The following is a 121,896-nucleotide window of genomic DNA, read 5'->3' on the forward strand; positions in this document are numbered from 1 at the left end:
ATACTACTTGTGTTTTGTGTGAGGTCCTGTTGTGTGTGCTATGAGGTTTTGCTGGTTGTAAATATGCCTATGCCTGCACCAATAAGGCACATTTTTGTGCATTTATTAAAGTAGATCAAGTTCCCCTCAAGCATTAGATTAGATGAAATCACTGTGGTATTTAACTTTTTCATGAAATGCTTCAACAACATACACATTCTTACATTCTGCTGGTATTTCTTTATGTTCACCATGTGTACTGTACTGTTTGTCACGTGGCAGTAATGGAAAGTTTCACGCATGTGCATGTTTGAGCCGCTCATTTTATAGGGTAAAACTGCTTTGACAATATTGCTGTACTTGTAAGGTACTTTTGAAGAAAGAGAAGATGGCGAGTGGTGTAAACAACCAGATAGGCTGACAGACAGGCAGGCAGACAGATCTCAGTAGAAATCTGTGTGAGGCAGATGTGTTGTGCAGCTCTGGATCTTTTCAACCAGCCAACAAGACTGAAACCATCCCCATGCTGTACTCATAAAAACACATTCCAGCATCAGAGTTTGTGCCTGTTTTTTTCAGCCTGTGTTGATTGGAACAATAGAGACAAGATGACTTTGTGGTTTAAATTGCTCAAATGCACACGATCCCCCCCCCCCCCCCCCCCCCTTATAATCTACTTCACATAGTGAAGAGTAAACAGCCTAAACGTTCGGAAGTTGAATAGGCTATGTGATGGATTTGCATTTTGATTTGACTATGTGAACAGACATGCTCAGCAAACAATTCTACCAAAAATATTTGTAGAATTGGAATAAAACAAAATCATATCTGTAGATGTGTAACCATGAGAGAATGCAAGTGAACAGATATCCAAGAAGCTCTTTGGCCAACTGTGAGCCATTTCTGTCTGCCAGCCATGTCTCCTCTCATGCGATGCTTCAGTGTGGAGCAGCAGGCAGTAGGACCCATTAAACCACATATAATGAAAGAAGATGAGTAAAGTTGTTGGAATATGTGATAATGAACCCCAATTAGAAACCTGCTGTCACCAGGTGTGTTTATTGTAATGAGGGTCAGAGTTGGATACTTAAAAAAATACAAAATCATCATTTCACTACTATTGTCTGAATAGTGCATTATAGATGTTTCATTATCCCTTCATACAAACATTTAGAACTGTCATTTATAATACCTTTTATTTTCACAATAAATCATCCTCCAAAACACAACATTGTTTAAACATGCAGTTTTTATTTTGTTTTACTAGACAGCTGAATGACTTTATTTCCTGTTTTCAGGATATTTACCTGCCGATTTAGAGTTGTGTTTTTCCCCGGATGGAGAGAGGAATGCAAACGGACTGAATGATGACATGCCGTGTCTTTCTTCTATGATTGACACTGATCTCCCCATTTTCTCTTTTCTCCACCACGGTGTGTTTTCCCCCGTAGGGAGTCATTTTCCCTTTCAGCTTTAGAGATGTACTATTGTGTGGGTGGATTTGGTGTTTTTCCTGAGATTGTGCATACATGTCTGAGTGCAGACCGGTGACAAGGGACAAAATCAGCTTACGTTTACATCGTCTGCAGAGCCAAAGCTCAGAGGGTTTGTTTGCAGACTTATCCTTAAGAACAATTTGGTTCTGACCCTGGCTGTTTCTGCCGCAGGGACACGAAGGAGGGATGGTTTACCTCTTCTTCACAGGGCAGGAATTCACAGGCTCACCTCGTCCTTTCAGGCAGAGTTGGAGAGAAGAGAGGCAGATGAACAGCTCAGCTCTCTTGCTGTGATCCTCGGTTGCCTGCAGCTTTCTCTCCAAATACCACCTGTCCAGGTGACAAATAGCACAGTGACCTACTCTCATACCTCCATTACAGAGGACGGTGAAAGCAGAGAGGAAAAGTAATGATCCAAGTGTAACCTTTAAGAAGGAACAGAGTACACAGGGGCTTCATGAAGAGGCCACAACAGCCAGTGTGGGTCATACATGCTGTTTATTTTATTACACTCAAACTCTAAGAACACAGGTAAGAAGAGACAAGAGGACAGACAGTCATATACGGCTGGGACACCAACCACTCACTGCTAGGACACTAAGTATTCAAAAGGAATATAAACCCAACACTTCAAATAAAACACCACATTCATACAATGTGCAACCACAAACCATATCACCATCTAAAGTGAACTCCCAGCATCAACCACACGGGTGAATGGAGGACCTCGCCAGCCACAGCACGAGATAAAACTAAAACAATTCCAGTTCTATATTAAACAATAAAAACCATAAAATCAATAAAGCTAAAATATATATAATAGTAAACTTAAATAAACGGCATGTATGACCCACACTGGCTGTTGTCCTCTTCATTGAAGCCCCTCTGTTCCTTCTTAAAGGTTACACAAGCATAAACTATCTCATATGTTATGTTTCTGTCTATCAATAGAACAGATGTGTGTGGCCAAGGTTTGGTGGTGGTTTCCTTCTGTATGGACGTTCAACGTGTTTACAACCAAGGATACGACCAAATCAAAGTTGAGGTTAGCATGTGAAAGATAGAGAGAGTGTAAAACTGAAATGTTGGCCTGGTGTTGGAGCTGAAAGAGAGATAATGACGGGACCCAGATCAATCTTTTTTCTTTTTTTTGTGTGCTTTGTAACATGGATGCGCATAAACTGGAGATCACACATAATTCAGTGTACAAGTTGCATCATCAACTGAACTGCCACCCAATTTTCAAAGTCTGGGCTAAGATGAACAACTAGCTTGTATTTTAGAAAAACAGTCAGACTTGGTTATAAGGCTAAAGGTCAGAGCCAGGACCAGCTGCTAAAAGAGACTGAACCTGGCCAATAAAAGGTCTCAGACATATTTATTACAGATTAAACAAGCATGGTACAACTTGTTAAATAGTGGACTTTAGAGGTGCTTGTAGATCAGTTTTGTTCTCTTTAGACAGAGCCAGGCGAGCTGCTGTTTTCAGTCTTTATGCTAAGCTAACGAACACTAGTGGTCGTTTTGTAGTTCGCAAACATTTAAGCGGTAATAATCTTTTCATCTACTTCTTGGCAGGAAAGCAAATAATGCTTTTTCTCAAAATGTAGATGTTTTATCTATTAAAGTCAACATATTATGACATAATGATGCATTAAACATAAAAGTGACACTTTGTTAAACACTTATTGTAGAATGAGAGAGATTTGTTTGTTAATAATAATGTTGATTGTCTATGAAAGATAAGGCCTCCTTTCAAATATCTCAAATTTTATAGGATACAGAAGACACCAGAGTGACATCATAACTCATATCTCAGAAATAAAAGCAGAAACCGCTGAGAGGATGTTCTCTCTTCTATATAAGCATACGATGTGAGCATACATATTTGCACACATGCTACACGCATGGTGATATTTGGTGACACATTCAAAAAGTTGGTGACACATTCAGAGAATTCAAATGTTATTCTTTTGCACTTAGAAGGTATTTAAATGAACAGCGATAACTGAATCATTAGACAAAAGAAAAATATTTGGTGATTATGTATGTAATTATAGGAAAACTACCTCAAATAGGAGGTTTTTCAAATGTAATGTATTACTCTATCAACAGGTGTTGTATTATGATGTTTAGACACTGTTGGTATAAAAGTCAGCTTTAAATATGTTACAAAACCCCCACTTTATTTTTTCAAAAATAAGGGAAAACATGTAAATGCCATTTATTTGAAACATCAAGTTTTTTGTATGTGTGAAATGTATGCTCATGCTTATCCTTGTTTATGACTCTACTATATTATTATGATCATTTAGTGATCTTCAATGGAAGAACTTGGATCTGAATCAGGAGTATTTGCTGTGGTAGTAATGTTACCATCCTGGCGTTCACACAGGTTCAAATCATATCATGTTCTCTTATAATACCAACCTGCTCTCACCATCCCACAAACACCACGTTTATTTTGAAGACTTGGCATACCAGCTACTAATAGATACACATTTCAACTATGTATGATACCAATAAAACTTTGAAATTAGGTCTCATTGTGTTGAGCATATAATTATTGGGAGTTAAAAATAACGTGCAAACATTGCAGGAGAAAGAGCATGTTTCAGCGCTCAGAACTGTAAATTGATAATAGATCTCTCTCTCTCTCTCTCTCTCTCTCTCTCTCTCTCTCTCTCTCTCTCTCTCTCTCTCTCTCTCTCTCTCTCGCTTGTGTTATAAAAAATATATATATGTATGGGGTTTTTTTTTCAAAACATCACACCGGCTTCTAAGCTATCTATCAATACTGCATGTTTCCACTGGTCACAGCTCATTTACTGTCACATCGTTCACAGCTCCACTGTGGGAGACATACAGAAATCTGCAGCCTTTAACACAGTTTCTAATAACAGAGTATGACATGTCTGAACAAACTGGTGCAGACAATGGTACCGTCTTTGATGATTCACCAGTTTGGCTCAGTTGTTCATTTCCGCAGCGCTGGTCGGCATTGTCACACTTGGCTGGAAGATCTGACTTGTTTTAAATGATTTAAAGGCAAAATACCTCAGGATTAAACGACTGTGACAGTCTTCCAATTCAACTCAACTCAATTTTATTTATAATGTCATATCACAACAGAAGTTATCTCAGGACACCTAACACATTGAGTTATTTTCAAAGTCCCAACATTCCACATCATTATAAAAGAACAGTTGTAAAATAACACATGGGTCTGTCATCTCTGTTCTCTTCCATCTTTGACAAATCTTTTTTGAGATTATCATGAAGACAACACCTAGAGATAAATATTTGCAGCAATGAGTCTTCTGGAATCACATTCCTTCACACTTTGGGTGTCCTCCTGGGTTTACTCTAGCTTTTTGAAATAATACCACTTCACCTCTCACACTGTCCCACAACTCTCTATAACAACAGGGTTCGAAGGGTTAAAAGTCAGTGTTGAATTTCAAATACCACAATGATGAACTGTGCTGCTTTTCTCACAAGCATTAGCAACGTGTATCAACCTCTGTATCCTTCTTAAATAAAAGAGAAATATATTGGCTGTAGATATTGTGTACTAAAAATATCCACAAATATTTAATATGTCTCGTGGTAGATTTGCACCAGTCAGAATCATGAAAGGAAATTAATTTTAGTCATGGACGGGAAACGTTGAGGCACTTATTGGGTGTGTTCAGTGAGTAATTCCCTCTTTGATTTTCAGACAGATGACTAAGAATATCCTCTCACCGTCGTCTCAAACAAAACAAACATTTGTTTTTATTAAATCAACCCATATGTCTTATTTACTGTTTGTGTGTTAGACCCAATGGATAAACCTAACGACTCTTCGAGGCCCTCTAGTGTGTAAAGGAAGAAATACACTTTAATGTGACAGGAGCAATTCCTACAGAGAAAGCATGGAGGGTTAATATCGGTCCCCATTTAAGTAGGTCACTGAGTCTGATGGATTGCAATGATTTGATTTTTTTTTTATGGCACATGAACACGATTATTGATAAAAAAAATAAGGTACAAGAGAAGGCAGAGTGTGCAGTCATAGCCTATTATTATAAGTGCATGATGGGTTTGAGTAGTAAGAGAAGCAGCACAGCCTCTACGTGTGCACATTACATGCCAATGTATAGCTCAACAAAAAACATGTTTGTTAGAGTGTGTCTGCTGATATCAATGTGTGTTCTCAGTAAATTAACAACAAAAGCCTCATGTTTAATTATTTAAAAGTGCATTTACTCCATAGAGGAATGGGCAACATAATATTGTAGCATCATCACATCTTAATAAATCTTTTCAAAGATGAACTTGACAGTGTGAGAACAAATAGTTAAATTAATCTTTAGAGTGATAGAATTAAGAATATGCAATTAAAAAAAGTCAGAAAAACAAAAGCTCTTTTTGATGAGGTCAAAGGTTTTTAAAATGTTCCCAAACCTTTAGACACACTTGTGTAGCCTGTCGAGAAATATACTACACCACCAGTAGAGGGCACCACAGGACAACACCAGTTTGTTTCTTTTCGTTTACAGCCAATTGATATGGCTGCAGACATATAGACATACCGGTCGGTGGAGTGTTACTCTTTAGTAATAATGGCTACAGGATTATTCTGAATGCTTGACAACAAACTGAGAAGACTGAACTTATGACAAATGAGAGACAAGGCAATGTCACATGTTCATTATCAGCAACATGCCATTAAACCACAACGTCCCCAGGGGAGCAGAGATTCAGCCAGAGGCTCTGTATTACATATACTGTACAACATGAGGAAAAACAACAAGCAGAGTAGCCAGATGGAAGGTCACACTGTAAATGTCAAAGTTCAGTTTACTCAAAGGATTGAGATGCTTAAAGCAGAATGTCGAGCTTTTGTTCTCCAACAAGGCAACGTTAACGCTCCCTGACCTTTAGTTTAAAACCAACAGAAACATCTTTCCAATCAGCTGTGGATGAGAGAGCTTGTGTCTCATCATTTGGCTAACAACACATTTGGTCACAGAATTTAAAAGTTTTTTTTTAACTTATTTGGAATCTGCAATGATAAGCAGCCACATTGTGTACACGGGTCACGTTTTCTAGTGTTACACTACGCACTCTTTCAGTGCCACTTGTTTTCATCCTTCCTGTTTGGGCCGTCATGTTCAGACATGTCAGTTTGTGACACTGCAAAAGTGGAGCAATAAATGGCCACATTGTGGATTAGAGTCCCTGTTCCTGCCCATCCTAATGTTTTTGTGCAATTCAGTCTGGCTTTTAATGAGTTATTGATGCATCATTAGACTTCAGTTCTCAGACTGCTGGTAACTAAGCCACTGCTGCGCTTTTATCCGTCATACATGTCGGGAGAGCAGATGAATGCATATCCATTTTTCTTACACAGATTAACAATGCACACACCCATCGAGATGTGTCCCTTTCAGTCCTCTGATAAATGAGTTCCGCAGTAAATAGCACACAGCGACGCATGTGGAAATAAAAAGGCTTTGGGGATTCCTCGTAATGGGTGAGAGGTCTTTTCTGTCCTCGAGAGCCTTTTGAATGGACTCCAGCCTGGTCCTTTATTGTACATAATCACATAGTCTTCCCCCTACAATCCTTTCAGCCCTGCCGGACACACACACACACATACACACACACACACACACACACACACACACACACACACACACACACACACACACACACACACACACACACACACACACACACTTCAGTGAATTGCAGCTTTCCTCCCTCCAGTGAACTGCACAGTGGACAAATAGGAGTTGAGACTTGAGTGATGGGGGACTTATAGCTTCGGGGGGAGGTCTGTGATGAGGATCAGGTCTTGCGGTCTGGTACAGGTTCATGATTCAGGGACGTGTTGGGCAGTTTGGAGGGTTGCAGTAGCATCCTCTTCCCAGTGACGCACATTGAAACAGTGTGTCGGGGCAGCTGGTTTTGGAGCTTCATACCTGCATTTATACCTGTGTGAATGGAACACTCATTGTTAAAATGCATGTGTTTTCATATTTACATGATTGTTGCACTTGTTTAAAATCTACTTTACCATTTGTCATCTCATCTTAAACCATCCTACCATTTGTTTTTAACACCCAAATCCTTATTGGATGAACTGAAGCAATCCTCTAGTACCACATGGAGTGGCAGAAGCTGCACACTTTAATTTGTTGACGACTTTTCAGTACCCATTTCATCTTCTCTGATCACTTTCAAACTACTGTAGTTTTCATGCACTCTCCATTGTTACTGGGAAGTGTTTCCTGGTCAACCAGCTGCCTGTTATTGCAAACTTGTGCTGTGTGTATCATTATTATTAGGTCCATTTTTCCAAGGACCCCAAGGACCTCTGATTGGAAACTGTGATTGATTTTTCATCATGTAATGTTGATGATGATGTAATGAGTAATAGATAATAATACATGGTTTAACAGTGTGGCTGTGGAAATAAGGAGAAAAGCACAATATCTGCTGTTCTGATATTTTACAGTACAGACGAAGAGTCTAAAGCTGGCAGTCTTTTTCCGTCAAGAGGTCTTCCCTCTGAAGGCTGTCTGGCTCACCAGAAGCACAGCTCTTGGCTGACCACCACATACAACCATAAATCCCTGTCTGTACCTTAAATTTACATCACCAGTAAATCACATTTCACTGTGCGTCTACCTCGCCAGTTGTTTCAGTATTTAGGCGTTTGTGTTCAGCTTAATGAATTTGCCCAGAAGGCTTTTGTTGATGGGAAATTACCAAACTAATAAGGGAAGCCAGTAATTGCACTGTCACAACCGTCAATACGTCACGGGACTGGATGTGCATGCGCAGTTCATCCTCACCGCACACTTCCACAGATAAAGTGGAGAATTCCAGGGCGAGTCATTGGATGCGTCACAGTTTCAGTGTGTGTCTGTGCTTGTCTGAATTTACCGATTCAGTCACGTTCACTCCATTGCAACCTTCCTCTCTCTCTCTCTCTCTCTCTCTCTCTCTCTCTCTCTCTCTCTCTCTCTCTCTCTCTCTCTCTCTCTCTCTCTCTCTACCTCCCATATGCTCAGGGTCTTTGTTTGCCTTGCTTGTGTGCTTTAGGCTACTCTTACTGGGCAAACATGCTCCGTTTTCGTGAGTGAGGTTTTGTCACTTTGTCAGAGTTCCTGGCTTGACCCTCACACACACACACACACACACACACACACACACACACTCGACCACATGTCCAAACACACACATCTAACACACTGTTGGTCCAGACAAACAGCGGCTGCAATCAATATTCTGATTGTGGCGATGGATGACATGACTACTTGTATTAGGGATGTACCGATCCGATTCCTGCATTCCTACCTCGGTGTTTCATTTATAAGCTTCCCTTTGTGGGAGGAAACATCAGGCCTGACTGAAACGTTGCTTTATAACTTTGTATAAAATAACCTGCTCCGCACCAAGTCAGCAGACAAAGTCAGCAGCTGAACATAGAACATCTACTGTTGTCCAAAAACAAAACCATCCTGCTGCTTTAAATACTCACTAGTGCACCAACTGTGTGTTATTCTGCTTCAAATAGTTCCAAACAAATGTACATCCTATGTTTAATATTATTATCTTACTACAAGCCTTCTATAAAAGATTAGTGTCTTCAGAGTATGAAATGGCTGAGTATGAAGATGACAAAGAGAGTCTGGGAGAGTCTGAAAGTGTCAAGGGAAGTAACACATTGTTGGTTTTGGTATTTTTGGTCACATGTTTATAATAAATATAGAATAACAGCCTTATCCTTTAACTGTCCTATTATAATTCCATCACAGTATTTATGTAAGTGGCCCACTGAGCTGCATCAAGCCCTCCAGACAGAGATAACGATAAAGACAGACAGACAGAGAGAGAGAGAGAGAGAGAGAGAGAGAGAGAGAGAGAGAGAGAGAGAGAGAGAGAGAGAGAGAGACATGTTGTAAACTTTGCAGCTCTGAGTCTGTATACATCTGTATATGTGAAACTGTCCTGATGTGTGTACTGGCTCCCTGGCCCGTTGCTGACATTGTGGGCCCTCGTGGCGTGTTGTATCTGTGTCAGGGTCCCGGGCCTGGCACCCATCACACACAGGAAACAGGCCCTGGCCCTGAGCTCCACATTAAACACACAGGAAATACACACAGGAAACCGTGTCTCAACCCCTGTGCACGGCTCGCCCTCTCCTCCGCTCCTGCTGCAATCCTCTCCTCCAGATCCCAGGGGAGGCTGGCCCCAGAGCCCTGCTGCACACTCAGCTGACAACCTGTCTCATTTCTTTGCAGTGTGCAGTCTGCTGTTCACCCTCCACCCCTCCCATCCCCCGCTCCAGACTCAGATCTACCAGGAGCTCTGGAGCAGTATCTATCTGGTCTCCAGAGAGCAGGAGTTAGGGCTGTCCATCCCTCTTTCTGTACTAGTATTAATAAAACAAAAAACACACACTTATGAATGTATACATTGTTGTGAACGGACGCTTTGATACATAACACGTCTATTGAAATCTCTGTCTCTATAGCTTGAAATTGATCTCCCTTCCGTTATCTCCTCTTGTTCTCTCCTGAACTTTCTTCCTCCTGGACTTTAACAACTACTGGCAACATCACACACAGTTTATATCCACCATGGGAAGCATGCCAGGCCATTTGAATAAAAGCATTTAGAGGGGGACATGTTAGAAGAGGAGGCATAATGCTGTGAAACTGTCCAAACATGCAATAACAACAATGACCTCATGCATGATAGTAAATTCATCCTCTAATTGACAGCAGTCCGTGGGCTCTGCTAGGTAACGACGGCCCCGTGCTGCTTCATGGAATGCTATGTCAGGGTCAATAGAAAGAACCACAAGACAGCCAGTCATACAAATACACTGACAATGAGTCGTTCTTTCCTCTTCAGAGACTAGATAATGAACTCCCTACGTGTTTACTGTTGATTAATCAATGTCATGTTTAGCTCTGCTACTTTGGGTTGACTGTCCTGCTTAGAAATGTGTTTCACTCTGCTGCCAAAAGCCCAAGGCTCTTCATCAAACTGGGATAAGTCCTTGTTTTTGTTCTTCTTCTTCTATCAACAATTAAGCCTATTTGTACTGGTTTTCAGGGTCTTGATTTATTATTAAGAAAACAACACAATAAACTCTACTAAAATGTATTTTTTCTGTTGTCAGCAGTGGGGTCCAAACTCTATTTCAAACATACTGGACCAGTAAGTAAAGTGAGTATGAGAATATTGTCTTTACCTTGTGAAAATCTATCATAGTTTTAAAGAAAAAATACAAATATGATGACAAAACTATGGTCAGTGTGTGCATTGTTAACTATGAAGTGATGCTGGTGACCTCTGAGACTGAAAAAAGTACTATTTCAAGCTACCGAGCAGAATTAAAATGAGCCCCTCATTTGTCAAGTAAAGCAAACATTATTGCAGCCAATAATTATAATCTGCAGTCTTCTGAAATTGGACATTCTGCATAATGAGAGGTTAACTTGAAGTACATTTCCATGCAAATAATTTGTACCTTGTAGTGTTTTTAGAACCTTGCAATTGGGCTTCAACTAATCGTACAAGAGGAAGCGCTCAAGTAAAAATGTGAACCTCACCGTCATCCAATTCATCAGCAGAATCCTGTTTCCGAGCCCTTCCACCATCTGGTCCACATGTCTGAGTTTCCAAGATGGAGCCATCCATCAGTGAGACTGCCGTCTCCCGAATGTGCTTTCTTTCCTGTATTTTACAAACTCTTGTCCGTGTGTCCCTCGGTACTCTTTCTCTTGTCATTCACACGTACACACACCAAACCCATACAAGGGGCACATTTAATGCAGCGTAGCTACTGAGGGCTATGGTTCATTTCCTGGGGTTAACATAAGAGCAGTGATGCAAACCAGGGTAACGATACATTCCTAGAATGTTGATTTACTTACTTTTATTTAATTCTGACAATGTGCGGAAAGATGTGCCAGAGCTAAACTCTCGCATTCGGCGTTTATGAACCATGTGAGAGAATTTGGAGGCGAAGTAAACATCAGGCTACAGCCTGCGTGTGATCAGAGATGAAGGGACGCATGTCTGATAGTGATGAAGTGTGATAGATAGGGGGACCAGACAAGAGTCACAGACATGTTTGATAAAAACATGAGCTTTCTTTGATTCCTTTGAGCTTTGAATGGAAAGATGGATTAGGAGTACCGTCTCCAAGAAAGCCCGTGAGCTGTTCATATATCCTCGTGACACTCTGAGCTGTGACTTAATTGAAAACCGACTCCTAGAGTTTCAGCAAATTCTGCCCCCCGTCAGCCTCCTAAGGTAGTGTGACCCCTCTCTCCAACCTCTGCTGACCTCGTGTCAGGACCAGAGGGCCTGATTGATACTCACCTGGTTTTCATTACATATCAATCAAAACACTTCTCACATCAGCTGCCATCATTATATAGCATGCAAAGTTAGAGGTCTACTGTTCGGACACTGTATTCTTAAATTTTTAGCCTAAATAGGAAGAAATTCGACATGTTATATGTAACTTAATACTTTGAGCACCATCAGGACTCCCATGCATGTACAACCCTGCGCTTCAGTCCCTGACCTGGTGTGGAGAATCAGATAAATGACAGGTTAGCTCCATGTAAAAGATCATCATCTGTGCCTGTATTCTGTTACTCGGCGCTGCCTTACCTGACATGTGTTCAGAGAGCAGGATCCAGATGGAGGCAAACACATATGAATAGGAATGGTCAAGATGAGCTCTATTACACACACACACACACACACACACACACACACACACACACACACACACACACACACACACACACACACACACACACACAAACATCTCAGCTGCAGAGGAAAAATCTAGTACAGGAGGGGCCCTCATTTTTCCATTTAGGAAAGTGTTTCTGAAATGTGCAGTGTGTTTTAAGGGAATAGGATGTTAATTAATGCTCCTACACTGACTGCATGTCCAGAGGCACATTCTCACCTGCTGCTCTATGTAAAGTTATTCCACACAGCACCTCAGCACAAAGTGATCCACATTACAAGGTCTAACCTGGCTTAATGATTAGGGGTGGAATCTCTTGGCACCTCACGATTCTATTCTAGACCAATCGATGCATCTCGATTGCAACAGTTTTTATGGGGGTACATTTCCATGCATGATTTAAAAGAAAAATTAAATCTGAGTTAAAATGATTAAAGAAAATCAACAGGTTAATAACCTTCTCTAATATCTTATTTAAAAAATGCTTTTCTTTGTCACAAGTAGATATTACTTTAACACACAAGGTGCCTTATTTATGAATAGAATACAATAGAATGACTTAATTAATGCCAGACTGGGAAATTATTTTGACACAGCAGCAGTGGGTCAGCAAAAAACGGCGAGACAACGTTATGTTCAGTGTTTATGCAGCCACTATGGTGTTAGCCTAGCTTAGCTCTGAGCGAGCTGAACATCAAATCAAGCATTTTAAAAGTTATTTACTTATCGTCTTAACGGACAGACTTAACAAACCATGACTTTGGACTGTTTACTAATCGTCGTTACTTCAGCATACTCTTAATCCGTGTATTGTATTAAATCACAACGTGGTTTTTGATAGCGACCCCTGCTGTGAATGCAGCTCTATGAGATTCACCGATCCCCCTCTGGGTAAAGGTATAAACTCAGACAGGACGCCGTTTAGTTTCCCGGTGTGTCTGGGACTTCCACAACATGTACAAGGCAGAAATGGTGCTTATTTTCGGCCATGAATGATGAAACATCATCGGTCTCTGTCATGTGCAACGCCACAGACTGTCTGGGCGATGCATTTCCGAGTTCTGCCTTTTGCGTTCCGTAAACAATACTTTATCAATTAACATTTAGAAAGTAGATTTTTGACATTTGTGAATCAATTCAGAATTGTCCACGTCCGCATCATGATGCATCTAAGAATCATTTTCCCCTCCACACCTATTAATTATAAAGTAAAGCAATAACACTTGCAGGACCATTACGCTCCAATAGCATTCACAGTTTACACCCTTGCAGCGTGACATGTTAAAATCATAGTCAACATGATGATTAGGTCAACATTACCCTCATCTCCCTCATTTCTTCCTAAGTCACCATGCTAACTAAATGTATCCCAACAGTACACTGTAAAGGCCCCGTGGAGCCAGCCAGGCTGGGGACAACAGAGCAGAGAGAAATGAAGGTGGCGGGGCAATGTATGATGTCATATATTTAACATTTGCTGAAAGAGGACGCTGCAGTGAAACAGAACTGTGTGCTATGTATGTGCATGCATCTGTATAAAAACACACCATGTGTCCATGTTCACTGGCTGTATCTGATCCTGTGCCCAGACTCACTGGGTCACTTAGTGCTCAGTGTCAAGGAGAATCTGTCAGCTCGTGTTTTCTCTCGAGTAACATAAAAAAGTAGCCGAGGTACAATAATATATCTATACATCTTCTCAACACTAGAAGGCTGTAATGACATGCATGCTGCAGGGGGAACGTTTATCTGTGCTCACCTTAAATAATTACTGCACACTTTTTAAGATATAAACTAAATGATATGACTTTGATGGAACTCATCAGTGTTGGTATTAATATTCACATTTCATTTTAAACCAATTAAAGAAAAAGCATCCATGATTGATGATGGTTCTTATCTTGCAAAGCCAACATTGAGATACACTCAATTGTTGGGACTAATCTATGTACTGGAAATTAATCCATCAGCACATTGCAAAATATTGTGAATAAACCTTTATGACTAATTACCTTGTGATACCAATGAACTCTGCTACGCTTTGCCAAGAGAGTGTAGATGAAGGATTAAGTTGTATTTTAGTAGCTGTCTAGTCTAGTCGGCTTACTAATGTTAGCCTTGCTTCTTCCACCATGTTTTCATGGTAACCAACGTTACTTAAGCTGGTTACAGAAACTGAGCATACATTTGCATCATAAAGAAACAATCAATATATCACAAATCGATTGAATGGGCACCTCAAAACAGTTTAATATGTTGCACCCTCAGTTGAATATTGATTGGATTAGGTGCATGGATTGTGTGGGCAGCAGTGCATCGTGCAAAACAGTCTGATGGGTAGTGTCTTTAATGATATACTTTAGCAGCTAAACACGGTGAACGGCTGCACTTCAATTTGGCTTAACTTCTCAAATTCCACCAATTTATCAACATATGTGTCCTGCTACCATTATGACCCATCTGTCTGTTTCACTTGGAAATATATCACGTTACATAAACTATAGATACGCTAGAAATGTCGTTTCAGCTCAATTTAACCAGATTAATGGTAATCTTCTGTGACGATTTTGTATGGCAGTCAGTTTTTCATTTTTCATTTGAATATTCTGTATAGACTTCATATTATATGCAGATGCTCATTAGAGTCCTGTTGTATCTGTTAAAACAGTCAAGTCATCCGACCTTGACTTCTGAAGGCAAATACTGACCAGCAAAGCAGGTTTGAGTGTCTGCTGAAGTAAGTAAGTATGGGAGCTGCTGATTTAAATAGCAGGAAAGCCTCTTTGATTCCTGTCACATCCTCTGGGCTGAGCCGGGGGCCTTGAAGCCTGTTGTGGTATGTGGTGGGTGAGATGGCGGCGTTTCCCTTGGGAAATATTGTGTTACACTGCAGGTTTTTAGATCACAAATAAGGTTCAGGATACTGTGGTGCAAGGACTTTTTTGGATCAGTGGATAAGGCAGTAATTTTAAGTAGTTGATGTCCACATTTGTAGTTAATATGATGGTTGAATCAGAAAAATACACAAATGTATGGATTGAAGTACTTTATAGATCGGTCTGACTTATTTTGTTTAGAGCTGCTTAAAATGAGATGGGAAGCATATCGATTGCCTAGCAATGGCTGTCGGCATGGCAACGCTAACAGCGCTAACAGCACAAACAGCAAATGTGCTGACAGAGCTAAAAGTGTTGGTGTGTAGTGTACCTGAGGGAACAGGGGGGGGGGGGGTTGTTTGAGGGACTATCATCTTTTTGTCTCCACAACTCTAAAACTCATGCAGTGTTGCACTAGTGTCTGTATAGAAAGAGGAATGTTTTAATCCCTCTGTTATTTTATTAATCTTCACATGTGATCAGAAATCCAGATACTACCATCTTGCACTAAGAACAGGAACATTCCATTACGAAACTATTTGGAGGTCGGTGTTCTTTGGGGTTTGAGTGGTGAAGCAGGCTCTAGAGCAGAGAGAGAGAGAGAGAGAGAGAGAGAGAGAGAGAGAGAGAGAGAGAGAGAGAGAGAGTAGCAGCTCCACGTTGGCTGCTGAAGGCTTTGCTTTGTGTGGAGGGACGTTTCCTGCATTCACAGGAAACGCTCTTATTGGAAACAGATTTCCTCTGACAGTTGATTTGAGCCAAGGCCCGGCTGAAACCACTCTCAGCTGCTCCAGCCTGCACACGGGGAAAAAAAGGAGGAAGGATGAGGGAGGGGGCAGCTTTGAAACTCATCTCCCTCATCTTACAGGGTGTGGGGTATTTCCTTCATTATTTTTTTTTCTCTTTTACGACCATATATTTTCTTTCTCTTCACTAACTTTCTGCCTTCACCTCCTCGTGCTGGGCTCATGTTTCACTGCTGAGTGCTGTTTGCTTTTTCAAATGTCAACACACAGGAGCCTGTGCTGGGTGGAGGAGTTACCCCAGCCCGAGCAGCGCGGCGAGGGTCCATGCAGAGCCCTGCTCAGATGGAACAGCCGGGGCCCAAACATAAATACAGCGTGCGACACGCCATCACAGCACGCTTTTAAACCCTCAGACAGAGGAAGTTAACATCTGACCGTCGCAGTGTAAGCGCCCTGTCATCTATCGGGTATATAAAACTGTCAGGTGAAAGCAGCTGACCCTGGACTCAACCCAAACAGTCCCTGCTGTACGCTGCATGTGGAGACACACATTATACACGTGCAGAAACACGAGTACGTTCTCATACACAGCAACACTCACAGACCATTACAACTGTAACAATGTGGGGGTTTTTAACACATCATTCTTGTATGCATTTGTTGTGAGATGATTACCAACAGCCCGCTGTGAGAGTGACGGATATGCTTGTGTCTAAGTTGATGCAGAAAATGACTCAGTGGCCACCAGGCCAGAAGAGCAGCTTAAGTCTGTCCAGGTGTCACCCAGTAGCCATTCCTCGGGGGTGCTGTAGCCCGGATTACCATGGTGATAACCCTGAGGTCAAGGGAAGTGTGCCAGGGGTGGGACCCCCCACACTGCAGGCAGGGACCCCAGGGACCACACTGTTACCTACTCAGGAAACTATTGTTTACCTCATGTTACTTTAAAGCGGCTACATGAACCAAGGAGAATACAAATGTAAGATGTCTGTAATCATTTCTTCTGTCACAAGCTTTTTGGGGAGGAAAGCATTTGTCCAGAGGATCAAAGTGCTCACGGCCATGGCTGTGAACTTTACAGCGTCGCCGAGACCTCACTGCTTCCCAGACCATGGAAGTAGACTTTGCTGAGTGACTGTCATCCGGAACCAACTTTCCTCATAGCAATGTTGAGAAACCCACCGGTCCCGAGAAACACAGACCCCATCTTGTTCACCACACATCTATATCCATCTATACGACCAATCGTGATTAAATGTTTATAAAGCCAATTGAACTCAAGTCAACTGAGGGGTCATCTACAGAAGATTCAACTTTCATTATAGCGGCAACAGTCAATTTTATTGGCTGAAATTATAACATTCGCTAAGAGATTATCAACATTATTATCTAGAATCATGGCAAAAAAACGCTGTCTCTAGATAACTTTTTAACGTTTCCATCTGACTTGTTTTAAAATGGGTGCATCTATGATAATTATGCTAAAAGACTGCATGCATTTCAGGCAAAATGTCAGCCTCTTCAACAGCCCAGGATCCACGTAGAAGATGTGAATTATATCAATTAAAGGATCGTATTGTCTCTCTCTCTCTGCTCTGGAGCCGGCTTCACCACTCGAACCCAAAAGAACACTGACCTCCAAATAAACAGACACATATATATATATATATATATATATATATATATATATATATATATATATATATATATATATATATATATATATATATATATATGCTGCTGTGGTCAATGGGGATTTCCCATCTTTTCCTCCTGGTGTTGTATTTCTCCATCACTAATCCTCATCTCAGTGAGGATCCTTTTTTCTTCAGTTCAGCCCTCTTCTCTCCCGCTGTGCTCTGTTTTGGCCGACTTCTTTGCTTTTGTCCTGCCTTGCTGGCGGGCCAGGCCTCATCTTACCTTCCAGGTGCTCTTAATGAGCCGTAAGTATCCTAGCAACCTGGCAGTGAGCTGCATCTTGAGAAGCTAAGATAGATGTGGGTGCACAGTCCGTGCCCAACGCTTAAATCAAACAAAGGGTGCATCTGCTGTAATCAGAAAGGCTTCTCCAGCCTTGTGAGTGTGTTCGCAAACCCTAAGCATGTTTTCAGGGAGCTCTTATCAGGGAAACGTCTTCCATCATATGTTTTCCACAGGAGTGCCACGCTGCCAAACAACATGTTGATTTTCAAACAAGCTTTGGGTGTGTGCTTGAACCTTCTGCAGGGAAAGAATGTGCTCTCTGGACCATTTTGTGCCTCTGCTCTTGTCTATATTTGAACATGAGTATCTCCACTGTGGTAAACCATACGCTCTGCTCCGGGTTCAGAATGGGAGGTTTTCCTTGGCGAGGCTGATGATTATATCATGGGAGAGAGGAGAGAAGCCGAGCACATTGGATCTTTCACCACAAGCAAGGATCCCCAAACTGGAAAAACTGCCCCATGGTCACAACTAGATGAGAACTAGTATTGCTGTATGCAAAGATCTTTGTTGTTGTTTCATATTTCATGTTTAATTTGTTTTGACGTGATAAAGAATGAAAAACCAACATTTCATTGTCCCTTATCGACTACATCAAACGCATGCAAGATAAGGAGGCCTCTGTAAATAACATACCTATTTGAAATAGCAATGCAAACGGAACAGTTCAGTTCAGCAAAGGGATTTTAAGCAAAACCAACCGAGCTACAGAAGTAGACTTGTCCCAATGTGTTTATGTTCCACTTCCTGTTTTCATTCCGCACAGTTTCTATCTTGTATTCCCATTTCACCATCACCCTTATCTTGTCGAGGCCCGTAATCCCTGTGTGAACCTGAAAGTGCATGTGGTTGTGATTTTATGGGTCCTGTTCAGGGAGAGTAACCCAGTCTCCCACTGCACTCAAAAGCTTTTCACACCTGGGTGTCAGGGGAGAGGCAACTGCTGCACAGCTCAATACAGCACTCCCATTAACAGCTATAATGAACCGTTCACCAGCTGGTTTCAGACCAGCACTGGAACCGAAGAGATGGGAACTCTGCTTTATTGAAACTAATCAGAAGCTGACTTTAATAAATTACGACATTTTGATAAATAGATTGTGTGAGAAGATCAATACCAGCTAATGCCAGCAGCTGTTTTGCTTATCTTAGCTTAGCATAAAGACTGGTAAGCAAGGGGAAACAGCTAGTCTGCATTTTTCCCAATGATGTCGAGGTTTGTCAGGTATGGAAACCTAATTCACCAACAGTGGTTTAATTGTGTATATATCTTGTTGGGGTTAGTATCATATTGATTTAGTCATTGCCAGTATATTCTCTTAGGCTGGACTATTATAAACACATACGGGAGCAAAAGAGAGAAAGAACCAACCTTTCCTTTGATTGTCTGCAGTCTGGTGCCAATTATCCTGATTGGACAGGGCCTGCTGTGTGCAGGTGATTACATCCCACACACCATCAGGTGTGGGACCACATGAAAGACCTGAAATAAGAGATGGGTAGTGGGGCAGGGGGGGTTAAACAGAGTTTGGCACTGGCGTAGTCCAGCTGCGATTCACACAACAAAATTAGACTTCGGTGTTCTTCACAGCCAGACTAATTGAAATGGGATTCCTTCACCATTTCCAAAAGTGGTAAAGCAGAGTGCGCCAGACTAAGTTTTTACAAGGAGGTTTGCAGTAAAAACAAATATGTGGGATGTGTTACTTTGTTGGAAGGGCAGCCCATTCATGCTGAGGAATAGCAGTGGACACGCAGAAAATGAAGTTTGAGGCCAGATTTAATGTGGGGGCCAAGCATACAAGTGTTTTGAGAGGCAGAAGAGATTACAACTCAATAATATCTTGGAACAGGAAGTATTTCCTCCCGTAGCTCAAGGCCAAACGGTCGATTTTATTTAAACAGTTTTATTAAAGGTGCTCTTGTAAAAAAAAAAAAATGCTTCAAAACTCCCAAGACAGGCTTCTGGTGCTCAGGTGTATTCTATCATAAGCAGCATAATAAGCCCCAGCTGTCACTTTCATCCAAATATGGTATTGGATACATAAAGTGAAACCTTCCCTCTTCATATCCGCCTCACTTGCTATTGTTTAGACAAGTTGCTGTAAACGTCTGGCCATAGGGAGGACTAGCCGAAGTTAACCACAGCATTTAAACAGCGCCCAGCGCTTCTTCAGCCCTCTCCTTATATAGACCTAGATCATCGGTTAGTTTGGCTGTAGCATCTCATTTCCTCCAGAGCGCCGGACGGCGAGCCCCTCTGAAAGGGCAGCTCCGGGGTCCAGGAGGTCACTGGCTGCAGGCGCCCTTTGTGAGAGTCACTCTGTTCTTGTACTCTTCATATCGCCACACTTCCTCCTCATGTTATTAGCAGCTAAAGTCCCAGTTGTCTGTGGAAGCCGGTGTTGTAAAAGCCAGACTACACTGAGGACCAGTCTGTCACTACTGACCCTATTGATCCTCTCCAACTATAATGTGACATCTGCTCAGTACTAATTGAGAGAAGTTTCAGTGTCCAACTGTCAGCCACTAAAGTGCCGGACTGTTGTAAAACGAATTCTCTCAATGGCGTTGACAAGTCAGTGATGTTGACTGAAAGGCCCCAGGCAGGTAATAAAGGAGAAAACAAGATAAAAGAGTTTGTATTATTATTTTCTATGTAGAATTTCAAAGATTCATATGTTGACTGTGTCATGCCATTTTTATATGGAATAGGGAATTTTTTCGAGAACTTTTCATTCCAACATTTAAATCAATCTCCCTGTCCAGGGTGAGGCCTGCCTTCGCCCAAATGTCAGCTGGCATCGGCTCCACCGCTTCGACCCTGAACAGGACAAGTGGTGATCGCTAACGGATGGATGGATTTAAATCAATTCTTAAAGGAATATTTGGAGATTTTGGAAAAGACACTTATTTGCATTCTTGCTGAGAGTTAGATGAGAAGATTATATTTGCCCTTTAAGCTATGAAGCTTGAGCCATTTACCCTATACCTCCACATTAAGATGGAGGGAAACAGTTTGGTCATTCAAAAGCAAAAAAGCACATGTCATGACAGCTTTGTTGTAATAACCCAATCAATGAACAACTGCAAATCCAGATTCTCATCATACGCTAAATATTTCCATGTGAATTCATCAGATCACCGTTGTCTGCACTGTATAGCACATGGGCTTCAGATCTCAGTGCAGAGGGTAGACTGAAGGGCACCTCACCTCAGAGTTCAGGGGTCAAGAGGAGCCACACTTCCTGTAGCCTGCACCGTCGAACCCCTGCTGACTGCTTTACTGGCTCTCTCATTGTTCAGATTTATCATCCCTGCCATTGATGTGGCCTCTCGCAGAGGCCATTAAAGACCAAAGTGCATCACCCTAAACCAGATGTTTCACCTGACAAAGTCCTCGGCGCAGTCTGTCACTGAAACGTACAAAGTGCATGAAAGACCGATGGGCTCGTGAATAAGGTTTAGATGAATCCGTCCCGGTGTAAGGCATTCCTGCTATGGTTTTAATTTGAACGACCACATCCCCCATTAGAAGAATTATATATACACTACATTATAATCTGATAGATTAGGTGGGAGGAAAAAGTTAAGACAAAGACCAGGCTTTGTGCAAAAGAAATACATTCAGGTCACTTCAATGATGCCAATATTGTCACATTGAAAAATGCAGAAGTTGCAGGTTTTCCATGATAAGAAGGCAGTAGGGAGAAGGCTACACTGTGTTTGGTATTATTAAGTTGTATTACTCAGTTTTAACATTAAACATGCTTTAATTGGAAATTGGAATTGCAGATAACTGCTGGATCTGGACATACCGATATGTGGAATAAGTCACCAAGATTGAGACATTATACACTGACATGGCACACTAAAAGACTATTTTCCAAGGCCTAAACCTATGTCAACAAATATTAAACTGGAAAATAGTTTTTAAATCTAAGAGGATCATGAGCTGGGAAGGCAGTGTCCCCACTCCACCAGTATAGCAAAGAAAAGAAAGAAGAAAGAAATGCATGAGGCTGTGAGAAAACCATTATGCAGAGGCTGATGCAGACCGATGACATGAAAGCTCTCTTGTCCTCCTGGAGTCGGGGCTGAAGGACGGCCACCCCGCCGCTGCCTGCTGGGCTACGCAGGCGGGATGTGGCTGGAGGGTCGGGGTGCGGGGGGTTGGGGGTCTAATATGATGACATCAACCCTATTAACAGAGTGCATGTGGAGAAAAGCTGGTTTCACCTTTTTGCTCTGATAGAAGAGGGTTCCAGATGCCAGTGTGACAATGACATTAGCATCTTATCAAAGGCAGCCGCTCAGACGGCTCCCATTGAAGACGATGTACATTTATGCCTCTCATTGGCCTAAAGGTGGAAGTGGGGCAGAGCGGTAAACGAGTGGTATCATCCCTGACTCTGTTCATGGGATTTAGATGGAAAGAATTATAAAATGTATACTCTGGAACTTAAACGCCAAATGAGGGAATATTTCTGCTGACTAAATACTGATGACAATTCCCAACTTGAAATACTCATAATAAGATGATTTTCAATTAGCGCCTCTTGTTTCACAGCTGTGGTCGGAGTCAGAGTGTGACTGAATAGGCACACACAACTAGTGCTTTTGACTAAACAACAAATCTTGTGGCGTGGCGGTTAACGAAACAAAACAACACAGCATGGCACACGTCCAGAACAGCGTCTGAGGTGAATTTATTGTTCGTATAGTCAACAGCATTGCTCTTAAATGAATTGTTTGATATTTTGAGAAATATTCTTTCTTTCTGCCTTTCTTGCAAAGATTTAGATGATGAGCATAAATACTAAAAACAAGGGGGAATAGAAACAAGCACCTTTTTAACGTGTTATATCTTGTTTCTTCAATCCGGTATCACAGCTCTGAAGTTCTGGTTTTATGGGGGGGGGGGGTTAAATGTTGAACTATGTATATAGATTCTTCAGTTTGATTGAAAAGATTGCAAAGAAAAGTCTCATCTGGCATGTAAAACCCATTCTGGGTGTAATTCAGCTGAACTTGCGGTAAAGACATCAAAGACGGCATGCTTGTGGATTTACCACTCGGTAGGAATGTGGATGTTAATTGCAGCTGAGGCCGTGTATTTGATCTGAACGAAGCGACATGCATTACACAGCCTTGCAGAGTGACACATCGCTGAAAAGCAGCCAAGAGCGCGGCCTGACTTCACTGTGTAAACACAAGCATTATCTGGGGTTTGTGTGTTCTAGTTTGCCTGATGTATGAAATGGAACGATTATTGACTCCTGATTAGAAGGCAGTTTGTTTATGTGATGGTTGGTGCTGATAAGATGATGCAGGGTGAGTTTGGGCTGTTATTGGAGTTGATTAATGCTGAGAAGACCACAGTGGGAGACTCAATTTTCATATAGTTAATCGTGCCAGCCGGCGATCTTTTTCCTGCATGTTCTATCATTAATCAGGTCTGAGTTAGAGATTCACTTTTTTCCTTGTCAAGTCAAAGACTGTTGTCACTGTGTGTTGGGGGAGGGGGGACGGCTGTGTGGTGGTCGGGTGGTGACAAGTCACAAGGGGACACAGAGGTGACGGAGCTCAACTGCAGAGTAATTAGCTCCACAGTGTCAGCCTGTGTTGTCAGATGTAAAAGTGGGTGTACTGTCCGGCCCTGCAGCTACACAGACGCCGCGGTGCCACGGTCACCATGTGGTCAACATGTGTGTGTGTGTGTGTGTATCCCATTGTGTTGCTCAGTCATTCAAACCGATGTTTTGTGTTTTCTGTGCTTGATTTTGTTTTAATTGAATACTTTTATTATCGGGTAATCAAACGATTTATTTCTTGATAAATCGATAACCGTTTTCTCGGAAATAAAAATCGTAGCAAAGTAAATGTGACATCTCCAAATTGCAGTCCAACAATATGCTTTATGGGTTAGCGATTAGCATTTGTGTTTGAAATATAACAAACAAGTAAAATCACTTTCTTGCTCTGTTTTCCAAAAAAAAAAAGAGAAAAAAAAGCCCTTAAACAACAGTTTAGTGGACAATTGATTATTTTGGTGCTCCGGTGTCAAAGGTCAAAGCAGATAAAATGCACAAAAGTGCCCAAATATGTTGTATGACTGTATCAAAGGAGATTTATTTTACTTTTTTTATGCTATTCCACGTTATTGCAATATCATGCTGAGACAGAGCAGCTTTTATTTGTGCCAGTTATAAATGTGACAATTTTTTTAGTTTACAATTCCACTGAGGTAAATACATGTTGACCACATTTTGATGACTATCAATCCAATATTTGTTGAGACATTTCTCTGGTGGACCAGTTCCAAGAACCACTAATATAGCTGGAAAAACTTGTTTCAGCATTTCACTTTAAAGTGGCAGTTCGTAAGGTTTGAGATACGTTGCTTCTAGCGGCCTCTTTGGCGGTAGATGGAACTGCAGGTAAGCTTCTGGGACCTCATCTCCCTCACTGAACAGTGTCGACTGTCTCTCTTCTGCGTGATGCCTTCAAATGCTCCACACTGAAAGGAGGTCCGTCGTTTTCCCTCGTTGGCGGTCACTTTGCTTCTTGATGACTTGCCCTTCTTCACTTCGATTCGTTTCTTGTTTCTTTTTCTTCAGACTGGAAGTAGAATGGTCTTCTTTCTCTGGCTGTTGATGCTCCATTGTGAGTCAGCAGTAATGAAATGTACCTGCTGCGCCAGTCAAACACTTTAGACTAGAGGGAGCCTGACTCAGCAGTTGGAAGTTACAGATTTCTGATTACAATGAAATGCAGCATACGCTTCCGTGAGTAGATCCACCTGGGCAGACCAACCGTTGCTGACTGACGTAAAAAGCCTCACTCATTTTGAATCGTGCGCGGGAATGTTGCCACAGACACGGTGATCCTATTTCTTGGCAAAGCAGCAAGTACAAGCGCTTTCATTAGTGGGTCACATGATCAATCACCATTGTTTTAATTTACTCTTTGATTGATAGTAAAAGACAATTAAATAGATGAAAATGTTACGGACTGCCACTTTAAACAGGCATGCGTGAGTGAAGTGACATTAGTAGTATTTTCCCACGCTGCACCCTGCTTGCCGTTTCCCCTCGTTACTGAGCTGGTTCAGCCAGTCTAAAGCCTGATCGAGGTTCCTGCTTTCCTCTGCCGTTGTGTGTAATAGTGATCCATCCCGTTTCCTGACTCATTGTCCGAATCAAATCTTCTTCTTCACATCCTCGTTAAGGGGTCAGAGGGGCGCGGCGGCAGGTAGAGGCGGGACAGCGGGTACGTTTTGGTTGAGAGAAGCCTTGAGGCTACGAAGATCCAGAAAGATTTTACAGACAACAGCTGCAGGAAGGTTTATTCCATCTCCTGACCGCTCTGTTCATGACATGGTGATCATGTCTCTGTGGTCCCAAGCATCACCACGATCAAGTGTGTGTGTGTGTGTGTGTGTGTGTGTGTGTGTGTGTGTGTGTGTGTGTGTGTGTGTGTGTGTGTGTGTGTGTGAATGTATGTGAACAAGTCTGGTCATGTGATAGACTCAGTCTTGTCATTGAATTAGTCTGCTGATCAGTTCTCAAATACTGTTGTCAGATGAGACCAATCAGAGGGTCGGACAACAATAGTGACCACATGACTGCATGCTACTGTCCATCTCTCTGCACAGCATGACTCTCATTATTGTCATGGATTAAACGTAAGTGAGTAAGTGATCACAGGAAGAGTCCAGTTAGAAACCCAAACGTAAAACTGAAAGCGATTGTTCAGTTAGAGCAGCAGTGACTAATCAAATACAACCGTGTTTTTCACGTCACCCAACCTGTCTCACTTTCTCGTGCACCATTGAATCGGCTGACAGATTACAACCAAGTCAACGGCTAAAGTTAAACTGTAAAACTGGTTATTGTTGACAATTGTTGGAGGTTTCACTCTGACTGATTGTCCTGGATATGGAAATAGAAACTCCGCCCACAATGAACCCACATTCAAAACAATATCAAAATAATGTTGAGATGCAGAGCATATACAAATAAAATATAACTCTATAATAACTGAAAAATTAAGTCGGTTGACAGAAATTTAATTAAAAAAAGATTCGGATGAATATTTAATCATTTAAGTAATATTAAAGCAGAGTTGCCAATCATTTGTTGGTTCCAGTCTCTGAAATCCAGCAATTTTGTTTTATATAATTGTGAATTCTATATTCTGTTGGTTGGACAAAGCAAGGAAACTGATGACCTCGTGGGATCTTTGAACATTTGATGGGCATTTTTCACTGAAACTAGACTACCCAACCATGACCAAAAAAACAGTATTTGGGTTACGGTTTGGTACGTACGCAACTGTGACCCAAACACTAGGGTACATATCAACCGTGACCCAAAAACTAGGGTATGTACCCAACTGTGACCCAAAAACCAGGGGTAAGTACCCAACCGTGACCCAAAAACTAGGGTACTTACCCAACTGTGACCCAAAAACTAGGGTACTTACCCAACTGTGACCCAAAAACCAGGGGTAACTACCCAACTGTGACCCAAAAACTAGGGTACTTACCCAACTGTGACCCAAAAACTAGGGTACTTACCCAACTGTGACCCAAAAACCAGGGGTAAGTACCCAACTGTGACCCAAAAACTAGGGTACTTACCCAACTGTGACCCAAAAACCAGGGGTAAGTACCCAACTGTGACCCAAAAACTAGGGTACTTACCCAACTGTGACCCAAAAACCAGGGGTAAGTACCCAACCGTGACCCAAAAACTAGCGTACTTACCCAACTGTGACCCAAAAACTAGGGTACTTACTCAACTGTGACCCAAAAACCAGGGGTACGTACCCAACCGTGACCCAGAAACCAGGGGTACGTACCGAACCATAACCCAAATACTAGGGTATGTAACCAACTGTGACCCAAACACTAGGGTACGTACCCAACTGGGACCCAAACACTAGAGTGCCTTCCCAACCGTGACCCAAAACCAGGGTACGTACTGAACCGTGACCCAGAAACCAGGGACCAAACCGCAAATTTTGTGTATGATTACACCCCCATTAAGCACCAACGTACAGCAACTCGGCTCAGATCAGGATTCAATTCATTCATTTTAAATGGACCAAACACTACTGGAATAGGCCGATGTGTGCACTGTGTCAGCTGAGACAGCGTGAGGAGGTGAAAGGGGTTGAATTATTAATCTCTAAGTTTAATATTTGACTCCATCAGTCGTACCGCGGCGGACACTCAGTCATGCGGTGTGCATTAAGACTGACAGCTCTATTTAAAATCAACAGTAGTCCAGGTGCTGCAGACGGCCATCTGGTGCCTGCAGTAGCCCACCTTCCTGGGCCGCGTGTTGACACAGGGGCCACGAGGAGGACCAGCCTCTCCGCCAGCCAGGAGCCTTAAATCTGCTTAAATACTGCTGCTTTGGGAGATTTGGTGTCTGTGCTTTTACATTTACATCCATTGTGAACACATTGGCTGTAAATGTATTATACAATAGACACCCAACACTATACATAAGGGTCAGTGTGATAGTTTCCTCATTCGTGACAAGAGGTGGAATTTATTTTGTTTTTGGCCAAAGAGCAGAATTTGTGTGAAACATGTAAGGAATTACACCACATTGTTTACCATTTCCTGCATGCTTAAGTATTCCCAAAGTCCAAATAATAAGAGAGTAACAGGACTGCTTTTTTGGATACAACTTTTTAACCTTTTACTCTTTTTGAGATACCAGCTCCTTGAAGAAAGAAAGCACTTATTAAAGGTTTACCATATAGCACTTTAACAAAATTGTCCAAGCTTAATTATCGACTGCATGTACATGTGTTTTAAATAGGAGATTTTTTCTACGGTGAAACCACGTTGGTTGAACTGAGGGAAGATGACCACAAGTCGCCGTTTCTCTTCGCTCCCGCTCATTAGAAATAAATCTCTGAAAGCATAAACAAACAAGCCGTGGGATATCATTATGATTGTAATTTGTGTGACTGCATGGCCTCCATGGACATTTTCTCTCATTTTTCTCCACATTTCTATTTACACTCAGCCCTGCTCTGGCATACATCAGGACAAGAGGTCGCTAAACAAGTTCAGCCGTCATAACAAATTATCCATAGCCAGACACAGTCATGGACAACTGGTTTGACGATGCCATCAAGCAAAGTCTGCACAAACAAACAGCACATCTTTACTAACAAATACCTGCTGGAGGCTGCTCTCATGAGACACAGTTAAGATGAGTTGATCGTTTCCAGTGTCGTGCATTGAAAGGACATCACACGACTGAGAAGATATGATGGAGGGGGGATGTCAGCAGGAAGGGAAAATGTCAGAGAAAGAAAGAGTCGGAGGAAGCAGGAGACTGAGAGATCTTTGAGACCACACAATGTCTGCTTTCTGTCTGTCCCCTCCGTGCAGCCCATCTCACACTGAAGAAGGACTCTATTGTACGGACGTCCAGTGAGGGTTTTCTGTCTGAAGCTGTGGAGGGACAGTCAGAGGCATGACCATGCTGTGGAGAACCACAGGGCGACAACTTATCAAGGTCACCCTTCTGACCTCGGTTTCCTGCTCACCAGAATCACCAATTGTGCGACAGAGCAGCTCAAAGGCTTGTCCGCATTCTAATTACTTTCATTCAGATGCTAAACTGTGCTTTTTAATTCATCTCTCTTCCGGTGCCAATTCCCTCACAAACATTTTTATCTATAAAAACAGGAGAATGTGCACACCTATATACGGAAACGCACTGTTACTGTACTGGAACAGGACTACACTATACTGTATGTACTGTTAGGAATATGTGACTGGATGAATAAGGAGGGAGTACCTCAAGTTCTATGTCAGAAATATTCACTTCTCTCAGTCTTCCTCTATGTATTGTGATTCACCATTGAACCGCTGATCAGCAGGTTGATGTCTATGCATAAACAGTCATGCAGTGCTTTGCACTGACCATTTATGGTGGAATGTGAGTGTGTAGAGGACTGGATATGAGATTTATAGAAGGAAATCCTTATAGCTTTTATGAATTTAAGTATTTTTCACATACATTTACTCATCTCTACAGACCTGGATCCCGCTGTTTCATAAATGAGACCCCTGGTGTTTTTTTCCACTTCGGCAAATGCGTTTCCCTTCCCTCTTCCTTCTCATAGTGCAGGAGTTATGCTCGGTCTCTCTACCTCCTCTTATCTCTCCACACCGCGAGTTCATCCGACTACGAGCCAGGCAAGCTCACTCTCCCACACGCTCGAAGTCTGCGATGCTTCCTGTGTCTGCAATATTTGGGCAAGACAGAGGTAACATTACTCTGAATGTCAGACGCGTTGGCTACGTTCAGCCAGAAATGATGGAGAAAACATGAGGCTAGAAATGGACAACTATATGTCAGGCATTCAACACACAAAAGCAGGTTTTAGGATGATCACACGCTGGATACTCGGGATATAAACGCCCCATTATACCCTAAAATCAAGACATCAAATCCTAGCAGCATCTTCACTCCTTGATTATTCTGGTTTAGTGACTGTAACTTTCTGTGTCTATTGCATCAAAGTAAAGAACGTGACCATGCTTTTGTGTGTGAAAGTGTGAATATTTGCGTTTGGCAGTGAAAGTGTGTGTTTGACTTTGCTGATGCCTTGCCTGTGTGACTATAAACACACATCAGGGCCATGTGGTTTGCAAATGGACTCTGAATGCCTGAAGACTTCTTTCAAAACAAGCATTTTGGAGAGCTTGTCGCCATATGTGGCTTTGGCATCTTCCATGGGCTTTGTTTGGGAAAAGCTTCTTTGCGGTATTTATTGTAACCATTCAAAACAGTTTCCAGTTTTCGCTCTGCAAAGTGAGAGAGAGCTGAATGACGATGAAGTTTAATATTCATATATCTGTACAAGCCAAAAGGAAATACAAGCCTCCGTGCCGTTGTCACAAACAATTGGATTTTCCTTGTGGGCTAAATCTTTTTTTAGACAAAGAGGGGGGAAGTGCTGCTTAATGGGAGCGCTGAAACTTGAGTCTCTGCAAGAAATAGGGAAAAAAAACATTAATTGTATTCAGAGAAGCTAATGTTTTTTCCGTTCTCTTTACTGTGGGGGTTTTTTTCCAGTGGCTGCAAGCTCTGCTGCGTGAACGTGCTGGCTGCAGGCTCTGCTGCGTGAACGTGCTGGCTGCAGGCTCTGCTGCGTGAACGTGCTGGCTGCAGGCTCTGCTGCGTGAACGTGCTGCTGCAGGCTCTGCTGGGTGAACGCGCTGGCTGCAGGCTCCGCTGCGTGAACGTACTGGCTGCAGGCTCTGCTGCGTGAACGTGTTGGCTGCAGGCTCTGCTGGGTGAACGCGCTGGCTGCAGGCTCTGCTGCGTGAACGTGTTGGCTGCAGGCTCTGCTGCGTGAACGTGCTGGCTGCAGGCTCTGCTGGGTGAACGCGCTGGCTGCAGGCTCTGCTGCGTGAACGTGCTGGCTGCAGGCTCTGCTGCGTGAACGTGTTGGCTGCAGGCTCTGCTGCGTGAACGCGCTGGCTGCAGGCTCTGCTGCGTGAACGTGCTGGTTGCAGGCTCTGCTGCGTGAACGTGCTGGCTGCAGGCTCTGCTGCGTGAACGCGCTGGCTGCAGGCTCTGCTGCGTGAACGTGTTGGCTGCAGGCTCTGCTGCGTGAACGCGCTGGCTGCAGGCTCTGCTGCGTGAACGCGCTGGCTGCAGGCTCTGCTGCGTGAACGCGCTGGCTGCAGGCTCTGCTGCGTGAACGCGCTGGCTGCAGGCTCTGCTGGGTGAACGTGCTGGCTGCAGGCTCTGCTGGGGCCCGCAGGCCCAACACTGGAGCCAAATGTGGGTGAACTGGGACATGACACGACGCAGGCTCAGGCAGGTCCCGACTCACAAGCAGATACAGCAAATTCAAAGTAATAACAGATGTCAAAGAATAGAACTACATTCCAGACGTGGTTGTTTATTCAGGCTTGAAATAAATCTGTAAGACGGCAGAGAATGACTCTTTGTAATATGAGAGAAATTGAGAAATAGCCTTAATGCAGGAAAACGCTCGTGGAAACATTCATGCGGTTGTACATGGTGAATTCAATTATATGAATAATATTTCGTATATGGATTGCACACATGTGGATCATAGCAAGCAGTAATATTACAAGGATACATATAATTATTATTGATTTACTGCAGTGAAGAAATTGATACAGAAAGCCGATATGATGCAAATGCTGTATTAATGTTAGAATATTTCAGTTTCCCATCTATGCTTCTAGTGTTTTGTACTTGTCAGTAATTAAACAACCACTTATTGACAAGTCTTTTAGTTTGATTTATTCTATAGATGGCTGGTTTACTTGCAGAGGAGTGTGTTGTACTGAACAGAGGAAGTAGGGTCTGACCTAAGAGGCCCTCTTTGGCCATGAGAACCAAAGCAAAGTCCTCTGGGATATTTAGCCCCTGTGTCATCTCCTCTGTTATGATTCCCATGAACCTCGTGGTCGCGTTTATAGTAAGCAGAGGAAGAAAGCAGCTGTGCAGTTTATGAAGCTCAAGATCCCCTTATTCAAATCTTATCTGCTCTCAACAAGGAGGATATTCTGATATTACATGCAGCATACATATGTAGTAGGTTATAAAAGGATGTTTTGGATGATAAAATGATACATTTGTATTTTCATTATATTTGAAAGGTCATAATCCTTAAGGATAACACAACTAATATCAATTTCAATACTAGTCAAGTACTTTAATGCCGGAAATCTACTCCAAGGGTCAGTTGGTGGAAGTCTGTTTCTTATTAAGATATATGATGAGAGAATATAAATTGTAGTAAATGAATGGCTATGGAATTTTTTTTTTTAAATTCTGGCCAGGTTATAATGGGGGAGTTTTACCCAGACGGGGAAAAAAAAGAACATTAATCACATTCATTCTTTGTCAGACTGCAGGCTAAACACCCCCACACTTCACTTCCTGCCTCGCTCTCATAGCTGATGGGTTAATAGGAGAAGCCCTTTTGTGTGCCTGTCTCAGCAGTCATGAGAGAAGCTCCTTCATACTGGATTCTCTCTATCTGAGATGGAGTATTATTGTAGTCCTGCAGCTGATGGGCTTTTAATCATCATCTGATTATATATATGGAAGACAAACACTGTGCTGTTATACTCTGAACTTGTGGACATTTTGTTTGAGACACTGATTTAGAGACACAAGCTTTACAACGATGACAATCAAATTATTATTATTGTTATTTACTAGTATAGTCTTACCTTATGTGATGCTTTTTTTTTATTCCTCCAGGGCTTCATCAAAATCCAATGCATTGGTCACTTTGCTCTTCATAAAGTGTCATTTTAGTGAATTCTGGACTGGAGCGAGACTGATCGCTTCACTTTTACTGGCGGCCAGATTCAGAAAGAGCCGCAGCGTGATATTTGGAAACATAGAATGCAAATTAGATTATGATTATGTTTTATTGGGGCTGTATCATCTTCAGGTTTAACAAATCATCTTAGCTGAAGTAGTTCATGCCTAAACTGTCATCCATTTAGTGTCATGGAGTTGTCAATCATGCACAGATTGAGTTTATCGTGACCTCACATGTCTTAAATCCACACGCTTTAATAGCAGAGCCCTTTATCAATCGTTGTAGTGGCTGTTCAGACAGTTTAATGGGAATGGACAATATTTCAACAGGTAGCACTCTCAGCATATGCGTCTGCAGGCCTGTGGTGTATGATGGATGGGGCAGATAATAACAATATTATGGAGTCTTCATGATCTGTGTCAATAACAGTGGCCCCCTGAACCCTTAGGCCCCCGGGCCCTGAAGACCCATTTGGTAATCGACCTCTGGTTTGATAAGTTGCTCCTAAACATCATTACACAATGTAATCCCCCTGGACCCCACTGAATAGGATATTTTGTTTTTACTGCAACATGAAACCCTTATTTTCTGAGTTACGCAAGCAACTTGGCGAATCACTCAACTGGAATTTATCCGGAACTGAAAGTAAATCATACGTACATATATATTCATTTAGCTATCTGTCAGCTGATTTCTCTGTTAGAGCACTTTTTAGAGCTGTGGTTTTCCCCCCACCCACTCTGGAAATTTCTCTCCAATGGAAGTCTGCTTTCTCTGGAAGCATCAAATTTGCTTCTGGCAAATTGAACCGATGATGTAATTTACCTATAATTACCCAGTGGAAGGTGTTTTGTGATGTTTGGAGGAAGTCACAGACCTACGTGATTTGAGTCGGCAGCCCTCTGATGTTAAAGCCACTGAAACAAAAACATTTATTTTTAACAATTAAAATAAAAATCATCAGGGCCTGTGACACCATTTTTTTCTGACATCATAAAGAAGCATTCAAGGACCCGAGAAGCCCTCTTTGAGTTGCCATTTGTCAAGTGAGACGACTCTCCTTTATTTTTTGCAATAATCCTGAATATGCCTTTCTATGATAGTAACAGCAGAGACGTACAGGTAGCAGCTCTAATTAGAGCTTGTTTCCATCCAAACACACGCATCACAGACGAGGAGTTTGCCAAACTTAAACACATGTTCTCCTTCTGTTTACTGAAGAGATAATTACAACATGGGTGATGGGAGCGAGGGATTAGCGAGGAGGAGTTCACGCTCACAGCGGTACCCTGGACTATCAGTGAGGACGGCTTTTACAGTAATCAGCTCTTATTGTGTGTCTGCTCCATTAGACTGGGCCACCCTGTAAGTGTGTGACGCCTCAGCAGATCTGCTTTGGATCATCTGGTGTTTATGGCAACTGGTACCAATATCTGCCAACGCGTCTCGCATGCTATAATCGAACTGTGGGTGGCAACCATCACTCATCCTTTATAGTTTGAAAGGGATGGTATTTTATTAGTCTGTGCTGGTGGGTTTCCTCTGTGCCGACTTGAAAGTGTCCCACTGACGGTGGTTTGATCCATTAACATTATTTACACAAGAATAGCGGGACTTTTAACTCCTACATTTGCAATTTAAATATTAGCATTTAGGGGGAGCACGGCTGTGACATCACACACAGCATCACGTGCACAGCATCACGTGCACAGCAGCGATGAACTGATTTGTCATCTGTACACTTGCCTGAACGTGTCCTTCCACAGAACGTGATGCAGGTTTCAACAAAAGGATTCCAGATAAGCTTGTATTTGTATGGTGCAGTCCCTAGTTATTCGATAGAAATAATGTGATAGATTTTATCAATTCTTAGTAAGAACACAATGTATGACGTATCTCTTGGAGCCTCTCTCTTCTCCCTTCAGCCCCTTTTCCCCGACCGATTCTCAGTCAGCTGAGGGAGGTGATGTATTCGTTCTCTTAAACAGCTGCAGACAACTGGAGAAAAGTGCCTTCCTAAAAGCAAAAATCAGCAGTAGAGCCAGAAAGATCTCTGAAAAAGTGAACACAAAGATGATTTGTTCCAAGTTCTCTTTGCAACTGTTTCTATTTTGGGTAACAAACCTCAACTGCAGTGTGAATGTCATAGCTGGGTCCTGATAAGACTTCAATATATCCTAGCTGAGCGCTCCAGTGTGCCACAGTGACAAACCACCAGGAGATAAACAGGCTAAGACGAATGGCACCCACTAAGAACCATTTCTCTTCCCTAACCTCCCATGCCCTCGGTATTACACATGATTGGTGAGGCAGCAGGGAGCATGGGAATCCACCAATCCCCTTTAAGGGAAATTCTTTATCTTTACAATGTCTGGTTCTATTTTCTCCTCGGAATTGATGGACAAAGTGAATATGTAAAGGCAAAGGTGAAGTGATCATTAGCTTATCTCGGTGCATATATGTCACTCTTTGTATGTTTTTTTTCCCCCTCTTTCTTTTCTCGGTGGGCCCATTAAACAGTATGTGTGGATGAGTTGGCCCCCACCTCTGAAGCTGGACCAAAACAAGAGCAGGGACCGCGTTTAATGAAGCAGGGGGCTGTTAGTGAGACGTCATGCTTCATAAAGCAAAGGGGAGGCCAAACTTCTGCTCCAACTGCAACCAGCTGCTTCGCCTCCCTTCTCCTCTTTCTGCGTGGACACATGGGGAATTACCTCATCAGGCACGCAGCACTGTGTTGACACAGCCTCTGTTTCTGGCCTGTAAATAGCTCCGTCGCCCCGTTTAGAGCCTCTCCAAAGGATTTAACTTTTTGTGGAGTAAAGACAAACTTTTTTTTTTCCAGAACATCGTGTCCCTTGGTATCTCACGAGTACACTCATAATGTTAGGATCTCCAGAATGTGCTCTTAAACGGACTTTACAACCTCAAATGCCCTTATTAGTCCTTAGGCTGCACATCTGAGATATCTATCATGTTTTCAATTTATCTTTTTTATTATACACTAATTGACCGTGCATCTACATACTCCATCATGCCAGAGTATTCCATTTCTAATGAAAACAAATGAACCTACATTCATGCTTTGCTGCCAGTAAAAGCCTCCTTTAATCCGGCAGCGAGGAGTCACTGTCTCACTGTAATGAGCTGTAATGAAACTCAGATGACTACAGCGGAAGCTTCGTTCAAATAAAAAAAAATGTGTTCGGATGTCTTCTGGGAATTCAGAATGATATCAACAAACACATATCCTGTGTGACATGCAAGACATGGACGATATAAATGAGAGTATGTGGAGTTTAAATTATGAGAACATCTTTATTTTCATTTCATATTCACAGCATATAAAACATGGAGAAACAGTGGTGTAAAAAAAATAAAGTGACTCTGAGGATTGTCCAGTCCGTACGTGGCTTTGTGTCAGACATAGCCGATGATATCTTTGCAGATTATGGGCTGTCGACTGCGTGATTTCATGAGCGCTGCGAATTGGTAAAACTCGGTGTCCATCTCATTGATGCCGGAGTGTGACTGGTGGAAAAAGGGGGCTTTGGTCGGCGATGTCACGACTGGACAGGACAGGCGTTTTGGAGCGTTTGCGGTCCTGTTCACGTGAGCAGCATCTGTGGCTCTCATCCTCACTCTGTCCTCCACACTCTTAGACAAGCCAGCCAGTTTCCTCCTCATGTTGACAAAGAAACCTCTTCCCAGTCTACCTCTTGGATTTGGCTTCAGCTCGGTGGGCTCGGGACAATCCGGCAAGTCCATCCAGTTCTGTATGAGGTCTGCAAAGCTGTTGTCACCCAGAACCAGAGGCTGGCGGTTGCGTCCTCTGGTCAATAAAGAGTTCGTCCAGTCCTCGGGGTCGCTGACCTCAAACGATGTCCACCTCTCCAGACAGGCGTCAGACGTGGACTTGGGTCGAACACGTCCGCTTGGTGCTCGGTTTGTGCGGAGGCATGCTGAAGAGGACACCCGCACATTCCTGGTCCTCCTGAGGACCACCCCTTCATCCTGCCACGACGCCTCAGAGTAACCTGAATCAAACTCCAGACTCTTCTGACTGCTGGGAGAGCCCAGGCCCAGCCTGAGGCTCAGGTCCAGCCGGCTGCTGGAGTCGTCCTCGTCCTCCTCCAGAGGACTCGCCAGGCAGCAGGCCGAGTCGTACGTACTGGCCGTGCTGGCGTCAGACATCCGCAGGCGCACACGCTGCTCTCGCTGCAAAGCTCGCTGCTGGCAGGCGCGCGCCACTGCAGAGTGTCGCGCTAACGCCGGTAGTTGGGCGCTGAGGGGGCGTCCGGCTACAGGGCAGGTCCTGCGTAGTTGTTTCAGGTCTTGCAGTGACCTCATCATGTACTGCATTTGCTCCCGCAAGCAGTCGCCTGAGTCAGGCAGGCAGATCTGAGGACACAAAAGAGAGCATGAGACAAAGGGTCCTTAAATCAGACACCATGGCACATCAGTAGATAGAGGCCTGAACGTTTCTGATGAACTGTTGTAGAATCACTCGAATAATAATAATAAGAGTGGAGTAGAGGCAGAGTTTGTGGACACGCTCAGGCTTGCTCGCAGTAAACGCTTCCAGCATATAAAAGAACTCATACTGTAATATTGAAGGTCAGCTGACCTGCTGTTCCTCCAACGCAGGCCTTCCATAGGCCGATTCCAACACAAAGCAAATCTGCACGTTAATTTGCTCGACCACACCAACAAAATAAGTGAACGCCCTCTTTCATTGACTCAGGCGTGATTCAACCGAAAGCCCAGACAGATGTTATTACAGGGAGAGCTGTGCGATTTTCTAACCTCAACTATTTCTTGACATACTGGGACAACTCCAGGAGCCAAGTCAAAACATCTGTAGTATATCAAGGAGTAGCTGGGGTCTTGTGGACTTAGATTAAGCCACAGGGGTCCTGCCTCTTTCAGGGTGCAGCGAGCCTTCCTATGAAATTCACCAGTGACACACTGAGGAATATAATAGTCCTGTTTCCTCTCACACTCACTGTGCTGATTGGTCAGAATCAGCCAGCGAGCTGCAGTGGCTCACTCTCAAACTCACACAGGGCATAAGAGATCATGTGACGGGCTGTTTGTGAGAATTGAAGCTGCAAAAGATGAGGCCCTAGATTTGTTGTAAACACAATCTAGCCTAATCTGATCTTTTAACACATTTAAATCAGACCACAGGATGCAGGTTCACGTGTCCTGGAGGTCACATCCAACACAGGCCGATGTAACTCCCCTTTGAACCTGCAATGACCTCTCTGCTCTGAGTCTACATGATTGACCATTTAGTTTTCTTTATAACTGTGAGATGTTGCAATAACTTGATAAAGTATCCAATGCTTGTATATGAGACAACAAAAGCAGGACATGCAACACACATCTGAGATATATATATATTTATCCTATAAAGAAAATGAACTACTCATCAAGAGTAAATATCCGTTGAATATCTACACATGCTGCAGAATCAGCTGTCATTGTTTACTCCAACAATGCTGCATACTTATATGGAGGCATCTGAGCATCACTGGCCGTTCGGCCGTCTGCTCTACGGCAGATGTTTTCTCCATATGCTCTACTCAGGCTAGATCTACAGTTTGTTTAAAAATAAACAAAGTTAAAGAATAAAACTCACCATCTCTTCTCTCATCTGTAAAACTCGCGTCCTGCAAGGAAAAAAAGTATGAACCAGATTAAAACGAGTCCACAGTCATGATCACTCTGTGAGAAATAAATCACAGCGGCTTTTAAAAAGTAGCGCAAATGAACACATACTTACTTTTAACGTGGCGGCTTCCGTCCAAATGAAGGCAGACGTCCCAAAAAAGGAAGAAAACGTACCGGTTCGCTGAGAAAGTGTTGCGGGCTCCGGTGTCACCAGAGGCAGATGTGTTCCGAGTGAAGTGTTCAGCCCTGCTCGCCTCCTTTTTACAGCTCCGCGCTCTGCGTCCAGTTACAGCGGCTCGTGTCTGAATGAGCCAATCAGAGCGCAGGAATCTCGCACGAGCCGTTTAGAACCCACCTCTGTACCGCGGTGCAGCCAAACTGCGAGGGATGCAAAGAAAAAGCCTCCTCTATTGTCTCACTAAAGGGATATTTGAGTTCAGTATAATTGCAGGAGACCATCAGGAGCAGTCTTCTAAACATTTATAATAAAAAAAATAATAATTTAGGAAATCTTAACTTCACATTAATTTCAATTTTGTTGAATTTGGTGAAATATCCCAGTTATCCCAAATTACATTCCTTTCTGTAATCCCTGAGTTTGTGTTATTGTCTTCAAGCTTATATTTGTAACTGTGAGCCGCTGAACATGATTTAATTTGTTGCATTGGGATGTTTTTGGGTAATTACACCATGGGGAAATGCAGGCAACATTTCACTTACTGTCACTTGCATGACTGTTTTAAAGTCACATTGCAAAAGAAAATCCAACTCATTGTACTTTTAACAGCTAGAAGCTTGTCCTACTGGTGGCTCGTTGTAAATCACTCATTCAAAATTCCAACATGCAAATGTGGTAATCTTCCCCTTAATTGGGCATTGAGCTTGTAGCCCCGACAGTCGTTTGGCACTCGCCCTTCCATTCAAACTATTCAGTTAATGGATATTTATGCAAATGTCATGTCCATTACTGTTGTGGGTAACTCCAGATCTGATGGTCTGCTGTTCAACTGCAGATTCATCCCACGGCAAGTCCAACATTAGCATACAGGTACTTCCTACATGTCCAAACCTGCTTGACCAAGTTGGCCACAACATACACTCTTCTCATTTCACTCTTTTGGGGAGATTTTAAGGACTTTTATACAGTGACTACATTGTTTCCACAAAGTTCAATATACGGCATAAGACCTACAGAAGAGACAGCGCGTAGGTTCCTGAGAACTCCAGGCATATACCAACATAAAAATAAAATACAACATTAAGGCCAGAGCTGCCTCCCCTCTAAATGCCACCATACACTCTGCATTGTACATCAAGTAATTACAAAGGGCTGCTAATGGAATTGCGATCATTTCAATGTTCTACCCATGTCGAACTTTCTTCAGAGCATTCTGCTTTTATGAATGCCTAATGGTAGTAATTATTATGTGTTGGTACAATCCATGCCCATTAAAGTCCCTGATGAATAGTTAACCCTTTATAGGACTTGCTTTTATAACGATGCTGATGCTTTGTCATCAGTTTGCTCTTGATATTGCATTCGTTAATATTGCAGTGGTGATGGTCAATGAGGCCGAGTCCTCAGATAATCAGTATTTTGTTGTTGGGTTCAACCATACAAGTCTGTATACTGCAGGTCCAACATTGTTAAGATGCAGGTTTCAAGCACCAGATTTTATGGTTGTCTCAGTTCAGTCTCTGGGTGAGAATCCTTAATTTTTACATATATTATTGCAGTCATTCTGCTCATTAGCGAGAGCTTGAATGCACAACTAATTCATCGAAGGCAACATTTAAACATGAGCGGTTTCAAATACAGCTCAAGTTGATACGTCTACGTGAAACTTCAAGAAATGCACATTTGATTTGAACACATTACCTAATTGAACACAACAGAACATTTTCTTCTACTGTGAAGGGTGCAAAATCTGAAATGTCATAGTGGTTTCAAGCCATGTTGTTTTGTGCCTCTGAGCTACAGCAGAGTGGGACTGGTCAAATCTTTCAGAAGTGGAACAACAGTGCCATCTAGAGAAAGCACTACTGATGGATTTAGAAAAGGAGATCCATTAAAATCTAATTATATTACTTCATATGTACTTAATTAATGATTGTTGCGTATGTGTGAGCTAAAGTAAAATGAGCAGAATGTCGTCTCAGTAACATGAGCACAGCAGTAACACCGTTGGCAGTGACTCAAAGCTTGACTCTCATAGCACACCAGTGGCGAGATACACTGGATTGGCTGAAAAAAAAGATTTTACGCAACCTCACTTAAACCTCAACTATATGCCCTGCATTTAAAGGGAATCTGAAGATATCTAGTCACCAAGTGATTTTCCAGATCCAGTGTAGACTGAGGTCCATGTCACGTGGTGTGTAAACAATTGGTGGCACATGCTTCAACAGTCCACTAGATGGTGCCATCATCTAGTTAAAACATGTCTTGAAGTTGCATTATGGGCCTGTGTGTGTGTGTTGTCTGCCTAAGACTTGTCTATACATACATAATCTATATATACACACACAATAATTAGAGCAAATATGTTTTTATAAATTGTTTTAAAAGGTCAGGGACATAAAAAATGTATTCCCTGAAGCAAGATTATGTAACTCTTGATTAAAGAAATAACACATTCCTTCCTCTTACAAATGAAAACAGACCCTTGTTCAATTTCATATTGTTGTTTAAACCGTATTTGGTCTGGTATGACTAGTAGCTTTGCTAATATTAGCTAACTAGATAGAAATGGCATTCAGACTCACATTATTGGGTGGTTTCTCTGACTTTCTGACTGTTCTATACTTGTGCTACTACGCCACCACATCGTAGCATTTACCACTTTCTCTTATTTGTCATTTGTTGCCACAGTGGCTGTTCTTCAGCATGTTTACAACATCTTGCGTTTGTGGAAAGTAGTGAATATTTGAAATCCTATGTTATTTTTGCAATCCAATCTTTGTGCGACAACGATATAACATTTGTGCCAAGTCCCCCACAAATAATTAACCAATGTTGCAATAAAACATAAAAGTAACAAAACAGACAGGAAAGACAACCTGCAAGAGTCAGGTGATCTCTACTTTTATTTAAATTAAATCATATCATATAGGACTTTTTAAAGCATTTTAATATTTACCAAAAAAAAAAAAAAAACACTAACTTTTTTTTTCTGAATTAGATTTTCGTCTCTCATTAATAATCACTATTTATTCATAGGTGCTAGGCAGAAAATGCAAGAAAAATATGGCACACAGTAAGTCAAACAGTACTGAAAGCAAATCTAGGAATTGGTTGTAAACAGAAGTCAAGGCACAAACATACTGCAACAGACACAGAAACGGTACTATAAAAAGTGAAAGAATGTTAGGTAGACACATACTTTAAATATCAGTTAGACTTTCTGCCATAATTTCTCCCTTGCATGTGAAGCTTTTTTTTTCTCTTTTCAATATTTTAACATTTTTTTAATTTCATTTTGTAGGAATGTTAGATAATTTGTGCAGATTACAGAGCTAATATTTGCCATGGTGTGTCATGCAGAACAATATACGGTTTGGCTATGAATGATGAATTATGTAAACATTATTTAAAAAAAAAAGCATTTTCCTTTATCAATCATATGTTATGCCCATGCCTGTGCTTCATCTCTTAAAAAATAAGCTTCATGTGATTAAAAGTATAATAATTTGCACATCAGAATTTCTAAAAGTAAAATGAATGCATTTATATAAAAAAGTTTTCCTTTGCCTCCTCTAGTAACTGCTGAACAAAAAAAAAAAGAACAAAAATACAATAATGAATGTTGATTTTTGTGGTCATAGCCCAAAGATTTAACGATACGAGCAATTGGATCAGCATTCATTGAAATTCTGCGAGGCTCGTCAGGTTTTCAGTCTCTTAGGTGTCTTTATAAAAAGCAGGTCGAAGCAGAAATCGTGGTTGGCCAGTGCAGTCATTCATGATGTGTGTATATTCCCCTATGTTTATGGTCATCAGAACTCTTCAAGTAATCTAACAAAAGCACAAGAACACACAAATCAGTCATTTTAAACTTAAATTAGGGAGTTGCATTACTTGAGTCTGAGTTATGTCTCACAACTCACCTTGACTCTTTCTCAGATATGTTTCTAGAAGAGTCCACAGTCCTTCAGGTTGTTCTTGATGATAACGTCAGTGACAGCGTCGAACACGAACTGCACGTTCTTGGTGTCGGTGGCACAGGTGAAGTGGGTGTAGATTTCCTTGGTGTCCTTCTTCTTGTTCAGGTCCTCGAATTTGGTCTGGATGTAAGCCTGGGCCTCCTCATACTTGTTAGGGCCTGAGGGACAGAGAGTGTTAGGAGAGCTTGAGTCTGCAGAGAAGACAGTTTCAGCAGCTCCTTGACATTGCGATTTTCTTCCTAAGCCTCTCAGTTTGTGCCTCTCTTGTATCACCATTACATCCGAGTTACAGAAGTCACAGATGATCTCTGGAGAACAATTACCAAGCAATGTTTGAAAATCCCAAAGGTTGTTTAACAACTCTTCAATCCTCATCACATACCCCTCCAAACGTCTGGATGAAAAAAAAAAAATCCTTTATAGACTGTATTGATATTATTTTACACTTTCACAAAAAATATAATAATAATAATATAAAGAAATGGGTGAAAACAAATCATTTTCATTGTGCAGTTAAACAGAATACACTTTCCAAAAAACCTTATGGGTTTGCTGTCGTGAGAAACCGATACTTATCTCTCACTGTGATGATAATGCATAAGCAAACTGAGGCTTCAATTTCCCCTGTTTTGATTCTATTACAGGAACAAAGTACAATAAGCAGAAGTATCAAACTAATACTAGTTAGTAGAATATTAGAATAGCAGAATATTTGACTCGTTTTAAACAACATAAGCCATGGTTGTATTGAGACGTTCAGACCCTACCGGTGTACTCAGGGAAGCAGATGGTCAGAGGGCTGTGGGCGATCTTCTCCTCGAACAGGTCCTTCTTGTTGAGGAACAGGATGATGGATGTCTCCGTAAACCACTTGTTGTTGCAGATGGAGTCAAACAGCTTCATGCTCTCATGCATCCGGTTCTGGGTGGGACGTGCACAAATGTGGAGATAAAGAGATTACTGGAGTGCACAAATAGGGCACATCAAGGGAATGAGTTCACTGAAAGCTCAACCTATCCTCTCCATTTCAGAATGGGAACGGGCTCTACAGCAAAATGCACACAAACCCTTTTTGTTTTTTTTATAGCTTAACTCACCATCTCCTCGTCCTCAGCCAGGACCAGGTCGTAAGCACTCATGGCTACGCAGAAGATGATAGCTGTGACTCCCTCGAAGCAGTGGATCCACTTCTTCCTTTCTGACCGCTGGCCTCCAACATCAAACATCCTGCGCAGACACACACATAGTATAAACATGTGTTTTTTTTAATGAGACAGCGGATGCACAGGAGGATATATCATGCCGTCAGACAGCAGCTTCAAGATCTCCCTCTGGAAACGCGCATGCTCTCTCTTCAGGGCTGGGTGTTTCGCTGCACAGGCCTCGTCATTTTTCCCGGCATTTTTATGGCATTTTAGCTCAGTGCAGTTGCTGTGGTAACAGGTGGCCTCAAGGCAGGCCGACCAATGGCAGTGGCAGGTTTTTCACTAAGCTATCCGACTTATTCATGAAGACGGAGGAAGGAGTGAGGAGGAATGCTCGTGTCTGGACGGGTGCCACACTGAAGATTCTCTCCATCTGACACTACATTGGGAGGACGCCTTCCAGCTGGCAGCTATAGGCGGAGTGTAACATTCTGTAGCATCGCAGACCGACACATTTATTTGTCTTGCTGAGCAGTTTTCACTTCGTAGCATTTGGTTCATTACAGCAGAGCTTTGACCCCCCCCTAGAATGGCCAGTTTACGCTGAGTAAGCAGCGCTCATTATAACAGCCATACACTCAAGACTGTTTACCTCAACAGCGCCTTCGTCTCCAGCGCTGCTTACATAGGCTAAATATATCACGGCACTGGAGAGGTGCTGGAGGTAAACATGTGGCTCCATTTGGTTTATGTCTTCCAAAGAGAAATTAAAATAAATCAAAACGTAATTATGTGACTAGAATATTACACACGGATACACAGCAGGCACGTTTTCATTCCCACCGCCTCGTTAAAGCAGCAGTAGCGACAAATCATTTACACGGTGAGAAGCGTGGCTGAAAACTGGCCTTCAAACGAACACACTGAAAAGGCGACAATGAGTTTGTATTCAATGAAACAAAGGTCTTCCTTTCTGAAAATGTTATTGACTTTGGCGAAAAGGGGCAGCATTGTGCTCTGGCAGACAAACACTCTTAGAACTGACATAAATGTAAGACTCCATATTCCTCAGTCTGCAAAATCTTGAGTCATAAAATCATTATCTTCAACACCATCAACAGTTCATATTTTCAAAAGATATGCATTTTTGATCGCAGTCTCGGGCCTCCATTTTTCTCAAGTATAAAGTCTGTTAACATTAATTTCATTATCATAAATAACACAGTGATGCATTGAGATCAAAATGAGTTTCACCGCTTTCGTAATGAATATTTCTGGCCATCGCCTATTCAAACAAAATTGTGTTGATATATTTCAGGTGTTTAGTTACTAGATGATGATCAAAAGATATATAGTACATTTCCTTTGCTGTGTGAAATGGCACCACTGCTTCTTTTCATTTGGTATATTAGCGAGGGTGGATGTAGAGTGAATAAGTAAGGTCCGGCATTTCTCAGGAAATTAAATGTTGAGCTTGTACAATATAAACCGATTTTCCAGTTCAACAATTTAATCACAAAATGATCAGTTGAGGAAACACTGTCAAAGGGGGAGGTTACTTGAAGTGCAGGTCCTTGAAAGTGAAATGCGTTTCCACGATGCCGGTGGTCTTCACTCGGGTCCGCAGCACATCTTGCTGTGTGGGGATGTAATCTGGCTTGCCTATCCTCCCCAGGTCGTTCAGGTAGCTGACGGGAACACGGACACAAACAAGACATGTCAGATTAAAAGGACTACGTGTCTCGTCGCCTCGCGAAGTGAAAGGATCTCATGGTGTCGAGGTTGTTCCAGGTTAAAAGCCTCATCTGTTCCCTCACACAGACATGAAGAAGGACACAAGGGCCTCGTGCTGACTCTCTAACAGCACTGTGTCATCTTAGCACAGTCACATTCAAATACACAACCTTACATCAGTTCATGTGCCATCCTGAAAAAGCACTTACCTCTCCTAACTTCCATAACAGTTCACACCTTATTTCACCTCACTTACACTTACATCTAATCATTTCATATAATCTACAGTTTTATTCAGTGCATTTGTGAATAACATGAGGAAACCTGTTCTGTAACTTTAGATCTGCTGATATTCTGAATGCCTTAACAGATATGAAGCAGCTCTACTCACAATGCATTCATTAGTAATTCATCAGTGAGAGCCAACCATGCTGCGGAATACAGAGATTGCAACGATGTACATCACATACTACACTATCCCAGCCACGGGAAAGCATCAATTGCAAGTTGTGTCAGGTCAGCAAAATAGGTTAAGCGTGATATAGAGTAGCTCGGGGGCAGTTTTCTGATTACATTTTCTTTGTGGCTTCTGTCAGCAATCACAATACCATGTTGTGTGTGGTCAGCAATGTAAACACTAAATCCTGCAGCTAATGTTTAAATCTACTGATGTACTACAACAGCCCGGGCACGGCATCCAATTGAGTACTCGAATGTTACCATCACATTTTTCCAGTTTTTCTTAGCTGGAAGAATGGCAGCTGCCCTTCACTTTAATGTGACCACATTCTGCCTTGTTTAAGAATATTGTTTCCATTTTTGTTTGGTTTTGAATCTAGAAGTGTTAGTGTGAGCGTGAGCGTGCAAATATGGACGGATGAAGCAATCTGGCTTTTCAGGCCAGCCTGCCTGACACCTGATAAAAGCAAAAAATACAAGACCACAATCAATTTTATACATGTTACAAACGTTACCATGTGACACGCAAAAAGCCAACTGTACGTATGTCATTCTTTCAGCAGAATATTCAACTGCATAAAAACGACTAGGTTGTATAACAAAGTGTTGGTGCTGGATGTGTTCCCATACAAGCTGCAGCCCGCGTGGAGATATTAGAGCCTTCATACCACGTGTTTGACAGTTTAATCATTATCCGGATCCCCACAGAGAGAGGTTAGGCTGCTTTTGTAGTCTACACATCAGATATCGTAGCATTGCTTGATTTGGCTAATGGGTTTATAAGCCTTGAAGATTTATTTAATTTGGGTTGGTTAACACTCTGAGAAGAAAAGGTCCTCAACAAAGAATCACCAGTGGCAAAATAAGTGTTGAGCTTTTAAAACCCACTTCACCATGTTTGATAGTTGTTTACTCAGTGACAAAAACAGAGGCCCAATGTGGAACCTTGACAGACTTTATATTGCTGCACAAAGAAAAGTTAGTGTCAGAGGGGACATTATAGACATCCAGACATGTGGAAAGGGTCTTGTTTCCTGAAATAATGGAAGCTGGATCAATTATTTCCAGAGTGTACCGTTCATGTCCCTTTCTATCAAACCAGTGAGACAGAAGAGAGAGCTCTCTCTCCCCCTCTCCCTCCCCTTCTCTGGCTCTCTGCAGGTGCTCAGACATGGATTATGGTCAAGTATCAGACTCATTAGTCCTCTCTTACAACAACCGGCTCTCTCAGTGTTCTGCAAAGCCATGACGAAAGATCGCACACTGTCCGCTCTCCAAGCCCGTTAGACATATGCTTCAAGGTCCACTCGGCTAATACGAGAGCGGTGGAGCAGAGATGGAGAAGTTATGATTATACCAGACAACACAAACATAGACCAATATGACTCCCCCTGGAAGTTAAATACAGCCATGACTGCAAAGCAATAATTTGCGAACAACTCCTCTGACATTTTACAGCACATTCTGGAGGTGTATTAGTATTAGTATTATCAAAGGCCTTCTGCGTGAAAAAGAAATCACTACAGTTAATTCCTGCCGACGGTGAACGAGGCAGAAGCTCAGAGCAAAGGTGCATCACTTCTCGCCTCATAACCAGCAGTTTGGTGGTCTCCCTGCTATTATACAGGTACATCACAACACGGCGAAAAAACCCCTCATATATGAGGGTCCTTAAGGCAATCCAGACCTGTGGAGATACGCTTAGGTTGCTTTGTTGTTGCAGATCAGAAAATTGAAAGCCACTGGTTAAACAAAACAGGAATGCCCTCACTATTAATAACTGTAGCTGCTCTCTACGGGGGCCTTCTCAACAGCAGTGCTGTGATGCTGAGAAATGGCCTATTAACAATATGACGAACGATTGACTGAATCCAGCCGAGAAAACCTCTAAACAACTAAAGCAGAGAAAAGTATGGTGTTAGTGTTGTAGATAAAGAGGAAAGGGGGAAGAAAACCAACAGTGACAAAAAGCTTTATATTCTTCCTCACATTTCCTGCTCTGGCCTTTAAACTATAATATAAACATAATCACATGAGCAACAAAATGTACTGCCTCATCCCAACTTCTTTCAATATATCTTCATTTATCTCTGATATATGATTATCAGAAAACAGTCTGTTCACCAAGGGTTTTCCCGGGCATAATAATGCACATTTTATTTCGAAACATAATAGCTTCGATGTAATTCATGTTATTAAGGGACTCACTAGGCTGCCGAGTCATTGAGCTGGTACTCTCGGGCCCGTGTGAGGCAGCTCTGGACGCCGCCGTCAGCCCACAGTCGTTGGATGACGTTGGACAGGTCTTCTGGCAGGATGCCCTGCTCCTCTGCTGCTGCTGACAGGGCAAACAGTTGGCGAGCATCATCCTAACAAGAACACACACACACACACATTAGATAGAGGTTGTCTCTAAAAAAAGACATCAAGTGTATTAACCCTCATTATTTTTCTACACTAGACAAAGCTGATAAGCTTGACACAGCATAGCTTAATTAGGACTTTCTTTTCAGTATACAAACTTCCGCTTGCTGATGTTGCGGGTATCCAGTGTGTACTTTTGAAAAAACTACTTCACAGGTTGAAACATGAATCTGTATTGAAAGTGAATTTAGAATTTTGTGCCTTCTTGAACGAGAAAAGGAAGACAGTGACTTTTTGGCACATGTGGATGGAAGACAACAACTCCCATAATGCACAGATCTGCAGGCCACTTCCACCTCCCCAGTCCCCCGGCAGTTTGCACTCACACGGCACCGTCTCACAGTCATCAACAAGAGAGAACAACACACAGAACATGACTGAAACTTTACTGACAAGTCGCATCTGCACATATTTCTAGTAAACTCTCGGCCCCTGCATGTGAGCGCGAGCAGCGAGTGGACGGGACTGGTGGTACGATAGGTGCAGTATTCCTTTAACAGATAAGCAGATAAGAGCAAAGACCACAAATACTGCATTTTTGTTTCCACGTTACATAATGTGAAGGGCCATGGTCCACGGCTTACATCACCTTCATCACACCACTCTGACCCTTTGTGTTTGACACCGGACAAGGACTTAAGGACATGAACTTATGATGTTAGCTATGTAGAGCAGGCCTTCATGTATAAGTTAACCATTATCTGGTCCTCCACTCTATCTCAGTTAGCAGCCCTTTACTGTGTACCACGTGCAAGTAATCGACATGTTGTGATAAACACACGCAGTTCTGGATGGATCTCACAGGCACAGAATGCAGAATAGTAAATAACAGACCTTAAATGCTGATACAGTCATGAAAGGATCTGCACCTTCTGATGTGATGACAGTTGACAGCGGCTAATGGAAGACAATATACACTTTGGGGACCAACAGTTTGTAGCAGTTGTCATGTTTCGCAAACAATCAAAGCAGCTTGTTCCTTGTACAAATAAAGAGATTCTGAATTCTGCTGAATGCGTTACCCCAGGCTGAGGGACAAATATTGTCTTTTTGATTGAAATGTGTAAAATGTTTCAGGATAATAAGTTCTCTGTAGGCCACTGAAGTAGGGGAAGGTCCAACTCAAATAAACCAATTCACTCTGCCAATACTGACATATACCAGGTAGTCAAAAAGCTCTTTCAACATTAAAAAAAACATGTTTATCCAACTCCTCTGGAATTAAGATCACACAGGTGGAATGGAGAAAACTGTCAACGATGTACACAAACTACAAAGTAGGGATTATTAGAGTTGCAAAGGCACTAAATATAGATAGAAAATATCCATGACACACTGCTGATTTTTAAATTATTCCAATTCAGGTAGGTCAGATTTCCGTATGTAGTATGTATTGTACACCCTTTTGAAACAGTACGCTGTGGCCAGTAACTTCCATGAATTTCGTTACATTTTTGTCTTAATTTGTTGTATTTTCATGTTTATCACTTAACATTATACAGCCGTCCATATTGGAAAAGACCTGTCTCCATTGTGGCATCCCTGATCGAGCCACACTTGCAGGTCTGACTGCAGGACAGAGCACAGCACTCCGGTGGGACGAGAGGGGGAGGAAGTCTTTGTTTACATTAATGATGCTTGGAGTTCAAACATGGTCAAAGTTGATGGTCAATGTTTCCCTTATGGCAAATTATGTTTGTATTTCTCTTGATACAGATAACAATTCAAATAAAAAGCACTACAGGAAAAGTTTTTATCTTAACTTATCATTATGAAGTACACTTTGATTGCACAATGTAATGGCTATAGAATAATGACACTATCAGCACTTTTGGATTGGTTCCCTGATAGCCTGATTTTCTTTATGCAATTCTGTCTCCACCAGCATGATCTCCCAGGAAAATGAAGGCTTGATAGCTGCTGCAATATAACGGAATCACAACATTACTCTGCCTTTAACACTGAGATTTTAGACTGAGAATTTAACTTTTAGACAGGGGTGCCAAATTAGTATGGATGATATCACTGAACTGAGTAATGCTATTTTACACTATACTTTACAAGGTTCCCAGAAGGTTTGGTTACTACCTTTAACGTGGAAACAATGGAAACAACATGGCAGTTAATGCTCTGTATGGCTGTTTTTAAACTTATCTGTAATAATTGTTTATAAGGCTCATATGCTATTCATGAATCCAAAAAGAGAGCCATCGGTTGGAGATACTCTCCAGCTTGAATGGGCCGATCTTTACAATGGCTTACACCGCTGTATTTTAAACATCATTTTACTTCCGTCTTGCTGCGGCGACATGTTAAAAAGTTTCAGTGTCAACGTTATGGTCAGATACGTACCGCTCTAGTAGGTTCCTCGTAGTCGATCTTAAGGTTGGCCATAGCCTTGATGATGGCCATAATGGACTGGATTGTGTTACTGTAGACAACTGCTCTGTACTGCTTACACTCATCTTCTGAGTACCCATCCTCATGGATAATCCTGAAAACAGAGACCAGAGAGAAGTGTGTTATTTAAGGTGAAATCACAATAATCATATTTAATCAGATCCATCAAAGATAACCTAGTCCTGCATGTATGAGATCATAAATGACACTACTGCTGGTTTGTGGTACTGGACAACTCTGCAGGTTTGCAGTGAGTGGATACTAGAACAAATATTGACTTGCTTTTGGAGCTGTGGAAAAAGACAAGAGAGAAAGAGGCAGGAGGTTGTAAAAGCACCATGGGGTTGACATAGAAGCCCCTGGCTGAAAACCAAACAGAATCATCTGCCCTGGCCTATCACGGCCCGGAGACAGTAGTCACACAGCCAGGATGCTCACTGGTTGTGTGATGTGCTGAATGGGACCTCATTAAAATGCAAGTGGGCCCACTGTGACACACTGATGCACCGCCATGAGGACTAACAGCCCACAGTGCTTTCCCCTTGGTCCAAACAATATTCTAATCATTTCAAGCAATCATATTGCATGGACTTTGTGAGCCGCTTGCTTTTCATTTCAATATTTAACTACTGCTGTGTTAAAAATAACTCCCACGGCTTGTGTCAGCCAGGGGAAGGAATATTCAGTAGAATACAAAAAAAACTAGATTCATTTGATACATCCCATCATTAATGCTGTCATATCCTGTGACATTCACATCTTTGTAAGCACAATTAGCGTTTTTGTCACAACATGTAAGTCTAATGTCAAAAGGAGAGGCCTTTTCTGAATTCTTCTTCAGAACTTCAAAACTAGATTAGAAGACACCCCATCATTAGTACTGCCGTTTCCTGCGACTCTCCCAGAAGCATAATGCATCCTTCTGTCAGAATTATGAATAGAAGTAACCCACGCACAGTATCTTGAAATCTATTCTTTGCCCATGTTACAAAAAAAAAAGAAGAAGAAAACCAGAGGAAAATGTCGCTCACAGAAGCCGGAGTCTCGTTCGGGAGCGTTTCTTCTCTATTTTTAGGTAGAAGAAAGAATTCACTCATTCTGATCTCTGAGCGAAGAGAAGACAGCTCTTTTCTCTTCCGTGTCAGCTAAAGGGCTCGATGGGCCTAGTTCACAGCAGACGTGTTACAGTATACGCATACCAGTTGCAGGGCCCTGGCATTGTGTATGAATCACTCATGTTAGTTGTGCTTTTCTTGCTACGGCTGCTCGGTCCCAATGTGAAATACGTTTAGCTCTCAGTAAGTGGTTTAAAATCATGATAAAAATGTGCATGTGGCCATTTGACACTTGCTTTTTGTGTTTTGCATGTGTGCATGTTTACAAGTGTACGCTCAGTGGTTATATGCTCTTGATAATGGTGTATGAAAAGCGAAAGCATCAAGCGTGTAGGTGTCCACTGATGTGCACATGTGAGGATTTCAGGGAACTGAATCTGAGAGACACTAAACGGGAACGCCAACGTTGTGGAAATGTACATTTTAGTACAATCTTCTCAGCTCGTTTTAAAGTAGAGTAGGGAGTTTTTGAGAGAGACTGATAAGAGTGAGCTTTCACAGACAGGAAACCAGCCTTTTCATTGATGCTTCACTGCACAGTAGTCAGAGCCGAGGCTATACAGAGACAACAACAAAAAAAATGTGTTTTTACTCCCATCTCCTTGGTCACATCAGCTTCTAGATATAAAACCTTTTAATAATTGACAAGCTGGAAACTTTTTGAATCATGGATTTCATAACCTCCTCCCACAGTAAGGTTTAAATGGCTCACTATCAGTGTTGCAGGGCTATAACAGTCATCGCTATTCGCTACATGATTTTTGTTTTAAAAATGTCCTTTGAGAATCAATTTAACATCACAAATGGAAGCAGGAACAATCAGCAAACCCAGAGAAGCAGTTTACATGATGACATGACTCACTGCCTCTCCGACATCCTCCCAAATTATGTTTGAAGTCGTTGACTTTATCTACACGTTCCGAGGCTATCATAGTTTTCCCTACAATATTTTGTATAAAAAAAAACATTTGAGAATCAGTCAAACCAAATAAATGAAAGCAGGAACTAGCAAACCAAGAAGAAACTGGTTGATGGTGACATGTCTCACTGCCTCGTGAAATTTGTGTTCATGTTTCAAGAACAGCTTCAATGTTTCTATTGTTTTTTTCATCTTAAGCAACAACCAGTAAGGTGAGGAGTGTTGTCAATTAAACCATCTGTTGACTAAAATAATGTCTGTCCTAAGCGAATGCGTATAGCCATGTGAGATTCAAATCAGCGCAGCAACAAGGGTGGGCTTTCTTTGCCACGCTAATTCTGTAATGCACACATGCACAAATGGGACTTGGAGCATTTTCACTTAATTCCCAACGGGTACCAAGATGGACCCTGGTATCTGTTGTGATCCATGTGTAGCACAGGAGGGTGCAGCTACACATGTCAAAAGATATCTCCATTCTGTGCAGTGCCTGGACTCCCCCAGTCGTTTTGATCAATTACAGCTAACTGGGTCAAAATCTATTCATTACTCATCATATTAGCAAGCTAAACCATTTAATTTATCAGAGGGGGGACATCCCTGTATACATTATCAGCTGCAGTGCAGAGGAAGTTATAGCTTGCCTGTGTGTGTGTGTGTGTGTGTGTGTGCGTGTGAAACCACACTGGAAGATGCGATGAGCCACCTACTCTACTTTTATTTTTTTAAGTACTTGCATCTTTCACAGATTAAGTGAAGAGATACTAATGCATTCTACATTCCTCAGATTATCTGTCTGGTCTCTCTCTAGAGTCACACAAACCCCTAAACCTGCGTCCTATCTCACTCTATGTTGATATATTGGTTTAGAATCTAGCGCGTCAGCCACTAGGATACCACAACATTACATTTTAACCCAGAAAAAAAAACAACCAATGAATATGCAAATGAATAAACGTTTCCTCTATTGATGTTGGATGTATCAGAGTGCCATAAAGTCATTGCAGAAGAAGGTGGCGCATCAAGATGACTCAGCAACAGAGTACCAGTCAAACCTCAAACGGACCTATTTCGACTCACTGGCTCTTTCTCAGGATGTGGCTGAAAAGAGGAGTCAACCCGAGTGGAATGGCATGATTCCTTCAATAGACAATATATGGTCAGGAGGCTAAATGCCACCGCATATCACAAAATTAATCAGCCATAAAAATGGGCTACTAATGTACTTCAATAGTAATAATACAAGAACATTAGAGGGACTGTTTACAAAAAAAGGATCCAGGATATTTTGTTTCTGCTGCACATTTGCTTCAACATCTACAAATTAATGTACAGCTATAATTCTTAAATTTACGTTCATGCAGCAGAGTGATCCTCAAATATATGTTGGGAGACCATGTATATGTAATCATCCCCAATATATGTAATTGTGCTGCTAAACCATATATATCACGATGGGAGGAAAAGCAAAACAATAAGCAGTCACTCACTTCATCTGCTTCACAATGGTGCTCTTCCCTGACTCTCCAGCACCTGCAGAGGGAACAAAAACAGGCAAAGGTTAAAAATACTCTCCGGTTAGCTGAGAAATGTAAACAGGCAGCCACTGAGGCTGTCTCACATCTGGACCCATGTCTTGCTCCCTCCCTTTACCTCCCTGTCTCTCCCCGAGCTCTGCAACAGACCTCACTTCTCATTTGCAACCTGGACCAGCCTTCTGTTCTCTCCTACTGTATATACAGCCCCTGTAGTTAGAACTCAGTCAGTTCTATCTGTAGCTTGGATTCAAATGGTAATACAGAGGCGTCTTGATTTCACAGTGGAAACATCCCAACCGTTCTCAACCTCTAAAGAAACACAAACCACCTGCCATCATATTTCCCTCTTTTTGTACTGAGACAAGTTGCTTTATCATGGTGAACATTTTAATGGGAATGTCTCACACTGACAGGATATGGGTTTTTCTTATCCACTGCTATGTTTATTCTTATAGCCTGAGGCTAGAGAGCATCTGCCACAAGGAATCTAACACCACACACACACACACACACACACACACACACACACACACACACACACACACACACACACACACACACACACACACACACACACACACACACACACACACACACACACACACACACACACACGCACACACGCACGCACGCACACACACACACACCCACCCACCCAGGGGTGCCTGTCAGTGCACTCTCCATTCGTACTCGCCCGGGGTGAAGTCTTTCTGGGATGACCCTCAAAATACACAACAACGCAGCATGCACACATGCACAGAGAAGCCTCTGGGTTGGAAATGGCAAAGAAAGTTTCCACGGACATCTGTCAGCTCCTACTCCTCCGTGGTATTTGAGCTCAGACTGGCTAATGTAGCAGAACGTGCCGTTTGCCTTGAAATACAGACCATTTTAACAAAAATCCCACAGATTTTGACAGTTTAAATGTGTGTCATCAAGTCATTTTCTGGGGTGAAAGTGATTTTTTTTGGTTAAACCTATTAACGCATTGTGACATACTCCATTTCGCATCCACCTCCAGGTTCTGATGTCGCCTCTCTCCCCACCAAGCGATTTGAAAACCACACTGTGATGAAGCGCTCATCCATCTGCCGTACAGTCTGTGGGCCATAATGTGAAGCAGAAGGAAAACGGGAGAAAGAAATGCTCTCTCTCTCTCTCTCTGGCCTACTACGTACCTTGAATTAAAAACTGTAAACAGATGCCCTGCTGAGGAAATTGAGAAGTTACTAAGATGCAGACTGGTTCAATGGAAATGGGCTGTGTGCATTCCATATAAATCTAGTTGCAGATGGAATAATTTCCCATGAATAAATCATATGTGCCATTACAGAAGAGCTTTGTTTGATTTAAGCTGGTTAAAACCACAATATTGGTTTAATCCAAAAGGACATGAAAACAATCTCTCAAATCTCTGCACACTAACTCCATTACACTGTATCGATTAGAGAAATCTCTTGGATTTAATCCCTTGACACTAATAAAATAAACTAATAATTTCTAATTTCGCACAACACAGTTAAACAGTCATAACAGAGTTTGTCCCTGGAGTCTCTGTGGCACAGCCGCAGACAGGAGAATCTGGAGCCAGACTTGTGAGTTCATGAATCTGACTGTAAACACACACACACACACACACACACACACACACACACACACACACACACACACACAGCTAGAAATGAACGGTGCAGTTTAAGGCACATACTTTAGTGCCGCTGCTGCTTTGGTTAACAAATAGGAAGCAGCTCTCTTTACTGTATCATACAAATACACTTAACCTCCTGGCAGATTTTGCAAATTCTCACTATTCAAACCTGTGATTGTGGAGTCTGTCTGAAGTGCAAATGAATTGACTGCAAAATACGGTTTGCTCCTCATTTAACATGACAGTAACTTTACTGCGAGAAGATGGCGTTGTGGTTTTATATACGCTTGCAAGACACCAACAATGCACCGTTCTGCAGTAATCCTTACCATGAGTACATCAATCCCAACTTTCTATACATACTGCACTGTTTGGCAGGTTGACTGGTTTGCAGAATTCCACTGCAACACTTCTCTTCTACCAATACAACCTTAACTGAATGAAACACACTTCATAGAGGATGCCGTCACTCACGTGATACAAGTGGGAATCTCTCTCAAGATTGGGGCAATAAGCGTATGTGGCTGGTGCTTCTGTGGCTGATGCTGTTGCAAGAAATCTGGGTCTGATGACAGTGGGACTGATACTGCTGTTCCTATCACTATTACAAAACACTGTCTGCCTGATCTGTGGCTAATGATGCAATATCAACATAGCTTCCTTTTAACCATAGAGGCTCAGGACTGCAGCTACATGAACACACACACACACACCATTTCCACATGCCTCACTGATACTGGTACCTTCCAAAGACTGGGAAAAGCATTGTATGACTCAGTTCTAAAGAAAATGAAATCAACACTTAAATACAAAGCTTAAACTTGATCTGACCTAAAATATAACTAAACCGACCTTTTCTAAAATAAACCAACCTGGCGTGAAAATTAACTGAAAAACGCATTATAACTAAGTTTGACCAAGACACAGAGGAATCCCATTGTTTGTGCAGAGCAGGGGATGAAGAAAAGTTGAGTCTGCAGGAAAATAAATACAGCCCACTGCCTAGTAACTGGACAACATGTATGCCAGTTGTGGTTGTCTTTGACTCATGGTAGAAAATGGGGAGGAAAAACAGGCATAGGGGAAAAAATAGAGGACTGCCAGCTTAGTCTCCAATTTCATTTTAACAAGATTGGTGAACTTCTGTATGTCTGTCACTATTCCTTCACCACCACAAATAAAAGACATAATATGAAGAAAACTTTTGCATGCTTACATATCTCCCTGCGTGTGTGTGGGGGAAAAGGGGGTATGAGCATGAAAATATGAAGGCCTACGAGGAGAAAGCAGCAGGGAATTTGTAAATCTCCCAGGAGGACTCAGGAAATTGCCTGATTACAGATGGGTTACAATGTGTGACTGGCAGACAGGCAGAACCAACATGCAGATGGGTTCCAGGAGAACCTGTGCCAAGGAGCCCACAGGATTAACGGGGTCCAGCTGCAACGTGACAGAGCTTGGGCCCGACCCATGATGGTCTGTATTTACAGATGGGTGTCATTAAAAGTAAGAATCAGGTCAGATGACAGGCAGGTTAAAAGGATGTAATACCTACACAAAGTACATCGGCACATACAAACATAGATACATGAACAGTTGTGATTAAGTCCCAGGTGGCCACCACAGACCTTTGGGTCAGGTAAGATATCAATGAAGGTGTGTTGTTCCCCCGGGTACCATGGTTCTTTCATTAATTTGGAGAGCATAGGGAAAATTGTATTAATATACACCATGGGACACACTGATTTTGGTCCCAGGACCTCATTAGGGCTTAAATGAGTACAACAGTAGCCATTGTTTGGAAATGAGCAGGTACAGTGGCTGCTCAGGGCCACCTGGGAATGAAGACTATTCTCATTATTATACCAGGTTGAATCTGCCTGCTCCCGTTGCATCATTGAGCATACGAGTAGGGGATATGCTTAGTTGAGGAATCTAAAAGTTCAGCAGTATTCAGAGTACCGGTCACCCACAATTTAGAACTTCATGGACGTGGTCCAGTTTTCTACTTTGCTTTTTCAGACAGAAAGCAAAGCAAGAAAAGAAGAAGCAAAAGCCTGCTGGACATCTGCGGAGAGCAGATGATATACACTTCTGTTTAAGTGTGAAATTTACATCCTAATGAGGAATTTCAGTTTTCTTTTGCAAAATTAGAACCCGAGAGAAGAACTAACGATGCCTTTATGGACTCCCACATTTGAAACTTAATGAGAGGAAGAAGTGTGCCGGCCGGCTCTATGCGAAAGCCTGGCATCCCAGCAACATCTCTAGAATTCCGTTACTCAGTGAGGCATGATGAAACTGACAAGTTCGGACATAAAAGGAGGAAAGTACGAAGCGTGCTTCCCACTGATCTCTGTCAAGACTGAGGATGAACAGCTTAAATTAATCAACGTGTTTCTTTATCTTCCCGCAGTTCCAATGTGTTGCATCAGCACCCAGCAGCCACAGCTTCATCAAGTTAAAATACCTTAACTGTTTCAAAAGGTCTACATCCTGTGGTATTAGGGCTGTTTCACTGTGCGTGAATAAATGTGCATGTGTTTGGATCAAGTGTGACCCATCCCGGTGTTACTGGGAGCAGGACACAAAGGCAGTAGTGTGAACTCCTGCATGCTGAGAACACAGGCCCGCTGTTGATGTTCCGGCCCAGACCAATCCAAACAGCACACCGGCTCACACAAATGACTCACACAGCTCCACCTCCTTTCAGTCAGCATGACAACCGCCTTCGCCAGCCAAAGCAAATGGTTTTATGGTGGCCAGCAAGAGAAAAGGCTTGAAGGGAGATGACTGAGTATGTTACATCTTATTGCTGATGAGAGGAACATATGTCCAACTGTGAAATTTGTTTAGAAAGGCAACAATTGGGACTTAAACAAGTTTTGTTTTAGAGATTTCACTTGATAAATTAAAACGTCCGTGGTTTTGTTACAGCGTTTGTGCCCAGATTTCCTCACAGCTGAGGGTGATTTGAGGAACTACAATATCAGGGCATGTATCTTTAACGCCCCATTCCTGATTTGAATTTTCATTAGTGAGAAAAGACAATTAGTGCTTTGATGACTCGAAAGACAATTTTGTCTTTTCTTTCCCATTTAGACTTTCACCCTCTTTCTAGCTGATACTAAGTGCTCAGTTTGGGCAAATGAGAGTTACAATGGCCTAGAGTGGGGGCATAACAACCCAAAAAAAGCACTATTTAATAAAATCCAATTGAACACTGAACGTTTCACGATGGCAGTTTCCTTGAAGGGTAATAGACCCCCATTGCACTATATTGCATGAAGGTGTTCATGATATTGTGACCCATTCTGTAGGAGTGTGTTGTTTAATATTACTCCCTCACTATGTTCACAAAGTCCTCTTTCAAACATGATTTTTCTTTTTACAGAACCAGACAATTTACTGAAAGTTTAATAAAGCTTCTGCACTGGTGTTAAAAAATGAATTCTGCACGCTTTAATGAGATCATTATTTGACTGATTCTTATGCTACCACTGTGAATGTAGAGACAGTTAAATAATAACCAAAGATAACACTGAAGAATATGTTGGAAACAGGCAGAGCACATGACTCTTCTTTTAAGTCCGTCCATAAAATCCATAATGGAATGTCCCTCTGGTCCTTCCTTCCCTCAGTTCAGGGCAAATCTGTTGAATAAATCAATATCTGACCCCTTAGTGACAGGCTGATCCATGAATACCAAAGATGCACTTAAAAGCCCAACTGCAAAGACGAGATGAAAAGATGTCATGAGGAACTTAGAGAAACTGAATTGGTAACTTTGGCATGCAGCAGGATGAAGTGAGGAAATGGAAGCAGCTTGCATGAACGTGTGTACACGCAAGAAAAAAAAATGCACGTGCAGCGTGCACACACTGACAGGCATATCTGTCTGTTTGAAAGACAGGGACGGAGAGATTCAGTCTCCTCCAACAGATGGCTACCACGCCTCGGGCAAAGAGCAAGCCTGGACAGCATGCTGACAACTGCTGCCAAAGAAGAGAGGGATGAGAGGCAAGAAGTGTATATCTACTTCCTAAGTGAATGTAAGGCTGGATTCGGAAGATTTACCTCAACAAATCATCAGCGACAGAAAAAAATAAATCACTAACTGATGAATCACTAAAAGCTTGTATTAATTGGTTAGATGAAGAGTTTCTCGGGAGAACTAAGACCCTCAACATGTTAAGTTGTGTCAGTGTCTGCTCATGGTTAAAATAGATTGATCATTAACATCACCAATTCACGGCACAAAGAAGAAAGGATAACTCAAATCAGTAATGCATTTCAACCGGGGGACCCTACGCGTGCAGAAAATCAATAAATGGAGCATGAGACACTGTGTGGTCATTCTCCTGCAGAGGTTATAAGACACAAGACGACCACTTCCTGAGCAATTAGATGGTGTAAAGATTATCCAATGCATATCAGAAAAAAAGACAGAGGTGGGGGTGGGGAAGACAGAGCTGGTGTACTGAAAAAAATTGTATTTTTTTTTTTTAAATTGGATTGCGGGCCATAAACATATTGAATATCATTAAGGATACACACAAATGACTATGAGCAATGCAAAGATGCTAGATAGACGTCCTCCTTCTGTATCCTCGGAGACTTAAAAGTGGAGGGCTACTGAGAGAGGAAATTCAAAGAAGGTGTTGGGTATCATGGTGACGTGTGTCTGAGAAAAGTTCAGTTGATAACAAGGAAGCAAGATTCTGTCACCCTTGAAAGTGTACACTGTTGTGACAGGCTACTGGGACCTCTGGAACAAACAAAGTGTCTACTAGCTCCCACTGGGGGACGTGGTGAGCAAAAAAAAAGAAAGAAGGGAACAGCAGCTGGTTGCATGATAGACTGACAGCTCCCTCTACGCTTCCACCCCTCTGCAGATGCTGCCTTATCTTTATAGACCTTGACATTTGATCAAACGGCTGATCAGGACCCACATAACATGAGAAACTTCAAACCCGTCTTATTTTATTTTTATAGTCGAAGATGAAGATAATCCAATAATCTCATTAGAGCTGCTCAGTTGTAATTGCAAAATTGCCCCATTGCGTTCTTTATCAAAAGGAGATTGTGACGTAATCTTAAATGATGTAGCATCAAGTTTCAGCAGTTTTGATAAGACAAAGAAGTAGAGGAGAAATGTGACATTTCTTTACACAGCAAAAAATGATCCAGGGTTGCTTTTCCCTCTATGTCCCTCCATGTCTTGCCCTTTTCAGCAATCTCTCAGTCTGAGAGCAACTTTCTTAAGTCTCCAGGCAATAGTTTCTCCCTTAAAGTCACACACACACACACACACACACACACACACACACACACACACACAGACACACACACACACACACACACACACACACACACACACACACACACACACACACACACACACACACACACACACACACACACACACACACACACACACACACACACACACACACACACACACACACACACAGGTTCTGTTAAAGCAATTAGGAAATGGGATGTAGAGCAGGTAATATGTAGAGAGGGGAGCCTGGAGTCTGTGAGACAGAGGTAGAAGGCAGAGGTGCTCTTTGAAGGTGGGAAAAACAGAGGGAAAGAAAGACATTGATGGGAAACTGAGGTGTAGGAAAGCAAACCATTAATCATAGCGTACAGCAGAGAGGATCAACTGAGGAGAGTAAAAAGTTGAAGAGTAGAGGAGGGGGAGATAAAGTGAGAGATGGCCTTTAGAGACCCTGGGGGGGCTCTAAAATGTGGTCCCACTGTGAGGGTGCCAAATTAACTGCCTGGTCCTCGGCTCGGACTGCAGATGATTGAAACAACCTTGAAATCCACCACACCAAGGAGTAGATGAGTGCACGACAATTCGATTAAGAAACACTGCATAACAACAATTCTGAGTCAGCCAATATTGATCACAAATGACATAATCATGCTCTTTAAATTGATGACGAGGTAAAATAAAAATAAGCGAGGTCTCTCCCGCTCTGATTTCTTTGTTGGTTTAGGCCCAAGTGTTTCTCCATCCTCATTTCATCAGTTCTGAGGGCTAATAATGAAACCATTTGACAGAGCTGTGAGCTGGTGCGGCTATCAGGCCTGCTAGGAGCAGTAATCACAGCTCACCAGATGGAATGAATTCATAATTGATGGTGATTTTTGAACCGTTTGCTGGGATGACGGGGCATTAAGCAGAGGGATGCTGAAAGCCTGCATCCCAGGGAGCTTTTTTGTACCACCGTTACATCTGGAGCAGGTTTCCTCATCTATGGCCTATGACACTATATCACGTTTCCCATTCAAATTAAAGGATGACCTACACACAAACCACTGCAAACATGTTCTCATATGTTAACAAACATACTATAATATTTATTTTAAATAGCTACAAACCTACTTTATAGATTCCAACCAATAGGTTGAGCCAAAAGCAAGACAAGACAAATTCATTTAGCTAATTTTAAGCATTTGACATAAATAAAAACAGCAAAGAAACACACCATCCATCCATCCATCCATTGTCTACCGCTTATCCTGTATTCAGGGTCGCGGGGGGCTGGAGCCGATCCCAGCTGTCATTGGGCGAAGGCAGGGTACACCCTGGACAGGTCGCCAGTAAGAAACACACCGATTTCATTAATTTTGCTCCCTCTATACACTTATGTTTTAATGGACCTAAATCACTAAATAGATCTGCGCAACCAGTTATTCAAGTAACTGTAAGCCATGATGCACGTGTGCCTTTGTCCCAGCATACTCACTTCACTTTTATGCCTACTTGCGTATAATTTAATCAGAGCTTACATCTTGCAGGCATCTGGTGGGGTCAGGGTTAGTATTGTGTTACATGATCTTTGACATTGCTGTTGCCCGAGCTAGAGACAAAGACCTGGAATAGCATCAAGCATATTGAAAGACAATCCCTCTGCGTACAAAAACACACATGCAACACACAAATACACGCACCAACTACCAGCATAGTATGCTTCATCTAAAGCAGCACCCTAGTCTAGGGTCGGACAATGATTTAATATATCATGCAGATGCTCAATCTGCTGAACAGAAAACACTCAAATGCACTTTTCAGAGGATTAAGCAGTGCACCGCTTTGTTCCCTGCACAGAAATAAATCTTTGCCCACTACTTAACGATGTGACACGACTTCTCTGGTTGGTTTCCTTCCTTTTACATCACATTCCTCCTCCCTTGTAGTTTCTTTATGTGTAGTCTGTGCTTTACATATCTACAACTCTATTGAATATTAAAACTTGTTGTAATCCCTCAGTTGTATAATTATATGAATTATCGCTATTGAAATGTGATTCCGTTTTTTTACAAATCTTTTTTCTTATTTATAGTGTAACATTTTAGTGTAGAGTCTCCCTGTCCAGTGGCATTTATTGTGTAATGTATACTGTTTTCTCACAGTGCAATGACTAAAATGAGCTTAAAGTTTCTTATTGACATAAACTATATCAACATAAATACAGGGGGACCACTACTCATTTTGCCCTCTCTGAAAACAGCCTGAATATCAAAATGGATTATGGAAACCCTTTTGCCAAATTAATTCTGATGTAGCGAACATTTAACTCACATAACTGATCAGCTGTTTCTGCTGTCTGTGTCTGATCCGGTATTACCATAACGAGTGAATGCTTGTCTTGGTCTCCAGACAGCATGAAACATAGCCAATACTAGCGACATGGCACCAGAATGGGAAACGTAGTCCAACTGAGGTAAATATGACAATAACACAGGTTGGAAAGAAGAAAATGGTGGCCCTGAGCTCACTGAAGGCCATCTGCTGCATCATGGGATATGGGCGCCTGGAAATGTACTGCTGATGCATTATACATGCATCCATTACCAGCCCCCCTCCTGCACTAACCTTTGTATTCAGACACGCACATTCACATGTACAGGCACCCAGACAGAAGGATGGAGGGAAAAGGTTCAATGAATTATGGAGTGGTGCATCAAAACACAAGCAATGAGAAGTGGAACAGGCATGGTATAAACATTCGGCCAGAAAAATACTAACAACAAAAAGGCAGGCAGAGAGGAAACAGGAAAATCAGAAGCTTCTTGAATATCCTACATTACTACATTTAAGGTCAAATCCTGGAGATAAACTGGAGCCGCATTTGTAAATTCTGCAACCATTTTGATAACAGTCATTAAACTACAACTATATTAACAGTCTCCTGTTCAATAACCATAATATAATGATGTATTTAACTGTTTATGTGCTCAAGATTGTGTTTGTGTGTTTGCTTGTTTGTTTAGACCCTCATCTGTTGCTGTAACAATAGCTACACTTCCTGGGATCTACATACTGAATTTACAATACTTCAATGAAAAAAGGAAGGGGAAAAAAATCAAACATGGCATTCATGAGCTGTAATTACATCCATATTTTGTACTTTTCTGTGACAACAGAAATAGAAACAAATAATCTTTTAAAAGGTTGGGCTATTTGAAACACAATATAAATCATTGTGGACAGTTGAAGGGGAAAGAATCATTTAAACTTGCTGGGAGTTTTCTCGCAACACTGTAAATCATTTGGCATTTAAGCTAGGGTCGAACAACTGATGAAAATAATCTTGAAGCTTTAAACCTGTCTTGGTAAGTAGACAAGTAAAGTAATCACATATTACCAGAAGTTCTAGGTTTATGTGCGAACATGATAGTCCACAAAGTCACCAGCCTCCCAGTGTGGTCTGAGATAATTACCCTGAACTGAAAGGCCATCGATCAAAGAGTAGACGAGGCGACCGAGGCTGCCGGGGGACAACTGGCCTTCTCGCAGCTCTAAAATTCAGAGGCTGCCATGGCCTTGAAGCCTAGACATGAAAGGCCCGACCAGACCGATATACCTGACATGGCTAGAGCAAACACCATCGCTCAGCATTTCAACTCTGTGAATCAAACTTTAACTTTCAGATAAAACCTGCTTCCCTGAAATATGCTTGGCTGGTTAAAGAAGGCTATGTATGTTGCTGCCAACTACTAATAACAGTTTGTCTGTACGTTATGTGGTGAGAAATGAGAGTTTGAGAAAATTAACAGCTGATCAGGAAGAGGGAGACATGAGATTGTTTTAAGAAACTGCTAATCCTCAAATGCTGTGGTGCATGATGCAAATAGGTAGATGATTCCAGTTCAGTTGTTAAACACTCTCACACCGTGTTTCTTGAAAGGTTAATTTGTCAAACTGTAAACATGCAATGAAACTGGTGCAACTTTAAAACAAGGTTCAATGTGTTTTGCGCAACGGACATTGTACTAAGTATGTTATAATTATTTACATTAAACAATGAATGGTGTGAAATCAACAAATCTGAAGTGTGCAAGATATTGTAGGAAGGAAGGAAAAAGTGCCAAAAGAGGCTCCAATTACACACGGGATACAGGCGGAAGACAGGAGTTTATTCTATCTGTGTCGGACTCGTTATCTTAAAAAAAGCACAGGAAATGAAAAGAGGAGGGTGAAAAGGGAGGTTTCTTAACAGTTCACACACTTTCCTCAGAGCATACAGGTTGAAACTTGATTTGCTGGTCAAAGAATACAAGTTTGTTTCATGAAGTGTAACTAAATGCAATCAGGCTTTTCAAGTTTGCAGATGACACCATACTGGGCCTGAGAGATGGCCTGTCTGTTGCTATAGAGTGGTGAAGTACCGCCCCTCCATTTCCGGGACATGGGTCCTCAAAAGCAAAAAAATATCAATGCGATTCAATGGGTAGATACAAATTATTTTCTGGTCCCGTTTGAATTGTGCCATGGATTTCACATATGTTCTTTGTGATATTTAAAGAAATTTTTTCACGCAAAGAAGACGACAATTAAGCGCGAAGAGTTTTGATAAAGTTAGGTTTTGTGTGAGCCGCTTTGTGAACTACAGCTCCTCGCTGTTCTCGTCGCGAATGATATACGTCACCACCCGCCGAGTCCGAAGTCCGCCGAGATGGCTGTTTCTCTGCTCCACTTCACCGCTTTTTTCCAAGGGCAGAATAAAAGTATCGAAAGGGGGGAGAACCACTATAAGTCGGGTCATGTGGAGAGCCTCAACTTCGCCGATGGGGAGGGAAAAGGGCGATGACGTGACGTCACATACGCGACACAACATGTAGTCTTTATCATTGTGTTTTCTCAATGAATTTTAACTGAAGAATTGCACAATAAACGGTCAAACTCTTGACATGGAAAATTATAATTTAAGCCTATAAACAACATTTGTGTAATCCAAGGCATAACGACCGGGGGATCAGATAATAATTATTTTCCGTCCATTGAACACCATTCATTTTTTTCGCTCCGAAAGGACCCATGGCGCCGTTACTTCCTGCTTCCGCTTCGGCACTCTATGTCAACTGGAACCAAAGTATGCAAGGACATAACATGTCAAAACCTACCCCTGAGGAATCTTTCTGCTTACCACCCATGGAGTATGTCCTGCAGCAAATGACAATTTATACCCAAAAGAACAACCTTGAATTGTCCTCACTAGTCAGCGAGCCCTTACCTGTCAGCTGTCCACTATGAAGACAATGCATGACACCGTGAAACGGATTATACTGTACACACAGGCCCCCAGACACTTTCTGGTGCTCTGCTCTTTCAATCATGCAATGCTCTGATGCACAGATGCACTGTTCGTTTACCAGTTCTCTTTGACAGTGTGGTTGTGTTTACCTCGCTTTCAAATGTCAAATGGAAACTTGTTGGATCTAGGGCGAGGGAAACCATTGATTCATACTAGAATCAAGATTCTTATCTTCTAAGATTGTGAATCAAATCGCAACTTCATCAAAACACATTATTAAAAACCTTTGAAAAACAGATATTGCGTTCCGATATGACTAATAAACGATTACAAAAAAAGCAGCACTACCAAGACTCTGCAAGCGTTACGTTGCTGTTAGGACATGGTGTATAAGGTGTGTAAGATGGGTAAGTAGTACTTGATATCTAAAATATGACTGTAAAATAAACAGAAAACCCATGTTTTATATTGTGATATTTACTGGAAATGACATTAAATATAACCAACAGCAAGTAGTTATCTTTCAGGCGAATTTTGTAGTGAAATGAGGACGTTATAATTCCTCATTTCAACTTCACAAATCAGCTGTTCCTCATCCATTGCAGTGCTTTCAAAGCAAGCATCTGCATTAATTCCACAACAACTCTCTCACCTCTGTCTGACAGAAAACTCAGAACTCTATTTTCACAGTAATAGTTATTGTTTATTTCTTGTATAGTTTAATGTTTATTGTATAGTTTGCACTGTATTTATACACTATATATCTTGTTTTTATTTTTATGTTATAGTTGTACAGAGTGTTTTTTTGCTGACCCACTGCTGCTCTGTCAAAATAATTTCCAAGTCAGGGATTAATAAAGTCATTCTATTCTATTCTATTAAATAGATACAGGATGTCCGATAAGACCAAATGATTGGTTCAACTTGTTCTTCAGCAGGGCAGTGTTTCTTGTGTGCTATTTTGGCTTTTTTTGTTAAAAAAAACTCTAGGGGGCGTAATGCTTTGCTTTGACCTATTTGTATGAAGGTAAATGTCTACTTTCACATTTTGAAGACTGACCCACAATTGACCCTCGAAAGGCGCTATAAGCTTGCATTTCCACGTAAAAACATGCAGAGCTCACATTAGCAGAGGACATTAGCATATTATAACTAGCAGTAGCACATCTATGCTACACTAGCTACTGTACACAAATGCTGCTTTCACTTTTTACTCATTATACAGCTACAACGATTAGGCTTTACAGGAACAGTACTGTCCCTTGATTGTCTTCCGTCTCAATGGTCAGGTGGTTCACTTTTCACTGTGATCTGTTGGCTTTAGCTTCTTTATTTATCTTTTTAACTAACGTTCTCTGCTGAATTAGTTTGACATCCTGGATATATCTTTCAATTGCATAGTAGACCCTTCTGCCTGTTTCTCTTTGAAATTACTTTTTCCATTTATCCACTTAGATATATTTATTATGTATTTATTTTTCTGTCTCTGTTTTTCTCCAAATTTGTCCACAGGTATTCCTGATATCCCATTACTTGCATGAGACACCATGCAGGACTGTTGTCAAGCAACAAACCCAACACATGAGCAAGGAAAATGCTATGCACTAATCAACACTTCACTAAATACTGCTGGTACTGATACTTTTTTACAATTATGCTCTAGGCCGCTGTACACATGAGGAGAGATATGCAGGAGATTGATTGAGAGATGAAAGAGGGAGGTTAATCTGCTGCAGCACATAATTCTGTCGCTTAACATGCCTCTGACATTCAAGACAGGTCATCCGTGTTATGGTAGCCTTATGGTACTGATAGACGTTGCAGATCAGAATCTGATTAGAAACACAAATTATCCGAACAACACAACACAGCCACAGTTACAGAGAGTGAGCAAATGTCAAAAAAACACTGTCACCAAGCATGAGAAGTAATATAAAATACATTTAAATTATGAATAGGACCATTACTACAACTGATTGAACTGCTGATGAGTGTGGGTGTGGACAGGATCACCTTTTCAGTTAAATTTAAGGTCTGATACAAACAACACAGCTTCACTTTATCTCCGTGAACCATTGCCGTGTGTGTGATTGTAATGCATGTGTGTGACTGAGTGAGTACTCCACAGGAATACGGAGCACCACTACTTTCACAGAGAGCTCTTTGTGTGTGCACATTGCCCCAGAACCGCCATGTCTACCAAAGCCTCATTGCAGCTTTGTTTGGTTCGCTTTTCTTTTGTTTATTCCACTTCCTTTCAGGTTCTTCTCTCTGTAGCTTACCAGTGCAATGCCTCTGGACTCTGAAAGACATGCTCTGAAAAAATGAATCCAGTCTAGAACGGGGTCAGAGTAATTGACATATTACCAGTTGAGATGGTAGAGAGAGAAAAAAAACTCACTCTCAGCAGTTTGTTAACTGCAAAACAAACCTTTACGACATCATACGAGACAAAAATGATGAGCAAAGCGGTGAAAATAGGACCCAAGTCAGAAATTTCCTTTGGCATACAGACGACAGCAAGCACATCCAGTCACCTTCATTGCCACCGTCACATCCTCCCAGCTGGTTATAGTGCCAAAACAGACCTGTTTGCTTTCAAAACACACTCTGCTCTAGTGATAATCGCCATAGTAACCAGAGAGCTGAAACCCTAAGCAATCCAGGCCTTTCCACGCGTTAACAATTACAGTTGACTGAAGCCGACATGCACAAGACATCAAACATCGGGTCAGAGATGACCAGACAAAGCAGATTAATTAATTAACACTGTTACACTGAGAGCGAAGCCGCTGAGTTCAGTCTTGACAACGAAAACATTCTCTTGACAACGCAGCCTAGCGACGGGGCACTCTGGCTTCATCCAAGAGATCATATAATGTAAAGCTGGAGATAAGGTCTTTTTTCTGAGTGCATATTACTGTTTTTTTAACTTGTATTCATCCAGGGTATATTCACTGATCATGACCTCACATCCTGCTCCTCACTTACACCTGAAGCTTTCCAGTACAACCACAGTCTTCTCAAAAAGGCCACTGAGCAGCACTAGTGGAGAAGTCAAGGGTTAAGTGATTGGCTTAAGGGCGCCTCCACAGTGGTTATTCATTAAATGCAATTTCATTGCATACATTTGTTTCACCATTACAGCTTACATCAGTTTTATACAATTTACATTTAGTTCACTGTCCTTCATCCTTCAGGAGGACAACGATGCATCAGTTGGCATCAAAGGATAAACAAGAATTAGAAAAAGATATCTTTGCAATGACCCAATATACTAAACTCCCCCTTGGCTGAAGGACAACATTGAAAGTACTGCAGGTGAATGGGTGATAACATTTCCTTCTTTAAACAGCCCAGATGACTAAAAGGTAACATTTCTCCAATGATTTCTTTTTTTATAGTTGCAACACGTGTTTGCAGGATTTTCTGTGCAAAATTAAAATCTCAGATTGATGTGTACCAAAGAGTAGCACTGTTCAAAATATCTTTAGCTGTCAGATTATCCCAAAAGCATAAAGACATGAAAATATTATTCGACTGGAGCAAGAAAATAACTCTAATGTTCAACGTCTTTTTAAGCATAAATAGTGTTGCACGGTATACTGATACTAGAAGATTTTTTTATATGAGTTGCGTCAATGTGCAACAGCAAGACAATGACGAGAACAGTGCTCAGCTAGAGGACTGGAATGGGATCCCACAAGAGCGATATCCGCGCTAACTACAAAGACAGAGGCAAAAAAATTAAGTTGAAAAGAATATTAAAGCAAGCCACAAACCTTTGAATCTCTGTTCAAAAAACAAGGAAAATAAAAACTCAGCCCTAAAGCAATCTGACAACGAGAGAGACATTCTCTTTAGAAAACCACTTTCATAGTACCTTCAATAGTTGCATCTTCCTGGTTTTAGTAGCTTTCCCTAATCAACTTATCATAGACATTTATTTTGAATTTATTATCATTTTGTTTTGTTTTGGCGCCTCTCGCTGTCTCCCAGGTTGCAGTAAAACTGATCTGCTATGCACCGGCTATACAAAAAACGATATTAATCATTTAATATGATATCTGGTTGCAAATATGTAGTTCACTATCAAATAAATCACATAAACTGTGAATACAGATAACTGTATACCATGTACACGTTTTAATTAATTAATTCCCTTACATTTCCTTGCATTTTAGGTTCTCTTATTTTTGCTGTGTTATTGTTTTAGTATGGTATCAAGATATTTAGGCAGGGTATCGTATCGGAGTTCCAACAAAGCACAAATGATGCTCAAAAGAAAAGTGATCCCGTCTTTGAGTACCATTAGAAATAACAGACAAACCAAAAAATGTGAACGCACACCTGGGAAGGTATATATGTGAAGAGCATTTCAAACAATGACACGAACCAATGATAATTTTACTGCTCAGCATCAGACAAAAAGCATAGTGTCGACAAGTTTTTTTTTTGCTGACTTCCAAATAATACACAGAGCTTATGAGAAGCACTTTAAGGCAAAAACTAGGGCAGAGTGAACCCATCTCCCATTGAGTCCCATGTCCTGATACAAACACTTGAGTTTCTACTGATTCTAGAGTAGAAGAAAGATAAATTACCTTTTTTCCAGAGGGTATATTTTAACTAACTCTAGCATTTGCATAGCAACTGTATTGAGAAGGTAAAATATGTATGTACTCCGTGGTAGCAAATAAAAAATGAGTGCCACAAAGATTTGTTTCTTTCTTTCTCGCCGCTGGAACTAATAGCAGACCTTACAGAAGAGGATATTTCCTCCGCCTGGGGCTGCACAATATTGAGAAAAAACTGACAGTGAAAAAACAAATCTGTGATATATATTTCAAATGGGAATATTCACCTTACTTTTAGTAGACTATATATGAAAGTAAAACGCATAAACTTGGTCCTCTTGCAAACTTCCAGATAAAAAAATGATGTGCCGCGTTAGCCCCATTTGTCATGGGGCTCATACTTTCTGCTGGCACTTTTCTCTCCCAGAATCCACTGCAACTGCTAGTCATAGCCCTTAAGGATCCAGGGTTAAATGTATCAATATATCGCCCCTACATTTTAAAAGGTATTGTATGCAAAATCTTAGACCTGGGTCTAATAGCCTACAAGTCAGTTTGAGGTTGTAGTAAATACTGTTTGAGGGTCACTTTGTCTGAAAAGTCAATATTTGTTAAACTTATGATTTCATTGTAAGAAACTCATCAGTTAGGACAAAGCTGCTATAAATCAGTTTAACCACAAAACCACAGAGAATGATTAAGAATGAGCAGAATAAAGCTGTACTGTGAGAGCACCCCTGACCTGAGAACAGATTTGCTTTACGATGTAATAAAATCAACTTCAGTGTAACAAAAAATAAGTTTGTGCAATGATCCCCAGAGGCAGTCATTTATGACCAGTGAAAGTAGTGCAGGCTGTACATCAGTTTGACAAAGATATACACTCACAGGCCACTGTTCACATACTGTATACTGCTCACAGGCCACACAGGCCACTGTTCAACTGCTCATTAATTCGAATATCTAAACAGCCAATCACAGAAGCAGCTAAAAAGCATTTAGGCATGACAATGGGGAAGAAAGGTGATTTAGGGAAACTGGGGCTACAGTTTGCATGGGCTCACACAATCGGACAATAGAAGACTGGAAACGCATTGCATGGTCTTATGAGTCTCTATTCCTGCTGAGGCAGGGTCAGAATTTGGGACTCCAACCCAGTACTAAAAAGGTGTACCTAATAAAGTGAGTGTATTTCCAGCTAAGAGAATTGTCCTGCTCAAATTCCTGGTTTAATTTTCTTGTGGTTCAATAGGGCAAGGCGAAGTGCCATATTGTAACTCCTAAAAAACCTGATGTTTGTCATGCTTTTTGTCAGCAACTTCTACAGAAAATGTAAAGGTCATTATATTGCTGTGTTCATGCAGGTAGTTGGTAAATGACTAATATGAAATGTAAAATAGCACAATAGTGCGAAGGTTGTTCGTCCTGTACACTCCCATTTGTGCTAATGACTTTGTGTCTGTGTGTGTGTGTAAATATGTGTGTATGCCTGAACACAGAACATAAAAGTCAGTAGCGAAGCATAATAATGTCAGCACCAACAGACTAGAGCAAAACAGCTGAGTCACCCATCTATTTGCTCCTTTAATTCTTCTGTCTTTTCATGTAAAAGGTCAGGTTTGATCCTCAGACGAAAGACGACTTCCTATCCTTCCTCACACTGCATTACTGATACGACGGGCTCTTTTCTATTACATGTAACCTTCAGGGATCAGGAGCAGTTTCCAGGTATAGGAACCAGGGACGGTGTGCTTCCTTTGCAATTTAAGAATCTGTAAATGTCTGAGGAGGAAAGAAAGACTCAGGGACTGCTAATAAATATTTGGGAAAAATCGAATATTATGTCATTTTCTTCCAATAGTATCATTGCTGATAGTAAAACAAAACTGAAAAAAAATCTAATGAGAACAAAGTATGCAATCGAGGCATGAATGGATTTTTTTTTTTTTGGGGGGGCTTTTGGCAGCAGCAGCTCAGAGCAATAACTCATAGTGCTTCTGTGGTCTGACCTGGCTCACTTCCTGCCTCACAGGAAACACGCTGCACAGCCCGAGCCCTGCCCTTCCTGTCCCCTCTGCCAGCTTTCATACACTCACAGGGTTTGGCCTGGTTGATGTCCGTTTCTTCCTCTCTTTAAGGTAACACCATCAACTCACACACATAAACTATCATGTGAGCATCGCGCCACACTTGATCATTTTATCCTGCAGGGTATATAGTATCTGCAAAATGACACACACGGCTCTGTGCTTCTCAGACTTCAGAGTTCAAACCCAAACAACTTCATCATTGCTCCTCCTGGACCGAAGTGTGAGACTCAGTGAGCCAATGAATACACAGAAAAACGTCTGAGCTGTGCTGTAATTTAAAAGTGACAATATTAATAAAACTGTTCTTCTGTAAAGATGAGAAAAGCTGTATTTATTTATGGTCCCATAGAGAAAGAAGAGAGAGGGACCCCCCCCTCCCCCTCCCGTCTGCTTCTGCATCCCAGAAACCTCTATTGTCTCAAAGCCTCATTTCCCCAGTCTTTAATCAAACTTTAGCAAAAAAAGACAGGCCATTTTTCACCACAGACTTTGGCCTAACCAGTGAAATTGCTAAAGAATAGGGATCCACTTTAACAGATGATTTTTTTGCATGTGGTCACAGAGAGCTGCAGGCCTAAATGTGTTGCAGTGTTTCACAGAAGCAAAAAGAGCCAGTAGAAGAACAGGATATCAACCTGCTGCAAACTGGCAGCTTTTGAGGCAAATTTTTGTCAATGCATGGCCCTTTGCCTTTGACTCAGCCTGCTTTTAAGGGCAGACTCAGAGAAAATGAGCAGATGCAAAGAAAGGTCTGCAGACAGCATGTTCAGATTTAAAAACGATGAACAGTACTTTGAAAGCATTTACTGTTGAAAACACTCAGCATTCAACCAAACTCAGATCAATATTGCAAAAAAAAAAAAAACAACAAAGAAAAACCACACACACAAGGCTATTTCAGACATGCAGCTTACGGTATTAAATGTCTGGCTTTGCGAGCACTACAATTAAAGTGGCATGTGGGCATAGCAAACTCATCTCAGTACAGCTGTCTGCTCTCTTCAACCTAACTAGCACAGCTCCGCCACTGACTGACAGCAAAACATGCAGCACAGCAATTCAACACTCCAACACTTTGTTATCACCTGTCCTCTCCCCTAAAGCTTCCTTTGCAGATCATAATTCCCCTCATTTCTATTCAAATTCAGTTGGACAACTGAGTTTTTGTCTCCCGTTCCGTTTTATCTTTGTGGTTTTATGTTTGTTCCACAAACACACACTGCAGCCCATTTGTCCTCCCCTCCACATTTATATAAAGGGATCCTCTGTCTGAGGTTGCCAAGAATAAAGATTCAGGTTTCAATCAGCACACGACTGGTGGAAAGCTGAGCCAGTTCAGAGCCAACCACCATCTCTCATGCACGATCACACAACTGTCTGAGAGCTCTGCATACCCCCTGATGTCCAAATAAAAGAAATTACACATCAATGAAGATATGTTCATTAAGTTCTGCCCACCGTAACTGACGGTGTTTGTATTGAACACTCTATGGTGCAGAGGCAGCTGTTAATGATCATGTACACCTTCAGAAACCTGTGGACAGATTTTCACACATACCTGTTGATCATACTCCTATAACACATCAGCCATGCTAATTTGGTAACAGTACAGATATACACGTGTTCAGTGGAGGACATGGTGTCCACATTTAAATACAAACCTGCGTGCTTTTTGCGAGGCTTCACTCCAGTGGAGCTCCAGCCATGCCTGCTCATTCTTGGTTTAACAGAAATAGTTAACAGTGACCCCAGCCCCACCCTCTCTCTGTTCTCCTACTCAGTATTCCCTGGCTAAAAGGAGCCTCAGTGTGGGAGCGCACCAAACTGAGGCCCCACAGAAAACCACATAATTACAAATCACAATAAAGCCTGCAGTGATGTGTCCCTGCCAGAGGCTCAGCTGCACCCAGCTCTGCTCCAACTCAAAGCGTTTGCTTACAGCTACATGGACCCCTTTCTTCACTACCTTCTTTCAGTTGGCTAACCCTTCCCCCCTCCCTCCCTCACCCACCCTTCTCTCTTGTGCCTGCTGTAAATCTTACCACCCCCCATACCTATCAGGACAGTGATTTATGTTTAGATCAGGGGTTCTCAAACTTTTTGGGGCCAGGGACCCCTTACAGGGGAGAACATAATCCAAGGACCACCTCATAATCGTAACACAGATTAAGCACATTTCAACCCTCGCTGGAAGTATGAGTTCTTCTGCAATTGTGTGTGGCTTCGTACTTCTAACAATCCATTTAGCGACCAAATAAGAAGCTTCTGGGCTTTCTCTAAAGTTGTGGCCAGGTTCACCATCCCTGTTTTCTGGCGGGTGTATTCCTCGCTCTTTCAACTGAAAAATGATTTTGTTTTGCCCTTAAATTCCGGGTGCTTTGTAATCAGATGTCACTGTGGCAGTAATTGGAAATAATACATTTCCAATTACTGCCACAGTTACAAGCTCTTAGAAAAATACCAGGTAAATAAGCTATGGTGTCAATATATAGTACCAGCAACACTAAGAGGGCATAGGTTTACTTTCTGAACAAGCAGTGAACAAATATGTGCTTTTATCAGCCGAGGATTCGTGCCAGAGCAATAAAACCTAATAATACAATCTAATACAGCGCTAAAGCTTTCAGCTCTGAGCAAATAAAACTGAGCCAATCATTAAGCCGTATTCAAGTGTAAGGGGCAAATGTCTCCAGTGGGTTAGAAGGTCATCACAGTTCTGTTATTCCTATAGGGCATCAGTGGTGGTTTGACATCAAGATCAAGAACAAAAAAACAAAAAAACAAAAAAAAAAGAGTCACTTGCTGCCATGCTTGTTTATGTAAGAAGGAGGCAAGTAGCCATTGCTCTAAAAGATAATGTGTAACTGACTTCAGCTTGGAGATTTGGCACAGAGAAGCATCAATAATTAAACAATATTAAAAGAATGTAACTAAATACAGTGTTAAGTTTGTTTCTGGAAGTGTTGCATATATTTGGTGCTAGATTTGACTGATGGTGATAGCATCTAACTTTGAACTCAGTTGAGAACCCAGAGCTGCAGTAGATAAAAATGATCAAATCTGTCATTTTGGTACTAGGGTAAGGATATTGGACAGATATCTTGACAATCACCAATTGGCTGACTACATCGCCGGTTGTTTTACTTGGCCGACGTTTGTCAATTTAATTCGCTAATATAATGGTCTTTGGTCCAGCTTTGGTCTGCCTTTGAAGAATGGGTGAGAGCCGCAGCACAGTGGGCGGAGGTCAACACGAATCACCGCAAATATATTGGCAATAGTCGGTTGTTGTGATGACAGTGGCTGTTGTACTTAACTGTGCTAACAGCAATAACAGTACAAACTACGACAAACATGCTGACAGAGCCAACAGTGTTTACCTGTGGGGAAACAAGAGGGTGGGTGCTGTCAGTCTGGGCCGGCGTTGTCAGCTGTAACCGTCGTATGATAACAGTACAAAGCATGCCGCCACAAGCTAGCCAGTGGGGCACGCTCACATGCACAAATATGTACTAAAAGCACATGCAGTCAGCCCGGCTATGTCAGCAAAGCAAAAAATAAACTGAAAATAGCACACAGATGGAGAGTGCTTTCATTCTCTAATCTAGTATCACATCTCTACTTCAGTTAATCGTTCTCCTGTATCCTGTCCCATCGTTATCAAGTCAAGCTCAAACTCCTGTTGCTGTAGGACTCATCATGAAGATGCAAAGGTCAAAAAAGGAAATAAAGGGTCATAAAAACAGATTGGGTTGCATGGTACCATGGTATCTCAAATATTCCTTATTATTCATTCAGCCATTGTGATTGTCGATGTTTGCAAACGGAAGAAGCGGCTCCATCAAAAACTTTCTGTTGTTAATTTTTTCTCTCGTGCCTCCTTTCTCTACAACATCGGGCACCAAATAATGGACACACTCACTGATAACTTCTTGGCTGTTATTTCCTTTCGTCACAGTGTCATTTCAATGATTACATTGACACACAAGCATCATTTGAACCAAACTAAACTCCACTGTGTGTGGGAAGGAATTCTTAATAATGTGGCTGAGACCATCTTATGCTCTACTTATTAGTTTTCCTAACCTCCGGCTGTCCAACATTCGACAACTGTGCTAGGAATGGAAGGCAGACAGCTCCTAGAACTGTTGGCACAGTTGTTACAATTTTAGTTATTTAAGTGGTAAGCACTCAACTCGAGTAATATCCAGAGCTGACGTCAAATTTGATAATCAAATTCTTAAGATCCTATGAAAGTCATCCAAGTGCCTTGCTGCATATTAGTATGTCAGAATTGGTTTGACCTGGTATGATAACACAGTGTCCGTGAGATCATTTCGTGGAAATCAACCCGTTTGACAGGATCCAATGAACTATTTTCCGCTTGGAATGTACCACAGTTATGCCGTCTTTCTCCTCTAAGTCATTGCTAACACTGAACAAAACAACAAAAACACAGACGAGTCAGCATGTTACTTAGCCTTAGGATGAATTCACTTTCAATTGCAGTGCAATCAGGTGCTTCCCTTCCCCTGTAATTACACATACACACAATTGCAGCATATGTCCACACCACCGGCCTGCACATTCACTTCTGTACCATAAAATAGCTGTAAAATGAGCACCAGCAGCAAACTGAAAGGAGATCCCAGGTTGCCAGCAGGTCTGATTAAAACCCTCCTGGAGGATATAATCCCTGGAGCTAAGTCAGCAGCATTTACCACCCATTCCCTTGAAGATGAAAACTCAGGGGATAAAAGCTAAATGCCTTTCCTAAACCCTCATCCAATCTAACTTCATCCAAAATTAGCCATGGAGAACCAGGTGTTGCTTGTGTTTGTTTTAGTTTGTGTTATGGTGGACAAAAATGCTTGTTGACAATATTTCTGTGACACCAAACATCCTCATCACATGTTCACAGACCATTTTATCAAAATGTAATTGTGTTATTTGCTATATTATTATAGTACAACACAGTCCACTATGTATTTGTAATATAAACAACCATTTAGACCGCCTGCTTTAAAGAGGAGACGCAGCAACATGCTTTGACATGCAAAACTAATAAATCTCCTTTTCATCACAGAGGCCCTTAAAGTGTCACAGCAACGAAGAGCATGATCTATGAGGCTGGCCTTCCTGTTAAATCGCACATGGCTCTATTGTAGTTGTCTTTATTGTGAATATGAGTTTATCTCATTTTTTTTTTTAAATGATCTTAAGTTGAATACTTGTTTGTGCATCATATTTGAGGGAATGCCAGCCTGCCTTTCAGATGCCAAATGATACACCACACGAAAGCCCTTCATCACACACACACACAACACACAACACACACACACACACACACACAAATTAGAAGTGGCACAACCCTGTTGCTAAGGATATCTTTTTAAAGTTATAGAGCTTGGTATGGGGTCTCACACACTTTTCTCCATTGTGCCCTGCTGCTTTTAGAGGTTTTTTTTTATGGGGTGGAAAACAAAATAAACCAAAACATATTTTCTGGCTCTGCGACATTCTTTCCAAAAAATCTTTCTGAGCTTGAGGGGTGTGTTCTGACAAATAACAATGGTGGCTGATTATTATGTCTAAAATATGTTATAACAGTCACAGACACACCATGCTATTGACCAGTTGAGTGCGTAGAGCATGAGGTATTTTCACAATGACACATGATATATATATATATATATATATATATATATATATATATATATATATATATATATATATATAGTTAATATTGCTGCCATACTCAAATAACAAGTAGAGAGGGAAAAAGAAGAGCGACTGCTTTCCCTTTTTATTTTTTTTATGCACAGGGTTTTTAAATGCAAAAATCAGACTTGTTTTACGGGCTTCATTGTTGATGGAGTCTGTGACAGACAGTGGAGCCTACAGTCTGAGGATCAGAACCAGAGAACTGACACAGGATGGGTGTGCTGGTTTCCTCAACCAGCTGAACAAAAGACTCACACGTACTTCTCTTTTACATGCAGCCAGCTGAAAAAGGAAGTGACAGATTTTGGAAGGGGGGGGGGGGGCTGAAAGAGTGAAACAGGAAATGACATCAATTGCATCTGCAACAGTGAACAATGTGTAATCCATGTGTGCCGGTCTTATTTGATAACTGTGAAATGACATCCTAATTTCTAGCACAGAAGGACTCCAGTGGTTTTGGAAGGTGAACACAGCGTTTTCTATTTACTAAATAGTAAATCAATTAATTTACTTCAAAACCCCAAAATATTTTTTGGGCGTTAAATCAATGTCAGAGCACCGACTTGAGGGTTTTTTTTCGGTCCCTTAATATTGCTAAGGTCATTCAGCTCCAAGTGTTACACTTGAAGAAATGTGAGAAATACTTTCAGAGAGCACACCAGGCTCCACAGTGCTAAGGCTGCAGTCACTCCAAATCAAATCAAAAAATGTTGGGGTGCGGCAGTGGGGACTGCAGGGGATGCTGTAAAAGTGTGCAGGCACCTGTAAGAATATACTTTTGGAGAAACACAATCTGACATCACACTGCGGTGGCCAATCATGTAGCGAGCGATCAATGGCTGTAAAAACTATTTTTCCAGTTGTCAGATAGTGGAGAGCTGAGGACAGGCAACATTACTGCAATAAATTGACCTTTGAGTCAAAGACAGAGCAGCTGCTTCAACATTTTCACACTGACTTCCTTGGAGAAAAAAAAAACATACCCTCACCCGGTGTGACATCTAAACTATTCACACCATCTATCACCTTCACATGGGCCCCTGCTGCTCAAGTTATGTAAGGCACCTCACTTAATGCACTCTCTACTCAGATGAACATCAACAGGAGCCAGTGGGGTTGTAGGTGAAACTAAGAAAAAATAAAGCACTTTCTAGTAGTACAGAAGGGCACACTGAAGGAAGAGACTACACGTGGTTCCACTGCTTCCTGCTCCTCTGACAGAGTCACATCCCTCTCCTCTGGTATCTGCTTTCTGACAGCTTCACTACATCGCCATTTCACATCTCAGCACACTGTCAGTCGGAACAAAACACAGAGACCTGTTGACAACATTTTTAAAAGATAAAATCTCTGATGTAGCTCACCCTCTCGTCTAGCTGGAAACTGTCTGCCTTTAATTCACAGTCTGCACTCTTTTTCTTGTCCTACCAAGTTTTCTCAACCACCTAGAACACATTTCAACCGCAGCTGTACTATAGAAGAGTTTAAGAGACTCTGAAAAAGTATGTACGGTAGTCAATTTTTAGCTTAGCTATGTTCCATACACAAATGAAACGTTATCGTATCTGATGCGTTTTATCCAGTGACTACTTTATCAGCCGAGAAGTGAAAGAAATTAGCAAGATCTTTCTAATTACATATTTTCAGTCTTGAACTTAAAGTAATACTACAAAATGCAACTTCCTTGACATGTAAAATGAGCTTTTAAATTGACAAACCTATGTGTAATAATTCATGCCCCCAAGCCATAAAGGATCAAAAAATGATTTGTCTCGTGCCATTGGCTGGCGTCCATATTTTTTTCCAAAATAAGGTCCCACAGTGGTCCATTGGAAAGGGCATGACTTAAGCTCGCTATCATGACCATTTGATACAATACTTTGATACCATCTTCAATATCATATGGAGAAACGTACACAGCATTGAGGATGCATAACATTAAAAGATAAAAAGTTCTGTGTGTGTCTGAGAACACAAAGTGCAGCTGGTATACTTGTGTCTGTATTAATACTGTGGATGAGGATTTTTTTTAAAGAATTTCAAATATTCAGTGTCAATATGTATAAATACTTTGATATCTAACGCTACTGTGAACAAGTGCAGCGGTGATAGTTATGGTTGAGTGAAGCGTCCCAGCTTATCATAGAGACATGCTCAATCTTCCACTTAGTTAAATATGAACTATGGCCGACCCTCTGCTTCTGCTTACTCATTATCTCGTGAGCTCTTCTACTTTTTTGCCAATTCATCCTCTTTCTTCTCCTTTTCCCCCACCTCAACCTCCACCCGAGTGCTGCCCAGTTCTCCTCAATGATCGGCGGGGTAAAATCTAACAGCTTCCATTGAAAAATGGAGCCATTTTCTTTCAGTGGGTAACATTTTGACATTTAGCTGTGTAAGTGTACTTAAGCTGGTTTCCACATATATACAGACAGAAAGCGGAGAGTGCATGCTAGCCCCCCTGGGGAAGCCCAGGAGCACCTTTACTGCAGGAAAATGACAGGATAACACTATATGGATGGAAGGGAAGTGAAGTGAGCTAATTTCCTACAATGGCAAGAAGAAGGAAATGGGTTGTGGGAGGGGAGAGGCAGTTCACTGTATGTGTGTTTAATGACATGATCAGACAAAGAAAGCCCCCATCCCCAGCCCCCACTCCCCAAGGATACTAGGAAATGTAAGCAAAACAAAGAGGGAAACTTTGATATTTGAAGGGGGTCATGAACCTCGGAAGTGAATTGTGTTTTTTCAGGACCCTCACAAAATAAGCAGCACGACTGGAAACCCTATATGGACTTAACCGCCTACTATCAATCAAGTTTGGATTTAAACTGGAAAATAATGAGGTTTTTTTTAGCCCTGGGGCAAAATATGGAAGCATAGACAATCTGCAGTTAATCCAAAATACAAAAGGAGGTACTTTCTCCTACCCTTAGTGGTATCAAGTCATTTACAACATTTGGATTTATTCACCCAGGTTTTCAGACCTCCACGACTGACAGTTCTGCAACCACCCTTATACGATGCAGGTGGAGACAACGTTGTTTGTTGTGCTCACATCGTTGAATGGTGACATTTAAAAAGCTCATCAGCTGCTTTTTATCTAACCACAAACAATGTCCCAGTTACTCGGGATATCTAAGGATAACGACAGTCTGCAGTTTATTTTTTATTTTTTTATCTTGTTGTCCGAAATAACCTAAATAATGTCGTTGTCCAAAGTAACCAGGGTTGGTAAAACAAAAACGAATACGGTTTCATTACTTTGAGCAGCAAAGATGAATTCACAGTGAGTGTACTGGGCTGGATCTCAGTGGAGAAGATCCGAAAAACTCAGCAGCTTAAGCCAAATTACATCTGCATTGCTGGATACCCTTATGATTAACTGGGAGGTTTTGTAATTTGGGTGACACTAAAAAAAAAAAAAAAAGACATCAAGAGAAGCCATTTGTACATTATATATTTCTGAGCCCACATCCTTCTGTCTCTCTCTAAGAGCTTTGCATTTTGCAACAGTTCCTGTGTCTGTGCAGGGCTGTCTGTAGCCCCACATGCTGCAGTATCTACTTCCCCTCCTCCTACACACATTATCGGAGGGAAATGCTGCGCGCGGAGAATTAGGCGTGTAATCTGGTCCTGTGTCAAACATCTTCACGCCCTGTGGTGACCAGAAACAAGGTGAATCCTGAGGGCTGCACTCAAAACATTTACTACCCGTACACTTCAGGATGCACCGACAACAAAAGGACACAAGCTGCCGTGTAGGTAAGATTTTAAGTATGGTGGAGGCTTTTCTCAGCCATCAGTGTTATCCAAAGCAAAGAGGATAGTGCAGCCGTGTCCCTGTGGATTCACACTGAGACACACAGTCTGCAGGAGCACACTTTATCTTAGGAGCTCTCCATATAATTGCAGGATATTCTGCCCCTTCACATACACACGCAGATCTGCAATCCAGTGCGTCACGCTGCTAATTGGGCAGCACTGTGGTGCAGACTGGTGAGTGAACGCGCTCAAGTCAGCCAAAAAAAACATAGGGCGGCAGCTCATTTCATACATCTCACAGTATTGACCCATTTCTTTTTCCCCAATTGTGCTCATTGTAAATACGAGTTCAAATGAAGCCGCTAAGTAGCTGATGTTCAGACGAGATTTCTTGGGGAGCCATGAAAGTTTTCACTGCTGCCTGAGCTGGCATTCAGACTGAGCTGTTTCTACCTGAGGGACGGGTCAGTCTGACTCGGTTTCTCCAGAGAAACTCAGGTCTCTATAATCAGCCATCTGTAATTACACCCACTTAAACTCAGACACTGACTTTAATAAGAGAGAGAAACTCGGTGTCTATGCTGCAGAGACCACATGGCTGACCAGCAGTGGGAGATGTCACCTTGTGTTGTCAGCAAACATGACTATCTACAGTAAATAGGTGACTATGCTGGAGACTTAACTTTGGGCTGCCTGCTCGATGTTTTTGGACAAATACCGCAACCTTATTTCAAAGGGTGAACTCCTGTTTTGTTCACATCCTTTTACCCGGAGTATGGATGATAAGAGCAAATGGAGAAGGAGTTGTGCTTGACCGGAGCAGCTTTCCAGAGTTTTGCAGACCAGTCGCCACCAACACCTCTAATAACCAACTGGCAAAAAGATAATAACAGGATCAGAGAGAAGCCTGAGCTCCCTGCTTCTCTAACCAAACTACCAGAGTAGCTATAGCTCATGTTTCCCAGCTTAGATGGATGGCTTTCAGAAATGGTAGCAGTGGCTGGGCTAGTCGATAGATGGCCTTTCTCTCTCTGATCAATACTGCATCTGCAGCACTAAGCTTCCAGAAGGTTACCCAATTAAAGCATTTAAGAGAAATGAAGGTAACTTCTACTGAGAACCCACATGAGTATAAGGCCTGTGAAGACGTGTGACAGTGGTTACAACCTAAATTACATGAGCTAAAATATTACCCTATAGGATGTTGTTTGGCTGTGTTCTTTCATTTGTCACTGTCAAATGACAAAGACTTTAAAAATACCACCACTGAATAGCCAATTATTTTCAGGTCACTTTATCTGACCTCAGCCAGATGATGACTTTCTTCAAGACCCGATAAATGCTTCCAGGAAAATGTATTTGAGACAGGAATGGGCCGGCTCTAATTTCACAACAGTGTTATGGTCTTATACACAAATCACTAATTACGATGAATGTTATTGATCTACAAAATAAAATGTAAACAAAAATGGTGCTGATAGTTCCTATTAAATGCTTCTGCTAAATGCTGTTTGATCAGGCTCATGCCACTTATTAATGGGGAGAGTGTGTGTGTGAGTTATATGATGCAAAAAGAGATACAAAAACAGGAAACTGGGTGTAATAACATAATTACATTGGCAAACACTTTTTTATCTTTTGGGGATCTGGTATCTGGATGGTATTTGACTATCTTCTGTGTTTTCCAGCCAAGAAAACCTTGAAAATTGTCATAAACCTTTTATCCAATAACTGCTTCGACATTCACTGGAAGTCCATTTCCCTACTTCCCGACCGAGACTTTAGCAAAGCATGCAGTTTAACGAGCGAGCATCCTCATGCACACAGCAGCAACCAGGGCAAAAAGAGGAAGAGAAAACGACGGCTTTCATATCATGTGCTTTCTCTGGTCTGCGGTTAAAACAATTCAACATTGACCAGTTTCTTAAAACAGTCACGATGACAGTGTTAGAAAGATGCTAGCTTCTCTTATCCATACACAGATAATATATTCTTGGCCTGAAAACACTTACAGCACATTTCTCATCCCACGGCAGGAGCAGTGGAACGTGGCTAACGCCTTCATTTTAGGCGAACCATCTGATGCTTTGATCATAAATAAAATTAGCTACGGGCTAAACGGTACGTCAGCCTTACATTGTTTCATGTGGCAGCATTACTGCAGTGACAAGGAGGGGCTATGTAATGGAATCCAAGGCAATCCAACACAGAAGCAGCAGCAGGTCATAAACGGAGTCTATAATGTGTACCGCAGTGCATGCCTTATATATCAAGTCGTAAAAGTACAACATGTCCACTATCCTCAACGTAAATGAATAACAGTCCTGCCGTATTAGCTGTTATGTTATTCCTCTTCTTAGAATGTGATAAGCATCTTTTTCACTGCAGCACGATAAAACGTTTTTATATTCCTTTCCACCTCAACCATGTCAAGCTGACAGATGTGGGGGTTAAAGGGGAGTTTATTCCACTACACACATGTGCTGCACGTATCGAAGAAGACGCCTTTCATAAAAGGTCTATTTCTTTGCGTTAGAGGAAAATGTGGTTTTCTACTGTACCCGCAGGCAGCATGCATGCATTCAGTTTGCCGGTGTATTTGCATAACAGCATTTCCTATCAAGCCTCTGAGCCAATGTGTTTATGTACAATTAACACAGAAGTGCGTGCGTGCGTGCGTGCGTGCGTGCGTGTGTGCGTGCGTGCGTGCGTGTGTGCGTGCGTGCGTGTGTGCGTGCGTGTGTGCGTGCGTGCGTGCGTGTCACACAGACTTTATACTACTAGGCTGCTGTTCTGACAGTTTAGGCAGAGCTTGCTGCCAACAGAAACCTTTCATTTGTGCTGAGCTGCAGACAAATAGAAAAAAAAGGTTAGCAAAGCCATAGAATAGAGGAAATCAAATAAAGTGAAAAGATTTTGTTCTTGCTGCTGACAGGAAGGAGATTAAATGTCAATCAAAGACCAGAATCGCACGGAAGATTGTGAATGAGTGCTTCCTGTTAATGAAAGCTTAAGACTAACGGTATCAAGTCACCCTCTGCTACATTAACTAATGGCTTTCTCTCAGGACAACTAACAAGACAATGCAGTCTTCTTTTTTGGTAAGACATTAGAGATGGAAAATCCTAATTGCAATTGTTTGTCTGCGCCAAGTAAAATAAAGTGTGAATATTTAGATAAAGCTTCTTGCTTCCTCCGCTTGTTGGAAGAAGAGAGTGATTCAGAGTTGATTCAAAAACAGATCCATCATTTCAGTAGAAACGAGGCATCCTACAACCCACACACCTCATTTCAAGAGTCTCTTGAGTTCACTTTAGGAGAGACATGCGATTACAATTTCCACATTAGGCTTTATTGGACGGCCAGGACAGACGGCTCTGTAGGAGGCAGGGAGTCAGCTGTTCTGACAGATACTATGGAAGCAGATGGGAGTGCTGAAAAGCATACCTGGAGGTGTGATGTAGCACCTCTGGAATGATGTCACACCTCTATCACACGGACTGCTAGCTCAACTACAAACTGCAACAAATGGACTACATCTTCCAAGAAAGAATAAGGCACTGAAAAAGGGTCTTAAACTTAAATCTAATAGCAGGAGTATAGAAAAAAAAACATGAAGACACTGTAAGACACTGTAAGCGGGTACCAAATCAAATGTTTCAAATCTTGTTCAGTATTGGAGGTATTAACTGCATCTAATGTTAATTTAACTTTTCAGAGAATGGGAATTGTAGTTTTATATCCAGAATCAGGATCCCTCGGTTTGGATTCAGACCTCTCCTATAATTCCTCTCAACCCTCACACACTGCACCGGATGGTAATTACTGATATGAGACCTGCTGTACAGACCAGAGTATGTAATTAGCCCTCTAACCGGGGGCACAACTTAACAACCAGCCGTCTCTTCAAAGAACCAGGAGAGAAAAAAACAGTATGCGTTCCTTTCACATTAAGCAGAATTTCCTGTTTTCTGTCAGGAAAGAGGATGGCGAATCAATTTTGTGATTCTGTGATCACCAATTTGTCACAAAATGCATGGGTTTGCTAATAAACAAACTACTTTAGATATATACATGATTTCTCTGCTCACAGGATAACAATAGCAGGTTGACCCTGAGCATGTTTTCAATAAAAAATCATGGTCTATTCTAACAAAATGACTCACTCGAATTGCATTGATCCCCTTGAGGCAACAAAAGGAGTTTAGTCTGGAGTGTGAATCAATGAGCGTGAGATGAAACACATCCTATGCAGTAATTTACTGATTTAAACTTCTAATTCATACAAATACTTCAAGTCCCAGTCGGCAAGTCCGGCGGATCGAGGGAGCTCCTTCCCCTCGACTTCGTGCCCTTTGAAATCCCTTAGATCACGCCACCTTTGAAACGCGGGTCCGATGTTGACTCTGGTTTTATCATGGGCACCGTCGCAATCTTTCTTTTTTTCCTAATTTTCCGACGGTGTTTTCTTTTCCTTGGTTGTTTTGGACCTCCTCGTTTCGGTTTTTAACCGAGGAAGCTTGTTGCTACTTCCCTCTGCCTCCCTCCTGTGATAGTGGTATGACCCGAGGGAAGAGGGGCTCTGTGTGTGCTCGGACACAGCCCTGCATGCTGAGTGGACAGGATGATGCAGGCTCTACGTGCACGTAGAGACGCGCTTCTTTTTTTCTAAAACCGGATGATTTATGTTGTTCCATCGGAGGGTAGTGTCAGCTTCAGTGAATATGATAAAAAAAAATGTTGCCGACTGGGACTTTAAGCAGAGACTTCCTACTTCCTTTTTTTATGCGTGTCTGCATCAAGTAAGATTTTAAAGCTTAGATCCTCCCTCCCCAAAGCAAGCATGCAGCAGGGACTGGTATAAAGACCATCTAAAATGGACAAGCATGTGGGAGGCAAAACAAGACGTCTGTGTGGCTTCGATATTAAAGGACTTTGGAGACAATAGCAATGTGTCCAGCAGCTGTGTGCAGCATTCAGAAAGTTAAAGGAACCAAGGAGACATTTGAGAGCCTGGGGAAGTGTCATTCGCTCTTTGCTACCAAGCAGCACTTTCAATCAGTTGTTGTGTGTGAGTGTGTGTGTGTGCGTGTGTGTGTGCGTGTGTGAGAGAGAAAGAGAGTTCTGGGAACAGTCAGGGCTGTTTACCCTCTGTCCAAACAGCAGTCCACTCATTATCAACCAGATCCTGCCATGTCTGACCCCTTGGCTCAGTCAAAAACAACTGCAAATGAAGAGACTGACTATTTTTGACTGCCTTGTCAACAACAACAAAAAACTCACACACTCTGGTCTGATATCTCAATTAACATCAAGGTTTTAGCATTTAACACCAGTCTTTGTTGGATAAGGGGGACTTGGGCTACCGAGTACCGTTTCAACTATAAAACTTTCCCCTAACATGCCAATCTATGTTTACGTCCAAAGCAATGCCAAGAGTGGAGGCAAAGGACTACTTTTTTAACACGTGAACTTGGGCCGCAGCGGGTCAAACTCCACATGACTGCACAAACTGAGGCGCGTGAACACCGGAAGGACACTTCAACAGCGCGAAGATGACACTGTCTAAATGTCACCATTAATAGCATTTACTTGAAATATACATTAACCGAGGACGTGTTGTCTGTCATGCCTCCGTGTCATGTGTGTGTGTGTGTGTGTGTGTGTGTGTGTGTGTGTGTGTGTGTTTTCATGCCGTTGCAAAATTGGCCTTTAACCATTAATGACACTGCGTGCAAAAAGCCAGTCTCGGTGTTGTGACAGGACACTCACCCAGCAGCAGCAGTTTCACTTCTCTCGCCGCCTTCTCTCCATCTTCTCGGAGGTTTTTATCAATCATTTTAGACCTCTCGGCCGCGGCTTTATCTTCCTGACTAACTGTACAACCCATGGTTCCCAGTGCACGCTTCAGGACTGCTGCTTAGTGGGGGAAATATCGCCTGGGAAAAAAAATTAAAAACTAACGGCTGAGTCCGAATCAACCGTATTTAGGAAAAACAAGGGTTGAAGTTGAGTAAGGAGACTTCCCTTTTTTTGATGAATTGCGTCAAGTGTAACGGAGTCCGTTCATCCGCGAGAGGGAACGTTATTCATAGATTTCCTCCTGCGACGCGAACTTGAATTTCTAACGTATGAAATTTCCCCCAAAACACTCGCTGGTGGTTCAGTCAGTTGGCTCGCATCGGGGCTTTCTTGCGAGAGCGGAGAAGTTGTAGGCGGCCGAAAACGAAGCTCAACTTTTTTTTTTGTCGACGGCGGACTTTTAGCTAATTCGGTAGCTCCTTCAGCAGATCTTCAGGTTAAAACAGTCCACGAAGTTCAGAAAAAAAGTATTCCAGCTGTCGAAAAGGCGAACCCACGTATTCCTGCTGCCAGTGAGGCTACCGGACACACACTAACCGCTCCTCAGTAGGATAATTGTATGTACTGCTTTAATATTTATTTTTTTCCTGTTTGTTTTAAACCCTATTGTCGTTACGCATTCCTTCCCCGCGTTGAGATTTATCACGTTTGAAGCCACACCCGGAGCCGCCGTGAAGTTCCCCTCCGCCGACACAAACAGCGAGACAGCGCCTTCACCTCCCCAACTCAACAGCAGCAGTGCCAACCTTCACCAGGGAGAAAAAAAGGACCGCCCATTCAGAGTGCTTCATGGGAAATGTAGTCAAAGGCGTGGTACCTTCAAGAGCTGAATTCTACTGCCGCAGGTGGCGAAATCCGGTGCTTACGTGACCAAACAGTAGACCAGAAAAAAGACTAGAGGAGTTTGTTTGTTTGTTTTTTAAATAACCGACACTTTGCCAACAGCTAGCACCATTAACCAGTAGACCTGAACCATATGTTAATAACACTCCGTTCACAACCGACTGTAAATGTGAATAGGGCTTAATACAACAGTGATTGTTTACTTAAGTAAAAGTAGAAATACTACCCTGTAAAACAGTCAGTTACAAGTAAAAATACAAGACTAAAAGTTGTACTTGACTAGCTACACAAATATGAATGACTAAATATACTTGAAGTATCAAAAATAAGTCATAATGCCCCCTCTCAAAATGTTATATTAATATAGATATTTAATTGTATTATTATTACTGATGCAGTAATATTTTAGCATACATTTAAACATTTCTAGTTGAGAGATGGAGCCATATTAACAGTAGACTATAACAATAATTCATATTTCATTTCATGATGTTTATCTCAATGTTTAGTCTTGAAAAATGTTCTCAATTTGCAAAGTAATCTGTAATTTAAAATGTCAGATTAAAGTGGTGGAGAAAAAATATATATCCTTTGAACATATGATGGCAATACTGAGACTCAAAATAGACCCAATACAAACTAGACAATTAACACTTAAAAGCAGACGCTCCATAAAACCCCAACATTTTTACCTTCCATAATGGCCTAGTGCCACAACACCTAACAGTAGGCGTACTCTAGTGTCACCTTGTGGACTGGCTCCTGACCCTATCAACAACTCCCTTTTCTTACATTTTTTTTCTACACAAGTCTTTTTCATATTTACACAATTACCCTTTTTTTTGCCAGAGACAATTTAGTTGAATATAATTATATTCATGTGTGAGATAGTATATAAATAAAAAATAAATACAAATAAAACCATATAATAAAGGATATATTTATGAATGAAAATATTTGATTTCAAGTTTATACAGCCACAACGGTCCAATTAAATTATATTATGCTTATCCTCTCACATTATCCACGCAATAAATTGCAATAAACCGAATGATGCATTATAGATCCATGGTCACATAATTGTAATCCAATGAAATGCTAAAATGATTATGATAATATACGCAAAGGACTAAAAACATTGGAATCACAGATTTGTGTAAAATATAAAGAGTTGCCTTGAAGGCACATTCAATCTCCCGTTTTCTGAATGGTCATATCTGACAGATGATGAGAAAGCAAATTTTGTTACCTCATTATCTTTATTGCAACATTGTTTACAGTACAATAACTGCCAGCAAAATATTAAAATATATAGAGATACAAGAAAATCGACATGAATTGAAGGACAGACAGGTTTAAAAGCACTTTGAGAATTATCACATTTATATTTTTAATTGGACTAAAACTTTAATTGCTATTTACATTGTACAAACTAGATATCCATACAGAATATAAAGGGTATACGTTTATATACATTATTTATAAATGCTTGCCAATGTCATTATTTAATATGTTACTATTCGATCATACACATTTCAATAAATCACGCAAAGAGGGGGACTAACCACACTGTGATCTAAATAGAGGTCCTCAGAGATAGTCTTGTTTCAGCCACTAACACAGTGTATCCCCTCACTTAGCTGTTTTGTGTTTATTTATATTTTTTGCATGTTGTGAGGTTATGAAGTGTTTTTGTGCGTGCACCACTGGAAAACTTACTAAGGTCAAACCAGGAACAGGAAGTTGGGGATAAATATAACCCTTGCATTGGATAAACAACACCAAACACTATGTTACGCCCCATTGGCTGATTCACATGGTTCCCTCTGCTCACAGATACAGTAAGATAACCAAATATCTAGATACAAAGGGAACTGGATTAAAGGAGGTTTGTCATGTGATACATTTTCTGGATAATACTGATTTACCCACACAGCACACACTGTAGTCTGGTGTAACAGGGTTTATCCTTAAAAATATATTAAAATGTAGGTGAGTACACCAGCTCACTAATTACTAGTAGTAGAAGTTAGTTGAAGCAGCAAGGAAGTCAGGATCGACCCGAACTACACCTCTGATGATATGCCACTGACTATAAAAGACAAATATAAGAAGAAAAAGAACACATAAAATCAATCATTAACAGGTCTTGTATGTCATCACTGGATCTGATTCAAATGAATACACATTAAACATGTAGTTTAAAACAACAGTTAATCTATCAATGGCAGTAGACGAACACTTGAATTATACTTCTGATCAGAATAGGTCCAGGTCCACAACACTAATGCATATAGGTAGCCTACTATAGTTCAAATACAGTGGAGCCATGTTTTCTTCTCTTTTTTTTTTAAACAACACGGACACTTAAAATCCTCCACAACACGAATCAGTTGTTTTATCTACAAAACAGACCAGAGGAGGTAAAATGATCCCGGGGGCTCACAGGAAAACTAATCTTGACTTTATTTCAAGTCATGTTCAAGAAGACATCCATATTATACCATCGAAGCTAATTTGCTCGTAATCTACATTAGACCAATTACTTCACCAAAGATTTAGTCATATAAAAAAAGGACATGCCTGTGAATCACATCCATCAAATGTGTGAATTCCTCACAGGGCGTTTTTCTCGAGTTTCACTTATTAATGGCGACAAGAAGTTGTGCTTATCAATGGAAAGTGCTATTGCTAAAGACTAACGTTTCTAGATGGATAAAGAGACAGGAATGTCTGTCATTTCTGTTGGGATCAAGCTTGTGCTGGACACAGACTGTTGCTAAGCACTTCATGAAGTGACCCTGTTGTTTGTTTGTTTTGGTTATCTCTGATTACTTCCAGGAAATGTTCAGAAACAACACGTCATTCGGGTAAAACTCATCCCTGCTCGACCAGTACCAACACTGTGCGGTGACTTACTTCTTCTCATTTCATTGAATCACTTTGATCCGTACAATCCACCTGCCGAGGCCATCGGTACCCTTTATAACTTTCATTTATATAGTCATACTGGAGAAGAAAAATAAAACTCACTATGCCTTTGTTGTATGTGGTGATTTGGACGTCTAAGAACCACTGAAAAACGTTCCTAACCCGAGGATCATCAGTCCATACTGCATCGTCTGAGGTTTTTCATCAAGTAGTGATTAATAATAAAAAATATACATCTTTATCATATTGTGTAGGAATGTTATGATAAATGTGCTCACAACCCTGTACCACATTCTTGTCGGGTGGTTTTGCACCCCGCTCTGTCAGAGGCGAGAACATTAACACCTGCAAGCCTTAAAATAACCAGCAGCAGCAGCAGCACACATTAGTGGAGCAGGAGCTAACGGCTGCACGCTTTAAAGAAACGGTTCAACGTTCTCTGGCGTTAAGCTGAGCTAACCGGCTGCTAGCTGCTAATTCACATGTACTACGGACGAACACGAGAGTGGCATCAAGCCCCTCTGCGTGAAAGTGGGTACGCGTATTTTCTGAAAATGTTGAACCATTTATTTAAGTTATCTTTCTTTCTGTGCAATAGCTTTTACTGTTACTTTGCAGTTGCACAGAATGGCAAATATGTAGTTATTCAAATAACTTAATAATAATAATAATTATAGACATAAAAATCATGAAATAATTATATATCATTCAATAGACATTTTGCATTCAACAGTTTAAGTGGATGTGCCTCAGAGTATCTATTATAATCTGAGTGACAGTGTGCAGATCATATATCATTTTAGGGACAAGACAGGATGGCAGATGCTCACAACCAACGCAGGGACAGGCCTATAAAGACAGCAGATTTCTATATTCTTACTTATCTCTTTTTGTTTTACATCCATCTCACAAGGCACAGCCTCCAAAAATCAACATTAATCTCTATGCGCCTGGCCAATTTGTAAATCCAACCGTCACCTTTCCAGGAAACTCTAGCGGTCTGGATCTGCAGTCACCGTTTGACAGGATGTAGAGTACAGTGTAACGTCATTAGAGTGAGAGCATTTGCAGAGACATTGAGAGCCGTCCTGAACTTTAGACTCCTTCTCAGTGGCCAATATTCTCTAATGGAAAAGATAGAGCATCTTCAACATCAAACATCATTCAAAGTAAAAACTGTAACAGTACAACACGGACAATATAAAACCTGAAAAAAAGTGGAAGGTGGTGCCTAGTGACCACTGCTGGCTTGGCTGTTGCCCGATGTCCAATCAATGATGATAAAGCTGAGGCTCATTGTCATAAACAGGAAGCCTATCCCAGCAAAACAGGCAGCCTAGGAGAGAGGAGTGATTGATTTGGAGAGAGTGACAAGAGAACAGGGGATAGAGTGATCACCATTGGAACAGTAAATTAATGCATCTTTTCAGTTTCAGTGACATCATTTTCACAGCAACTTTCAAACTGAATCATTGAAAATGTAAATGGTTTTTAACTGCCTTACACATAAAAGAGTGATCCAAGTCACCTCAACCAGTGAGTCATCTAGCTTATTAGTTAAACATTGGCTGATACCCAAAGCTCAGGTGAAAGAATCAGATTGGTGTATATCCCAACAATACTGTTTAATGTAATGTAGGTTGATACATATATCAATATTTAAGAATTTCAAATTTAAAAAACAATATGGTCTTTCCTTTTGATAGTAACTTAACAGTGCAAGCATTTCCAGTGCAGTCTCTACTTGCTGCAGATGTGGTCAGAGATGAAATATACTTGACAGTTTTAAAGCTTATCTAAAAAAAATAAATTAAACACCTAACCTGTAAGGTTCTCTTTACATATATTTTTTGCCACCAACTGGCATTGATACGCAATACGTATTAACAGCATTTAAAACAATGCTACATTATACTACATATATTAATATATATATATATATATATATATATATATATATATATATACATATATTTTAATTGTTTGAATAGACTAAATATCATCACAAATCTAAGCCATATGTATATAAAACAACCTGCTACATGAATCATTCCATATTGATCCCACCACTCTTTGCACTGTTGTTTTACCTTCTACAAATGTCATTGTTGTCATGCTCACCTTTGGCAATATAAAATAAAAATAACTTAATTTTGTCATTATTATTATTATTATTATTCACCAGGATTTTGGGGAACGAGCGCATTGGCTCTTCTTCTTTGGGTACGATGCGGATGTAGAAGACAGCAGGGAATATAAAGATGAGACAAGGGGCAGATGTGGCACCTGGAATGCAGGCAAAAAGAGCAAAGTTATACATGAAACCAATCCTCCATCAATACTCACTCCCTCCAGTTCTCATTTACTGCTGCTAAAAGTCTGACAGCACTGCCGTGATTATATGGATGCCTGATTAAAGTAAATATAAATATAAATTCATAATCCACTAATATCTGGGATTTAAAAAGATCATTGACTCTGGATTTGTCTGGGAGTCTCTACTACTGAGTCTGTCTAGATGTCCCAGTGTTGGTCTAGCCTACCAATGACTCCAAAGATGCCCAGGATGTTGGGCGCAAAGATGACCAGCAGGTTGATGACTGTGAGCAGAACGAAGGCGATGGCGATATGGCGGGGCCAGTTGAAGGTCTTGTTGGGGAACATCATCTGCTGGATCGCTCTTCGTACCTGATTATGACAACAATGAAAAAAAAAAGCAATTTTCAATTCTCACTGCAAGAAGAAAATAACTGCTTTACTGTTTGCCAGATGTGAGTCATTGTGTAAACCCAAGGTGCTAAAATTGTACTTACAGGAAAGAGCACAATGGGTACAGTGAGTGTGACGGCAGTGAGCACGGCCACGCGCACACACAAAATCAAAGTGTCATACGGATCAATGCGGCTGTAGGTGTGAAGCAGCTCTGCTTCCACTTCACCTGAAAGATATCAAAGAAGAAGAGAATAGAGTAGGTCCAACAATGATGAATGAAGAAAATGCCTTCTCAAACCAGCTGGCAAAACCTCATATGTACTCATGAAACTAGTACAAATATAATGTATACATTATAACATATAGCAATGATAGTAATGCAAAAGCAGGCACATTTAAAAGAATATTTGTAAAATTCTACTTTATCTAATAAAACCTTCCTAAATCATGATGTTTCAGTGCAGTAGATAATGTTAGCAAAATAAATGGTAATAGTAAAATATACGATATGACCACTAGAGGGAGCACAAGCATTAGGATGCTTTTTTAGCATTCAGGATTACTGTTCTATTATATAGACTTGCGTGAAAACAAATACCATGAATGAAGAAATAAAAGTAAGAAGCAAAATGAGGCGGGATAGGATAGAATATTCTGCAATGGGAGGCGGACCAGGCCTCACCATAGAAAGTTAGGTATCCAAAAAGGGCAGCCAGGAAGTACATGCCGTACATGACTGCAATGGAGATGTTGGCCACATGCTGCATCTTTTTCTTGGTGGGACTGAAATCAGAAGATATTGCTATGTGATGTCACATAAACATAAACACAGTCAAACGACTGTATATGCCCATATATAAAGCATGAGTGCCAGCATCTATAAAATACCATTTCAGCTGCTGCAGGGCCACTTTAAGTTTTAATAACACATTGCAATCAATCATAGAAAAACGAGCAGCAGCGCTTCAAAGCAAACTGATACCTTATAACTAACAACATGCTACATCATACAAGCAATGCAAACGCATTTCAAAATAAAGTGAAGGCAGTGCATGTGACTAGGTTATGATCAGCCAAGCACAGATCAGACATGGTGCATTTCCTCTTTGTTATGCAACTTGAGTTCTTGTTCAAAACCTAGCAGGAGTTTTCCGTCGTGACGACATACTTGCGCAGCTCTGTGTAGATGGGCAGGACCTCGGGGTGGCACACAAAGGCGAACGCCAGGATGGGGATGGTGTAGGCCGTCTGAAAATGAACCCCCAACAGGTCACCATAGATACAGCAGCGCCAGCCCGGACGTCTTACCACCAACCTCGCACTTTACTACCCATTACTCCTTCAGACACACCACAGAGAGCTAATTGTTTAACTTGGGCCTGGCTGCGGACCAGCTTTAGCCTGTTTAAGAATGCCTCGCTTGTAAGCTGCTAAGCAGCTGGGATTGGTATTACTAGCCCAGCTTGGCAAAAATCGTATACATCTTTAAAGGATGCTAATGAATACTTGATATGAACTAGTCAGAATGTGTTAATGCTCTGGGAATTTAAGGTGTTTTAATTAAATGCATTGTTACAAAACACTAAATTGAGCATCTCGCTGTGATTAAGAGCCCTATCCTGTTGTGAAGGCATGTACTGCGTGTAAAAAAGAAAGGGTGCTTACTAAAATGTCAGGGCTTTCCCATTTCATTCATTACCCAATCTCTTTGGCCCACAAAGGGCAAACTTGATGATCTCACTGGAAGCAACCGAATGCCAAAGCAATCTAAAGTCCTCTGCTGACGGGAGCAGACAGCTCAGGGGTCACTGTCCATCTTTGAGCCTTGCATTAATCGCACACTATTGTCTAGCATTAAACGCTTGATAAAAGCCCAGAGTGCCACTGAGTGCTTCAAACCAAGTGTGATTTCCATGCTTGGATTGTGAACCATCGCTGGCGACATGCTGAAGATGACCATGACATAAGTGGGTGGCTGTCAGTGCCCATGACAGTGGAGGTGGATTTGCAGTTTCAGACTGAGTAATGTGCGTAAAAAAAAAACCTACTTGTGAGTTAAGGTTGGCCATTTTGGGAATACAGGCAGGATCAGGCTCCCCACCAGGATCCATGGCACTGACATTCAGCACACTGGCAGTGCTGTTGAATGCAAAGTCCACAAATGGACACGGGGTATTGAACTTCTTGTAGATGACCTGTGCAGTGCAGAGGAGAGGCATTAGGCAGGATAAAAAGACTGTGGGACACAGTTAGCAGGAAGACAGATGGAAAATATGGTACCAGAAGAAGAGAGAGAGCCAGAGAGAGAGAGAGAAGACCGATGTGTGGATTACAGCTCGAACAGCCAAAAGTAGGTCAGAGAAAGACAGAGAACCAACACAGCCTGGAAGCACAGCATGCAGACTTTAGTCCATGGCAATGAGTGGAGAGAGTCGGAATGCTAAAGAGATAGTGGGGAGGTGAAAGAGAAAGTGTCGACAGAAACATTAAGGCAGCGTACTATCACGCGCTGGAATCAAGAAGCAAGACATAATCTATCTAGTTTGCATGGAGGTACACGGAGAGTCAGAGGACATACCGAAATGAGGAAGAAAACCATGCAGGTCAGGGAGAAACCACTGGTGTATCCCAGGTATCCTGAAACACAAACACTTCATTAGCATGTCGTCTGAGTTAGGGTTTTATACAAATGCTCTTATAACTAATCACTAGTGAGGTACACTAATCTGTTTTGTTTCAGGTACTGAAACACTGTGATTCACAACGCATGACATTTGGGTTAACTTGCAAAAACACATTGGATTTGAGTCACACAAGCAACAAATGCCCTTTATTCTACAGTGAGTGACCACTCAGTCTCACAATTATCATGCATGGCTATCCAATGAAATCAGGTGTGACTTAAAGAAGTAGGGGTTTAAGCCATGTACCAAGGGACATATTCATAGCTCCATTCCTATATTTTCATGGCTTAGGACATTCATGATTTTGCATTTGATTTAATAGTAATATACCAGAAGTTGACTTAACAAAATATTTTATAAAAGCAAGACTATGTAGGTTGAGAGAAAAACAAAGTTGGATTCCTTCAGGTGTATTGGTGCGACGGTCTACTTGTTCTGTAATAGTGCAGCATTTAAAACTGGCCCATAATTGTCATTTGTGACCACCACTGCCACTGATAAGGAAGTTAAACAAATCAGGCAAAACGTCACAGAATTTAAAAGGGAAGCCCAGACTGAAAGGCTAATGAGATAGGACCGTAATATATCATAAATACTCACCTAATTGTTTCATGAAAGCCAGCGGTAATATTACTGCTATAGACACAATGATCACGAGGTAGTTCCCGTTCAGGTACCATTCACTGCAGTGAGAGAGAAAGACAGCGGATCCATTGATTTGGTCTCAATCCTATTAAGCATTTGCACTGTGTCAGATATTGATTGAGAAGACATGAGGGAAAGTGGGTGAACAGCTTGGAAATTAGGTGCACACAAATAAGGCTTACGCGATGGAAAAAGCAGTTACTGGTTGAGGATTATTTTATATCTGCACGACTATGCCAAGCAGTTTTATTCATAGCTGAACAAAAGTGTACAGGAATTAAACTGGTTGCCATGAAATCAAATATCTAGAGTGGAAAAAATAAAGCCTCTTTACTCGCTGTACCACTGGACACGAAGAACTGTGGCTGAAGCTACGACACAGTGGTTAATTCCTCTGTATTGTGTTTTTAGGAGAGGTTCATATAACACACAACTAACAGGTAGACATTACTCTGCTATATCTTTACATAGTGGGATAAATAGTTGTTAAATTCTATAATAATGCTCTGAGGGTCACATACTGTCATTGACTAGTAATGTCACTAACTAAGGGTACAGTTTATTGCTAACTTCTACTACTTAGCATTGTAGTGACATGGAAGCCAACAGTCAAAGTGTGCACGCTGTGTATGACTAAACATTGTGCAAAGACAGTGTTGCTAAATTCCACTGCCAATCTAAAGAACAGCATCATGTGAGGTGGCTGGCAAAACATATGACAGACAACCACTGACACAACCGCCCACATGTTGCTGGCTCATGCACAGCCATGGCTATTTTTAGAAAGACACAGTGGGGATGATTCCTTCCTTGACTTTTATCAGGTGGGAGACACTGCAGAGATGTTGTTGGCTATGCACGTACACACACACACACACACACACACACACACACACACGAGAAGAGGCTCATCCATCCTGTTGTCATCCTGCCCTCCAGCCATCTGGACCAGGGTCACAATATCTCACCCACACTGATACACACACATACAGTAATACATTTACAAACACACACATGCACAATCACTAATAATCACAAACAGGGACAAAAGCTTGATAAGCAAATATACATGCACCACTCTCCACGCTGAAATACCAGCGGACCTGATAAGCTGACTGGTTGAACAAATACACAGAGACAGCATCAGGTGCTCATTGATTGTGCGTGTGAACTGAGCAGGTTCAGTGACACACATCCAAAGGCACAAATGGACAAACGCCCATCCGTGTAGAGAGAGGACAGAAATCCATACAATGCAATTCACACACCAATCAGGAAACAACAACTTTCTTAGTGAAGGTAATTATTTTCAGAGAGCATCAAAAAACTCCATGAACTAAAACCGATGACACTGTTAATTTCATAATTTTTTCACAGAAAAATATGCAGATCCGAAGTTTCTGCAAAACACGGTTGTAGAAGTAAGCAATAATACTTAGTTAAAATAGATAATTCAGAAGTAAATAAGGACCATCCATCCATCCATCCATTTTCTACCGCTTATCCAGTATTCAGGGTCGCGGGGGGGCTGGAGCCGATCCCAGCTGTCATTGGGCGAAGGCAGGGTACACCCTGGACAGGACGCCAGTCTATCACAGGGCCGACATGTAGAGACAAACAACCATTCACACTCACATTCACACCTACGGGCAATTTAGAGTCACCAATGAACCTATCCCCATCCTGCATGTCTTTGGACTGTGGGAGGAAGCCGGAGAACCCGGAGAGAAGCCACGCTTACACGGGGAGAACATGCAAACTCTACACAGAAGGAACCCGGGCCGACCCGGGGATCGAACCCGGGACCCTCTTGCTGTGAGGCGAGAGTGCTAACCACTACACCACTGTGCAGCCCGTAAATAAGGACCAATAAAGAAAATAAACAAAATAAAAATTGAAAATGAAATAAGAAGCTGCAACCCAAACTTAATAAACACATCCAGAATGTTGGGGTGTGCCTTCGTGATACTCAAATCTAAGGTTACGATAAAGACAGTGATTCACCTTCAAAAAGATACATAGTCCAACTTTCCATTCTTGTCAAAAACTTGAGTTTTTCGTTTTAATAGAAAAAGTAATTCTTCACATCCTGAAAATATCATTAATAATGTCAATCCAATTATCCACTTTAGATAATATGTTCATATTCTTGCAAAAATTCTAGTATTTCCTGCTGCGAGAAGACATTGTACACAAGTTTAAATCAGTTTATACTTTCTCAGTATGTCCAGTGTTTGCTCTGCAACCGTTTTTTATTATTTGCTCACAATTTCACATTTCTTTTCAAAATTCAAACTAAAACTTTTTTTTTTCAAACTAAACACTGGATAACATCTTGGAGATGAATTTCTTTTTAATCAAATCTAAAAATAATATATAAGCTCTATCATGACAGTATAATTGTATTTTTAAGCACTATTGTATTCTTTTGCATTATTTTGAGGGGCCTCTATTGTTTTGTCCATCGCCTGTACAGTTTAACAATACAAACACACACACTGATGGGATGAAATCTAGTCTGTCATTTCAAATAACCAGTGACCATGGCCTGCAGCACTGCTGCACAGAGAAGCAGAGCTGACACCAGAACACAATGTGGACATGGTGCCACAGTCACCTGTATAGTGACTTTATGTAGTGCAACACATGAATCTGAACATTTGTGAGCAAACATGGAAGCAGAGCTAGTCTCCGTTCTCCATATTGGTTTATACTTATATAATATGCTCCCATTCCCCCCCTCAAATACGTAAGGAGAGGCTCTAACTGGGGTAAGGGTTAAGGTGTAAGGGGGTAACATCACACTGAAAATCCCATCCAAGGAAGTGAGTGTTGTTTGTATCCGAGGCCACCTGCGCCGGCCAGTGATATCCCATGGTTTACGTTTTCGGCCATGGAGTCTAGCTGTGTTTTGTTGTGAGCATTTCTTGGTGGCCGTGCGGCTCTCCTCCTCCAGGGTCACTATCACAGCTGTTCTCACACCAGCTGCTCAGTACATCCAGAGCAGCGCCAGGCCCGCCAACTGGCCCAGCCTGACGCATGTGGAGGCTGAAATATTTGTACACATGGGACGGTTGCATGAGGTCCCACTACTTTTTCTTTCTTTTATATGAGCAGGTGATGTTGTCTACCAAAGTCACACTGAACTATGTGTATTTTAAGCATAATTTCTATTGTTTCTATTAATTACGTTTATTTCAATCAAATGTATTTGTATTTGGCTGCACTGTTAAAGCTCTGGTCTACGATTTGAAAGATTTGTCAATTGAGCCAAAATTCATCCAATAGTAGCCATGCGAGCGATCGCCGAGCAGTTTGGGATCGGGGACGTTCTGCAGTCGGGGTGAGAGAGAAATCCAACCGGCACCCGCTGCATTTACACCGATAATGTTTCATCATTCATGGCCGTAATAAACACTATTACTGCTTTGTACGTGTTGTGGAAGTCCCGGACACACCGGGAAACTAAACGGTGTCCTGCCTGAGTTCATACCCAGAGGGAATGTTCCCGTTCATTGTCTATGTAAGAAGCCGTGCAATGCCGTCGCGTTGCGGGCGAGTTTCGAGAGACGGGGCGCCGCCGCCCACAATTTCTCGAAAATCTTTTAAACTGACCGTTGTCGATCTAAAATAAAGACAGATTCAGCAACTGCATAGCTTATTTCTCGCATAAAATGTTTTCAGAAACACATTTTGGTGAATTATTTTCGTAAAATAAGAGGGAGGTGGGAGGCTGCGAGGGGAGATACGAGCTCAGAGGAGCACAGAGGTAGAGTAGACCATAGCTTTAACAGATCAATCAGTAGTTGTATTCCAGGCTAAGTAAGATGCTCAAGGATGTTTGCTGTTGTGTAAAACTATCCTGGCTATTACGACCAGTGACCATGGGCAAAGCTAGGACTGAAATCTTAAGGATTGCAACCATAAACATGCTCTTTTGACTGAAGTTCAGAGAAAAAAGGGTGGGAATATGGATGAATTTACATACTGATCAGACATGTACTCCTCTTATGAAAAATCAGTATATAACTTGTGTTACTGCATAGTATAAATGTCATGCATTGACCACTCACCCTCCAGGTTTATCCACCTTCAGAAAGGCCTGGATGACCAGAGGAAACTCGTACTTGACTATGTACAGGTAACTGGACATGGCTGTGGAAAGGAGATACAAATACACCATTGAGTTACAATGTAACTACACAGAGGCTTATACAGTACTCATCCCAAGCCTCCCCTCTCAAAATCAAAGAATATGACAAGTATTTCCCCAGAAAAATCAGAAGACAATTTAAAACGTGTGCATGTGTAAGTGTGAGGACAGATGGCAGTGTGACTTCACCTCCAATATTCTGCAGCGTGATGGCAATACCTGCTGCCATCTTCCCCGGAGTCCCAAAGGCCCTGTAGCCAAGCTGCTCATAGGCACGAATACCTGAGCGACACATTACAGAATAAAGAGCATTTTTATCAATGTGTTAAATCCACACTAACAAGATCTAGGACTGTAAGGAGATATCTAATCTTTCTGTCAATGTGGGCAAATCCAAAAGGTGGTAATTCATTTGAAGTAGAATATAATATAATATAATAGAACAACCTACACTGATGGTGTTTCTGTTGAGGTTGTGGGTGCTTTATAATTGCTGCCTTGTTAATAAATCTTGTCGGGGCAGTGATCTGATGTCGGTGTCCTGTTATGTGTTGTGTATGGTTGATGCTATTTGAGAATGGATTGGAAAGCAGCCGGGGCACACGTTTCCCCATAGTATGGAAATGCACTGGAGGAATTTTAATGAATACAACGATAGATAAGTTGAATACTTGAGTCAGAAAATGCATAGTCAGGCCGCATACATACCTACAATGCCGGATGACTTTAGCAGTAGATGGATGGAATATGACGAGAGGACTGCCACCACCGTCAGAAGCACTCTGAAACAGACACACAACAACAGACATGACTGAGAGTATCACTGCCACCCCTTTGACCAGCAAAACACCATTTTTATCACAAGTGTTTTTCAACACATTTGTTAAATTACTAAACTATTTATAACTGCAGCACTGGCATACACGTTCTGGATGGCCATACATAGATTGTGTTGGAGGAACAGAGTCCCTGTTACTCAAGCTGAGCCAAAGAGGCTGCCCTGTCAGCCTCTCTGCCCTTTAACACAGTAAGTACACACACACACACACACACACACCAGATGGACAGTTTCAAAAGAAACATTTCCAACGCAGTGCTGAGATTGACAGAATGAGGAAAATCCTCTGTAAACATTAATCTTCTCATCTTTGTCTGTCAGCGGTGGGATAACCCACTGCAATCAAGACAGTCATTCCTTCCAATCTCAGTAACAGACTTGTCTCTTCAAAAGGGACAAGACTCTCTCCATGTTTATACTTCTTAGAATTGTCAACCAGCCAGCATAGGCAGGGACATCCTTTTTAAGCCATCTTATTGTAATATTTGTAAGAGCTACATCCTTTTCCTACAGATTTACCGTGAAGGTTTTACTATCTGAGGGTACCTTACCAATTGAACCTCGCAAACATATCCTCCATTTGAACATGTTATTTCTCTTCATGCATATTTGTCAGCAAGGCCTTCCCGTCTGTGTTGTGTTGCTTGGCCTGACTCTCTGACCCCATCTCCAGCTCCTGCTCACTTCCCCCCAGCCCATGTTCCCTCCTCGCACTCCCCGGACCTGCAGTCCTCTAACCGGCCACCAGAGGCCCTCACACTCTGTTGCCAGTTCTGCCAAACTGACGGCCCCTCCCACCTGAACACCTGTTGCCATTTCCCTCATTAGCCACTCTCCACATAGATCACCTGCAGTCCTGTCAGCCTGTCACCTGTCTGCTGAACCCACTGCCTTTGGACTCTTGATCACTGTAGGCTTTTCATCATCCTGTTGCCTCCTCATCTGTCTGTATTTGGGTCTAATCCCTGTTTTGCCTGCCAAATCATGGCCAATTATGCTGCAGTGATGAGCTGCTATCCTTTTTGATTAATTTGATCATTGGATTTTTTTTTTTTTTGGTTCCTAGAATAAATGTAATCCACTCCAAAAGCATATTCTGCTGTTGCAGGAATCAACCAAGATGAGAATGTGAGCATGTTCTAATTTTCCAAATCTAAGAAACCTGGGTCATAATGATGCCTAAAATCAGCATTCTTGAATGTGCACATGAAACCTTAAAAATTAATTTCGACTCATTATTTACTGATAATGTGAAATATACAGTATATGGCTGTTTGTGTTAATGACATTTAACATTTAACTTTGGCTTCTTTCATTTAAAAACGTTTTGCAGAACACAATGTTTATTTCTCAATTTAGGTATTTGAACAATAGTATTGGCACTCGTATAGACAGATGAGAGTAGAATGACCTGATATAATACTGGGAAAAGCTGCTATATCAACTGTGTTTAAATTGGCCCAACAGGTGCACAAGTTACAATCTATTACGAGGATTCGTATTTTAAGGGGGATGCTTAAGAAACCTTCTTAGACGTTTGTGAGAATCTCCAGCAAGAGGAAGTTTTGTGAATGGGTCCATGATCTACTGACTTACTCTGACCCGGTCCACCTCATTCCAACCATTTCCTATTTTCTCCCTCTTTTATTGTCACAGTTGGCGGCATTAACTTTCTCTTTCACACACACACTCTCTCATTCCTCTCTCCCTTTGGAAAAGCCAGACAGGCATGTCTTTCAACTCGACTTCAACTCTTGGCCAGTTAACAGATTTTTTGTTGCTGTTTTTTTTTTCAGACTATGTAAAAGAATTCGCTGGAGGATTCCGTCAAGTCAGTGAAAGTGGGAGGACAGATCAGCTGACAGACGGACGCACTCGGATCACTGTAGCTCTGCTCACAGCGTCCCAACTGCTGCATTCCTACCCAGGCGGAGGCCACTGACCCGCTGAAGCCTCTGCACCCACCAACAAAACTGTGGGATACGAAACATCAGGCCATAATTCCAAAACGTTACATGAGATACAAATTATCTTGCTCAAGAGAATGAGTCACATTGTGGCTCTCAAGTCCAAAAACTGTCTTAACGTCAAACATCACACCTCACTGCAGTCTGAACACTGTGACTATTGTGACTTCAATTAGGAACGGGTACAGTTCATACAGACTTATGTGCAGTGAAGGGAATGGATGAAAGCCTTCATAATCCTTCAAGGCTAAATGCACAGATTATGTCTGCAGCAGGCGACCTTTTCAATGGAGATAAATGAGAACAACCCATATAATACAAATATTAAGCAACAGGTCTGTTATTTTGCTCTTGGCATTTATATTGCATTTGTTTAGCTCCCTGTGTTTGAGAAACAAACATGGTCATTTAATTGTTGGTCTTTTGTCCCCATTAGGAGCAGGACCTTAGAAAGAAAGAAAGAAAAAAAATATTTAAAAAAAAGTTTTTTGAGGCGATCACCAGCGTGGAGTCCAATGCGAAAAGAAATCTGTTTTTCTCAGTAGCTACTCTATTGTTTCATAGAAGATCATGCAGATATGGACACAAAGACACAGCCTTTCATCTCGAACAGAGCGGTTAAATATACACTCACTGCTGCATTCAGTCACGTACTAGCAATCTGCACACAAGTAGGCGTGTTGGCGATATAGTAACTATTTGTATTCATTGCAGTTAAATGAAGATTAATAGGCTCGAGTTAATTTCAGCTCCTGTCTAAGATGTTTGGTGACACGGTGTTCAGCAAGTCTGGACAACATGAAAAACCACAGTCACACAACTCAGCTCAAAATAAGAGGCTTTCTTTAACACGAGGAAACAATCCTGCAGACATGACTTCCCTGGAAAAGAGCTCAAATAAGGTCCTCGACCAATATTTTAGGGCAGGGAGAGTAAAACTAGCTTTGTAGCTATCATCATGGCTACAAATCCATTTAAAACAAGCCGAGAGTTATACAAACATCCAAAACATTGCTTGGCCCCTCACCGGGGCACTGTATTGTAATTTGGATTCAGGGACGCTTAGTTAAATAAACAGCGGCTCCTAATTTTTCTAAATAAATATAATACTGGGGGACTTACTGCAGCGCCCTTTCATCGATCACAGAAAAATACCAGTTTCTGCACCAGACGCCTCACAATCGAGTGCCATCAGGAAGAGGTGTCAAAACAGAACGAGGAGGTTAAAGTGTTGATGTTGTCAGTGCTTTCTGGTGGTGCGATTATCAACAGAGCAGATCAACCTTACAGCTGGAAACCTCATGAGAAAAAGGGGACATTTTAAATTCAGCAACACATGTAAGTCCTTGATGAGTGGGTAAAGCTTTGACCACCACCAAGTTTTAATTATATTCCACAACACAGTATGCAGAATCCAGCCAACGTCAAAACTATGCCCATTAGCTTGTGTATTTCCTGAAATCAAGCTACTGGCCCGGCTATAAGCTTTAAGGGCTGGTGATGTTCTGCATTTGTCTTATGTATTTCACTTTCACGTGATCACATAGCATATAAAGCACAACTGTGAGCACTCACTGCAGCTCACATGTCATAAGATCTCCAGTGAATTTAAATAAGACAGAGCATGAGAATATAAACGATTAACCTGACAGTCGACTACGGCGTCATTATCCTGTGGCAGAGGCTTTTATACGTTAAGCCCTTCTACATACAGTACATCCACCCACTGGTTCAAGGCAGAGAATCAACCACCAGAAATTAGCGAGAACACTTCTGTGAACATCATCATCCTCCCAATTGTGTAATCATGGAGTTACACATTAAGTGTTTTAAAATGCATTTGAATGTCTTACAAAAACAGGACGATCCCCGTGTTGGCCATGGCGTATGCCAGTCCTAGGATTCCACTTCCCATGATGGCGTTGCCCAGGTTGAAGACAGACATCCCGAACGAGGTTTTCCCCTCAAACTATTACCAATACAACACAGAGCAGAGGAACAAACATGTTAGATCATCTGATCTGATGCATGATAGTCAACTGGCTGCGTATGAACTTACATCTGTGAAGCGAATGGTCTTCTTGTCCTCCATGAACTCCTGGCTCTCTGGGAGGTTTGCCTCTGTATTCTCAGTTCTGTGGGGGAAGATATATATATATATATATATAAATAACTTGAAGTCACACCACAAAAAAAAGCACCCAATACGTGTCACAAACTATGCAATTTCATCTTTTTAGAACAGGCTCCAGCTTATAATAAGTTAAAGCACACTGCATATGAAACACATTCTCTGCTCCTCATAACAACCATACCTAGCATTCTGGGTACTGTTGGGTACAGTTTCCCTACAAGCAGTGTAGAGAGGCCATCCATCACCCAACGAGAGCACAAAGTGGAGAGACAACACCCTCAGTTATTATATAATTAGGCAAGTAATGCAGTGAAGGGACCATCTATGAATTATCATCTGTATCTCAGAGAGACATTATAATTAAACCATCTATTACATTGGAAAAGGAAACAAAAACAAACAGTGACATGATAATGAGGCATTTAGCTCGCTCCAGCACAAATGAGAACAAATGGGAGGTAAATGTCTTGCTCAACGGCACATCACCAGGCAGTTTTTGGACATACAGTATTAACTTTCGGGGATTGTGCTATTTTATATTCCTCCCTAATGTATTGAGGCCTTCCATGTAGGTAATATTTTTTATAACAGCTCTAGCTGATTTATACAGAATTCCAGTCAAATGACATCTTGCCTCTATAAGTGACTGACAGGTTCTCCTTGTGCCGGAGTGAATCTGAAGATTACCAAAGAAACAGGCACAGAGCTGCACATGACATCTTTCCTATTTCACTCGATGATCTGTTAACACACAGCGTGTGACGCTGGAGACAAAACATGTGAGACCTCCGGTAATTGGCGGGTGTTCTTTTGACTCATGGACTAGGATTACGTGACTCCTGTATCATGACAAGCATTGAATTCTATCCTAATTCTAAACAGATAACAAAGACTGTGTTAAGTAGGATTATACTCACTTTTCACCGGCCTCTGCAGGTGGTGTTTTGGCCGATGCCGTGATCTCCTCCCCGGGCTCATGGCCTTTCCCATTAGGAATAGCGTTCACCTCAGCAGGGGCAGTTTCCACATTATCGGCTGGTTTATCCTCACTCATATCTGCTCTTATGCCTCCGTGTGTATGTAATAATAAATCAGTTGAAATGTATCAACGTTGGAGGCTGTGTTTTAAAGGTACTCTCAGAGTGAAGTATCTATTTTCTTGCTGGGATCTGTGGGGGGGAAAGAGATAGAGGCAATTAGATAAAACCCTGAAAATTCAAAATCACAAAATGTAGAAATATGTGCGTTTCACTGGACATTATAACGTATTAAAACCAATGTTCAATAAATGGGGGAAGGCATATTGAATACATATTTTTAAATGTCAAACACACAGTCAACATACAATATGAACATGTAAACCGCTATATAACCACACAGGTGATTATACTCATTGTGGCTGATTAGGCCTCTTCTCACCATGTACAGACTTTATTTGACATCTCTCAATAGTTGCTGAAAATGATGTAACCGTTGCTTTAAAGTGGAGATAACATTTTTTTTAAATTCTATCAGGAAGTCCAACTCAATCAGAAATTGAGTGCATTGGCACTAGCGATGCTATCATTTCCTAGTTTCCAACAAGCGAAGACACGTGGGAAGATAAAGGAGGCCACCCTCAGGGTAACCAAGCGAGTCTGTATCTCTCTTAAGGCCCAATGGGGATGTGACTGAACTCCAAATCACTCTGCGAATGCCCAGGGAGAGGTTGACAAAAGAGATGTCAAGATGGGAATTCAAAATTGTTTGTGGACCTGTTAAAGTAATTGACTAAATGACATATTGTAGTTGTGGCATAATAGGACTGACAACGACTGACGATTCTGACCAAATTGGCCCCATTTAGAAAATAAATAGGCAACCCTCATGAATAATTGACACATCAGCTGACAGGTCTACGCTCAGAGGAAGCAGAGCTTTCAGTTAACTGTGACACACTGGGCTTTGCGTCAGGCCTCTATTTCCTGGGTTTCCTGCTGTGGTGTCGTAGCTGACCAGCTGGCATGCGGGGCCCCAGAAAGGCCCCCGTGCCATGTATCTCCTGGATGCAGTTGAGTAAAGCCCCCTATCCGGTTGGCCCTGAATTTCCTCTGCTGCATAAACAGCAGTGGAGGCTTTAATGAAGAGTGCGTTGGGGGCATTTGAACCCCCAGCATTGACACAAAAAGAGAAGAACCAGCTAGGACCAGCTACTAACCAGTTCTAGTCCTCTTTGTGCATTCATTTTTCTGCTTGTCACTTTTCTCTTGGTTCCCTCTTTTATTGTGGAGGGTTCAGCTCACCAACAATGCTCAGGGTCTGTACTACCATTCCTGGCAACCACTCAGCTGTCCCCTTTTCCCCCCTCGGGCTTCTTCCGCTCCACAGCCTGGCCTTTTAAACTTAGCTTTTTGTAATATTATTTTAACACATCAAACAGTGTGAGGTGATGAATCGACCTTGGTCTCCATCCAGCAGTCCTCTGAACCTGTCTTACCAACCACGTTGCTGTGAGCTCCACTGCACAGCCAGGCCTCTCGGTGTCTCTGGCTAAAGCCGGGCAACGTGGTTGGGCAGCAAAGCACAGTGCACAATGGCACATGTTGTGCGGTTTCCTGGGAACGGGTTGGAGAACAGTGGTACTATTGTGCCAGGCATCATTATACTGCAGGGGCCCCCTTGGCTCTAGTTCACCAGACCACTCGAGAGGCTGAAAAGGTATTTCGCTGGGCTCCAGTTGAAAAGATGCCACCTTGAATTCAGCAAATGCCAGTATCCTGTGTTCATGCACAGTTGTAGCGGAGTTGCTGACGGCAGCAGTGGCAGAGGCAGGGCGCCTCTCGTGGGACAAATCACTGCACAGAACCACGCTGCCACTCAGATGGTCCACAAATCACAAGGAGGTTTAGGGGAGCCATTCAGGGACCATACTCGATGGGCTGTCCAAGGCTACAAGGGGTGCCTCTTCAATGGCAGCGGAGTTTGAAACAGTAGACCTGATTGGACCGCTGTGGCTCCTACAATCAATATATTCAAACAAAAGGTAACACATGAATTCTCTGGAAGTAAACACACTCATTCAGTCAGAGCCTCTTATTTTTAAAAAGCTTATTCTCCAGTCCTCCAAGTTTGAAGCAAATGAAGGTGAGAAGGAGGTGGCTGAAGCGCTGCGGGGGAAATGCTCATTTAAAAGTAGGACAACATTTTGGCAGCGGAAATACATATTCTAATGTCATGTATTATTTTCTAAATAAAGCTATTTATTCCAAAACAATAGATTCAGTTGAAAATGTGGATATGGTAGAAGGATCTTGCATTCTGTATGGATTAATGAAGACCTATGGGAGTCAAAGAGTCAAACTATAATATAAACAATAAAATATTGCTACCACCATCTGCTGTATGAGAAGATCAAATGTGTTAACAAGCCATCACTAATTGTTATAACCAAGAAAATGAAGGAAAAATTAGAATAAGCACAATGGCAATTGAGTTCAGCCCTATGGGCTTGAACAACAGTTAACATAGCACCATTGTAGTATGAACAAAGGAGAACTTGTGCATCCATAAGGAAATGCTCAGCAAAACTGAAATGCTCTGTAGTCTTCAGACACGATGTCATCAAAAAACACATGTTAAATTGTCTGCATGAGTGATTACAGTTTACTCTGATTTTGAAAAGAATAACGTTTATTTTGTCCATTCATTTTCCAAACTGCCCTGTAACGTTATGAAACACAGTGACTGACTGGTGATAATCAATCTGTCTGATTGTATAGATAGGTAATTATATTTCTCAAGAACAGAAGCATTGTTTAAAGAAAGGTGTATAGGAGAGAAAAAATGAGAATAAACAACAGAGGAACCAGACGGAGATAGAAACGTTCATCATTAGAAATCCAATGTCTCCCCACTGGTATGCAAACTTCTGAATCCTGTGCAAGAGTCGATGCCACATTGTAACGCTCTTGGTGGGAGTAAATTAGTCTTTTCACAGCGAAAGCAGAGGCTGTGTTTATTCAAGCCCTCGTCCAAAACATCACCTCTGTTTGCCAACACACAGCGAGTGTGAGCGCCTCAGTTCGCCGGCTCTGACGTAATGAACTCTGCTGAGAGACGTCATCCCACGAGGACGAGGCGAATGGTGCCATGCAGCTCAACTGATTGTTATTCCTTCAATGATACCTGAACCAAATAACGCAGTGCATGCTGATTCATTCCCACTTATTGCTATGCGTGTGTGCATTCGTTGTTCATTCTGTGAATGATTTAATGTGTCTTTGCCAGTGTGTGTGTGTGTGTGTGTGTGTGTGTGTGTGTGTGTGTGTGGTTAATGCAATGAGTAATCTCAAAGTGTAATACTGTCACTAATTAATGACATCTCATAGTCCTCTGGCCACATAAGCTTTCTTAATTGAGTCTCCACTGTAATTTTCAGAGACTGTTAATCTACTAAACTGCAGCATGCAGACAACCATGGACTGCTTTTCACTCCTTTTTTCTTACGTCCAGGTCTATGGATGCACTAAAAGAAGAGCTAAGCTGTTTTTAATGCAATCAACAAGCCATGGATTTCCTTTAATTCATCTACAGCAACATCACCTCTGTGCAGGTCATTTGATCTCAACACAGCAATTCTAAAAAAAAAATGTTTATGGCAATAATCTAGTGCTAATTCTTCATCCTCTCTTTCTGTCCATGGACAGGAAGAGATTTCCTGCAGATTAAGAGATTACACATATCCACGATTCCACTGATGAGCAGCTAATAGATCTATCAGTGAACATTTTATTGTGAAACAGGGAGTTGAGACTTGGGACCTCTGACAGTTATGATGATAGAGTGGAGATTAGCGCCCATCTCACTCCAAGCAGGAAATCAGGATCAAACCACTCAGGTCACTCCATACACTGTACAAAAATAGCTGCAGAGGAGTGAATAGCCTCACTGTAACCCCCATGTCATGTCGCATTCGAGGCCGTGTATAAGTGCTGCTTCATGTGTCAGTGAGCACCACAGCTGCCCGAAATAAGTATAATAATAACACTTTGCGAAGGCGTCTAACAAGCATCTGTCTTTATTCTGGTTCTTCACTCAATGGTGTGAACAATGGTAAACATGCATATAAATAAATACAAACACATACACACACACAGAAATACAGTGAAATTAATGGAAAACACCATGTTGTTGTTTATATAAATATTACATATTGGTACTTTATTTTCTGCCTGTAGCTGCTTGGTTTTGGTAGCACATTTAAATATCCACTGTCATGTGGGAGGTATTATCTCAGCAAGTCAAATGTGTCTAATCGGGATTATTCTGTATGTTCCGAGTAGGGAAAAAAATGCAATAATTTGCCTTCAAATCTCCTTTGATGACTCAGTAACCTACATCCCCTTATGATAATAGGGATGGATAATGACGTATGTGAGACGTATATGGCACACTGTAAAAAAAAGAGTTGTCTGGCTTCATGCACACACATCACCACACATAATATAAAATGTTTCATCTAAGGAAAATGTTTATAGATACCGGTAATCCTAAAAAGGCATTTTAAATTGGGCGACATGCAGTTGTGCAGTGTGCTGTGTAACCTGGTTGACTTGTTTTAACGTAACTACTAGCCAAAAAGCGGATCTGTGCTACAATGATCCGCGTCAGTTTGACCGACTTTTTCCTCTTGCCACTTCTATGCCACTTTTTGTGGGGGCTCCCTGAGTACCAGGAGCCTCTCCGGTATGGCCGTGACTTCCTCCTGCTGCGCATCGGTTTGGGCATCGTGGAGGCCTCGGCAGTCCTGTGGAGATCAGCCAGCCAGATCCTTCTTTGCGGAGCCAGAGCTGGGGATCAAAGTCAACGGGTGTGAGGAAAAAGGGGGAGACGTGGCGGCATGCGCCAGAGGCTCCAGAGACAGGGTCACCAAAGTTGATGAGTTTCAGGCAAACATCAAGTCAACGCCAAGACTGACAATGCTTTTCGTTTGGACGAAAACGTGGCTTAAAGTACAAAACTCACAATTTGATCCGCAAATCGAAGGTTTCGGAGTACCCTACCACCTTAACAGAGTCTGCTGCCTGGGTCCAGAATCCGCCCACTTCACCATCTGCAAGTCCACTGGAAATGCATGCAGAGCATCTGATGAACGCCATGGCTATTTAGTTTCTTTATGTTGTAATTGCAGCCTATTTTTGGTTCATATGTTATGGAAATGGTTGCCATGATTAACACAACTGAGTATGTATTTAAAACTGATTAAAGCCTTTTATGGGGACGGCTACATGTTCTGTTTGTGTTTACGACACGGTACTTCATTAAAGGAGCTGTATTTATTCACAGCATTAATATAGCAGTAAACCACTATTAGCAGGTTCCCTGACCTGCCTGGTGTTCTCTCACTCAAAAGTGTCAGCACTATAACCTGGTGATGGACCCAGGACAAAGCCAGCCATGAGGCAGTGCGGATTGTCTTTAGTGTCTCATGATGCTCCTGTGTGCAGCAACAGCCTGGTGACTCACTGCAAATGGGATTTATTTATAGAACCTCACAACACTTTCTGTCACTCTGGCTCAACTCTGCCACTGGACACCCCGCAGATGGGAAGGGACACGAGAGCAGCAACGGATCCAAACACAGAGGTCCAAAGATTTCTTTAAAACAGTACAAACAGCTACTGGAACGGACTTGATGATATGAGTGATGTCCTGTGAGACAAAACAAAAGGGCAGAGAGATAAGATGTTGGTGCATGTTTGATGCATAGTATAAAAAAGGTATAATTTCAGGTGCATTTCTTGCTGACTTAACTATGAAAAAGTGGAAATCATTCAACTTCTCGCTAGTTTGGATATAAATAATTAAAGCGAGGATGCCGCATGCTATGTTTCTCTTGCGGTGATGAGCTGCTTCGTGGTATTTGACAGGTTAAGATTCAGTACAGTCGAACATCTGTTTTCATACTTGTACATAGAGACCAAATGATTCTTGTTATTTGAATGTGATCTCAGCCCCTCATCACCTCAGAACAGCTGCACTGGGCTCAGCTGCTTAATAGGCACAACTGCATGTTTTATAACAAGCTGCCAGCTTGTGTGTGATCTAAAACTGGGTGATACACAGTTTAAGAGAAAATGATCCCACAATGTGTATACATGGTTTGAAGCAAGGAATCACGGCCTACAAATATCATCACTGTATTAAGAAAAAGTAGAACCTTTTGACCTTTTCAACCATGCAAACGCCTGCTTAATGTACAAAATAACCCACAATCTTCCCGTCCAGCTGACAAGAGTTTGCTTTACTCCGATGACAAAGAGCATCTACCAAGTGCAACTTTGAAGTGGAGTATAGGTCCACTGAATGTGGCTGGTCAGCTTTTTCTATTGGAGCTGCAAACCTTTAGAACACAATACCCAGCATCACCAGACAAGCTTTACTCTTTCTAGTTCACAGCCGAAATCAAGGTGGAAACTCAACTGACATGAGTATTACATTTCTTTTTTTTTTTTGGTATGATATAACTTTAAAGGGACAGTGTGTAACATTTTAAATAATAGCTAAAATCAATATCTTCATTCATAAATATGTCCTCATTAGGGATATCCCGATCCAGCTTTTGGCACTTCCGATCCGATACCGATATTGTAGCTTTTAGTATCGCCCGATACCGATACCGGCCGATCCAAGCATGTATCAAAGATTAAAGATATTTACTTATTTTGTTGTCAGACTCATGTTGAAAAGGGTTTTACTCTTAAGAACAACTGGCCAACTTAATTAGGTTAGTTTGAATAATCCACAATAGTTGATAATGAGAAGCTGACCTGTTTATTTTTAACAGTGTTAAATAAACACACAGCTGACATTTTTATCGATAACTTTAAATTCTTAGTGGGACATGCACAGACAAGTCCGTCTTGTTGTTGTTTAGGGGATGCTGGACAGGTCGCTAGGTGTGCTGGAAAACGCGGACCGGATTTTGGGGAAAAACTGAAATAAACTGGAATGGATTACCTACATCGGAGTTTTGAAAAAAAAACTGGATCGGGAGTCCGGATCAGGATTTTCCCGTGCAGGCCGATCCGATATTGATATGCATTTTTTTGCTAATATCGGCGGCCGATCCGATCCAAATATCGGATCGGGACATCCCTAGTCCTCATAAGTGTATTATTAACTCTGGCAATAATCTGATTCATCCTCGTAAGCAAAGAATTTCTTATCTGTATTTACATTGGACGGGTAAGTCCTCAGGAGGCCTCCATGTCGTTCCGCCATTTTGAAGACTATAACCGCCGAGGAGTGACATGACGCCTAAACACGATTTTGTTCAGAGCCAGCGTGAATGAAAGAAGATCACATCAGTGAGACGGGTGCAGTGTGCGCATGCAGGATCCCCTGGAGCTCAGGAGAAGTGACTTTTGATTTTTCTTCGGCATGTGGTGCACGGATCCTGGGGACCGGTGCACCCACATCCCGCTGTTCCCCCTGGACTTGTATGGACTTTTTCATCTGCCCGTGATGCATTAATCCAGCGGATCCAATGCACTTTAGTAACATTCATTTGTGTTTGTTGTGTGTCTGGTTGTTAGCTGATGCTATACGCCTGCCATCCCCAATTAGCGGCCCGCGGGCCAAATCAGGCCCACAAGAGCAAAGTGTCCGGCCCATGCAGACCCAGTGACACTACGCAATAACCTGCCATTAGGTGAAATAAAGAGTTCGGTAAAGTTGGAAAGATATTCACAGATTCAAAATTCCGGGATCAATAAATCTGAAGTGAAACGTTTTTCAAACACAAATGATGCCTCTTTCCCACCGTAATATCATAGACTACGAGCTACAAGGACCAAAACCATAGTTTGGAAGGCTATGGAAGATGAAGGATGAAGTGATGGAAGGCTACCAAAAATAAACCAATAGAAACATGGCAACATAAATCACTATCTTGCTCGAGGAGTAATTACTTATACATGCTCACACACGTTTGTTTGAAATATCAAACTCATCACCTGAAAGAATGCTGGTGAAGTGGTATTGAGTGACATGTTGTCATAGCTTCTTGGTACATAACGGCTACCGTAGTTGCAACAAAGTGATGCGCTAGAGAGCACTAAAGCCCAAGTTATGCTTCCGCGTCGACACAACGCAAGGGGGCTTGCGGACCCCTTACGTCCTTGCGGACCCCCCTTACGTCCAACGCAAGGGCCTGACGTGCACCTCCCAAAAATCCTAGACGCGCGTCGAGGCGACGCAACACCAACGCAGCGGCTTTGGCTGTGATTGGTCCGCTAACTACATCCGCTGGATACCGCTATCCGGTTTCCACTCATAAACACCGCCATTTAAACTTTTAAAAGGCTACTTTTATTGTTTGCACCTCGTTTTATTGTTTGCACCTTGTCGCTTTTGCACAAAGAAATAAAACACCAACTTCAGAAAAATAGTGGATGTTTAAAGCCGGAAAGTAAACAAATAGGCTTTAACGAGGCTAACGACGATATACGTCAAGAGTCTCAGTCGGTCGGTCAGTCTTTACAAAAAACCGCCCTTTACCGGTGTGGCATTGAATTGCATTTCAACACGTAAACCCAACGCAGAACCATCAAGGTCTCCAAGCAACTGCGTGGCCGTTGCGTGGCCGTTGCATGATCATTACGCGGAAGCATAATCAGGGCTTAACCGTTTGAATGCAAAATACAATTTAACCACTAGATGGGAGTAATTCCTACACACCGTCCCTTTAAAGTTGAGTCCTTTTAGTTTTGTATGACTCAATGTTTATTCTCTGTACCGATCTAACTCTGGTATAATGGCTGCCGATTGTCCCTGTTAAATAAACATAAGTGTCAGGAAGCATTATAATTAAAATTAGATATTCATACATGTACACGAAAAACTTATGAATTTATGGAAAAGTGATCCAATAGAAATACATTGCGTGATCACCCAAGCAGTAAATTACTGGGATGGATGTGTTAGGACAGGTATTTACACATGCCACATGTGCTCCATTCATGTTATCTGAATAAATAAGTAAGAGTGTTAAGAGCTGGCCTGGACACAATGCTAGCATGGTTATGCCAAATCATATTTGGCCTCATCTCAGACTTCTGTCAAATACAGCAGTGGAAGCAGACCCAGTAGGCTCACTGCCAGATTAAGAAGTTTGCATGTCACAGTGGAAGCAAACATCATCTGCACATTCTTCAGCATTAGGTAAGAATCTATATGAATACATATGGGAAGTATTTCTGACAAACAAGTGATCATATGATGCTGCTGACACAGGTGTAGGTGTGAGCAAACATTTCAACAAGTTCAGTTTTTCTGGATCAATATTCCCATTCTGTGTTAATTTGGAATATCTTGGCAGTTCAATGAGATACTAGTGAGACCAGCACCAGAGGGATCTTTGCAGGACCTGGAAAATTAACACAGAACACACTACCCTCTGGAGAGAGACAAACTACTATTAAGTGGTGAGTCTGTCAGAAAACAGTGAACAATTCCCATGCCATTATTCTGTGGCACAAGGTGACATCATCAAATGTCTTGTTTTGTCCAATTCATATTTCGAACCCCACATTTCCAAGTCGCTATAACATAAGTTATCATTAGAGAACTTTGAATCATCAAATGTGTCGCCTAAAGAATTACCTTAATGATTAATTCAACATCACTGTCCTCCCTCAACACTGCTCAATGCCAGCTCTGTCTTCTCTCAACCACGTGCTCTAAAACAAAGCACCATCCCTCCTGTTTGCTCCTCATCACATGTGAAGAGAGCCAAAGAGAGTCCACCCCGGGGGCCGATGCATTCATCTAGCTGGAAGAGCAACTCACACGCCGTCTGACCACCATGGTAGATGCTGCACCACTGACTGTCACATGCCGCAGCGCCATAGACGTCCAAATCCCAATCTACTAACTCCTGAGCACAGCGGGCACTGTAAGCAGATCAATGTGAGGCTTAAGCATCAAATCCCTTATAGAACCAAGAATTGCTCTGAGTACAATAAGCCAGCGATGGATAATGAGCAAAAATACAGCTGAGACTCAGAAGATTCTATTCAGACGTTGAGGTGCATAAGGTGGCCCAATGGTAAGACTTTCATCTATCCGTTGTTCCGAAGCATCTTTGGCAATTTAATCAAACCATACAAGCGAGACACACCAAGCAGCCCTTTATTCTGACCTCTTTATGAGCAGGACAGGTGACAGAAATGACCTGTGGCTGTGGTTCCCAACCTGGCTGTTGAGAATTTAAAAAAATAGTAAACTCTGCTTTTCTAGCCTGTATAGTGTTATCTATTCAAGCTTAACTAAGCAATAAGGAAAGAAAAACTCTTCAATTGAACTGCTCAGAGCTCATAGACACAAACCCTTTGAGGGTCTGCTGTAATATTGAGATTAACATGGTATTATGCATGCAGTCCCACTATGATAAAACAGTGCATGTACATTTTTCAGCAAATATGAAGTTGCAATATCATAAGGCAGCTGTTTCCATAAGACATGTGAGACTGAGACACAGTGTGGAAGGAATAACAGTTTTCGCCTACCTACGATACCAGTCTATTGCTAAGAGGAGTTCTATGTGATATGACCTTGTGTGACACAACTCTTTCATAGACCAATCTGCACTTAGAAATTGTAGAAATACTGCAAGATGACTAGGAACAAGCAAATGAGCCTGAATGCCCCTGTGGAAGAAAAACTCTTCAGGTCCAATTCTATGGCTGGTTCAGTTGAGATTTAATCACCATCAGTGGAGAGGGAAGTTGACAGTGTAGATCCGAAGAAGATAAAACGCCAGAAGTTGCTCATACGAGGCCGCCGTTATACAGTTCGACATGTTTATGATTCACAGCAACATTGCTTGCAGTTGAAGAGTCGCGTAAATATGCGAGATGAGCAAAAGTTCACCTTTTGTAGTTGTTTTGATGCATCAAACTAATCAGATTCCCGACATTCATTGAATACGTCACATGGCCGATGAGTCCATAAGACCGCGGCCGCTCTGTGGGACGTCTCACTCGTTCTGCAAAGTCGGGGTGCTAGCTAAACGCCACAAACAAAGTTCTATCTAAACGCAGCGGTTCACACCATATTTTGACAAGCCTTTCCGCCATTACGGTGGAAACGTGTGTCTAAAAGGGGCTTAAGTGAGATAGCTGAGATGTGAAGATTCTCGGAGTCGGTCTGGGGAGGGGGGAAACAAAAGGTCTTTATCTCAAGATCAAAGTGAAATACTTCCTCTAATCAGAATAACAAAAGTTAACCACAATCAAATTGACACACTTGACCAGAGGAATATTAGGATGAGATTAAATGAAAACTGTGAGGTAACTCATTTTCTTCTACACCCTCAAAAGGATAGATATACCTTAGGGGCTAGGTTTTCTATCCCGTTCCTTTTTTGCCTGTTTTTGTAAAACACAAAGCAGGTCATCTGTAAAACTGACAAAATATAATTTGGATGTTGGCTTTTTGAAACCAATGAAAGGACAAAGTTAAGAAAATACTTCATTTTGCCTTTTTGAAAGACCAAAATCAAATCTCTGTAAAACCTCAAGTCCAATGAGAAGCTTCTGTCCTTTCATAGTTTAATACCATCCGACAATTCACAGCAGGGTGTTCCTTTCTTCTCGCAGCACAGGCAAACATAACCTGCTGCAGCATAAAAACACGATGGGACACAGAGTTTTGATCGGAATCAAATAGGGACTTAGTTATTATCTGTGTCTTATCCAATACTGAAGAAAGATAAGGCATCCATAAAAATGTCTTGAAAGCTTGAAAGAGAAGAAGTAATACCAAGGTGAATCTTGATATGCTGCCCAGGATTTCAATCATGTAGCTTCTATAGCCGTTGTGAATGAGGGCCGTGACTTTAGTAGCATAGCGCTTGCCCCTCTGTTCCTCTTTCCTCATCAATCAATACATTTTGTAATCAACTCGCATGCCAATGACATTCGTTTCACACTTTATTTCCAATCTCTAATTCAATATTGTACGTGCACGAACACACGTGTGTACACATGCTTTCACTCTCATACATGTACAAGGACACAGTCTGAAAGAAATGCAGACGTTAATCACACACCACAAAGCTCAGAGTGCCACAATGCCGGCCGTGGCTGGATCAGTCTGTTGGCACTGTGGTCTCATTCGTGGACACGGTTTGGAGAGGGTCAGCACATGCCCACCACAAGCCAGAGAGGAGTCAGTCTATTACAACAGCAGAGACCATGAGCTCATGTCTCGCCTGCTCCGGACTGTCAAGTCTAGCACAGGGTCTCACCTGCTGCCCTCAAGCCCCTGAAGTGACTCATCATGGGGAAGTGAACGACTGGGGACTTTGCCTGCTGCAGGTCCCTCCATAAGCCGTGCTGCTGTTTTAAGATTTATTCAGTCTATGAGGTGTTTTGCACCTTTCTGGATACATAAATACATTTGCTAAACTTTATGCATTTATGCATATAATGTGTACTGCCTTCATGATAAATCTGCTTTATTGCATGCATGTTAGAAAATGAATTTCTTACATGTTTTGACATTAAATTAGACCAATCAAACCAAAGCAATTTGCAAATGCTTCATTTCTGTATGATGTATACTATTTGAGGGCTGCTTTTGGCCACTTTCAGCTCAGATCTGGCATTCCACCAACAACAAAAAAAGGCTTTATATGCCTGTCAGACGAGGCAAGATCACCAGACATAAGGACCAGATGGCACCTTTAGCCGAGTTGTGACGTGGTGTGAGCCAGCTGTGGATGATGCGCTGGCACGACTTAAAAATATGACAGGCAATAAAAAAAAACACGAAGCTTTAAACTGTGTAGTGCATTTTGCAGCTGTATGCCTCAGACGTGTATTGCTGAAACAATGTCATTACCGCCGAGCACCATAAATGCAGTAAAAAGTAGGAGTGTTCCGAGAGCATCCAGTGGTCACTCGGAGACATGAAAAAGAAGAAGCAGGGTCACGGAGGAGCTTCCAGATCTCACTCATCTACTTGATCTCGGTGATGACAGGGCACCAGAGGGATGACTGTTTTAATCAGAGCTTCTACACTAAGCTCAGTAAACGCGTATCCAGTTGTGTACCAAATCATTGCTAAGCTGCACGGAAGAAAAGAAGAGGAGTCTGTGTGTCAGACTGGATCTCAACACTACGTTGCACACGAAGAGCAAGTGCAGCACGGTTTGTCGTGCAAATGTTATGTGGCGGTCGCTCGAATAAAACCCTTATAACAACGTTTTCTCGACCTGACTTCTACTTTGCATTTAAACCCCCGTTTATTTTATATGCACGACCGCGCACGAGGACCGTTCGCTTTGATTCAAATGTACCGTTAACATTCAGGTTCCCGCATCTCCGGGAAAAAAACAAAACAATAACAATACGTTCATTGCTAAGTTTAAATGCGTCACGGGGGCTACGCGTCGACGTTAAAACGGCTCCTTACCGGAGAAAGTACCGGCGTCCTCCTACAACTCCAAATATCTCCACACAGACGTCGCCTCCGCTCGCTGCTGCGCTCTGCCTCGACCCTCGGCGTGCTGTCGACCTGCCTCTGTCCGGCTACGTTCGTCCGCCTTCCCTCCGAGCTGCCTCTCGCGTCATGTGTCTCCCACTAAATTGTCCTCGTAATCTCCTCCAAAAAAAAAAAAGTGGGATGTGAAGAGTGCTCGGGTTCCGCCTATCGCACGCACAGCGACCCCAATCAAATGCTTGTTGCTGCGAAGCCAGCGCGGGCAGGTGACGCGAGAGGCCCCTATTATGGCACGCGCCTTTAGAATCGTTCTAGAACACAGAGCCGCCGCGCGGTGCTTCTGATGTAGCCGCCGCACGGTGATTGTGGTGCGTTTCGTGTGCAGGGGTTTATCGTATGACACGGTCAGTTTATCGCGAGGTGACAAACCGACCGCGTAGGTGCATTTATTTCACCTACGTGAGTGTTTTCCCCTTTAATTAGTTGCC

General features: G+C 41.8%; 3 protein-coding genes across 4 annotated transcripts; all 3 read right to left on the minus strand.

Annotated features, from left to right (window-relative positions):
* Positions 1-35,516: 35,516 nt before the first annotated feature.
* On the minus strand, positions 35,517-38,151 carry LOC311026473 (PAK4-inhibitor inka2-like). The gene is made up of 3 exons (XM_084030049.1): positions 38,007-38,151; positions 37,863-37,893; positions 35,517-36,619 (listed from the first exon to the last, which is right to left on the minus strand). The coding sequence occupies exons 2-3, from the start codon at positions 37,875-37,877 to the stop codon at positions 35,639-35,641; spliced, it is 996 nt and encodes a 331-aa protein (XP_083886175.1). The 5' UTR covers positions 37,878-37,893; positions 38,007-38,151; the 3' UTR covers positions 35,517-35,638.
* A 2,812-nt stretch (positions 38,152-40,963) lies between these two features.
* On the minus strand, positions 40,964-88,719 carry LOC311020827 (guanine nucleotide-binding protein G(i) subunit alpha-2). Its single transcript, XM_084021039.1, has 9 exons — positions 87,925-88,719; positions 53,745-53,787; positions 50,173-50,314; positions 47,605-47,765; positions 44,763-44,891; positions 43,156-43,285; positions 42,826-42,979; positions 42,002-42,216; positions 40,964-41,909 (listed from the first exon to the last, which is right to left on the minus strand). The coding sequence occupies exons 1-8, from the start codon at positions 88,040-88,042 to the stop codon at positions 42,026-42,028; spliced, it is 1,068 nt and encodes a 355-aa protein (XP_083877165.1). The 5' UTR covers positions 88,043-88,719; the 3' UTR covers positions 40,964-41,909; positions 42,002-42,025.
* Positions 88,720-90,097: 1,378 nt separating this feature from the next.
* On the minus strand, positions 90,098-121,542 carry LOC311019944 (sodium-coupled neutral amino acid transporter 3-like). Of its 2 annotated transcripts, XM_084019611.1 has the most exons (17): positions 121,382-121,542; positions 107,839-108,090; positions 107,103-107,135; positions 106,847-106,922; positions 106,641-106,756; positions 102,691-102,764; positions 102,172-102,264; positions 101,903-101,984; positions 97,785-97,867; positions 97,079-97,137; positions 96,549-96,695; positions 95,669-95,748; positions 95,183-95,283; positions 94,602-94,726; positions 94,332-94,476; positions 93,971-94,074; positions 90,098-93,124 (listed from the first exon to the last, which is right to left on the minus strand). In XM_084019611.1, exons 2-17 carry the CDS (start codon positions 107,973-107,975, stop codon positions 93,020-93,022), a joined length of 1,560 nt encoding a protein of 519 aa, XP_083875737.1. In that variant the 5' UTR covers positions 107,976-108,090; positions 121,382-121,542; the 3' UTR covers positions 90,098-93,019. The 2 variants fall into 2 exon arrangements, with proteins under 2 accessions (XP_083875737.1, XP_083875738.1); XM_084019612.1 differs by lacking the exon at positions 107,103-107,135 and having other exon boundaries at positions 121,382-121,541.
* Between the last annotated feature and the right edge of the window lie 354 nt (positions 121,543-121,896).

This window comes from Eutrigla gurnardus, assembly GCF_963514095.1.
Source record: "Eutrigla gurnardus genome assembly, chromosome: 2".
Lineage (NCBI taxonomy): Eukaryota > Metazoa > Chordata > Actinopteri > Perciformes > Triglidae > Eutrigla > Eutrigla gurnardus.

Coding starts and splice junctions, on each gene's coding strand:
- LOC311020827 (XM_084021039.1), bottom strand. CDS start 88,042: ATGGGTTGTACAGTTAGTCAGGAAGATAAAGCCGCGGCCGAGAGGTCT. Junction 44,892..47,604: donor CTCAATGACTCGGCAGCCTA/GTGAGTCCCTTA, acceptor TGTTCCCGTCAG/CTACCTGAACGACCTGGGGA. Junction 42,980..43,155: donor TGGCTGAGGACGAGGAGATG/GTGAGTTAAGCT, acceptor CGTCCCACCCAG/AACCGGATGCATGAGAGCAT.
- LOC311019944 (XM_084019611.1), bottom strand. CDS start 107,975: ATGAGTGAGGATAAACCAGCCGATAATGTGGAAACTGCCCCTGCTGAG. Junction 101,985..102,171: donor CACGCTGCAGAATATTGGAG/GTGAAGTCACAC, acceptor TCCTTTCCACAG/CCATGTCCAGTTACCTGTAC. Junction 93,125..93,970: donor GCTCGTTCCCCAAAATCCTG/GTGAATAATAAT, acceptor CCTCTCTCCTAG/GCTGCCTGTTTTGCTGGGAT.